The sequence below is a fragment of the Musca vetustissima genome, unplaced genomic scaffold (genome assembly GCF_032173495.1).
Source record: "Musca vetustissima isolate MV318-11 ecotype Yass unplaced genomic scaffold, APGP_CSIRO_Mvet_v1 utg19594, whole genome shotgun sequence".
Lineage (NCBI taxonomy): Eukaryota > Metazoa > Arthropoda > Insecta > Diptera > Muscidae > Musca > Musca vetustissima.
Window position 1 is genome coordinate 1 of NW_026875221.1, and position 102159 is coordinate 102159.

The 102159-nt window shown below is 33.2% G+C and overlaps 11 protein-coding genes across 11 annotated transcripts; 5 read left to right on the forward strand and 6 right to left on the reverse strand.

Moving 5' to 3' along the window:
- The first annotated feature begins 3519 nt into the window (after positions 1-3519).
- Positions 3520-27755, forward strand: LOC133337692 (glycine receptor subunit alpha-2). Its single transcript, XM_061545897.1, has 10 exons — positions 3520-3579; positions 3628-3715; positions 10529-10628; positions 16353-16507; positions 18270-18359; positions 23176-23331; positions 23426-23796; positions 24045-24173; positions 27218-27322; positions 27521-27755. The coding sequence occupies exons 1-10, from the start codon at positions 3520-3522 to the stop codon at positions 27719-27721; spliced, it is 1455 nt and encodes a 484-aa protein (XP_061401881.1). The 3' UTR covers positions 27722-27755.
- A 9196-nt stretch (positions 27756-36951) lies between these two features.
- Positions 36952-38410, reverse strand: LOC133337693 (enoyl-[acyl-carrier-protein] reductase, mitochondrial). The gene is made up of 2 exons (XM_061545898.1): positions 38188-38410; positions 36952-37811 (listed from the first exon to the last, which is right to left on the reverse strand). The coding sequence occupies exons 1-2, from the start codon at positions 38408-38410 to the stop codon at positions 36952-36954; spliced, it is 1083 nt and encodes a 360-aa protein (XP_061401882.1).
- A 1278-nt stretch (positions 38411-39688) lies between these two features.
- LOC133337694 (ras-related protein Rab-4B) lies at positions 39689-40969 on the reverse strand. The gene is made up of 3 exons (XM_061545900.1): positions 40834-40969; positions 39961-40293; positions 39689-39903 (listed from the first exon to the last, which is right to left on the reverse strand). The coding sequence occupies exons 1-3, from the start codon at positions 40967-40969 to the stop codon at positions 39689-39691; spliced, it is 684 nt and encodes a 227-aa protein (XP_061401884.1).
- Positions 40970-43037: 2068 nt separating this feature from the next.
- On the reverse strand, positions 43038-43463 carry LOC133337702 (cytochrome b-c1 complex subunit 10). The gene is made up of 2 exons (XM_061545907.1): positions 43344-43463; positions 43038-43171 (listed from the first exon to the last, which is right to left on the reverse strand). The coding sequence occupies exons 1-2, from the start codon at positions 43388-43390 to the stop codon at positions 43051-43053; spliced, it is 168 nt and encodes a 55-aa protein (XP_061401891.1). The 5' UTR covers positions 43391-43463; the 3' UTR covers positions 43038-43050.
- Positions 43464-46131: 2668 nt separating this feature from the next.
- Positions 46132-52384, forward strand: LOC133337695 (E3 ubiquitin-protein ligase SH3RF3). The gene is made up of 7 exons (XM_061545901.1): positions 46132-46251; positions 46339-46447; positions 46863-46913; positions 46995-49167; positions 51514-51702; positions 51772-52128; positions 52210-52384. The coding sequence occupies exons 1-7, from the start codon at positions 46141-46143 to the stop codon at positions 52382-52384; spliced, it is 3165 nt and encodes a 1054-aa protein (XP_061401885.1). The 5' UTR covers positions 46132-46140.
- Positions 52385-54221: 1837 nt separating this feature from the next.
- LOC133337696 (uncharacterized) lies at positions 54222-54496 on the reverse strand. Its single transcript, XM_061545902.1, has 2 exons — positions 54392-54496; positions 54222-54308 (listed from the first exon to the last, which is right to left on the reverse strand). The coding sequence occupies exons 1-2, from the start codon at positions 54494-54496 to the stop codon at positions 54222-54224; spliced, it is 192 nt and encodes a 63-aa protein (XP_061401886.1).
- Positions 54497-55228: 732 nt separating this feature from the next.
- LOC133337699 (tubulin-specific chaperone E-like) lies at positions 55229-57114 on the forward strand. The gene is made up of 5 exons (XM_061545905.1): positions 55229-55329; positions 55392-55864; positions 55962-56183; positions 56253-56737; positions 56801-57114. Exons 1-5 carry the CDS (start codon positions 55234-55236, stop codon positions 57112-57114), a joined length of 1590 nt encoding a protein of 529 aa, XP_061401889.1. The 5' UTR covers positions 55229-55233.
- A 747-nt stretch (positions 57115-57861) lies between these two features.
- On the forward strand, positions 57862-59232 carry LOC133337697 (GTPase Era, mitochondrial-like). The gene is made up of 4 exons (XM_061545903.1): positions 57862-58128; positions 58194-58739; positions 58798-58975; positions 59038-59232. The coding sequence occupies exons 1-4, from the start codon at positions 57862-57864 to the stop codon at positions 59229-59231; spliced, it is 1185 nt and encodes a 394-aa protein (XP_061401887.1). The 3' UTR covers position 59232.
- A 507-nt stretch (positions 59233-59739) lies between these two features.
- LOC133337703 (peptidyl-tRNA hydrolase 2, mitochondrial) lies at positions 59740-60171 on the reverse strand. Its single transcript, XM_061545908.1, has one exon. The coding sequence runs from the start codon at positions 60169-60171 to the stop codon at positions 59755-59757; it is 417 nt and encodes a 138-aa protein (XP_061401892.1). The 3' UTR covers positions 59740-59754.
- Positions 60172-60220: 49 nt separating this feature from the next.
- Positions 60221-60451, reverse strand: LOC133337700 (cytochrome c oxidase assembly factor 4 homolog, mitochondrial). The gene has a single exon (XM_061545906.1). It carries the CDS (start codon positions 60410-60412, stop codon positions 60224-60226), a length of 189 nt encoding a protein of 62 aa, XP_061401890.1. The 5' UTR covers positions 60413-60451; the 3' UTR covers positions 60221-60223.
- A 24736-nt stretch (positions 60452-85187) lies between these two features.
- Positions 85188-97687, forward strand: LOC133337698 (sodium-dependent serotonin transporter-like; the record flags this gene model as incomplete). Its single annotated transcript, XM_061545904.1, has 4 exons — positions 85188-85439; positions 88346-88622; positions 96871-97081; positions 97414-97687. Coding segments are annotated over exons 1-4 (1014 nt in total), but the record flags the coding sequence as incomplete, so codon positions are not given.
- Between the last annotated feature and the right edge of the window lie 4472 nt (positions 97688-102159).

The window sequence follows — 102159 nt, forward strand, 5'->3', positions numbered from 1 at the left end:
CTGGCTGTAGCCACAAATCTTCCGGAGTAAGGTGAGTAGGTTTGGCTGGGCAATTGAACAAGTGCAGTGTGGTATGAGGGCCTGTACCACATGCTGGGCAGACATCTAGCACCTGGTCATCAATCCGTGCCCAATACGAATTGAGCCGACTGCACCATCCAGAACGTAATTGAGCCAAAACTACTCTGGTTTGTCTGGGCAGCTGACGTTCTTCAGCTGCTATGGGTGGGGGGTGAGCTCCGAGGACGGCATTCACTTTGTAACCGTTCAGCGCTGCGGCTACTGCATCTGTAAGAATGCCATTCAGACCCGCTCGATAGGCAACTTGATCTAGAGGCTCCCTTTTGTATCGTTGGACCTCTCTCTCTAGATCATGCAGATCCTTCCTGACACGCCTGGGCGGGGGAGTCCTATCCACCATGTAATGGTTGGGATGATCGTCCCTGAAACACCCAAGCAGGTACTGCAACGAAAGCATATTGCTATGCTGACGTACGGGAAGGATCTTCCTCTCCTCATGAAGATGGTCCACTGGTGTCATGAGGAGGCACCCTGTCGCTGTCCTCAGGGCGGCATTCTGACAGGTCTGAATATTTCTCCATTGCGTATCACTGGAATTCGCAGACCACACTGGAACCGCATAGCTAGCCACAGACCGACCTATCGCTTTGTAAGAGGTCAACAAGGTTTCCTTATCTGCGCCCCAAGTGCTGCCGGCAAGCGACTTGAGGACCTTGTTCCTACTTTTCAGCTTATCGCAGATAGCTGTGGTTTGCGCGGACGATTTGAACATGCTGTCAAATGTGACCCCGAGTATTTTGGGGTAGTTGGTGGTCGGAATTGTATGCCTCTCGACCTGCACATTCAACGGCATTCTCATCTCCGCAGTCCATGTGGTGAAAAGTGTGGCTGACGACTTCGAGGCGGATATTTTCATATTCCTCGCTTTGAAGAATGCTGCTAAATCGATGAGATATGCGTTCAACTACACACATATGTCTTCAACAATGGGACCCGACGCCATAATCGTACAATCATCTGCATACGTAACGATTTCTATGCCGTCCGGAGGGCGTGGAATACCGGAAAGGTAGAGATTAAACAGTTCCGGAGAAATCACTCCACCTTGGGGAACTCCCTGTTTAACTCTACGGGGTTTGGACTTCTTGTTCCGGAACTCCACGTACGACTGGCGTCCACACATATAGTTGATTATCCAACGTTTCAAACTCGGCCGGAGGGAAGTGTTCTCAATGTCCTCAAACAGCGTGGCATGGCTGACAGTATCAAAGGCTTTTGATAGGTCAAGCGCTACCAACACTGTTCTATCGCATGGCCGGTCCTGGTTAAGTCCTCTACTTATATGCGTAGAAATGGCGTGCAACGCTGTTGTTGTACTATGTTGCTTACGGAATCCATGTTGATGATCCGCAACTGGATAGCTTTCTCTAATGCTGGGGAGGAGTAAAGCCTCAAGGGTCTTCGCTACTGGCGACAAAAGTGAAATCGGCCTGTACGATTCACCTTTGCTGGCATCCTTGCCCGGCTTCAGTAGCGGGACCACCCTGCCCATAGTCCAGGCTTCGGGGACGACGTGGGTGGCTATCGACAAGTTGAGGACGTTGGTCAAGTACTCGACTCCTGGCTCGTCCAGCTGCTTCAGCATACACATAGATATTCCATCTGGTCCCAACGCTTTAGATGACTTCGCGTTACGGATGACATATGCAACATCACCCATCGTAAACTGTGGTGGTACCTCCTCGGCTGGAAGAGATCTTATACGACGAAGTACTCTTCTCTTCGCCCTGTCGCTCTCGGGATGCTCGACAAACTGTCGGTTAAAATGACTTGCGCATCTCTTCGGATCAGTCACAGTTTCGTCGTTAAATGTGACTGAGGTCCTATCATCCTTTTTACCAGGGTTCGAGAGCGACTTAACCGTTGCCCACAGTTTACTTACTCCGGTACCAATGTTGCAACTCTTCAGGTGCTCCAACCATCTATTCCGCTTGTGCTCCGCGACTAATCTGCTGACCTCCAACGTGAGTTCCCTGACCCTGGGATCTGCTGGGTTAGATCGACGGAGCTCATCACGCTCGTTTGCCAGACCAACTGCTTCTGCTGGGAAATTGGGTCTCATCTCGGGTATCCGACCAGCAGGTATAAATCTAGCAGCTGCAGCAGTGATGATGCCTCGGAATTTCCTTTCTGCTACCCGTACATCAGAAGGAATGGAAAGTTCTCTGAAGCGTTGGTTGGTGAACTCTCTGAAACCTTGCCAGTTAGCTTTCCTATGGTTAAGGAAAGTGCGGCGTTCAGAGATGACGAAATCGGGCGGTCCGCTGATGGAGACGTTTATGGGGAGATGGTCTGATCCAAGATAAATGACGGGCTGCCAGCTGACGTCATTTATCAGACCCGGTGACACAATGGTTATATCTGGCGAACTGTGACACTCTCCCCTTATTCTGGTGGGGGCATCCTCATTTACCGTGCAAAACGTGGAGCTATCAATTTGCTCTGCCAGCACTGATCCCCTCTGGTCATTACCTAGGACGGAATGCCACAACTCATGGTGGGCATTGAAGTCCCCTAGCACCAGGCGGTTATTGCCCTCCAATAGAAAACTAATGTTGGGAAAATAACGCGGTTCACAGCTGTTAATCGGCGGTATATACACGTTAAGCACCTCTACCTCGGCAGTACCACATTTAACTGCTACCCCCATACATTCCATGTATGGGTCACTAGAGTCAAGCTCAAGCGAGATAGGCCTGTATTGAACAGAGTGGTGCATAAGGAATGCTAGGCCTCCACCTCCACTTCTGGTGCGATCCTTCCTCAGAACGTTGTAACCATCACAACGCTGTAGGCTACAATTTTCATTGAGCTTGGTTTCCTGCACCGCCGCGACCAAAATATTCTTCCGATTCATGAAATCCACTATCTCATCTATTTTTCCTCGGAGACCGTTGCAATTAAATTGCAGAAACGATGCACTATCAGGGGTGGGAACAGCAACGTGCGGTGTTAAGTGCTGCATACTTGGTTGCTGTTCAGGAGACTGCGGTGGAGTTCCGTACTCCGACGAAGAAGACGACGACGTAGACGAAGACTCACTGGGGATTGCGCTGTCGCAGCACGAGGCAACGTAATCCCTATCGCTGTAATCTCGTAACCGGGCCAACCCGGAACAATTCCTGAAGTGCACCCACTCCCTGCACCCATTACATCTCACCGACACTGACCTGTGGTGAATGATGTTCTGGCAAACCGAACAGAACCACGGTCCGGGGTTTTGTTCGATCCCGGCACGGACCAAAAGAATCCGGAGCAAGCATTCCGGGATATGTTGCTCCCAAAACAGAAAAACAATACAAACATATATTGCAGTAGTGGGTAATGACAGCTGATTTAGCTAATCAGCTGATTTTTAGTGTGACAAACATTTTCTAACACAAACTTTTTAATTTCATGAAGAAATTTAAGTCTTTAAACATTACCTGACAATTAACCATGTCAAGTGCATTATCTGGGTTCTTTTCACGAAAAAGAAAACGTCGTATACAGATTATGGTAATGTAAACCCACGTTAAGTGCTATCTCTATCCCTTCTTCTTTTAGACTTCTTCTAGAAAAATTGCCATAGAAAAAATAGCTTTAATAAAACCTCTATTCCACGACAAATTAATTAACAACCTTCAGATTCTACGTATGTATATGTGCGTATCGCTACTTCTATGTGTCAGTGTGTGTGTCCTTTATATTGGAATTTCTAGTATTTTTTTTTTCATTCTTTTTCATTCCTCACTGGTTTAGTTTTGAACTTGACACTTTGTTCAAGGACTTACACATTTGCAGTGATTATATATACACACATATATTATATATGTACAACAACAACTGCGGGAAAAAAATCGTCACACACATTTATATATACGCCCACCTTTAACTCCTTTACTCGCTGAAATAATCAACTAATATTCTTTTTTTTTAACAATAATGAAAAATGTAAATATGTATAATAACAAGATGTGTCATCACGTACATATGGGGATTTTATTTTTCACATAGATCGGAAAGGTGTTAGAGGGATTTTGCACGTGAGAAAATAATGAAAAGAGAAACCTAAAAAGTAGTAAATTTAATGTTGGGCGCCATTTTCTTTTTTAATGTGAAATGTAAATAAAAGAAAATCCAAAAAGAAATAAATTACATGTTGGGCGCCATTTTCTTTTAATGTGGGATTTAATTTTCCTCAACGTCAAAAGGTGGTAGAGGGGATTTTTAATGTAAATAAAGAAAAACTAAAAAGAAATTAACTTAATGTTGGGCGCCATTTTTCATTTTATGTTCTCTCTATATATGGATATTTTATTTCCACAAAGTTCGGAAGGTGTTAGAGGGATTTTTGACACGAAAAAAAGAAAAAACTAAATTAATGATGGGCGCCATAATAATTTTATTTCAGTTCGGAATGTTGTATAGGGGATTTTTATTGTAAATAAAGGAAAAGAAAAAAATATGTTGGGCGCCATTTTCCATTTTTTTCTTTTTATATGGGGACTTTTACCAAATTCGAAAGGTGGTAGAAGGATTTTTTATGTGAGAAAATAAAAAAGAGCAAACTAAAAAAAAATAAATAAATTTAATGTTGGGCGCCATATTATTTTCATTCGAAATTTTTTTCTTTAAGTTCGAAAGGTGTTAAATGAGGTTTTTATTGTAAATAAAAACAAAAAAGAAAAAATATATGTTGGGCGCCATTTTTCTATTTATTTGTTTTCATATAGAAATATATTTTCCACAAAGTTCGGAAAGGCGGTAACGAAATTTTTCACATAACAAATAAAATAAAAATAAAACCTAGAAAAAATTAAATTAATGTTGGGCGCCATATTATTTTCATTCCAAATTTTATTTTCTTTAAGTTCGAAAGGTGTTAAATGAGGTTTTTATTGTAAATAAAAACAAAAAAGAAAAAATATATGTTGGGCGCCATTTTTCTATTTATTTGTTTTCATATAGAAATATATTTTCCACAAAGTTCGGAAAGGCGGTAACGAAATTTTTCACATAACAAATAAAATAAAAATAAAACTTAGAACAAATTAAATTAATGTTGGGCGCCATATTATTTTCATTCCAAATTTTATTTTCTTTAAGTTCGAAAGGTGGTAACTGAGGTTTCAATGTAAATAAAGGAAAACAAATATGTTGGGCGCCATTTTCCATTTTTTTTTCTGTTCCTATGGTGATATACTTTCCACAATGTTCGGACGTGTGGGAAAGGGATTTTTCACATGAGAAAATAAAATAAAAGGAAACCCTAGGAAAAAAATTAAATTAATCCGAGGTTGGTTCAGTGTTTTTTTTTTACGAAAATAAAAGATGTGTCATCAAGTTCATGCGGGGAATTTGATTTCTCATAGATCGAAAGGTGGTAAGGGGTTTTTCAAAAGAAAAAAAGAGAAGTAAAAAAAAATACATTTAATGTTGGGCGCCATTTTCTTATAATTTGGAATTTTATCTATAAGTTCGGGAGGCAGCAGAGGGGGTTTCTAATAAAGAAAAGATAAAAAGAAATTAGCTTCATGTTGGGCGCCATTTTCATTTTCTCTTTATATGGAGATTTTATTTCCTCCAAGTTTGAAAAGTGGTAGAGGGATTTTTCACATGAGAAAATAAAAAAAAGAAACCCCTAAAAAAGAAATAAAATTCATATTGGGCGCCATATTATTTTCATTCGAAATTTTATTTTCTTTAGTTGGAAAGCTGGTAGATGAGGGTTTTAATGTAAATAATAAAAAAATAAAAACGGAAAAAAATTATGTTGGGCGCCATTTCCCTTTTGTCCTGTTCCTATGGGGATATACATTCCACAAAGTTCGGACGTGTGGGAAAGGCATTTTTGACATGAAAATAAAATGAAAACCTAGACAAAAAAAATAAATTAACGTTGGGCGCCATATTATTTTCATACGAAATTTTATTTTCTTCAAGTTCGGAAGGTGAAAGAGGAATTGTTAACACAAATAAAGTAAAACTAATAAGAAATAAATTTAATGTTGGGCGCCACTTTCCATTTTTTCTGTTCATATAGGGGTTTATCATTCCACAAAGTTCGGAAAGGTGGTAAAGGGATTTTTCAAATGAGAAAATAATTTAGAAAAAATAACCAAGAAAAAAATTAAATTAATGTTGGGCGCCATATTATTTTCATCGAAATTTTATTGTCTACAAGTTCAGAAGGTGGTAGAGGAATTTTTAACTCAGATAAAGTAAAATTAATGAAAAATAAATTCAATGTTGGGCGCCACTTTCTATTTATTTTCTCAAAATTGGAGAGGAGGTAGGTGTATTTTATAACTGAAAAAATTAATAAAAGCAAATTGAAATTATATAAACTGAATGTTGGGCGCCATTTTCCATTTTATTTTCTAAAAGTTGGAAACGCAGAAGATGTGTTATTTTTAATAGACACATTTAAGTAAATTAAAACAAAAAATCAATAAACTTAATGTTGGGCGCCAGTTTCCATGTTTTAATACGGAATTTTAATTTTTGCAAAGTTTGAAATGGAGGTAGAAGAGTTTTTTAATAGGAAAATATAAATAAAACTAAAAATAATTTAATGTTGGGCGCCATTTTCCATTTTTATGTTCATTTGGTTTAATTTTTTTTAAGTTTCAAAGGTGGTAGTTGAATGTGTTAACAGATAAAAAAAATAGTGTTGGGCGCCATTTTCCGTTTTTTTTTTAATTTGGGAATTTATTTTCTAAACGTGGAAAAGGCGATAGATGAGTTTTATTACCAGGTAAATGTATATGAAGTACAACTATAAAATAAAACTTTAATGTTGGGCGCCATTTTCCATTTTTTTTTTTCATATGGAATTTTATTTTCTCAAAGTTCGGAAGGTTGTACAGGGAATTTTATCGGAAATCTAAAAGGGAATAATTTAAATATTGGGTATCATTTTTCATTTGAGATTTTATTCTCTAAAAGTTCGGAAGGGTTTTAAACAGTTGTTTAAAGGATGAAAACAAATAAAGGGATGAAATAAAGTGAATTAAATGTTGGGCGCCATTTTTCATAAGTGATTTTATTATCACCAAGTTCGGATAGGAGAGTTTTAACTGAAAATGTAAATAAAATAAAACTTAATTAAAATAACTGAAATGTTGGGCGCCATATCGCTCTTTATATATATATATATATATATATATATTCGGATTTTTTCTCGAACTTCGAAAGGTTGTTGAAGGGGTTCTTAACGGATAAAAATAAATAAAGTAAAACTAAAAAGGAATAAAACTAATGTTGGGCGCCATTTTTCATATGGAATTAAATTTTCTCAAACTTTCGAAGGTAGTAGAGCGGGTTTTTAACGGATAAAAGTAGATAAGTGAAATCTAAACTGATTTTTTTCATATGGAAATTTATTTACTCAAAGTGAACTTTCTGAACTTCCGAACTAAAGGAGTTTTTTAACTGAAAAAATAAAAAAGGAATACTTCAATAAAATCAATTTAATGTTGGGCGCCATAATCCATTTTATTTTCGTGTGGCATTTCATTATATTAATGTTGGAATGGCGCTTGAAGAATAAATACAAAATTGGGCGCCATTTTCATATGAGGTCATGAGGTTTTATTTTCTAAAAGTTCGGAAGATGGTAGAGGAGCATTTTAACAGAAAGAAATAAATAAAAGAAAACTGTAATTAAATTAATTTTATGTTGGGCGCCATATTTGATTTTATTTTAATTTGGGATTTTATTTCCTCAAAGTTCCGAAGTTGGAAGAGGGGTTTTTAGCGCATAAAAGTAAATAAAGGAAATCTAAAAAAATAAACGTAATGTTGGGCGCCACATTCAATTTTGAATTATATTTTCTCAAAGTTCGGAAGGTGATAGAGGGTTTTTTTAATAGAAAAATATAAATAAAAGAAATCTGAAATGAATTAAACTTAATGTTGGGCGCCACTTACCATTATATTATCATTTCGGGATAATATGCCATCTGGCGAAGAAGAATAAAAGTTCGGAAGGTGGTACGAGAGTATTTTAACAGAAAAAAATTAATAAAAGAAAACTTTAATTAAATTAATTTTATGTTGGGCGCCATATTTGATTTTATTTTAATTTGGGATTTTATTTCCTCAAAGTTCCGAAGTAAGAAGAGTGGTTTTTAGCGCATAAAAGAAAATATAGGAAATCTAAAAAAATAAATATAATGTTGGGCGCCACATTCAATTTTGAATTCTATTTTCTCACAGTTTGGAAGGTGATAGAGATATTTTTTTTTAATAGAAAAAAGATAAATAACAGAGATCTGAAATAAAATTAATTTAATGTTGGGCGCCACTTACCATTATATTATCATTTCAGGTTAATATGCCATCTGGCGAAGAATTTTAAGTTTGAGAATTTTCATATTTGAAAATCTTCATAGAAATTCACCTAAAAATTAAAAATAATTAGAGACTAGAATTTTAGAGAATTTTAAGTCTAAGAATATGTTAGGTTTCTGTTCAATTTAATATTGGGCGCCAGAATCCATTTTATTTTCGTGTGGCATTTCATTATTTTAATGTTGGAATGACGATTGAAGAGTAAATTCAAAGTTGGGCGCCATTTTCATAGGTCGTTTTATTTTCTAAAAGTTCGGAAGATGGTAGAGGAGCATTTTAACAAACAAAAAAATAAATAAAAGAAAACTTAAATTAAATTAATTTTATGTTGGGCGCCATATTTGATTTTATTTTAATTTGAGATTTTATTTCCTCAAAGTTCCGAAGTTAGAAGAGGGGTTTTTAGCGCATAAAAGAAAATATAGGAAATCTAAAAAAATAAACGTAATGTTGGGCGCCACATTCAATTTTGAATTATATTTTCTCAAAGTTCGGAAGGTGATAGAGAGATTTTTTTTAATAGAAAAAGATAAATAAAAAAAATATGAAATGAATTAAACTTAATGTTGGGCGCCACATACAATTTTATTATCATTTCGGGATAATATGCCATCTGGCGAAGAATTTTAAGTTTGAGAATTTTCATATTTGAAAATCTTCATAGAAATTGACTTAATAATTATAAATTAGGGACTATGAATTTTATTTTCTTTAAGTTCGGAAGGTTTTAGATACATTTTGCAAAAGTAAAATATATGTAAAAAAAATGGAAATGAAAAAAACTTGATGTTGGGCGCCATATTTCATGTTATTTTCATTTTGAGATATTATCTCAGCTTATGAAGAAATATGAGGTTGAGAATATGTCAGGCTGGTAATCTACATTCTCATTGTTCGAAAATCTTCATAGAAATCGGACTGAAAATAAAATCAGAAATATTAATTTAATTAGGGACTACGGAATTAATTTTTTTTTTTCAAAATTCGGATAGTAGTAGAGAGATTTTTATAAAAAAAAAAGATAAATGAAAGAAAACTGGAATTAAAAAAAAAACTTCATATTGGGCGCCATATTATTATTAGAATGGAAAGTATAGGACCATACACCATATGAACGACATGTTCTTATATTTTCCGTTTAGTTCGATAAAACACGTGACAAGTTAAGCTAACACTTAACACAGCGCCATTTTGTAATTTTTTAAGCCCCTAGGGGTGTTTGACTCTTTAAAGGCGTCTTTCTTGTGAGCCGGGTTGATTTTTTTATTCAGAACCAATTTTATTTCCAATTTAGCATTTTTCAAGAATATGATTCCTGACCCATCTTGTCATTATAGTTATTCGTTCCTTCACTGCAAACACCTTTGGTGTGTTGAGACCGGATATAGCGGAAAAAATGTAACAACAACAACAGCAAAAAAAATCAAGAGACCACTCTGTGATCCCTGATAATGACTATTAACACGAAAGGACGTCAGGACTAGAAGCGTTTAGAGAATAATTTATTTCCCTCCTTTCCCCGGCAAGGTTGATAGTGGACTTGTCGATATGTGTGTGTGTGTGTGCAATTGTGTATACCTAACCGGTTAGGTTATTCAACAATTTACACCTACTTCATTTAAGGACTAAAAACACGACAAACTACAATAACACTAACAGCGGCAGCAACAACAAAAATGTCCTTGCCATAGCCAATGCCACCACGGTTTTTTCGGATGAAACATTCTTGCTGGTATTTCAATGTGAAGAACTTTTATTGATTTTCATGTGGCACACACAAAACTTGAGAAGCGAATAGCCAAAAAAACACCAAAAAAAAAGAAAAAACAACAACAAGAAAAAAAAACTAAACATTGGCAAATATTTATCCAGGGTCATGTTTATTCAACACACTCATTTCCGTCATGCATGAAGTTTTGGGAAAATACCATCAGTGTCATTCCGAAGAGACAGGGTTGATTTGTCTCTGTTTTTTTGGTGTTATCTACAAAATAAAAATTTTGTTTAAATATTTATTGTTGTAATTTTAAATTTTTATAAAAATTGTTATAAAAATGTTTATAAAATATTTTAATAATTTATTATAAATCTTGTTTTCTTTTTATTTCAGAAATACGACCGCCTTCGAAAAAAGGATCTCCAGTTATAGTAGATTTTAGTATATTTGTTGTAGATATAAACTCAATTAATGTAGAGGATATGGACTTTCGGTAGGTTGATAATTAATAAATATTTATTTTAAATCATATAAAATATATAAAATATTATTAAATACAATATTAAAAAAAACATTCCATGGATATATAAAAACTAAACAGAGAAGTATTCTAATTGTAACAGATATTCTTTCTGAAGCACACATGATATGATGGTCCAAATATTAATATCCCAGACGAGAATCGACTAGTTTCTTCAAATTAATTATAAATAAAATTACAAAAAAAATATATTTTTATATTTATATAAAATAGCTTCATGTGAACTCATAACGGAATGGGTATGTTCAGTGAATATAATTAAAAAGTACTGCTGAAATATGTTAATGATATTTTATCATTTTTATCTTGAGGCCAGCTAAGCGAGCAGAATTATACATGAATTAAACAAACAAAATAAAATTCTCAATTTGCTCGAAATCACTGCAATTGTACTAAAAAATTGCATAACTTATCCCTAAAAGTACCAACGTGGCAAAGCTCTAGGTCTGTCATTTGTTTAATTTAAAATTCATAAATGAATGGGTATGTTCAGGGATTGTAATTAACAAATATTGTTGAAATGGATTAATTATTGATTAAAATTGCAAGAATTTATGTGCTTTTATACAAAAAATGCATCACCTTCCCTAAAAGTACCTAAATGGCAACGCTCTTGGTTTGGCATTTGTTTATTTTGAAATTCATAACTGGATAGGTATGTTCAGTTAATGTAATTACCATGTATTGTTGAACTAGGTTAATTATTGATTTTATAAGTATCTATCGTTAAGGCTCGCATAGATTTAACTGCTAAATCGAGCAGAATTTGCCTCGAATTAAAAGAAAATTTACTAAATATCACCATTGCTCGAATTTTTGTCCTTTTGTACCAAAAAAAGCATCAATATCCCTAAAAGTACCAAAATGGCATCGCTTTTGGCGTGGCATTTGCTTACATTGAAATTCATAGCAGGATGTGTATGTTCAGTTCATGTACTTAACATTAAATTGAATTGCTAAATCGAACAATATTTTGCATTGATTTACAAAACTAAATTAAATTATTTTAAAATCTCGATTTCCTGTGCTAAATCGGGACAATTTTAAATACAACACTGTTTTTGCAACAAATAATGCATCACTTCTCCTAAAAGTACCAAAATGGCAACGCTTTTGGTGTGTCATTTGTTTACTTTAAAATTCATAACTGAATGGGTATGTTCAGTGAATGTAATTAGTAAGTATTGTTGTACTAGATTAGCTATTGATTTTTTCATTATCTATCTTAGACTGGTATAGATTTAATTGCTAATTCAAGCTGAATTTACCTCGATTTAGCAAACAAAATTAAATTCACAAGTTATCCCGATTTGCTTGAAATCCTGTGCTAAATAAAGATAATTTCATATACAACACAGTTTTTGTATTAAAAATTCATCACTTCTCCTAAAAGTACCAAAATTGCAACGCTTTTGGTGTGCATTTGTTTACTTTTAAATTAATAACTGGACATGGGTATGTTCAGTGAATTTAATTAGCAAGTATTGCTGAACTACATTAATTATTGACTATATTATTTCTATCTTAATACTCGTATAGATTTAATTTCTAAATCAAGCTGAATTTACCTCGATTTTCCAAACAAAATTAAATTCACAAGTTATCCCGATTTGCTTGAAACCTGTGCTATATCGAGACAATTTTAAATACAACACTGTTTTTGCAACAAATAATGCATCACTTCTCCTAAAAGTACCAAAATGACAACGCTATTGATGTGTCATTTGTTTGCTTTAAAATTCATAACTGGATGGGTATGTTCAGTGAATGTAATTACCAAGTATTGTTGAACTAGATTGGTTATTAGTGTTATCATTTTTTTAAGGCTCGTTTAAATTTAGTTGTTAAATCGAATAGAATTTATCTCGATTTACTGAGAACCTATGCTAAATCGAGATAATTTCAAATACAAAACGGTTTTGATCCCAGTGCATATATTCTCTTAAATGCACCAAAATGACACCTTTTTATATGTGCCATTTGTTTTTCAAATTCTCTTTGAATTGGTCCATGTGAACCCAATGATACAAAAAAAATAGGACGGGTATGTTCAGTGAATGTAATTCACAAGAACAGGCACCATAGCACAATAAATAAGTAATCATTCCAGCAAAGCTGCATATGAACCCCACAAAATACCTAAATGGTATGTTCAGTGCATTTTTTTCAGTCTCAAATGTAAAGTATATAGCTTGGAGCATAGCAAAATGAATAGGTAGTCCATTTAGATCAGCTGATGTCTTGATTAACTGTCAAAGTGTATAATTTCTACTTGAATTCGATGTGCAGTGTTGCCAACCATTTGAAATATTATAAGGAAAAATTTGACAGATAGTCGAGACAAAAACAAAGTTTATTGTTTTGATACATCAGCTTATTGTTGCATCATGGCTTGGCGTATAACCTAGTATACGATTTGAAATTGACATTTGAGATCGAGTGAATTTTGTAAATCTAAAAGAGCGTTTATACTATGCCTTTTAAAACGACACAATTTCTAAATCGAGATACCAAATTCTACCTCTTTATTCTAATACTACAATTGACAGACATCAGATTAACTGCCAAAAAACATAGCTGCCACTCGATTTCGGCGTTAATTTAAAAAAAATTGTATAACAAAAATGACTGATTCTGAATATTAAAGGTAGTTTACATTTAACCGGATTTGGTTAACCCTATGGGTTTAAAACTCCTTGTGTGAGGATTAATTTGACATATATGCAAAGGAAATGACAATTGAAACCCACTGGGTTAACGAAATCCGGTTAAATGTAAACGTACTGTAAATTTTCAATTCCTTTGAATTATGCCAAATAAATCCTCATAAAGTAGGTTAACCCGGTAAAAAGTTCTAATGTAAATGCCGTATTAAACAATTTTTAAACAGTTGTTGTTTTTATGCATTTTCACCTTATGGAGATTAATACCTGTTTGATTTATAAAACATACTGAGAGTAGATCTCAAATGTGAATTTCATTGCGTATACGACACGTTAATTCAGTGAATTATATTTGACGTATACGGTATGTCAATTCCTAAAATCGTACATCTAAACGTACCTTCAGGCTTCTTGATTTAGAAATCGAGTCGATTAGGAGACATAGTCTGAACGTGCCTTTAATTCTTGATTTATTTCTAATTTATTGTTCTCGTATCAGATTATATCCAAGCTATTATAATATAGTAAAGTTTCGCTTTAATCAAAACCAAAACATATCTTTTATTATAAATGTCTTCTAATAATATTATATCTTTAGAAGAGTCCGTTTAATGGCCGATTTTACAAAACTATTGCAGACAATGTTCTGCTGGATCCTAAATATCAATTTTATTCAAAATGAAATAATATAGTTAGTAATAAATTTATATCAAACTGATTTATTTGTAATTGTCTCATTTGAACTTGATGGGTATGTTCAGTGAATAAGGTAATTTAAAGAAATTAATTTTAATTTTTCACTGAACGCGTTTTATGATAAATCAGGATTAAACGCAGTTAAAGATTTCAAAAATATGCATAGAATTTACGCTCCTTTGAATGTTTTAAATAAATGGGTATGTTCAGTGAGTGTTACCTTCAACAATGAAGATAACACATGATTTATATTGCTCATAAATTTTATTAAAATTGCAAAGTTGTAATGTAAGATTTACACACACTGGATTGACGAAATTCAGAAATACACCCTAACTGTTTCGACGTGCCTTGTGTAAGTCATAGCGTAAATTATCATATGTAAAGTAAAAATAAAACCATTCATTGAATTGCCACCCTTCTCATAGCTTTAGTAAATGGGTATGTTCAGTGAGCGTGCTCCTCAACAATCTACTAATTATAAATCGTAATTTATTTCGAAAAAATGTATTACAATTTATATAATACAAAATTTTGTTATATAATACAAAATTCAGAAATACTGTTTGCCATGCCTTGGGATAATTCATATACCAATAAGCTGATTGTTGTTGTCAGTTACAATTGAATACATTCAATGTATTTTATTATTTTCTATTTCGAGGTGAGCTACATGATCGGAGTTGCAATGAAAAGGAAAGCCAGAAAGATATTGCATCCCCACCATTAGGTGACGCGTTTCGCGTTGGTTAAGCGGCTCATCAGGCATGTTGGGCAATGTGGCTTACAAATGTCTTTTACTTGATAAGTTGTATTTATGTCGAATATTGTTGCGAAATTGCATCTACGAATTAAATTCAACCGTGTCAAGGTGCAGACATTTGGCATCACGCCAGAACATTCCTTTTCAGAGCAGATTTTTCTTGTAGTGACGGACTTTTTTTTCCATACAAACTACAATATTTTTCTTCAATGTTTATTTAAAACTGATGTACAAATGTACAATTTGTCAACATCAAAAAAACTATAACCACAATATCTCTTTTCAAATTTGTATATTTATGTAAAAAGTATTTACACTATTCCTGACACTTCCAAAACACTAGTAACTTATGGTACTTTCTCCTTAGGGATGTATTTCTTCGAACAAAACCAGTGTTGCATTTCCTAAGAACTGTGATTCCGATGATGATATGTTTATGGCGCGTATAGACTATGACTTCTTTATCGATATGTGTCGATGTTGAAGCTATAAAAATGATATAAAGATGATAGTCAGCTGTTATTTTTTTTTACGTATACATACACATTTACTAGCGTTACTATTTCGGAGCTTTACGAAAAGTTGATGAAAACAAAGTTGTATTTAAATTATCCAGATTTACCACAAGATTTCAAGAGGATTTAATTTTGTGTGGTAAATGCATTATCGCGATAAAAGCTATAGTGTAAAAGCGGCTTACTGTTGACAGTCAGCTGATTTTTCTTTACGTACTAGTTTCATAATTTTTCAAGGTTCACTGAAACTAAAGCTTGTAATTTATTTAATGATTTAGGAAATAACTAACTGCGATTAAATGTTAACGGCATATACATTGCGATTAATTTGACATATATGCAAAGGAATTGACAATTGAAACCCACTGGGTTAACGAAATCCGGTTAAATGTAAACGTACTATTACCCCTCCATATTACTTCACTATTTTTGTTATCTTCGTTATTTATGTTCAGTTGGTTTTGTTAATTGCGATACTACTTTTAATGACCTAATAAATTAAACTATCCCACAGAAGACATTTCTTATTCCAAAAAAATACCATAAAGGATGAAATGTAGTTTTATTTCAGGTTAATTAATAAAAAATAAATACCTCCATGGAATGTTTTAGGCGCAGCTTTATGTATGTACATATTGATTTATGTACATACATACAGGTTAATGTAGCCATTAATAATTAAGAACACATTTACACCCATCCCAAACAAAACATTTAAATAATGTTTATCATGAAAACTAATTTTGAAAAGGTACTTTAGGTTAAAGTACGTTTAGATGTATGAAATCTTCAGGATTTCAAATGTCAATAGTCTAATAAAGTCCACTGGATTTGTGAATAGGTTTTATTTAAAGTATAGTCTATGATATTGACATTGGAAATCGAGTAGACTTCATAGTCTACTTTTCAAATAGTTCATACTATAGATCTAACCTAAAATCTAAAGAAAAATGCTTTCTTGACACACTGTACGAGTTATTTAATTTCTGTGTTTATCTATAAATATTTTTATTTGCTTGTATTTTTTATTATTATTTAGAGTAGATATGTTTATACATCAACGATGGCTCGAATCAAGACTTGAAATATCCGATGATATATTTGAGGAAGGAGATGATTATGTCACTCTGTTGCCGGAATTTTTTGATAATCTATGGCAACCGGATCCATATTTTCTCAATTCAAAAATTGCAGGTGAGTTGTTATTTTTTTAATATATATATATATTATAGCATAAATACATATGTGTGTTATATTTTGGATATGTTGTAGTTTACACAAATTGGTTATTTTAATGTATAAGTATTTTAATATTTGGGCTTCTTCTTAAACTATAAAGCTTTTTTAAGATTGATATTTGTTATATGTGAATATATGAACAAATACAAATTAAAAACCATCAAAATGATTTGGTTCGAACCTTGTAAAAACTATAAATGTTTCAAATTGTATGCAAGTGATCATGGTTATAAAGTCATTAAAATGAATATTGTGATCAAGACCTCATAATAACGTCATTTAGGAAAATCGGCTGTATATCAGCTGATTCTTAAGTCTGCTGTCAAAATCCATAATTGTGAATTAGCTTCCATTATGAAAATGTAAATAAAATCCAAATTGTGTCATAAAGCTTGAGAAAACAGCTGTCTCTTGCTTTCTGAGTGACCCTATTAATAGCCTTGTTTATGCGTTGTTCCTGGCACAATAAATAGGTACTCCATTTAACACAGCTGACTACCGATTAACTGTCAAAGTTTATAGTTTCTACCATGGCACAATGAATGAATGAAAAGGTAGTCCATTTAGCACAGCTGATGTCTTGATTAACTGTCAAAGTGGGTAATTTCTACTTGAATTCGATGTGCAGTGTTGCCAACCATTTGAAATATTATATTGAAAATTTTGACAGATAATCGAGACAAAAACAAAGGTTTTTGTTTTGATACATCAACTTATTATTGCATCAGCTTTCTACCATGGCACAATGAATTGGTAGTCCATTTAGAGCAGCTGATGTCTTTTAACTGTCAAAGTGGTTAATTTCTATTTGAATTCGATGTGCAGTGTTGCCAACCATTTGAAATATTATATTGAAAGTTTTGACAGATATTCGAGACAAAAACAAAGGTTTTTGTTTTGATACATCAACTTATTATTGCATCATGGTTTCTACCATGACACAATGAATATGTAGTCCATTTAGCACAGCTGATGTCTTGATTAACTGTCAAAATGGGTAATTTCTACTTGAATTCGATGTGCAGTGTTGCCAACCATTTGAAATATTATAAGGAAAATTTTGACAGATAATCGAGAAAAAAACAAAGATTTTTGTTTTGATAGATCACCTTATTATTGCATCATGGTTTTTACTTGAATACGACGTGCAATGTTTCCAACCATGAGACATATTACAAGATAAAATTTGACAGATGGTCGATAAGTGCATACGCCAAATAAAATCTATGTTAAAGTATGCGCTTTGGAGTTGGCATTTGAGATGGAGTGGATAATTTTCGACAGCATATTTTCCTTTTGCTGGATTTAATATATTCAGTAAATTAATATTGTCAATGTTATTCTCTATATTATTAAATAAATTATCAGAAAGCTGGTAAATCATTTAAAAATCTCTAATGTAAATGACGTTTAATCAAAAATAATGTCCTTATAAACATGATCCCTAATATAAATATAATTTCTGTAGTATATGGATGTATGTATGTTTGCTTGTCTGTTACTTTGTAAACAATGTATCTACAAATTGCTAACAAAATATTCTTGTTTTTTCTTAATATTTATTTCCATTTTCTTTTTATTGTCTTTATTTAACAAAAACTAAACTTTTAACTAAAAAACTAACCTCAAAAACGCATAATATTAAATTAACAACTACCACCAAAAACAATTACAACAACGTCTTCCCAACAATCTTCTAAACGTCAAATACCACTAGGATTGGGAAGCCCCTATATTGAGCAAACTTCTCTGATACGCCATAAAACTGAGAAAGAGAAGAAAAATTTCCATCTAAAGAAGACTTTAAGTATACAAACAAAAATCAAATAAATAATTTACAAGCAAAAAAAAAATAAAAATAATAAAACAGCAGCAATTAATAGTATTTCATATATATTTGTTTGTATTTGTCCCTCAATAGCCTCAATGAATCAAAAAGACAAACCAATTTTTATTTTTTTTTATCATTTAATTTGTTTTGTTTGTGTTTTGGGAGATTCTACACCGTTTTGCGTGCTTTTTATGAAATATACACGGCACCTGGGTCTTTTGGAATATAATTTGTATAGAAAGGGGAAAAAAAGAGAAAATATTTTTATTATATCATTTAGAATGTGTCGCTTAAATGATCATAGCGTAATTAATCTAAAAATCGCTAAGAAATGGTATTAAAATAACATAGTTTGAAAACGAGTCATGTGTACCCTACAAAATCTCTAAATGGTATGTTCAGTGAATTGTCTATTTTCATTATTTGATGTTATGGATGAATATATAAAGATTAATACAGCTACATTTTATTATTACAACAAAATGTATGTTCATTCATGCTGCATAATTAAATATTGTGTTTATTGCACTAGAGCGTTTCAAATTCAATTACAACCAATGTGTATGTTCAGTGTGAGAACAGGTTGCATAATAGAGAAATGCTGTGGTTACACTGCCAAAAGAACAAATGAAAGGCTAAATACAATGGATGAGTATGTTCAGTGATAAAAAACTGTATTCTCTACGCGCCTTAATATAGATTTATTGTACTTGAGCCTTTCAAATTACATTACAACAAATGTGTATGTTCAGTGTGGTAACATGCTCCATAATACAGAAATATTGTGTTTACACTGTACTTGAGCGTTTCTAATTCAATTACAACAAATGTGTATGTTCAGTGTGAGAACATGTTCAATAGTAGAGAATGTTGTGTTTACACTATCAAAAGAACAAATTAAAGGCTATGGATGTGTATGTTCAGTGATAAAAACTGTATTCTCTATGCGCCTTAAAATAGAGCGTTTCAAATAAAATTACGATCAATGTGTATGTTCAGTGTGTGAACATGCAACATAATAGAGAAATGTTGTGTTTACACTGTTCTTGAGCGTTACAAATTCTATTACAACCAATGTGTACGTTCAGTGTGGGAACATGTTCTATAATAGTGAAATGATGTGTCAAATGAAAAAATGAAAGGCTAAATACAATGAATACAATGGTAGAAAATATCAGATTTATTAATAATTCATATATAAAGAACTTCTCAAAAGTCATATACCTTAGGTATGTTCAGTGAGTATGTTAATTTAAAAATGTATATAAAGAATCATTGCTTAATAAACCACGAGATTAGAAAATGTCCCGTCCAACTAATCTGTCCCATATTTAAACAGACTATTTTGATCCGAAATTAGCCGATGATTTCTTATATTTTGTTTCTATTATATTTTTCTACAAATGATTTAAAACACATAAACAAATTACACCTTAAATTTTTGTGGTTTATACTCACAGAATTGGCGAATGTGAACCTCACACAAAACACAGACAGATGGGTAGGTTCAGTGAGTCAGCGTATAAAGCGGTGTACACACTATCATGTTAGACTGTCAACTTTTTATCGATTACTGACTGTCCAACAATCATAAATATTTTTGTGGTTGCCTGATAAATGACAAACATGTGAGGCCACACTATCAAACAAGTAAAATTTGGGCAAGAGTGCCATTCAAAAATGCTAGTGTGTACACCCCATAACATAAATTTCAATTTATATATTCAAAATTATCATGAATTTTGTTATTTTTAGACAATATATAAGACTTATATTCGAATTTTAAATTTATGGGTTTAGGAGTCAACGGAATAGATTATTTTAATTCGAACGTAAGGGTAAAATATTCCAAATGCTTCCATAAGACCTTTTTTTAAGTTCAGTTATTTTTTGTTTTACTTAAAGTTATTTTTTTAATTTATTTTGTTTTTTTTTCGTTGCTCCCAATTGGGTATCACCTTAAAAATATATCTCCCAAAGATTTCTTTTTATTTACAGATTTAGTTTAATGATTTCCACTATACACTGGCACCTGCAGCAATTTCCAATTTGAACACAATACTTTTCCCCCTCTCCAAATGTCCTCAAAACCAAATTAATTATTTAAAAAAATGTGTGTGTGCTTTAAATTTTTATTAATAATTACAGTCGAAAGAGGTTATAAAGAAATGATTAGGAATATATATTTTTTGGGCTTTCATATGATCCTGATATTTATAATACAACAGTATAGTTATGCGGAACATTATTAATCTGTTATTTGACATTTATCATAAAACACGTTCAGTGTAAATGTGCCCTGAATACATTTTATAACCTGATTTTACTGTAATTATTTATGTTTTGTTTTTATATAGAACTACTTTTTTGGATTTCGAAATTATGAAGAAACGTCTAAATCGTCAAAAACGTGTCGTATACTTAAAGAAATCTTTAAACAGATTTTGAATCAAATGAATAAGTAAACTATTGTGGTGAAGTGTTGTGTTGTTGTAATATACATTAATTTTTTGGTTTATTTGTTTATATTATTTTATCATTGGCTTTATTATGCTTTTATTTGTATTTTTTTATTTCATTTCACCAATTATAAAAAAAATAAATTTCTAAACTATGTGTACAAAGAAATTCGCTAAAACACTTCATGATTAATTGTAAAATGTAAACAAAACTTTAAAATGCAACCCTGAATTTAATTCCTTTGTTTAGAAAAATATTTTTCTAAGCTATTCCTCTTCAGAGTACTAATTGTTAAACGTAAACAAACCTTTAAATGCAACCCTGAATTCATTTCCTTTGTACTGTTAGTTGCAGTCATTAAAAACTATAGAAACCTATTTGATATAAATGTATTCTAATATATATTGCAATTTTTTTGTTAATTGCACTTGATGTTAGCATGAAATGTTTTGTTTTATTAACTTTAGTTTAGTTTTCTTTATTAATTTTATGTTAAAAATTATTCCGGCTTTTTTCAAACACATTTACTGTATGAGTAAGTAAAATAAGTTATATTATTTAAGTAACTATATAAATAGATCGGTATTTATCGATCAGGTTTTATGCTACACAATGTCACGAAGCAGAAAATGCATATAATGCCAATAATTTTTTTATTAAAATACTAAAAAATATTCAATTTATATTGCACAAAGTAAATGGGTATGTTCAGTGAAGGAGCTTATAACTAGAGGTGCATTTCGTATATTACCACGAAAAGAGAAAATGCTTATTTAATTTAAAAATATCAAATAGTGGACTTTGTAATATATTCAAACTGTTGGGTGTGTTCAGTGACCAGCAAAATGTAAATGTTAATTCAATTTATGTTACTAAAGTGAAAATGGTATGTTCAGTGCACGAGTTTATAAGTAGTGTTGCATTTCGCATATAACAATGAAAATGGTAGAATTATTTAATTAAAAAAGGCAACGAGTGTCCTTTCTAATATGTAACGAAGCAGAAAATGCAATAATTTTTTATAAAAATACTAAAAAATATTCAATTTATATTGCACAAATTAAATGGGTATGTTCAGTGAAGGAGCAAATATGCACTTCACATATTAAAACGAAAGGTGTCTGTTCATTTAGTTTAAAAAACAACAAGGAGTCTACATTCTAATATATTCCAACTGATGTGTGTGTTCAGTGATCAGTAAAATAGAAAACATGGCCTATAAATAAGGTCACCAAGGGAGACCAGCTGATTATCGATGCCTCTCAAGTTTGCTGTCAAAATGCATTATTGTGAATTGACTTCCATTATGAAAACGTAAACAAAGTCGAAATTTTTGACATTAGACTTGAGAAAAAACAGCTGTTTTCCGATTTCGATTGCTATCTTGGTGACCTTATCTATAGGCCATGATAGAAAAGTTAATAAAAATGCAAACAATTTTGAATTTATATCACTAAAATGAAATGGGTATGTTCAGTGATCAAGCTTAGTGTTGTATTTCGCATATTACTACGAAAGAGGTAGGATTGTTTTAGTATAATAAGGCAACAGGTGGACTTTCATTCAAACTGTTGGGTATGTTCAGTGACCCCTAAATAAAGGTGGATGCATTTAAGCAGCTCTTAGTTCAATGAACTGCTTCTCCTAGGAATATATGCGCGTTTAGACTATGGCTTTTAAATTGACTCGATTTGTAAATCGATTTGCTAAATCCTAGCTGTTTAGACTAGTATTTAAATGTCATAAAGTTGTCAGCTGATCTTTGTTTACATATCGGTTTTATAATATTTGTTATTTATTTCTATTGCCACGGAATTCTTCTCCGTCAAGAGATAATTTTTGTTAGACAAATTTTGAATTTTAAAGTAAACAACCGACATACATAAAGTGTACCCATATCCAAACATTTACTAGAAGTACTGCGGTTTATATTACGAAAGCAGAGTTGCATTTAAAATTATCTCGACTTCGCATAGGAATAAGAGGAACTCGTGATAATGAGTAGATTTTTTTTTTGTATTGTGAATCGAATAAATTATTTTATAGTTTAAAGCGCTTTATTCGATTCTCCTTACATGCAAAAAGGGATCTTTTTGAGGTCATAATAATATTGATATCGTGTAGCATTTAATCAATTATTTATATGTATATTAAACATAAAAATCTATTTATATATTTGTCATTGTTGTTTCAGTATTTTTTGTATTTTCGCTTAAATTAAATGTTAACATTGTTGTTTGTTTTCTGTTTTCAATTCCCCGCCTCAAAAAATTGTCCACTATAAAAAACGTTTTTTGTTCTTGTTGTTATTTTCTTGTTTTTCTTCTTCTAGAAATTGCCACATTAACACACAAATTTACTTCGGTGACTTTGTACAAAAATAAGACGGTACGTTATGCAGCACGAATGCATGCCATCATTGCCTGTCAAATGGAATTTCAATTATATCCCATGGACATACAAGTCTGTCCCATTTACATAGAAAGTTGTAAGTATTGATTTGCATTTGCAAACAGCAGAAAAAACAACAACTAAAGAAAACAACAATTAATTGTCTCTACCTTTTCTCCTCCCTTTCAAAGTTTCTTCAAATAATAAAAAAGTAAAATTACGCTGGTCCGATTCAGGGGTTACCTTAAACCCGGAACTTAAGCTATTGCAATACAATTTAGGTCAACCGCTGGAATTGGAAGAGAGCGATGGTTATATGCCCGAAAAAGTTGGTAATTTTTCACGTCTCACCGTTTATTTTCGTTTCGAGCGACAAATTGGTCATCATTTGATACAGACGTTTGCACCTTCGTCCTTGGTTGTTATGCTGTCGTGGTTTAGTTTTTGGTTGGGTCTAGATGCCATACCCGGAAGGGTAACTCTATTGGTCACCTGTATGCTAACATTGGTGACAATGTTTACAGGTCTAAGAGCTGATATACCACCAGTGGCTTATGTTAAGGTAAGTTTGGGGGGTTTTGAATTCATTGTAAAGAGAGAGAAACATAAAAAAGATTTTAAGAAAGCTTCTTTGAAGTCTTAACTACTAAATTTCCATTTATGAGGGAATATCAAAGTTGTATTTGAGTTTTGTCGCCGCTCTCTTTTATTCTTTTACAAACAAGAAACTTAAAGAGCCGCACCGAAATCCCTTTATTTATTTCTTAACTTTATAAATATTAAAGGTGTTTTGGATTGTTTTCTTTACAGGCTTTAGATTTATGGATGGCCGGTTGTATGGTCTCTGTATTTGCAGCTTTGGCAGAATTTGTTGTAGTTAAAGTTTTGGATGTCCAATATCAATATCAAGTTAACAAGGTGCCGAAAACATTACCCATGGTAAGGTTCAATTACATAGCAAAAATTAGTGAAAACAAAATTAGAAGTTGAATAAACAAATAGTTAATATTGTCGAATATATCCCTATAGTTAACGAATTAGAAGTTAAAATAAAAAATAATTTAAATTTTGTTTGACGAATCCAATACATTTATCGCCATACTGTGGGGTTTATAGTGTGAATTCAATTCACAATAATGTATTTTGACGGTTATGTTAAGAAACAGCTGATCTTTACTAAGACGTTGCGAATTCGATCATAATCGATGTATATGTTCAGTGTAGTAACTTCTAAATGCGAGTACATGCTATAATTATGAACTGTCAGTTTTTTATCGACTACAGTCTGCCCAATAACCATCAATATTTTCGTGTTTACATGATAAATGACCGACAAGCATACTGTCATTCAAAAGTGATAATGATTGTGTGTACACGTCTTTAACATGATCTAACCAATGGGTACGTTCAGTGATTATTAATAATAAATATCTGTCAGTCTAAAATAGGAAATATGTGAAACTTTCACTGAATTACAAAAGACGTATGAATGAGTTAACAATGTGAATGGGTATGTTCAGTGATAATTACATACATATCAGTAATTATTAAATCAGAATTTGGGCCTAACTGTCATTCAAAAGTGATAGAGTGTACACAGCTTTATCACGATCTTACCAATGGATATGTTCAGTGATGATAATAATAAATATCTGTCAGTCTAAGATAGAAAATATGTGAAACATTCGCTGAATTTGTTATTCAAAGGTCTTATGAATGAGTAAACAATGTAAATGAGTATGTTCAGTGAATATTACATACATATCAGTGGTTATTTAATACACACCATCAAACAATTAGTATTTGGGAAAAACCATGATTCAAAAGTGATGGTGTGTACACATCTTTAACACGATATATGCAATGGGTATGTTCAGTGGTACTTAAGTAAATATATGCCAGTTTAAAAAATGAAGTTTTGAAAATTTTTTTGAATGAATTTTACAAAAAAAAACTTGTGAATTAACAAATAAGACGAATGGGTATGTTCAGTGGATACCTGAAAATTCTAAAAAGGATAGATATGTTGACTATCCTTTTTATTAAAAGATGTGGATTTGAAAGACTTCTAAAAGGGTTAAATAGACGGCGTGTGTTAAGTGAAAATCAGATAAATATTCTGAAATGTAAAAATTCCGCAATGAAAATATAGATTTCATTGTTATTAAATATTAAATAACAGGTTTTGCATTTGCAAGAGTATACATATATATCCGTAGCTCTAAAAAAAATAACTGTTATGGGGAGCTATTGTTTTTTTTTTTCTTCTTTTAATTACAAAAATTAGATTTGTATGACAACTGAATGAGTTAACTCAGTGGATGGGTATGTTCAGTGTCATTGAAATAAATATCTGGAAATTTCAAACATATTCTCATGAAATTGTCTCTGGAAATTTAAAAGACTTCTAAAAGTGTTAACTAAACGGATGCGTGTGTTCAGTGAAGATCAAATAAATATCCAGAAACATAAAAATTCCGCACCGAAAACACAGTTTTTATTAATATTTAATAACAGGCATTGCATTTGCAAGAGTATACAATGTGATTGTGTATGTTCAGTGATTATAGAATACATATCCGTAGCTCTAAAAATAATAACTGTTATGGGGTGCTATTGTTTTTTCCTTCTTTATTACATTTGCAAATGACTTCTGAATGAGTTAACTCAGTGGATGGGTATGTTCAGTGGCATTCAAATAAATATCTGGAAATTTCACACATATTCTCATGAAATTGTCTCCGGAAAAAGATTTTGTTTTTCATATTATATATACAAGATATCTCAATGGGGGGTATGTAGATGGGTATGTTCAGTGAATTTATAATAAATATATTTAAAACAAAAACATTGACCGTTTATAATCTTTCCCACACACACATTCTCAATTGTAATTTCAGTTATTTAACTGGAATTTTGAAGAGGACTTTGTGAATGGGTATGTTCAGTGAGGACGCTAATAACAAGGAGAAATATGTAAAACTCCGTCAATTCATTTATATTTTTAAGTAAGTTCGATGATAGAATATAAGGGATATATATACGGCTGACATAGAACTTTTCTAAGAGTACATTTACACCGAACATATTTTACCCAAATCGTCATTTAATTGACATAAATACGAGGAAAACTATAGTTTTAAATAAAAAAATCGGTGCAAATGTACCCTTATAGAACGTTTAGATTTACGAAATCCTCTCGGTCTCAAATGTCAATTCCATAGCGTATATGTCACTGGATTTGTGAGCTGGATTTACGTGACGTATACGCAATAGAATTGACGTTTGAGATCGAGTGGATTTAGTAGTCTAAACGCAGCCTTATTCTTTAGGCATAAGGGGTATGTTCAGTGTGTACGCTAGGTTAGGTTCATATAATATAGTTAATATAATTGATATAGTTAAAATAGGGACCAAATTTCGTGTTAAACGTCATCAATTCGTTATCATGCATTTACATCAAACGTGATTCACGTCTCTTATGTTAGGTACGATTTAATTCAGTCTATAAAAAGATCTGTCGGATTTTTGTCTAAGTTTTTTGTTACAATATTTTGTAAATTTTTTTAATAAATTTTTACGTTTGGGCGCCATATTTCCCCATTTGATAATAAGGCGTTTCTGTGATTCAATCCTAAGTAATTTTTTTAATAAATGTTTGCGTTGGGCGCCATATTTTTCAATTTGGTGAGGAGTATTGAATTTTGCTGGACTTCTTCCAGGGTTATTATTCCATTTTATTCGATTTAGTGGATTTTGTTGTACTTCTTATAATTCTATTTTTATTACTCTCTTAAATCCTTCAATATCCTATTACCAATTGTAAATAAAGAAAAAAGTCATTTCAAAAATTCCAATTATTCAATTAATGCATATTTGAAATAGACTGCATTCATAAAAAAGAAAGAAACATGTGCTATGTAAATGAATTGATTATTTGTTGTTTGTTTGATGGTCTGTTGACCATTTTTCTTTATTTTTAGCGTCTAAGCAACATGGAAAAAGGTCAATGTGCAACCGTTGCTAGTTGGGAAGGTGGGGCTGTACGGTCACGCAAGGCTACACAAACGCCAACAACACCGGGCCAGGTAAAGACAATAAAAATAAACGACCTTGACTTAAAAAAGAAAAAAAACAAACTCCACTATCTTCAACTCAAAACAGACACATACCAAACACACACACACACATACTTGAAGACACACCCACAGAAGTTTAAACACAAACAGAGTTCAAAATGTCTACTTTAATTTTCATACTCTCTTTTTTCTCTTTCCTATTTCCAGACTTCATTGCAGGGCAATGGTGGCCCACCAAAACCGGCCAGACGTCAAAGTTTGTTGTCCGTAGCCTGGACCGATGATACAACGGGCGTTGAAAAAATCATGTGGCGTGAAATTGATAAAGTTTCACGGGCCGTCTTTCCAATACTCTTTTTTGTTTTTGTACTTTTGTACTGGCCGATATTGTTAATGAAATCGTCTTAGGATATGGGGAGTTCCAGGGAACAACTCTCTGGACTCCGTTAAAGTGAAGAATACAATTGTGGATTAAAGCAAAAAACAAACGAATAACGAATACTTAGAAGAAAAAATACCAAGAACAACAACAACAATAACGTAATTAAGTAAATGCCTAGTTTAATAAATAAAAGAAATAGTAGTTATTTTTTATATACGTATATAGAGCAAATTTTGATTTTGAATTTCTGTTTGATTTTTTATAAATGTATGAATTTGTTAAATGAGAAAAATACACGTTTTTGTATTGTTTAATTTTTTAATATGAAATAGGGACACATTTTCAAAAATCTTTGTATTTGAGGATTTTTTAATGCAGAAGTGTGAAGTGTATTATTTTTTGATGACCTTTTAATGCAATGTTAAAATGGCGCCCAACGGTTTTCGTAGCATATGTGAATTCTAAAAGTTAGATCTCAAACCTACGCTAACACTGTGACATTGGGCGCCATTTATGAGTGAATTGTTTTTACAAATAAAATATGGCAATTTTTGGAATACCTTATATATGGCGCACAACAGTTCTCATAGTATGGACTCATATTTGAATTCTAAAAGTTAGATCTCAAACCTACGCTAACACTGTGACATTGGGCGCCATTTATGAATGAATTGTTTTTACAAATGAAATATGGCAATTTTTGGAATACCTTATATGTGGCGCCCAACAGTTTTCATAGTATGGATTCATATTTGAATTCTAGAAGAAGTTACATCTCAACGCTAAGACCCTGACGAACACCTCATTGTGTAAGAATTCCAAATATTGTTGGGCGCCATTTTACTTTTTCAATGAATCGAATGTGTTAAATGAAAATGAACGCTTTTGTATCATTATTTTTATATCTCAACTCTAACATCGTACCTGTCTCCCTAATGTGAAAATATTTCCAAAAATTATTGGGCGCCATTTATTCCATTACCAATGTATGGATTGTTTTTATAAATAATTTAGGGACATTTCTTGGTTACCTTTTGTATGGCGCCCAACAGTTTTCATAGTATGGATTCATATGTGAATTCTAGAAGAAGTTACATCTCAACGCTAAGACCCTGACTAGCACCACATTGTGAAAAAAATCCAAAAATTGTTGGGCGCCATTTTACTTTTCCATTTAATTAAATTTGTAAAATAATATTAAAGGTTTTGGTATTGTTATTTTTACATCTCAACACATAGCTCCCTATTTTGACAATATTTAAAAAAAAATAATTGGGCGCCATTTATTGCATAACCAATATTTGTATTGTTTTTATAAAAAAAATAGGGCAATTTTTTATGGCGCCCAACAGTTTTCAAAGTAGGGATTTATATGTGAATTCTAAAAGAAGGTATACCAACGCTAAAACCCTGTCTATCTTCTTCATGTGAAAAAATCGAAAAAATGTTGGGCGCCATTTTATTTTTTAAAAGAATTGAATTTGTTAAATGAAAATAAACGTTTTGTAATTTTTTTTTTTGATATCCTTATTATAAAATTGCGATTATTTTTTTTAATGACGGTGATAAAAGCGGCCTTTTCGCTGGCGCCCAACGTTTTTAAAACTATAAATTTGTTTATTGGATTAAAGAAAATTCTAGAGAAAGTTAGATTTGAACCCAGTGTCCAGTTCCCGTATGTGAGAATATCCTCAAAGAGTATTGGGTGTCATTTTTTACTTCTAAACCATAGTCTTTGCATTCTCCTTACAAATGTCTCCAATCTTATTTTTTGTTATGAAATGACGCCCAAAGATTTTAGATTAGACTTCATTAATTTTCAGCAAGACTAACATCGGTGACAAAAGCGGGGATTTTTTTTTGTAAAAAAACATGATGGCGCCCAACGTTTTTCATTATATAAATTCAAATTGGATTAAGGGAAATTCTAGAGAAAGTTATATTCGAACCCAGTGCCCAGTTCCCGTATGTGAGAATAATCTCAAAGACTATTGGGCGCCATTTTTTGATTTCTAAGCCGTAGTCATGGCATTCTCCTTACAAATTTCTCTAATCTTATAGATTAGACTTTGTTTGTTTACAGCAAGGATAAAACCAGCGAAAATGGGGATTTTTTTTCGCAAAATACACACGATGGCGCCCAACGTTTTTCATTTATAAATTCATATTGGAATAAGGGTAATTCTAAATAATGTTATATTCAATCGTCCAGGGTCCAGTTCCCTTATGTGAGAATAATCTCAAATGCTATTGGGCGCCATTTTTTACTTCTAAACCGTAATCATGGCTTGAAATGGCACCCAAAGATTTTAGATTAGGCTATATTTCAGCTGTACTAAAACTCGAAACGAAATCCGACTTGATAAAATGGCGCCCAACGCTTTTCATAGTATAAATGCATATTGGCTTAAAGGAAATTCTAGAGAATGTTATATTCTAATGGTAAAACTCAGTGTCTTGTTCTCTTATGGGAATAATATCAAAGGTTTTTGGGTGCCATTTTCTGATTTCTAAACCGTAGTCATGGTATACTCCTTACAAATTTCTCTAATTTTATTTCCTGTGACTAAATGGCACCCAACGATTTTAAATTAGGCTATTGATTTTGTGCAAGACTAAAACCGGAGATGAAAGTGGATTTTTTTCGTAAAATATTTTACAAATTTGTTGGGCGCCACTTTAAAAATTTTATTTTTATTTATTTATTTTTTGTAAGCCTGAGACATGGAATTCTCCTTCAAACTTCACTAACCTTATTGGTTGTGATGAAATGGCGCCCAACGATTTTAGATTGACATAAGATGAATGTGAACTCTAGAAGAAGTTTTATATAAACCTTTAACCTATAACTAGTTCCCTAATGCGAAAAAAAAACGTTCAAGTTGGTTAGGCGCCACTTTAAATTTCATTTCCGATTTTTTTTCCTTTTGAAATTCCTTAACCCCTCACTAACTGATATCTTCAATCCGCGCTTTATGACATATATATCATGGTCTCTTACTTATATAGGCAACGTGATTAAATGGCGCCCAATGATTTTAAATTGATATGAACCGTAAAAACGTACGTAGCGAAAAAAAAAAACTTTCAAGTTTCCTTTTCAAATTCCTTCTCCCCTGATACCTCCAATCAGCAATTTATGCAATACCTTGCATGGTCACTTATTTATGAAGACGACATGTTTAAATGGCGCCCAACTGTTTTAAACTTAATCTGAAATCTGGAAGAAGTTATAAAAACGTTAAATCCATTACTAGCTTCCAAATGCGAAAAAATCAAGTTTGTTGGGCACCATTTTTAATTTTGTTTTTCGAAAATTTGAAAATTTTTGATACCTTCGAACTGCCCTTGATGGACATACATATAACGGTCACTTATTTGTGAAGACGATGGATTTAAATGGCGCCCAACGGTTTTAGACTTGCATGATATTAATGTGAACTCTAGAAGATGTTGAGCGCCACTTTTTTTTTTGCCTAAAAATTTCCTTTTTTTAAATAATATTGCCTCTGACTAACTCGTACCTTAAATCCGCGCATTATGGAATAAATATCATGGTCTCCTTTTTTGAAGGCGTCTATTATTTTTAACTCACTTCTACCCGCAGTTTTGTTATTTGAAGTCTTCAAAAAAGAATTTTACAAGAACTCATTAAATGGCGCCCAACGTTTTTCATAGTACAACATTCATATGGGAATTACCAGTTGTCAAATGTGAAAATAATCTCCAAGAGTGTTGGGCGCCACTCAAAAATCCTCATTTTCGAGGTATACATGCAATGTACATGTATGGATAACTAGGAAACTATTTTTGGTACGCCAAATTTGTCGATTTAAAATTATTTTTAAAACGGGAAGGGGGTTTTAAGTAAAAAGTGGCACAAATGATAAACGTTTTATATTATTGGTCGGGCAGAAACGTATCTAGAATAAACTTTCTGGAAAAAAAAATCCTGACAACCCAACATTCTTTTTGGAAAATGAGTTTCTTTCCTCGTTCCTTCCATGTCCTTTTTAATAAATTTCCCAATACAAATGTTGGATGAAATAATTGTTTTTCCTTAAAGCTTTTTTTTATAAACTAGATAAATTAAAACAAATTGGTGCTTCTAAAACAAAACAACATAAATAAAAAAAAAAACAAAAAATAAATATATTTTTGTAATAACAATGAAACGCACATAACCTCTTTTTCACTAGCATATATAATACTCGAGCACGCATTTAACAAATTGAAAACAACAAAAAACTATACTCTGCTAAATCTATAAATAAAACATCAAATCATATGGCATATGACATATGACAAGAAATTAATATGTCACTCACTTGTTGAAAGAAACATAAATATTTTATAAAATAATTTTTAACCATATGATATAAATAAATAATTATAAAAAAATAAATAATAATGTAGCATTAAGTATGTAAATTACAAAAAAAAAAAAATAGAACAAAAACTGTACAATCTAAATGAAAAGTAAACAAATCTTGAAATCATTAAATAAAACCCATTTTTTTGTCTACAAAAATTGGTCTAATGTAAACACATTTTAGGTTACATAAAAACTATGTTTACATACAGTTTCCACAAATGCTTTATTTTTTCGAATAAAAAAATACAAGCTGTCAACTCTAAAATGTCATATTTTAAAGGTGGCTATAAACGTAGAATTTAGATATATTCACATTAAATTTGTTTTAATAAAATACGTTGTTTAATTGACATATGATATGACAATTACAATCACATGTTTGTTTAAGAATTGCTTTAGTCCATGTTTACATTATATGTGTTTTATTAACAACATGTGACTTTAATTGTCATATCATATGTTAATAAACAACATATTTTATTAAAACACGTTTAATGTGAATATATCTAAATTCTACGTTCATAGCCACCTCTAAACGTGTTGTGAATATAAAAAAACACTATCAAAGTTTTGCCTAAAATTCCTTGTGCTACATTTACATTAAAGGTATTTTATGGAAAACATGATTATTTTTGACATATTTAAACAAATAATTAAAATGACAAACAATTGATGATTAATGATAAAATACGTTAAATGTAAATGTAACATTGATCAATTTATAAAGGTGTCAGTACACATTGCAAATTATCATAATAAACATTTAATTTATTCTGTGACCTAATACCTTAAAGTTTTGATAAAACAAAAACTGTAATATGTAAACACAATGCTAATCAGGACACACACAATTACAAGGCGTTTAGACAACTAAATCCACTCGATTTCAAAAGGGCAATTCCATAGCATATATGACAAATATAATCCACTGGATTTGTGAACAGAATGCAATGTAGAATTAGTTATGACATAATTATAAAGCCATATGAATCAGCTGGTGGATCCAAAAGTATGAAAAGCTATGTATTCTATTAGTGACATAGCAGTAGAATATATTGATTTCCATAGATTTGGTTGGATCAGCTGATTGATATGGATTTAAGGTTATGTCAAAACTAATTCTACTATAACGTGACATATACTCTATGGAATTGACGTTTGAAATCGAGTGCATTTAGTAGTATAAACGCGCTCTTAGCCTACTACACATAACAAAAACAATTAGTTAGTTCTATATATGAAATAATCTATTTGCAAAAACAATGTTTGTTATTGTTTTATATACAACTATTTTTTTTATAATTTTAAATATGTTTTTTAATACGAATCAATTTTTTTTAGTGAAATAATAACAAAAAACAGCTGCTTTTGTTGCTTGTTTTAAAACAAACTAAATACAATAATATATATAAAAAAAAAAAATTAGTGTAAATAAAAACAATTTACAAGAGAATGAAAAACTTATATACAAAAACAAAACAAATAAAAATAAAAAATGTGGATTTTAAAAATCAAAATGAAATTTGTGTTTCTTTTTTTATGAAATGGGAACTGTCAGACACATTGCAAACTAAAACATGACCGTTTAAACATAGCATTAGTATTTGGCCGGCCGAATTTGTCATGATGCAATAGTAAGTCTGCTTTTCCACAGGCAGATTTTTATTTGGCAAATTTTTTGTTTTCTCTTTTGAAATTTTCGCTTGCTTTTCCATTAGCAAATTTTCGAATCAAAATACAAAAGAAAGAAAATAAAAGTCAAAAGTGTTTGCATTTTAAAGATTTTTTTTTTAATATTTTATTTATTTTTTATATATTTTATTATATAAATTGCAAAAATTAAAAATTAAATTTCACTTGCACAAATTAAAGCAACAGGTTTGTAAACAAAAGCCGGCTGTGTGTCAGTAAAGCGAATAGGTTCAAAAGAAATGTCAACCGAATTGTTTTCAACGAACAGAGCAAAGCAGAATTTGCGTGTACGGCAAATTCTGAACAGGCAAATTTTTGTTTTTCTTCCTCGCACCCCTCTCGCCTACAAACTCAGTATTTGCCAAATAAAAATTTGCCTGTGGAAAAGCAGACTAAGGAGATGTATCAAAACAAAAACCTTTGTTTTTGTCTCGACCATCTGTCAAATTTTTCCTTATAGTATTTCACATGGTTGGCAACATTGCAAATCGAATTCAAGTAGAAATTACGCACTTTGACAGTTAATCGAGACATCAGCTGCGCTAAATGGACTACCTATTTATTGTACCATGCAAAAACCTTTGTTTTTGTCTCGAACATCCGTCAAATTTATCCTTATAATATTTCACATGGTTGGCAATATTGCACATCAAATTCAAGTTGAAATTACGCTCTTTGACAGCGAGTGATCAGCTGCTCTAAATGGACTACCTATTTATTGTGCAATGGAATTTGTTTAGAAATTTTAATCCATCGGCCAATAATAAGATGATTTCACCCGAGCTGTCAAAATGCTTTCAATTTTGACCATGATGCAATAATATGGTGATATATCAAAACATAAACTTTTGTTTTTGTCTCAACCATCTGTCAAATTTTTCCTTATAATATTTCACATGGTTGGCAACACTGCACATCGAATTCAAGTAGAAATTACGCACTTTGACAGTTAATCGAGACATCAGCTGCTCTAAATGGACTACCTATTTATTGTACCATGAATTTTGACTTAATCATGTGAAAACGTAAACAATAAATTTGACAGCTAGTGGGATTTTAATCAAAATATTTAAAATTTTAGATATGTGTTAAATATATTTTGATTATATTTTGAATTGGAATTGGAAATTACATATTTGCATTTACAATGTTAATCATGCCAATCAATAGATGGAGCTGTCGACAGATCATTGCCAGGATTGCCAAACTGCACAAAACTCACATATATTTTAGATTGTTAATAACTTTGGAACGCCTTGGGTTATTTTGAAAATTCAAATTTTTATTATTTTTTTTATTTTTTTAAAGAATATTTTTTTCAAGACCAGCACAGAAGTGATTTTTTATAAAATATTTTTAAATCACTGCTCTAGACGAGGATTTTTTAAAGACCAGAACAGTCGTGGATCTTATTTAAGAATATCTTTTCAAGACCAGTACTGGCGTAGATTTTATTAAAGAATATTTTTTTCAAAACCAGCACAGGCGTAGATTTTATTAAAGAATATTTTTTTCAAAATCAGCACAGGCGTGGATTTTTTAACGAATATTTTTTTAACACCAAAGCTCAGCCCTAGGCCTGGAGTTTTTAAAGAATTATCACAAAGCTCAGCCCTAGGCGTGGATTTTTTAAAGAATTATTACAAAGCTCAGCCCTAGGCTTGGATTTTTTAAAGAATTATTACAGAGCTCAGTCCTAGACGTGTTTTTTTTAAAGAATTATTACAAAGCTCAGCCCCAGGCGTGGATTTTTTAAAGAATTATTACAAAGCTCAGCCCTAGGCGTGGTTTTTTTAAGAATTATTACAAAGCTCAGCCCTAGGCGTGGTTTTTTTTTAAAGAATTATTACAAAGCTCAGCCCTAGGCGTGGATTTTTTTAAGGAATTATTACAAAGCTCAGCCATAGGCGTGGATTTTTTAAAGAATTATTACAAAGTTCAGCCCTAGGCGTGGATTTTTTTAAAGAATTATTACAAAGCCCAGCCCTAGGCTTGGATTTTTTAAAGAATTATTACAAAGCTCAGCCCTAGGCATGGATTTTTTTAACGAATTATTACAAAGCTCAGCCCTAGGCGTGGATTTTTTAAAGAATTATTACAAAGCTCAGCCCTAGGCGTGGTTTTTTTTAAAAAATTATTAAAACGTTCAGCCCTATGCGTGGATTTTTTAAAGAATTATTACAAAGCTCAGCCCTAGGCGTGGTTTTTTTTTAAGAATTATTACAAAGCTCAGCCCTAGGCGTGGTTTTTTTTAAAGAATTATTACAAAGCTCAGCCCTATTCTATTTTTCGAACCTGATGTTCCTCTCCTTCTGGTACCTCCCCCACTAAGGGTCACCATTTTACAAACCTTTTTTTAAAGAATTGAATAATCGATTTTGATTCATTGTTTCCACATTGTAGTATTTTACCAAACCTCCGAAGATGCGGTCTATAGGCCAACGTCTTCTGCTACCTCTCCGCAGAAGGTCAACATTCCTTTTATATAAAGAATAATAAAACCTGTGTATAAATCTGTAGACCTCCGCAAACCATAAACTGAGACCTGTTGGTCTTCTACACAAACTCAAATGTTATTCCTCCAACAAACAAGACCCACCTATTGGCCCATTGACATTATTATTAACACAAATTATCAACAGACATTCATAGCAATTGTCTTTCGTTACTATAGTTTCCGTTTGCTCTGACGTCAATTCTGTTGTATATTCAATGGACTTCATTGTTGAAATAATCTGAATGTTAAACCTGACTACCGCATTCTTGCAAGGATAACACAAAAAAAAATGTCTTCTGAATTTATTACACACACAGAGAATGCATGAGGGACTATTTTTAGTAACAGAATTGTTACGCTAATTCATTTACATACTAATTTTAAAACTTATTAACATAACCAACAACTATTTGAATTCAAGTGGAGTTTATGGCTGTAAATATAACACACAAACTATTGTTTTTAATTTGGCAATGTTGGACAGAGTTTTAAAGTGCGTCACTAGTTGGTGAATGGTATACAACATACCATATACCCTGTGAAACCGTAAAACATTTAATTTCAAACATTTGTCTAGTTTTACAAATTGTCGTTATTATTTTTTACATGTTTTTAACATTTATAATGCTGTATTTGTTATACAAAACAAACCTTCTTAGATATTATTTTAAGGACAATATACTCAAGTCCTCTTAGTTCCTCATATCCAAAATATATTTCTTTCCCGTGAAACCTTTGAAATTCAAGGCCGCAGCTGTGGCTTCTTTAAATTGTTCCAATGGCACCAGCTCATGTACAGGGCCGACAAATTTCTTTTGCAACATTAAATCACACAATTCAGCAAACATTCGCATACGTTCCTCGGACTGGGCATTCTCTTTGCTCCAACGAGTCATCCAGAAACCATGAAATGATATATCCTTAAAGATCAGAGCAGCTGTGGCGGCAATTACGGGTTCCCTTGACATACCACCATAAGTTACATGCACTCCTTTATCAGCCAATTGACGTCCAACTTCTGTGGCACTTTTACCACCAACACAATTAAGAGCTAAACGTGGCTTAGGTAAGCTACCACTTTTGAATAGGGTTGTGGTGCGTAACTCTTCTTCGGTGAGTACCTCAGTTGCACCCAAACTACGTAAGTGGTCCTTGAGGCCATTGATGTCAGGACGATCTCTAACCACACCCACGGACTTGAGGTTCCATGCTTTACATAGTTGATGTACAGCTTGTCCCACACCACTGTTTGCACCATTCTGTATAACAGTTTCGCCGGGTGACAATTTTACGAAATCCTTAAGCATGCGATATGCAGTACAAGGATTCACGGTTATAGTGGCCGCCTCAGCTAGACCAATATCATTTGATATGGGCATAAGTTGGTCTTCAGTGTAGAGAGCATGAGTTGTCCAGGTGCCGATGCCAGTAACAAATGGAACAACATGTTGGCCTTTTTGTAGCTTTTGAACGGCATCACCGACTTCAATTACCTCTGCGACACATTCATTACCGGCAGTGGCAGGGAATTTTGGTTTAACGGGATATTTTCCTAAAAAAAAAAAAAAAACAAAGAGATATTTATTGATAGGAATAAACTATATGAATACAAAATAAATAAAATATTTTGGATACTTTAATTTTCGAAATATATTCTGCTTCTTTTATAAAGAGATTGAGGCCTTTTATTGTAAATACATTTTTAAAAATAAAACTGAATTTTTTTATTTGGCCAAAATAAAATATCCCTAGCGCCATCTATGATAAATTATAAGCGTTATAAGCCGGCAGCAGCTTCTAAACCACTGATATGCACTTTAACCCGCCGACACAGTGTTACTTAATCAAAGGAAATCTCCAGATGAGTTTTAAAACAATAATAAACAAAATATATTATGATATTAATAACCAATTATGTTATATTATACCTTGTATTGTATTAATATCGGCAGGATTAATAGGAGCGGCCAATATTTTCACCAAGACCTGCTTGTTTTTGGGACTGTCTATTTTTTCCTCAACCAATTTCAAAACATCACCGGGTTCACCATATTCGGAATATTTTAGTGACTTAGCACATATGGACATATAACGGGAACTATACTTTGTGCCAACATTGAGTAAATTATTAAATTGTATTATTTTAAACATTTTCCGTATTTTTGTTCTATTATTTCTATCGTTAATTTCAGTGGTTCATTTAATGGAACCAGAAAGAACTAGTTTAACAGCTGTTTATTCATACAGTTGTTTAGTGTGTGCATTTCTTTGCAAATGGCTGGTTGGTGTATGTTCAGTGCTTACTTTATACTGTAGAGGCAGTTTGAGGAGTGTTAATTAAAATGAATGTAGTACATTTATTTATAATTTTTTATACGCCAGCCATCAAAAATCTCAGAAAATATATAAAAAAAATTGTTTCTGACTTTATTATTGTTTTAATTGCCTTATTGTTTAACATAAGCCCAACTAATATTTGTTGAGTATGTTCAGTGCGTAGGTTACAATGTTTTTGAAGGAAAGTAATTAAAAAATCCCCCGTTTAATTATCACGACAATAATTACGGATTTCTGGGAACAATTAGATGGATCCATATTAGTCTTAATAATTTGGAATACTATCTGGAGCTATTGTGCATTGTATACATTGAGTTGCTTGATCGTTGTGAAACTTAAACCTTGAAGATGTATTTAAAATACTTTGTCATATATTAATCCCACTCTTAAAATAATTAAAAAAACAACAACATATTATATTAATGCAACATTAATACATTCACCTTCCATTTTTATTAATGCTGTAAATATATATACTATTTTGCGTTTCTACGGACTACAACGATTTCTTTTCCTTTCGACATAATGCTTTCCTTTCTTTATTGGTCTTATCATATATACAAATAGAAATGCTTAAAGTTTAAGAGAAAAAAATGTGTATATATATGTATGTATATGATAAAAATAATTCGTTCATTTCTTCCTGTTTTTATCTTTTTTCTCTTTCTGGCCAATTGTTTCTTTGCGATAAAATGATATTACAAAAGAAACACAAAAATAAAAAACAAATAACATGGTATATATAAAAAATAAATTAAATTAAAATTTGTATAATAAAGTTGTAGAAGGAAAAAAGTAAAAAAAACAACCATTGTTTTGAGATTTTGAAATGTATGTTTTAAGAGGGTTGGGTTGGTAATTAAGGCAGATTAAGGGATCTTGTAAATTGGAATGAATAGCATAAAAACACATGTATTGAGATTGGACTTAAAATAGACAATGCACAGAACATTTTGTTTTCTTGTAGATTTTTCGTTTGTTAAAACTTATTTTGAATATACAAATAATTCGTTCGTTTCAATTTTTTTGTTTTTGTAACACAAATTTACCGTGTTGTACAACAGTGATGATGATGTTTTTGTTTTCGGAAATTTAAACACGACAACCACAATCTGGTTTATTAATGCTACGCTGACGAGTCTGTTGCAGATTTCGTAGAGCCGCACCACCATACTGTATACCACTGCCAATACGTTCCGGGTCCAATTCACCGGTTTCAATTTTTGCCAAAATTGTTTTTGAACATTTCAAAAAGGCCTCCTCGACATTTTCACCGGTTTTTGCACTTGTCTCAAGGAATATTAGTTCTGGAAAAGTAAATTTTTTAATGAATTGTTTTATATTATAAAATTGTGTTACTTTACCATTCTCCTGGGCAAATGTGCTGGCCTCCAAAAAGGTAACATCTCTGGCTTCTTCCAAATCTTTTTTATTGCCCACCAGCAAAATAACAATATTTGGACTGGCCAATGTTCGGGCATCATTTAACCAATTGGTTAGGGCATTGAACGAATCACGTGATGTTGTATCATATACTAGCAAAGCTCCGGCAGCTCCGCGGTAGTATGATCGTGTAACAGAACGAAAACGTTCCTGACCAGCAGTATCCCATATTTGTAATTTTACCGATTTTCCGCCGACATTGACAATTCGCGATCCAAATTCAACACCAATTGTGTGTGAACTATCGTCTTTGACTGAATAAAAAATATTTTAAATAAAAAATCATTGTAAATTTATAAGCGTTGTTATATTCTTAACCACGTACTTAGAATATCAGAATAAAATATTTCAAATCTACTATTTACTAAATTATCTCCATATTCAGTAGCAAGATCCTCATATAAATTGTATTTTATTAGAACCATGTAATCTGGATGACTTGCTCATCATTGTGTACTTCTTTCCCGGTTACCATTAAACCACAAATTTATGCATATAGATCAGTCAGTCTTCACTCCAAGATCCCACAATAAACTCCAAACCCAATTTTTTGAAATTTTAACAACTTCCACTTAATCGTAAATCTTTGAGAAAACTTTTCACTTAGTCATAACCCAAATAACAATAGAATTGACATGTTTTCATTTCAACAACTGGTTCCCCCTTCGACAACTTTTCATCACCATCACCATCAAAAAAACTACACCATCAAAACACGCAATTTCTACCAACAAAACGAACGAACACACAACCAACCTTGGCCATGTTTACCAGAAAATTTTCACAACACTTACATTTGTTTTCAATAAAATGATGTAGAAGACAACTTTTCCCACTTCCAGCACTTCCAATGATCAGAAATTTAAACAAATAATCTATAAAAAAAGAAGGAAACACCAAAATTAAAAACAAAGTCAACACAAAATGCATTGAAGTTGCAATGAATGTGAACAAAATCAATTACCGTATGTTTCGGACATGTTTTATTTTGTTTTCGATATAGGTTTATTTATTTGAACTATTCGAGTCGTCGTCTCCAATAATTATAAGAATTTTAAATACAATGTTTAAACGAATAAAACTAGTTTTATTATTATTTTTTTATGAACAAAACAAAAATTGTCTTCTTATTACTTATTATTAGAGATGGCAAACGAAATCGATGGTGGGCGATAATCGTATTATCATAATTAATATCGATTAGTTTAGCAGTCTACGAGGTTAGTTCAAAAAGGATGGTAGATTGCAAAAGGTATGGCTGTTTACTTCATTACGGTTGTTCAGTGTTGGCATTTTCTTGTAAATAGGAGAATTGTGTATGTTCAGTGTTGCGGAGGCAAAATACTACGTTTTGAGTATGTTCAGTGTTTATATTACAATGGCTTAGAAGAAAAGTATTAAAAAACATTAATTATAAGGCTTCTAAAGGAAGGTATTCTGTTCCAGGTACAACTGTTTACCCATACAGTTATTCAGCGTTTATATTTCCTTGTAACTGCGTGCGTTGTGTATGTTCAGTGTTTACATTGTATTGCGGAGACAAAATACTATATGTTGAGTATGTTCAGTGTGTATGTTGTAGTGTTCTAGAAGGAAAGTAATAAAAAAGAGTTCTAATTGAAAATTATACCAATAATTTGAAAAATACGGAAATGGGAGATAATTATAACATTTTGGAAACTGTAAATTAATTAAATGGTGATTTATCATAAAATACGTTCAGCCCAACAATCAGAACGTATTGTCATGGTATAATAATACAAGGTTGGTTATGTTTTGACAATAGAGATGAAACACAACTTTTTCTTATGGCTTGTTATATCAGAAAAAATATAAACAAATGTAACAAGTAATCTATTTTTTGTTGTTCTATATAATAAAGCAAAACATTGTTATCGTAGTAAAAAATTTTTACATTCTTGCATTTTCTGGGACAAAAATAATTGGTCTATCCCGAATCTGCAAGAATGTACAATTTCTTACTACGATAACAATTTGGCCTTTATGATATCGGAAAAAAATAGTAAAAATTAGTAGACTATTGCAGTATGAGAATATACCAAATATGTCGCTGAATGATCGCTAGTGTAATATAACTTATTTGTAACAAAACCTGCATGAATATTTATTTAATGGAAAATTTTTTTAAAAGTTTTGAGTTTGGGAACAGACCAAAGAAATATTTCCTTTTTTTCTAAAGTAGAAAATTCCCACGATGATCTGTTCCCGTATTTAATAATCTACTTTATTTCCAATATGAAAGGAAATATTTGGTCAGTTCCCATACTGCAAGAATCTACTAGGTCCAAAGGAGATGCTCCAATATTAAAATGACCGGTAGACACTGTGCTACAAAAACTATATCAAAGCAGAAGCTGAAAAAACAGGTCGCGGATAATTTTATCCATATTTCCAGAGATATGGGCATCCAAAGCCCTTTTTAGTTATAAATCTGTATATGACTGCCGAATCTTCTTAAGACCTTTTTCTATGGACAGGTGGACAAAAGGGGTACAAAATAGAATATTTTTATAAGATAAAATACAACGACTTTGGAAAACCGTTTCTCGTCAAGTAGAGACTACTTTGGACTTCAACCGCATCTAAATGATATTCATATTGTCATTGGTAATTTAGAAACAATTGAAAAATAAGTCGGTCCAAAAGAAGTTTTCCAGGCCTCTGGAAAACTGTATATTATAAAGTCATAATCGCAGAAAATCCGGACAGGACGTTTATGCTGGACTCGTAAATTTCATTCTCAGATAGAACTTGGATATGGCCTCATGAAACACGACCAATAGTAGTTTGCCAGCGGCGCATTAAAATTTATCATTTCCCAGTAGAGTAATATTGTTTCCAGTTCTGTGGCTCCACTCATTTTTATCCATTCCAAAATCCTTTTTCCTTTAAAATATAAACACTTTAAAATTTACGATGGATTAAATTTATTGCATATTAATAGCATTATCATTAAATAAAACTATATAGAACTCAAAAAAAGAACACATTTATTCGGATTTCTCGAATTTTGAACCATAGAATGGAACATATTGGAGTACCAATTTCCAGTCGGTGAAGTACAAGAGACCCAATGTGGCGGCACCACCAAAGCCGACAGCTGAGCCAACGCTGCAAAAAGAGAGAAACCAAATTATTACAACTAATTTTTAACAGTGTATATTTTTGGTGGTCTAGAAGAAGTCGGCAGCAGCAACAAAACACTTGGTTATGCAACTTATTTGGAATTTGCCAACTTTTTTACACCAATGTTTACCGAATTTTTAATGTGTTATTAACTTACAAGGATGTGGCGATTTCAGCGTGTTTCTTGCCAAATGGAACTCTCATATTGTATAGTTTTTTCTATTTATTTAGATAAATTTCTATATGGATATTTTCACTTAGAAGTTCGGCCTCCTCTTCAAATAACCCCGAATATGGAATTGACATACGCATTCACAGGTGAGATGATATCACTGATATCGCCGTTTGCTGTCACAGTTTGTCATTGATGTTGGTTTGTTTAAATGATAACGTTGGCGTATAACGGTTATTATGTGTGGAAATGGGAAATGGGTTAAGGTTGAATTGGACTATGTAGTTCACAAGGGTAAATAAGTGGTAAAATTCTTAAATAATATAAAAAATTAGGAAATTGTTATAAATGAACTCTATGGAATTGATATTGGACATTGAGTGGATATATTGAATTTAAACACAACAGGTAAAAAATCATATAGGTCATAAAACATACTACTGATGATTAAATTTCAACATCGAAGTTCCCAAGAAGCTGAAGCAAAACGGATTTCGTTCACATGGATTTATTTCAGAAATGCAAGTGCGGCCAAACAACAAATTGCATACAGTTTCGCGAGTACAAAATAATAAAAATGGGGAAGTGTCGTTATATGGGGGATATGTCGAGTCATGAACCTATATTGAGCATTTTCGGCTTAAATGTCCCAGGAACCTGCAATGAAAATACCAATGAAGCGGCAGGACCTATGGAACGAATGATTAACCAGTATATAAGGTTGGAAACAATTCGGCTGAAAAACTTGTCTGAAATGGAATAAGGGGTATATCTAAAGCCATAACTCTAATGATGTTCATTGGTAGCCATATTTGCCCCATAATTCGAACCCAGAATATAAAATTGGAGACTAGACGGCGGAAAAACCTGTAGGAAATCGCCAAAACATCGAAAATTCGGGCTATATAAGAGTTATTGGATAAAAAAACGTGACAGAAAACCTAAAAATTCTGAAATATGCAGATTACCGCTAAACGTAAAGCGATATGGAAATTTTTCCACGCAGGGAAAATCGAAATACGATTGTAAATCCCATCTTAGATCTTCAAATGTCAATATAAATATGACGATTTATGTATATAGCAAGTAAAAAAGTGTCAGTCAGATTTATACCCTCAGTCAATGGTTAGCGGCGGTTTTCAGAATTACACACAGGCCATGTTCTAGGCTTGGATATGATAATAGGTTGTGTAAAATTTGGTTCAAATCAGTCATTCCAATTGGATTTTTTAAATATCGAAAATTTTTACCATTTTTTGGGGAGGTACTAGAAGAGAGGACCAATTGGTTTCATTTTCGGACTTAATCTATGGTAGGGATAATAGGTTGTGTAACGTTTGGTGCGATTCCGAAATTCGTTATTTATAAATATTTACAATTTTGAAAGGAGGTACTAGAAAGAGTGGACCAATGGGTCCCATTTACGGACTTTATCTATACTTGGTAAAGATAATAGGCTGTACAAAGTTTGGTTCAAATTGGATGACTATCCACATGATATTATAAAATAATTTTTTGAACAATTTTGACCATTTTGTGGGAGATGTAAAGAAGCAGTGCCACCGATATTTCCCCATCTTCCAACTTGAACTAAGTTTGGAAGAAATATTAAGATGTGCAAAGTTTGTATGAAATCGGTTACATCCTTCGAGAGTTATCGTGCGCACCAGCCGGCCAGACAGACGGACCGACATTTGTAAATCGAATCCAAATTGTCTGAATCGTGATTGGTCCAAAGAAACATGGGGTCTAAAACCAATATTTCGATAAGGCACATTTTCAACGTATAAAAATGACTCAACAAGAAATTTTTTTACGCATAAAATTCAATTTTTTTCTTTATTAAATGTCCTCCCGTATTCAATTTACTCAAACTGCCTGTTGGGAAAGTCTGAATCATAGAATAACTCGCAATTTTCAGCATTTTCATATGTGTTACACATAAGGCTCAGTTAGATGAAACGGAATATTTCGAGATGCTGGAAACGGAATAATAAATTTAATATACGCTCCAATACGCTCCTTGTAATGCTGAAGGCTTTTAAAACTCCATTTCATTCCTTTTCACCTGCCACAAAAGGGTTAAATACGTTTTACCCCATTAGCACTGCAATCCACAGTTAAATGATAACCCCCCTTTCAACGTATGACATTTCATCTCTATGTGACGAAAAACGATTTCTAGATCCCTAACATTTTTCTAGTGTGGCTCAGTTCTCTCTCTACTTCAAGGCTCCAACGAACGCTCCAACTGACTTACGGTTCGTTAAAAACGGAAATAAAAAAGCAAATAATGTATATAAAATGTTTTAAAATTATTAATATAATTAATAAAATTACCCCCCAGTTGTGAACGAGTACGACGACAGCAACAACAACAGAAATTTGTTAGTGTATTAAACAAACAAATCCTACCTTTTTCCATAGTGCAGTGCATTTTGTGTGTGCGTTAGTATATGTGTTAGTTTTATTCATCATTTTTTGGTACTGTTGAATAGTAAAAGGGGGGTCGCGGCCGAACGAAGAGAATAAAAGAACGAACGAGCTAAGCAGCAACACCACCAATACCACAACAGACAAACTTGGACTTGTTTGTTCGTTAGTTGGCTCATATATATTGATGGAATGTTGTTTCGAAGAATTGTAGAAATATGTAAATTAGTTTTTTTGTTGTTGTTTCCTATTCCTATTCATACGCTAATAATTTATTAAATGCAATAATAACGAAGAAGTGAATGTAATTTGAATTGGTCACCGAAAAAAACGAAAAAAAACAAAGACCATGGATGAGAATACATTAAATGATCTATTGGAATGTTCGGTGTGTTTGGATCGTTTAAAGGATTCAAAAGTTCTACCATGTCAACATACATTTTGTCGAAAATGTCTTGAGGTAAGTGTGCTTGCTGCTGCATGCATGACCATGATGAAATTCATAATATGTAAATGTGTGCGTGTGTGTGCATGTTTCTGTTTGCAGGTTATTTATGCCAGTCGTCAGGAGCTAAGATGTCCCGAATGCCGTATACTTGTTGAAACGAAGATAGATGATTTGCCGCCGAATGTTTTGCTTATGCGAATATTGGAGGGTATGTAAATTTAAATGACAAAATAACTCCTTTAAAATAAATCGAAATTTCTTCGTATTATAAAATAAGCCGAAGAAACACCTTCACACTATTTTTTGTAAAGTATGTCTTGAGTTTCTTTAATGCACTTGTGTACTTTTTTAAACCTACCCACATGGTGTCGGCACTAGCAGACACAATTACCAACCAACCCACTTAACTGTCCATATGCTTTCGGACAACATACTTCATAATGGTTATGGTGTTGTTGTCTAGAGATTTAGAAATTTAATGAAGATTAAATCTTTACGACATTTCGTGGTAAACCTTGAAACAACTTTAATTTTTAAAACAACTAATCGGTATCAAAAAAATATAATTCTATTTACTAATTATGACATTAAATAGATAACTAATTTTATTTCTTTTTTTCTAGGCATGAAAAATGCTGCCGCTAAACAACAAAACCAGCAACAACAACATCACAGTAATAATGATTGGCCCAATGAAAAGATGGAGACATCCAAACAGCCCTTATCAGATTCAACTGTTAGCACAACAACAGCAGCAACAACAAGTAGTAATGAAGATAGACTAACATTACAACGACAAATCCAGCAACAACAACAATTACAACATCAACAGCATCAGCAACAACAACACCAGCAATTTCTACAATTACCAGCCCCAACAAATATTGCTCAAAACCTAACGGCGCCGCAGCATCATCATCCACAACAGCAGCAGCAGCTACATCAGCCCCCGCCACAATCATCCAACCAACAAAGACGTTGTATTGTTCCTCATGCCTATGCCCTATATGATTTCGATTCCAGTGAACCCAATGATTTGAAATTCAAAAAAGGTGATCTAATTCTGTTGCGACGTAAAATCGACAGCAATTGGTATGTGGGACAATTTAAAGGAGTCGAAGGAAATTTCCCCATCAACTATGTACAGGTAGTGGTGCCGCTGCCATCGGCCCAGTGCATTGCTTTGTATGATTTTAAAATGGGTCCCAACGAAGAGGAAGGTTGTTTGACATTTAAAAAAGGCACTGTCATACAGGTGCTACGTCGGGTAGATCAAAATTGGGCTGAGGGACGCATTGGTTCGTCCATTGGTATATTTCCCATTGCCTTTGTAGAATTAAACCACTTAGCCAAGCAGTTGTTGGAAAATTTCACACCACCCACAGCTGCTGTCACAACTGCTGCGGCGGGAGGACATTTACCACCCGCATTACAACAACAACAAACCGCTTTACAACAACAACAACAAGAATCACGTGACTTACCACCCATACCAGTTAGTGCAGATAGTTCCACCTCAGCCATAGACTCCACAAAACCCGGCACATCTACCAACATTCAGTTATCTTGTTCCTCCTCATCAAATTCTTCGGCAACCACAAGTCCCACATCGACCACAACAAATCCCTCAACTTCATCCTCCACCACAGCATCATCAACCAATACCATTTTCCACTCTATGCCCAATAGTCCACAATCATCAATGCCCACCACCCCACAACATTCGGGACATCATCACAATCCCTCCTCAAGTTCGGTACGTTTGCGTAACAACGATATGAAACATAAGCGACATTCTCTCAATGCCCTCCTCAACAATAATGGTAGCACTGCCTTAAGTATTATGCAAAGTAGTAATCGGCATTCTGCCGAAATTCTAAGTGTACCCAATGATTTTGAACCGGATGTGGCAATGAGTTCCACAGCCACGGGGCAAACAACTGCCGCCAGGGAACAACAACATCATGCAACAAATTTACCACCAGCCACAAACAAAGGCCAAACAATACAAAATCCCTCCAACATGGCCAGTACATCATCAACACCACGTCACAATGTTTTGAAAACCTGTCAACAAAATGTACCACCCACTTTGCCATGGGGTTATTTGGCCCTATATCCCTATAAGCCACGGAAAAATGATGAACTCGAATTAAAGAAAGGTTGTGTTTATATGGTTACTGAACGTTGTTTGGACGGATGGTTTAAAGGTAAAAATTGGAAAGATATTAGTGGTGTATTTCCCGGGAATTATGTTACGCCGTTACGTGCCAGAGATCAACAACAATTGATGCATAGTTGGAAATTAATACCACCCACAAATTATATTAATAACCACAATGTATCCTTGGCAAGTGGAAACCATCAACACACATTGCAACAACAACAGCAGCAACAACAACAAATGGCCACCTCCACATATTCCTCATCAATGCGTCATGATTTGGAAAATATTAATGCTCGTCTAACGCTGGCAAATTTAACACCCCACCAAGCAATGCCACCTGACCTACCACCTCGGCACATGGCCTTAAGTCCGGTGCCCTTAAATAATCAAAGACAGCCACAAGAACAACCACAAACGAATATTTCCTCTAGAGAATCACGTGATAAAGAGGCATTAAAAGAAAAACCCACAACTACAGGTTGTATGTCAACATCATCATCCTCCTCCAACTCTACATCCTCAGCTTCGGCAGGTTTGAAAAAGTTTTTAACACACATCAAGTCGAGATCGAAATCACCCGGAGCAGCTATTGCTGCTGTGGCAGTGGCTGCTTCAACATTGGCCACAACACAGATAAATGCTGCAGCCAATGCGGCAGCTGCTGCTAATGCTATGACAGCATCAACACCAACTCAACAACAGCAGCAGCAACAACAACAGGGATCGATGACGGGACATGGTCTTACACCCGTTCATGTGCGGTAAGTAATTCTGACGTTTTGAAATATTAAACAAATTAACTGAAGGATGTCTTTTGAAAAAGACAAAGGTCTCCTTTTGTAGAAGATCTGACAGAGAACACACAGAGAGAGAGAGAGAGGAGAAAAAGATCTTCATTTGAAGAAGAGCGAGCACAATCTTTTGTAGAATAGATGAAAGTATTCACTTTTAGGTCTGGCTATTTTATGCTGGATGTTTTCTTTTATCGAAGATCTGAAGGTCTTACTTTATAAAAAGCTAATGATCTTCATTTATAGAAGAGCTGAAGGTATTATTTTATAGAAGAGCTGAAGGTGTTCTTTTATAGAAGAGCTGAAGGTCTTCTTTTATAGAAGAGATGAGGGTCTTCTTTTATAGAAGAGCTGAAGGTCTTCTTTTATAGAAGAGCTGAAGGTCTTCTTTTATAGAAGAGCTGAAGGTCTTCTTTTATAGAAGAGCTGAAGGTCTTCTTTTATAGAAGAGCTGAAGGTCTTCTTTTATAGAAGAGCTGAAGGTCTTCTTTTATACAAGAGCTGAAGGTCTTCTTTTATAGAAGAGCTGAAGGTCTTCTTTTATACAAGAGCTGAAGGTCTTTTTTTATACAAGAGCTGAAGGTCTTCTTTTATAGAAGAGCTGAAGGTCTTCTTTTATAGAAGAGCTGAAGGTCTTCTTTTATACAAGAGCTGAAGGTCTTCTTTTATACAAGAGCTGAAGGTCTTCTTTTATAGAAGAGCTGAAGGTCTTCTTTTATACAAGAGCTGAAGGTCTTATTTTATACAAGAGCTGAAGGTCTTCTTTTATAAAAGAGATGAGGGTCTTCTTTTATAGAAGAGATAAGGGTCTTCTTTTATAGAAGAGCTGAAGGTCTTCTTTTATAGAAGAGCTGAAGGTCTTCTTTTATAGAAGAGCTGAAGGTCTTCTTTTATAGAAGAGCTGAAAGTCTTCTTTTATAGAAGAGCTGAAGGTCTTCTTTTGTAGAAGAGCTGAAGGTCTTCTTTTATAGAAGTGCTGAAGGTCTTCTTTTATAGAAGAGCTGAAGGTCTTCTTTTATAGAAGAGCTGAAGGTCTTCTTTTATAGAAGAGCTGAAGGTCTTCTTTTATAGAAGAGCTGAAGGTCTTCTTTTATAGAAGAGCTGAAGTTCTTTTTCTTTTTAAGAAGACCTGCAGGTCTTTTTCATTTTAATAAGAAGTGCAGGTCTTTTTCTTTTTAAGAAGAACTGAAGGTATTTTTCTTTTTAAGATAAGCTGAAGGTTCTCTTCTTTTATAGACGACCTAATGGTTTTTCTTTTATAGAAGAGCTGAAGGTCTTCTTTTATAGAAGAGCTGAAGGTCTTCTTTTATAGAAGAGCTGAAGGTCTTCTTTTATAGAAGAGCTGAAGGTCTTCTTTTATACAAGAGCTGAAGGTCTTCTTTTATACAAGAGCTGAAGGTCTTCTTTTATACAAGAGCTGAAGGTCTTCTTTTATAGAAGAGCTGAAGGTCTTCTTTTATACAAGAGCTGAAGGTCTTCTTTTATACAAGAGCTGAAGGTCTTCTTTTATACAAGAGCTGAAGGTCTTCTTTTATAGAAGAGCTGAAGGTCTTCTTTTATACAAGAGCTGAAGGTCTTATTTTATACAAGAGCTGAAGGTCTTCTTTTATAGAAGAGCTGAAGGTCTTTTTTTATAGAAGAGCTGAAGGTCTTCTTTTATAGAAGAGCTGAAGGTCTTCTTTTATAGAAGAGCTGAAAGTCTTCTTTTATAGAAGAGCTGAAGGTCTTCTTTTATAGAAGTGCTGAAGGTCTTCTTCCATAGAAGTGCTGAAGGTCTTCTTTTATAGAAGAGCTGAAGGTCTTCTTTTATAGAAGAGCTGAAGTTCTTTTTCTTTTTAAGAAGACCTGCAGGTCTTTTTCATTTTAATAAGAAGTGCAGGTCTTTTTCTTTTTAAGAAGAACTGAAGGTATTTTTCTTTTTAAGATAAGCTGAAGGTTCTTTTCTTTTATAGACGACCTAATGGTTTTTCTTTTATAGAGCTAAAGGTCTTTCTTATAAAAGAGCTGAAGGTATTATGTTATATGAGAGCTGAAGGTCTTATGTTATAGGATCGTTGAGGGTTCTTCTTTTATAGAGAAGATGAAGGTCATCTTTTTTAGCAGAGATGAATGTCTTCTTTTATGGAACAAATATAGAAATAATGTTTTATGGAAGATCAGAAGACCTTATTTATAGAACAGAAGGATGGAAGACTACTTTTGCAATATTTTCAAACCCACTACCATCCAAGGTTTCCCCTTAGGCTGTATTATTTTTTATTATTTATTATTTTCCTTTCAATTAGAATAAAATTTCTAATAAATTTTCTATTTTAGTTCGGGTTCCTGTCCCAGTCAACTGTTGCAACATTTTCCCAATGATCGTCGGACACTAAATGAAACAAAAGATGAATCTGGCAATGTCACAGCACATAGCCTACAACAGCAGCAACTTACACCACCTCCACCCAATGGTTATAGTTCGCAGCGTATCAAAGGTCCCAAAGAAAGGGCCTCATTGGAAAAGTATGTAGACCTTCAACCTTTTATTTCCATAATATATTTTTAATATTATTTTTTGTATCTTCCTCACAGTACACGTCCCACAATTGACTCAACCTTACGCAGTATTTATGCCAATCACATACAACAACAATCGAATCTAATGCCCAAAAAATGTGCTCAACAATATCAACAACAACAAACAATGTCGTCACCACAATCCTCGAATACAACAAATATGAATAGTACACCCTCCACCACGGCGGTTATTCATCGTAAATCTCATTCCTTAGATGCCTCGAATATTTTACAATCATCATCCGCAGCAGCGGCAGCAAATAATATTGTCACAGCAGCTACAAGTAGTTCCGATTTAACACAATGTAATATAAATGCGGCTGCCGTGCATGCAAGTGCAACAACAAATACCCCAAACAATATGACAGAAAGGTAAGTTTATGGTTTGACCATAAATGGTCGAAAAAAAATTTTTGATTTATGATTAATTTGTTTTTTTTTTTTATTGTCTAGCCGTTTTCGTTGTGTGGTACCATATCCCCCAAACAGCGAGGTCGAATTGGAGCTTCAAGTCGGTGATATAATATTTGTTTATCGTAAACAAAAAAATGGTTGGTACAAGGGTACCAATTCAAGAACTTATAAGACTGGTTTATTTCCTGCTTCATTTGTTGAACCTGATTTATAAACGATTTTTTTTCTATGTATACACAAAACTAAGACTTACAAAAATCATTTATAACACACAAATCATAATGTATATACAGTGAGATATATACTTACATTATTTCACAACAAACATAAATTTTTCCTTTTTGCTAAAAAGACAGCACACATATCATGCGCACATTACATACAAGTCTAAACTACATTTTTTTTATTTTTTGTTCTTATTTTTTTAATTGTATTCATAGAATTTTTCTCAAACTGCCATTTTTCTCTATAAATATTAGATTTTTTTGTTAAAATTTTGTTCTTAAAACGCTGGTCGCTTTTATATATTTTTCTAGGAAATAACTTTTTTAAAAACTCTTTTTTTTAAACTATAATAACAAGAAAATATTGTTATTAGCTACACTACTAAATGAATTCATAAATAATGTTAGGCAACCTTAAAAATAAAGAAATTTAAATAACAGTGAATATTGTTTATATTAGTTAAGTTTATATATTAAAAATATTTCTATATAGTTATTATTTTATAGTCCAAAATGCTTCCTTAGCTGTATACTTAATATAAATATGTTTTTTTTTCTTTTTTGGAATTAAGTGATCATTTTTTAAGTTATATTCTCCAAAGTCGTCCTCCCCCCAAATTTTTCCTTTATGCTTTAAATTGTGTTTTTCTTTATTTTTTTTTAGATTTTTGTAAATATGTTTTTTCTGTTATGTTTTGTGTTGAACATTTTTGCCATAAACTACACAAAATATATAAATATGTTTTTCTTTTTTTTTTTAATTTTTAAGATAAACAATCCCAGCTCCCCCAAAAAATATATTTTTTATATTAATTATAACACTTTAATAAGAAAAAAAAAATTGAAAACGTTTTATTACTACTAATACGAATTTTAATGCCGACCATTACTAAACAAAAAAACCAACAACAACAAAATACATTTTCTCTGCAATGTTCTAAATAAAACAAAAAAATAAACTCTGAAATCTTCTTAACAAACAATTTGAGTCAATTTAATGTTTCAATACGAAGGAGAAATTTTAAAGCAGTGTACAAGTACTAGATACTGCTTGCCGCTAAGAATGAATTCCAACTAATCTAAATAAGACTTTCAGCTTGTTTACTAAAAATATATTCAGCACTTTTCCTTAGTTCTGATATTCCACAAGTATAAATACCTTAGGCTCATGTGATCATCAGAGTGAAAATCGAGGCGATTAGGATCATGGACGACTAATACTCATTAATTTGTTACTGCTGAGGCGTGACAACTATCTAATACTCAAAAAACGTTGTTTCAACCTGTCAAAGCCGAAGATGTGGATTTCGATAAAGATGTTGACAAACTTCCTGTAGTTGGTGGTTTTTCTTTTAATGCCTCTTAATAACGAGTTTCCATTGAGGATATATCAGTTAATTTCCTCTCATTTATGAATTGTGGAGAACGGGTCTTAACCTGTCGTCAGACGTATGGGAACAAATGTTAGGGGAAATTAACCCATATTAATTTAAGGTAAATCTAATTCGGTTACGGTAATTTTATTGCTGAAAATTCAAATTTTTTTATTCTTCACGTGATTTCTATCCATTACAAATTACTGTTAAAATAAATGAAAACATTATTTTTTCAAATTAAATTAATTTTTATATAAATAAAAGTTTTATTACTTATCTACCCCCACTACTCCGATTACAACCATTATTATCTTATCTTCAAATCAAAGCGGCGGATAGAACAAATAAACTTCATTTCACATTTATACTTATGACTAAAAGCAGGAAAATCCCCCTTTTGTTATTAGAGAGTTAGGAATACACATGACGAGTACACAGTCCATGAGGCTACTTATTCCGATTTTTTAAAATTTTGATAACAATTAACAGGATCACTGGCCGTATACACCGAATAGGAAATTTTACTACCCTTGAAGTTCTGCAATTGAAAAAAATTGAGATCATGTAAATCAAATTCAAGGTGTGGGTGGGTGGTGTTTGTGGTACAACAAATGTCTTTACCTTAAAATCACCAATAATTAAGTACCAAAGGAACACAAATACCACTGGCATTAAACCGGAGGCAATAAACAGTTCAAATGTGCTATATTTATCTAAGAAATCCATTATTTTTTTATTAATTTAATTGAATTTATTTACAATTGGAGTCGAGCCGATGTGTGACAATTGGAGTTTCTTGTAGAACGAAATGAACCAACAAAGAGGAAATGTTCATTGAATGAAACTGAAAGGGAACTAGTGGCATGCTTTTTTTGTTTTGCTAATTTAGATATTTAATTTAGCATTTTAAAGTATTGCAAATGTAAAAATCTTAATTTATGGGACAAAACTAATAATGTGTGGCCTTATTAGTTAATACAAACGTTAAAAAAAGTTAATAATTTACATGAAAACGAAAAACGTCATTGCTCACTAGTTCCTTTATTAAGCCGTTAAGTGAACGACAAGATGAACTGTGTTACATCTATAATTACAGCGGATGGCATTATTGCCGCAATTGAGAATTAAAACCAGAAAAATACATTTTCCATAAAAATCAAAGATTAAATCAACAACAGGCTCGTATTCCCAGGGGCGGGAGCCAATATTTCCTCTAACCAAAATGATAATTCCTGTTTTAACAAACATTTTTGTTCATAAATCCCCAATTGAAATCTCCTTATAAGGAATACCGAATACATTTTTGGAATACCAACTACTCTGCTCTCATAAAAAAATACAACAGGAAAACAAAAACATACCGTGATTGCTCATACAGAAAAGAAACAGAGAAAAAAAATACAAATAAAGTCTATCGTCTTTGTCAAGAAAGACACACAAGCAAAAAATAATAACCATTAAAAATGGTTGGAATTATGGACGACACCTGCATACGTTATCCTCTGGGAACAAGGATAAAAATTGGTGATAATTGTGGAACTGTATGCTATGTGGGCGAGGTAAGTGTAAATCATGCCATCAGCTAGACAAAATACTAATAAAACTTGCCCCACCTACACAGGTTTTGGGCTATCAAGGTACCTGGTTGGGCATTGAATGGGATGATCCAAAACGTGGAAAACACAATGGCACCATTGATGGTAAACATTATTTCTATACACAACATCCAACAGCTGGCAGTTTCATACGCCCAGGCAAGGTGGGGCCATTCGAGTCGCTGGAGGAGGCAGCTCGTGAACGTTATTTGGGTTATTCGGAAAATGCTTTGGATCAGCAATTGTTGCGTGAGGCCCAAGAATCTTTACAGGCTTCATTTTTTGAGGTAGTCGGCATGGATAAGTTGGCACGTAAACAGAGTAAATTTGAACAGCTTACCGATGTTAGTGTGGATAATTGTGCTGTAAATTCGGCTGGTTATTTGAAGGAGTTTACCATGTTGACCACACTGAATTTGAGTCATACTTTGATATGGAACTGGGAAATTGTGGCAGATATATGTCGTCAAATTCCATCATTGAGAAATCTAAATTTGAGGTAAGATAAAATTTTGTAAAATTACGAGGGTAGGTCAAGAAGTTTGGGAAAATATTTTAAAATTCTTTTTAAATATTTTTTTTATCAATTTTTATAGTTGCAATCGCTTGGTGGTCCCCTCAGATTTGGACATATCAAATTTGGCAACGGCTTTTGACAATCTACGTTTTATAAATTTACGTGAATGTGGTTTTAACAATTGGTCCGATGTTATGCAGACAGCCTTGCTTTGGCCCTATATTGAATCATTAAGTCTACAAGGAAATCCAATCAGTGAACTATCAGTTGTGGATACAACAAAAATATTTAAAAATTTAAAGTAAGTTACCACCAATTTTTTCAATAACGAATTTTTCTCAATAATTTTCCATTCCCATTTTCCCTATAGAGAACTTGATTTACATCGCACCAAACTATGTGATTTCGATCAAGTCTGCAAATTAAGCAATATTAAAACATTGGAATTTTTAAATCTCATGGAAAATGGCATCGAGGTTATTAAGCTGCCCGATTGTGAAAGTGATGCAAAATTATTGGATATATTTCCGTCGTTGGAACATTTGAATATCTTCCACAATCCAATATGGAATGAGACAGATGCGTTTAATGAATTGGATAAGTTACCCAAATTGAAAAGGCTTAACAAGACACCACATTTGAAATCGGATTTCAATGAAATGTTTGTAAATGCCGTGGCAATGATCTCAAATTTACAAGTTTTGAATAAGGCACAAATCTCTCCGGAAGAGAGGCGTGGTGCAGAATATGATATTTGGAAGAAATATGCACCCGAATGGTTACAGGCTTCCATGAAACCGGAAACATTAAAGGAGTTCTATAAGAAACATCGTACATATGCCTTGATGTTGAAAAGTGTGTATTTAAATCATTTTTCTTTTAAAATCTAAATTAATTGCTTTTATTATTATTCTTTAGAATATGGTTCCCCAGCCGAATTTATACCCCGTTCCAATGCCAAGGTATCCAATCTAATCAAAATCCGTGTTTTACACTCAGAGACTGGAGATGTTTGGGAAAAGAAATTTCCACGCATGATCACGGTACAAACATTGCTTGGCCTAATTATAAAACGTTTTCACATGGATAGTGATACTGCGCCCCAGTTGTGTTATATCGATAACAAACATCCCGATTTGGTGGTGCCCATGGATAATTTGTCAAAAACTTTGGATTTTTATTCTCTGCAAGAAAATGATACAGTTTTGGTGAAATGGCAAAATTCTATGTAGACTGAATGAAGGCGAAATTTAAGCATTCTCAAGATATTTTTTTTTATTATACAAATTTGATATATTTTGTTGTATTAATATCGTTTTTTATATTGTCTATTAATCACAAAAGAAATTAGTTTTTAGTTGAAAATTGAATTGTATTATTTTTTTTATTTAACAAAAATTAATGGCATTTTTTATTGATTTTTTTATATAAAAAATTTATTGTACCTTTTTTTCTATTAGATTAGTTTAAAAAATTCACCTTGCCTAATATCAATTAAAAATTATATATGTTATTCAAAAGAAAAAAAAACAAATAAATGGTTCATATGTTGCAATGATGAGTTTAACAATTAAAATGCAGTGATATTGTTTTGAAGAATTAAATAGAGCGCCTGAAAGTATGCTATATATTTATACTAAAGCTTTGCTAGTAGATGTACTAGTTGCATTGCACAAATTTGTTTTTTATTGTTTGCTACAGAAAATAAAAATGTATATATTTAACCTTTAATTTAGTGTTTGTTTCCAATTTATTATAGTCTAGAATTGTTATAAAAAATTAAAAATTTAATAAAAGTCCATATAAAACGACCCAATACATTAATTCTCTGAGACTTGTTATCATTTGCTCATACATGCAAAAGCCAAAAATAGACTTACACATCCCTACTGTCATTTTGCCAATTGGTCAAAAGTCGATCTATAAAACCCTATATATTACATGCTGGGCATGTTTACATCAGTCAGTACTCCGGCAAAATGATTTTGATTTTAAAAAATATTACTAATTTAATAGAAACAAATATACAATTCAATAAATATGGCATATATCATTGCCTGCAACAACAGCAGCAGCGATCATATACCCAAGAGAGCAAATGTGAAAATGATGAGCAAAAAGATATAGCAAAACAGTATCGAGGAGGAGAGCAGAGGCTAGGTGAACAAAAATCCTTGAATATTGCTGTTATTGGCGTGCCCAACGCTGGGAAAAGTACATTTATTAATAATTTAATAAATCATAGGGTAAGTTTCTTTTATAACAACAAAAACACGTGATAAAAATATCCACTTATACAATTTAATTACAGGTATGTCCCACATCGTCGAAAGTACACACAACGAGGAAGTCCAATAAGGCCATATATACTACGGGTCAAACTCAATTGGTGTTCTATGACACCCCTGGCTTGGTGACACAAAAGGAAATCAATAGACACAAATTGGAAAAATCATTTAAAAGTTCTTACCGTCATGCCATTCAACATGCTGATATGATAGCCGTTATGCATGATGTCTCCAATACCTGGACGCGTAAACAATTACATCCAACTGTTATAGATAGCCTGAAGGCATATCCTCAATTGCCAAGTGTTTTAATATTAAATAAAATTGATGCATTAAAATCGAAACGTATTACATTGGAGTTGATACGGATACTCACGAATAATACCCTGAGTGGTAGGAAACATAATCGAATTGGTAAGAAATTGACATTGGATGAATCGAAAAAGGATGAAGAGGAGAAGCCGGCGGTGGAATTTGGTGATTTGCTGACCAATGAGGGTACATGGAGTAATTTTAGTGATGTTTTTTTGGTATCATCGATAACAGGTAGTGGGCTGAATAAAGTTCATGTGAGTCATAAGGGGAAAAACCAAAAAAAAAAAAAAGTTGTAATAATTATTTTTATAGGATTACTTCTTAAATGCGGCCAAATCCCGCAACTGGGAATTCCCCAGCGACACATTTACAGATGAACCTCCAGAGGATTTAATTGTGGCTAGTGTTAAGGCCCGTCTTTTGGACTATTTGCCACAGGAGATACCATATAATTTGGAGACATGCATTGAATACTACAATGTCCATAATGGTCAGTATACAATCAAATTTATTTTGAAAGATTATTGAATAAATATGTTTTGTGTTTTTTAGACACAATTTATGCTTCGGTGGAAGTGGTTTGTCCAACAAAACGTGTTGAACGTTTAATATGCGGTGAATCCAATGGCAGACTTAGGCAGATTACAGAACGTGTCACCTCAGATTTAGTGGAGACCTTTGGCAAACCAATATCCTTTACCATATCAACTAGACCCAGAGAGAAAACTAAAGAAGCTGCTAATTAAGTGGTTTTTGCATCATAACCAGAATTGTTAATTAATTTTATAGATTAATGTTTTCAAAATTATAAACCAAAAAACGAAGAAACGGAATTATTAAAAAATTATTTCATCAAAATGAAATTTTAAAGGACCCAGATTCCTTTTCCAGCAGAAGAGACTGTAATTTTGGGGTTTCAAAGGATATTATAGCTCTTGACAGAAAATTGCCAATATAGGTCACTGTTTTAATATAACCTCATACAGCGGGTCCGTCCCATTCTATATATTTTTAAGGTCCTTACAGCATTATACAACTCAGCAACAGTCATTTGATGAACGGCATGTTTGGCTTGAAAGAATCTAAAAACCTTTTTGTTTCCCATCTCAGACGTTAGAATTGTAATTTGTAACTGTTGAAAACAGACAAATTGCTGCGTTATTAAGAGGTTCTTTGTATCAGAATTTCCTATTTTTATTTAATAAAAAAATCGAAAACAATAAAATTACAATCTATAAACTTTTATTTACAAAATTTATATTTCTTTTTTTATAACAATTTTAAATGCCCAACAATTTTATCAATATTCTCCACGGTGTCTGGCCCAATACCCAAAACAGTTGCTGTACCCGCAGCCAGTTGTGTGCGACCAGCATCCTGGACAAGAGCTGCTGTAACATTTCCCTGCATGGCTTCCTTCTGTAGCTCTATTAACTGCTCAAAATTATCAACTTTTAAGACAATTTTTGGTTGTCCCATGGCAAGCCATGCGCGCAGTAACTCGCGATGTTTTTCATTACTGCTCGCCTGAGAATCCTGAACACATATAACGGCGGCATGGGCACATTGGGCAGCTGTTTTACCTTTGGACATTTTCAGATCGCCTCGTACAACTAGGGCCAGTTTTGTGGGTGGAGATGTTAGGTGCCGTGAGACATTATACAAGGTGCGTAAAAGTTTCGTCATTGTTGTTTTGTGGTGTTATTTATCAAGTTGTCTATAGTATTTGTTGTTGCTGTTATTTTACATTTGCATATTTTTTGCTTTGATTATCAACATAATCCTGCATACAGGCCTTAAATTCCTTTACACGATCCTGACAACGGCGCCAATCACCGGTCTCAGCAATACACTCTTGTACTTTATAGTGTAGATTAATGCAACCGGTTTTTTGTAACATCAACTCAACAGGATCTTGATCGGACATTATTTGTTTGGGGTTTTATTTAATAATTTGGTGTTTTTCTAATTTATTTTGGGCAAATTTTGGTCACATTCGTTGTTCGTAACGTAATCTTACAGCACACTCACATTGTTCTTCTTCTTCTTTTTGATTTGCATTAGGTAAAAGGGCATGATAGCATTGCCTTATGGGTTCACTCAAAGTGAAATGATAAACAGACTTTCTTTGCAATTATGGCAGCGGAAATAAACAATTTAAGTAGGAAATAATTAAAATCCACAAAATAATTAATTAATATTGATATTAAGAGCTAATTTAATTACTTCTCTTTATAAAATTCTGAAACACAAACGTCGAGCCTTGTTCTTCATCTCTATAACCCTATCAATCAGCTGTTCAATTTTGGTTAATGGTTACTTGATAAAAATGCATGGCTGCACATTTGTAAAAAGACATATTTCCGGTCTTATGGAATACAATTTTCGCCAAATTGGGTTTTGAAATATCAAAATGATCCGTTTAATCTAAAAGAATTTACAGGATATTTTAATATTAAAAATAAAAGTAATTCTTTATAAAGTCGTATGGCAACTGTCAACTTTTAGTTCAAACAAATGAGAAAAAAAAAACAATAATTTTATTAAACAAAATACTTTTTTTCTAAAGCTGAACATTGCTCTCAAGATTTTACCATGGTCGTAACAACTTATATTTATACGTTTTGGAGGCAGGGAATCTCAAAATGTTTATAAATCTAAATTATTTAGCAATTTTTGCCACTGAATACATGATTTGCGTACATTACGAAGGAGGATATTTTCATTTAAATTTTAAAAGCTGAATACTGTCATGCATGTGAATACCTTGTATAATTATGCCATGGGAAAGTATGTATATATGTATATATCAGCTGATTGACTTTATATAATTTTAATAGTAGTCTAAAAAGCAAGCATTTATTACCTTGATTTCGAAAGTATAGTCTAAACGCCCTTCTAGAATGGACACTCTGGGCTAAAGCAGCAATATTTTTAATTGTTCTTGAGGGAATTCCACAGCTCGAATTTTTCTATCAAATTCTGTATAGTGGTACGACAAGGTGCATTAAGCCCAAAAATTGTTTGGTTTTGTGATCTTAAAAGTTTCTAATGTAACAGAGACAGAAATAATAGTACGTTTACATTTAACCGGATTACGTTAACCCGCTGGGTTTCAATTGTCAATTCCTTTACATATATTTCAAATAAATCCTCATAAAGTAGGTTAACCCGGTAACAAGTTCTAATGTATATGCCGTTTAAGGTCCATTAATATGACCACCCTGTAATATCAGCTGTTTCTATAGTTTACTTTCAGAATACATCACTGAAAGGTTATTTAACGTGCGTCACCCAGCAAGTGAGAGTCAGCTGATTTTTCTCATGTCTAATGCCAAAAATTCGTTTACGTTTGCATAATGAAGTGAATTGACAATAACGGATGTTGACAGCAAACTTGAGGAACAGCTGATATGCAGCTGGTCTCCCTGGAAGTCCTTATAATAGACCTTGATATCAATGTACCTATGATGTTTCTATGAAAATCTCAGCCCTTAAATAATAACCTTCCGTCTACTAAATTCCCTCACAAGCAAAAAATTAAATTATAACAACAATAATACAGATTTACTTAAATCATCAGATGACGTATGACCATAAGTGCATCAATGTTTTGTTTTTTGCATGACTTGACATTTTTAAAGCGTACAATGTCGCAACTAATTAATTTTCTGTCCGCTTTTTTTCAAATGAGCTGCTCTGATTATAAATTTGTGTGTTGTTGTTGTTGCTGCTGTGTTCCCAAAAAGATATCAAATGTAGATCTCGCCATAATTGAGGGCAATCTCAATTAAAAAATTGTAAGTAAATTTAATTTAATAATTTGCATTACGTTGTTTGGAACTGTTATCATGACAAGATATGTTGTTGTGGTAATTGAGAAGGGGGTTTTGGCGGAATATAAACGAATGTGGGCATGTAATTTGCTTACATTGTAAATAGAATGTTAAGTTTTGCATTTGCTGATAAAATGCGAAAAAAGTAGTAACAATAATGAGAAATTCAATTTAACTTGTGTAAATAAATGTAGAAGAGCATTTTCATGTTGAAAAAAAAAATGGGAGGGAAAGTAAAAATTGATAACACGTACGTGAGGTGTAAAGATATAGGAAAATTACATCTACAAGACATGTAAATGTCAAAATAAAAAAGGCAATAAAGTACAGCACATGGCACAATGAATTGGTAGTCCATTTAGCGCAGCCGATGTCTTGATTAACTGTCAAAGTGAGTAATTTCTACTTGAATTCGATGTGCAGTGTTGTCAAACATTTGAAATATTATATGGACAAATTTGACAGATAATCGAGACAAAAACAAATGTTTTTGTTTTGATATATCACCTTATTATTGCATCATGGTACAGCACTACCAGATTCTAATAGTACCTTTACATTGTACCGGATTTCGTTAACCCAGTAGCATGGCACAATAAATAAATGGACTAAGCTTAGCTGATGACTCGATTAACTGTCAAAGTGCGTAATTTCTACATGAATCGATGTGCAATGTTGCCAACCATGTGAGAAATTTGACAGACGGTGGAGACAAAAACAAATGTTTTTGTTTCGATACATCACCTTATTAGTGCATCATGCCCAATGGGTTTCAATTGTCAATTTCATTGTATACATGTCAAATAAATCATCATAGAGTAGGTTAACCCGGTAAAAAAGCTCTAATGTAAATGCCGTTTATAATTGTCATTATGGCACAAGAAATATGTACTCCATTTAGCGCAGCTGACTATCCGATAAACTGTCAAAGTGAATAGTTTCTACATGAATTGGTCGAGCAATGTTGCCAACCACGAGAAATATTAGAAGATAAAATTTAACAGATGGTCGAATAAAAACAGATGTTTTTGTTTTCATACATCACCTTATTATTGCATCATGATTGACATATTAAAGGAACTAATCAGCTGATAAGGTTGGCAATTGCTTAGCGATATATTTTCTTATAAATTTATAAAACGATTCGAATAAGAAAATTCTATGATATTATGTATATTTCAAACAGCTGATGATTTTTGATATTTACAGATAAAGAGGAAAACAGTACTCGACATTTAAATCGAGATATTAGGTATAGCTTAAATGCACTTGGATCTCTAAAATACAATGAAACATATGGTCTTTTCCCGCACAGCAATATTCTACATATTTTTACTATTTTCTTCAATATCATAAAGGAAAAATTGTTATCGTAGTAAAAAAAATTACATTCGTGCAGATTCTGGAACAGATCAAATGTCTTCTCCTAAATTTATTTTTCTACTCCCGTTTAATATGATATGATGTAAACGTTGTTATTCATCGTATCTACTTTCCTACGATATCGCTATTTTAGTTCTCATTGACCATGAAAATGCTTGTTACGAACCTTCACCTATATATACATCCATCCATTCTAAGATATTTATTTCCATATCTTTTGTTATATTCATATTCCCATAAATGTATATTTATTATCACATCTGTATTTCTATATCGTCGTATTAACGGATATACTCGTAGTGGTGGTATCGGCTAATACGTTTGATGCAAATTTTTTCTTACCGGCACTTTCGTGGTCAATGAATGACGTAGACACCCAATGTAATCTAATACGTTATTGTTATTTATAAATACTAGATGGATATTGTTAATTGATTTTCAATAAAAAAAAACTAAATTGCAGAGTGACAACAATTAAATAAATAATGAAAATATTTTATAATATTGAACAGAGATGGGAGTAGTGCATTATTTAAAATGTAAAAAATATAAAGTGCATATGGTAATGAAAAAAGAGAAATTAGTATGAAGAATATAAGAAAAATACAACTCTGTAGTGTTGGCTTCTTATGTCATCCAACATTTAGTTTCGTTAATTTTATATTTTGGGGAAATTATGTTTGATTTGTTTCTTTCTAAAAATGCAAGAAGATCTTTACAATTCAACCATGGCACAATAATAAAAGGTAGGACAACTTGAGTTGAATAAGAAAAAAACAATTATGTAGGTTGTGGCTTCTTCTGCCACAAGGCTTATTATCAGGGTCATCTAAAGAGACCAGCTGTATATCAGCTGCTTCTCAACTTTGCCATCAAACCCATTATTGTGAATGGACTTTCATTGCGAAAACGTAAACATGTTCAAAATAGTCAATAAATAAAGACTATTTTCGACATATAACTAAAAACTCGGAAAATGAATGAAATGATATGAGTTCTTCCTAAAATCCAGTATGGAATGCTTGTTTGTCATCTATAACAAAGTAATTACTACCAGAGTAGGAGCACATTTAATAAAGAACAATTTCAAATTGTATGCGTTCCCAATTTTCTTGTTGGGTGATTTTTAAAAACGTAATTTGTCAAATTCGTATTGACACTAGTATTACGTTGGAATCAAATCAGCTGGGATTTACCTTATATAATTGTACCATGTAGAAATCAGCTGATTCTAATAAAAATTAAAAAATTCATTCGCCATAATAAACTAAATTCACTCATTATCTCGATTTTTTGTGCCATCCTGTGCGTAATTGAAATAATTTCAAATGCAACACTGTTTTTTGTATAAAAAGAAAATACATCACCAAAGGCATTTACATTACCATGGAAATCAGCTGATCGTAATAAAAAGTGAACACAAGAAATTTCAGAGTATTTACCTCGTTTCATCATACGAAATTAAATGCCCTCATAATCTCGATTCGCTCGAAATCTCCTGCGAAATTGAAATAATTTAAAAAATGCATCAGTGTTTTTGTACCAAAAAACGCATCACCAAAGGCATTTACATTAGAACATCCACTATGAGGTTTTTCGGACATATATGTAATGGAATTGACAACTTCGAACTATTGTATTTCCTGTACGATGTTAACGTACTATAACCTTCTTTATGAGGATATATTTGACACATAGGATTAATAGCATTTTAATACTAGTCTAAACAGCTAGGATTTAGTACATCGATTTAGCAATCCAATCGATCGTGTAACAATAAAGAGGTACCCCATTTAGCCAGCTGACTATCCGATTAACTGTCAAAGTGCATAGTTTTAATCATGATGCCATAATAAGGTGATGCATGAAAACAAAAACCTTTGTTTTTGTCTCGATTATCTGTCAATTGTTTCCTTATAATATTACAAATGGTTGGCAACACTGCACATCGAATTCAAGAGAAATGGTTTCAACCATGGCACAATGAATAGGTAGTCCATTTAGCGCAGCTGATGTCTTGATTAACTGTCAAAGTCGGTCATTTCTACTTGAATTCAATGTGCAGTGTTGCCAACCATTTGAAATATTATATGGAACAATTTGACAGATAATCGAGACAAAAACAAAGGTTGTTGTTGGTTTACATCATCTTATCATGGTTTCAATCATGATGCAATAATAAGGTGATGTATCAAAAACAAAAACCTTTGTTTTTTGTCTCGACCATCTGTCAATTTTTTTCTTATAGTATTGTCAACACTGCACATCGAATTCAAGTAGAAATTACCCACTTTGACAGTTAATCGAGACATCAGCTGCGCTGAATGGACTACCTATTCATTGTGCCATGGTTTCAATCATGATGCAATAATAAGGTGATGTATCGAAAACAAAAACCTTTGTTTTTGTCTCGACAATCTGTCAAATTTTTCCTTATAAGTAGAAATTACCCACTTTGACAGTTAATCGAGACATCAGCTACTCTAAATGGACTACCTATTTATTGTGCCATGGTTTCAACCAATGTCTATTAATAAAATCAAGTTTGCTGTCAAAATCCATTTTCGTGAACTGACTTCCATTATAAAAACGTAAAAAAAAGTCAAAATGTTTGACATTAGACTTGAGAAAAAACAGCTGACTTTCGCTAGTTGGGTGACCTAGTTATACCTTATTACTAGATAAAATATGACAGATGGTCGAATAAAAAACATCTCATTATTATTTCATCATGGAGTCGATTTAGAAGGCATAGTCTAAAGGCGTGCTTTTATATAGCTTTTATAGTGATAATCTGCATTATCGCTATATAATTGCTTAATTGAGTTCCTATTAAAAATTATTTAAATTCCTATTAGAATTATGAAAATATTGATTGACAAATAGGCACAGAAATTAGTGAAATGTTTATAAGTAAAGAAATCACAGCTGAATAAATATAAACAGCTAGGATTTTGAACCAAGATTACAAAATCTAGTCGATCTAATGGCCCATTAACGGTAAGTTTAGATTTTGCGAAATCCACCCGATCTCAAATGTCAATTCCATTTCATAGACGTCAAATATAATCCACTGGATTTGTGAACATGATTAACGTGACGTATACGCAATGGAATTGACATTTGAGATCGAGTAGATTTATTAGTCTAAACGTAGCATAACTGTTTAGCACACACCATGGCACAATGAATAGGTAGTCCATTTAGTGCAGCTGATGTCTTGATTAACTGTCAAAGTGGGTAATTTCTACTTGAATTCGATGTGCAGTGTTGCCAACCATTTGAAATATTATATTGAAAAATTTGACAGATAATCGAGACAAAAACAAAGGATGTTGTTGTGATACATCACCTTATAATTGCATCATGGCACAAACCTTTGATCACGATCAAGATCTATTAAAAAGGTCACCCAGCAAGCGAAGGAAAACAGATTTTCCTAAATCTAATGTCAGAAATGTTGTCTTTGTTTACGTTTTCATAATGGAAGCCAATTCACAATAATAGGTTTTTACAGCAAACTTGAAAAACAGCTGATATACAGCTGGTCTCCCCGGATGACCTAATTAAATGTAAAGAAAACCCTTGTATTGTTACTCATCTATTTCTTGATACAATTACAGCTATTTATATTCATTCCCCAAAAAAATATAATCAAGTTCACTTTATTAGAATACAAAATTCAATTCCCAATGATTGATGGTCCTGTACTAATAACTTTTCTCGAAAATAAAAAAAAAATCGAGGTATACATAGTTATTTTTAAAAATATAATAACAAATATTATTATGATGATATATTATGATAAACAAAAAAATTAAACTTTGTACTTCGTATTCGGTATTTTATTTTTAAAAGTAACTCTCACATATGTCAATAATTAAATATTATCGACATATCATCCATCCAACTCTGACATTATGATAAACAATTAATGACGGCCTGTGGCTAAGAAACTGGCGCAGGGTAAAAAGAGAAGATAACTTTCATTCATGTGAAATGAAGCAATAACAACAGCAGCAGCAACAACAAAAAATAATAATAACAATATTTTTTTCGTTTTGGTCTAGTAACAACAAGCAAAAGGTGTTGTCGGAAAGTGGACTTCGGAGCGTATGATGATGATGTTGATGGTTTGTTTGGGTTCGATATGTCACCAGCCTATTATCGTGTGAAAAGCGTGGAATACCACGAGTTAATTACTCATCAATGGTCGTTCGTTCGCTCGCTCTCAGAGCGCTGCTAACTCGCGGCAAGCGGCAAAACCGTTGCTATACAAACGTCAAATGTTACGATGGGCAGAAAAGTGGTTTGGTTTTTATTTTCAGAACTTGTCAAAACTGCGGACGCATCGGTTAGACGTTTAACGAGTGAGCGGGTTATTTTTGAAACTGTTTTTTTTGCGGTTAATTGTTCGTAAAAAAAGCAAACAAATTTGGCGCGCAAAATAAAATTATTGGTGGAAATAAGTGCAAAATATTGAAGTGAATAAAATCTCGAAAATATTTTTTATAAAATAATAATACATAAAATAATAAAAATTAAAAAAGTAAAGTGAAATAATAAAAAAAAAACGAATAAATACAAATTGTTTAAATTTAAATTAAAGTGGGGTGAATTCAAAGAAATATTTTTAAAAATTGAAATAAATGAGAATTATAAATTCAAATATTTTTCTATGTAAGTGAATTATTTTCTATAATTTAATATAAATTTGCTTGGAAAAGGACTGTTTCTAGAGTGAAGAAAAATGTCAAACATTGCAAAAATTTAATTTAATTGGCAGATACAATTTCAAATCAGCTGTGCCATAAATATTAGTTCCCAAGATAGATCCTTCGTAGAGCCCAATATGACTGATGAGCCCCTTAACCAAAAGCGAAAGATGTCGCATAGTCTTGGGTGCGTAGGTTCCTCTCCAGGTTTTCCTTTTCATTGCAAAACTTCGATCCTTAAGCTCGACTCGAAAGAGAAAAAACCGACTTAAAAAAATATTGTAAATCTTTAAGTTTCGATTAGTTGCGTATTGATCAAGATCTATAAAAAAGGTCCCCCCGCTAGCGAAATTCAGTTGTTTTTTCTCAAGTGTAAAGTTAAAAATGGTAACTATGTTTACGTTTTAATAATGGAAGTCAATTCACAATAATGGATTCTGACAGCAAACTTGAGAGGCAGCCGATATTCAGCTGGTCTTCCTGGATGACCTTATTTATAGGCCTTGGTATAGACTATACCATGATGCAATAATAAGTTGATGTATCAAAACAAAAACTTTGTTTTTGTCTCGATTATCTGTCAAAATTTTCCATACAATATTTCAAATGGTTGGCAACACTGCACATCGAATTCAAGTAGAAATTACCCACTTTGACAGTTAATCAAAACATCAGCTAAAGTAAACAAATGACACACAAAGCGTTGCAATTTTGGTACTTTTGGGAAAAGTGATGCATTTTTCGGTACAAAAACAGAGTCGTATTTGAAACTATTTCGAATAGGTACAGGATTTCCATGAAATCCAAATTATGGTTGGATTTATGTTTGTACGGTAATTCGAGGTAAATTAAACGTAGAAAATATCCAAATTGTTTGAAGATTCATAGTACCTAAAAATAATAATTCGAAGAATGTGAATGACTTCAGAACAGTTGTAGTGTTGCCGTTGATTGATGAAGTATTTGAGAAGATAATATACGAACATGTGTCACCCTTTGATTATTGCACGTTCCATGCACATTGACAGTTAATCGGATAGTCAGCTGCGCTAAATGGAGTACTCGTACCTATTTATTGTGTCATGCATTAAGTCATAAGGTCATATCAATCAGCTGATCGAACCAAACTTTTTAAGTACGGGAACAGACCTCTATAATTTCTTTATGTGCTGGGGACAATGAATAAAGGAAAATAAGAATGGAACTTTTATTCTCTTCACCATTAGTTGTGCATTCAAATACCTAAAAAACGGTCAGGACTTTATTCGAGAACAATCTATTGTAAATTGCGAGGCTTATTTGTGCTCTGAGAAAATAACCTACCAAATTACGGATACTCAGATTAGAAAACTGGGCCTAGGAACCTCAAAATATGGACGAAGTAAGTGGGAGTATTGTAAGGGGCATATAAAAACATAAATCTGTATGGAACATTTTATGAAAATAAGTATTTTTATTCACCATGAATGCCAAATTACAATAATTTAGGTGGGAAATGCGGATAAAAACTTTCAATATACCAAAAATGGGTTGGTAAATTTATATGAGGGCTATGTTAAAATGTGTTCGGCTTTTGAAAACATAGTATGCAATATAACAGCCACTTCGGCGAAAAAATTTTGGATAAAACCTTCAAAATGCCGACAATGCGCTGGACCTTTATATTTTTGGGCAATATCACTCTTTACCCTCCAAGAATTCGGAATGAAAAATGACTGTCAATTCGTTTGGCAGCAAAATACCTAAAATGGATGATTTGTCAAAATATATAATCACATTTAAAAGAGAGAAGGAAAAATCTTTCGGTATCACAACATAATGATAATACCAAATAAGAACGTCAACAGATACCGCCAACCAGAGAAAAATGACAACACTAAATAAGCAAGGACCACAACCACTAGACAAAATTCAAGGAAGCATTGTGGCTAGACAACAATAGATGGCAGTCCCATAAACTACAAAATCTTGGGATATATTTGGCCTGTTCCAGTACTGCAATAATCTACTATTTTTTACTACAATAACAAATGTTCCTTTATGATATTGATATAAATAATAAAAACTATTTAATTCTTGCAGTACGGGAACAGGCCAATTATTGACAATAGGATTATCTATAAGAAATAGTGCTCAAATCAAATTATTCTAAATATTTTTATTAAGGATTGATTGTTTTTTGATTGCTTTTGATTTTTCCTCTATATATCTGAAACCCAAATTATAGTACGTTTACATTGCCAATTACATTATATATGTCAAATAAATCTTCATAGAGGAGGTCAACCCGTCAAAAAGTTCTAATGTAAATACCGTTTTAAATGTTAATGTTTTACAAATAAATATCGCCTTGACAAAAATATTTTCTTTTGTAACTAATAGTGAAATTCGATGTAGAATAATTTTGTCTCTGACGAAATACTCCTAAGATGCAGTCTTATTGAAGATATTAACACATTTCTGCAAGGTGTTTAATTGACACATATTGCAGTCAACAATGAATTTCTTTCCAATGTTCTTAATTATACCCTTCACCACACTGTGGTACAGGGTATTATGTCTTTGTGCATATGTTTGTAACAGGCAAAAGGAATGGAGATAGACCCATGGTTCCTTTTGAGAATATGCATAGAATCACTTTCTGAGTCGATTTATGCATGTCCGTCCTTCCGTCCGTCTGTTGATGTTAAATTGTAAACAAAGTACAGGTCTCATTTATAATCCGATTTGGCTGAAATTTGGCACAGCTCATTTATTTGGCCCAAGGACGAACCCTATTGAAATTGGGAAAAATCGGTTCAGATTTAGATATAGCTCCCATATATATTTTTGTCCGATTTATGGACTTTAGTCCCTGAAAATCATTCGATTTGCACGAATTTCGGTACAGCGTACTGAATTAAGTCTAAAATGATGTGTGCCAAGTTTCGAGAAAATCGGATCAGATTTAGATATAGCTCCCATATATAGTTTCGTCCGATTTAAGGTAAATGTGGCACCAAAGACCCACTATATCTTTCGATTTGCATGAAATTTGGCACAGAGTTCTGAATTAGGTCCAGAATGATGTGCCCCAAGTTTCGAGAAAATCGGTTCAGATTTAGATATAGCTCCCATATATAGTTTCGACCGATTTAAGGAAAATGGAGCACCAAAGTTTCTGAAAATCTTTCGATTTGCACAAATTTTGGCATAGCGTACTAGATTAAGTCTAGAATGATGTGTGCCAAGTTTCGAGAAAGTCGGTTCAGATTTAGATATAGCTCCCATATATAGTTTTGTCCGATTTAAGGTAAATGGGGCACCAAAGTCCCTCTATATGTTTCGATTTGCATGAAATTTGGCACAGAGTTCTGAATTAGGTCCAGAATGATGTGCCCCAAGTTTCGAGAAAATCGGTTCAGATTTAGATATAGCTCCCATATATAGTTTCGTCCGATTTAAGGTAAATGGGGCACCAAAGTCCCTCTATACCTTTCGATTTGCATGAAATTTGGCACAGCGTATTGAATTAAGTCTAGAATGATGTAGATATAGTTCCCATATATAATTTCGTCCGATTTAATGTAAATGGTTTACCAAAGTCTCTATATATCTTTCGATTTGCACGAAATTTGGCATTGCGTAATGAATTAATGAATGTATGTTAAGTTTCTTGAAAATCGGTCCAGATTTAGATATAGCTCCCATATATATTTTCGTCCGATTTAATGTAAACGGTGTCGTCCGTTTTTACAAATATATATATATACATATATATATACGCTTATAATTGATTTTCATAATTTTGTCCCTGGTCCTTTAAAAATTCGACGTCTTTTAGGTTTCATCTGTTTGATATACCGAAAGTGGTGAAGGGTATCATATAGTCGGCCCCGTCCGACTTTACTGCTTTCCTTACTGGTTTATTCCAAATTATTGTCTTCATATTCCCTATATATACAGATTTCCCTTCTTCAGTGACGTATACTAAAATTTGATGGAGAATATTTTTGTCTTTGGTACCACTGTTCGCAAACGACATCTAGTGGTAAAAATTAGTATAAACACGGAACAAAGATAGATTTTAACCCTAAAATGTGTTTATATATTTTTACGATTTTTGACATTTTGGCTAATTTTCGACTTATGGTCTATTCTGAGATTTATAGTAAAACTTTATGACGAACATTTTTGTAGAATTTTCCAACTTGATATAACCCCATCTTGTATGAGTACCATCAACCTAAAATGCAAGGTGTTCGAGAAATCCTAGTCCGAATATTTTCAAATTTTTTGAAATGCAGGAATATTGCCTGAATATGTTTATAATACAGCGATTTACCAAATATTGCCTTTTTGGGAATCAACAAGTTGTAATTTTTTACATTTAGATCGCTAAAAATAATTTACGCAATTTTGAAATCAAATATAGAACAAATATATGTAATATATTAAAGGAAATAAATAAATAAATATGTCTTCACATTACATACATACATCATCACCTATATATTTATATATGTGTAATGCCACATTTAAACCAAAGTGGCAAAATCATGCAAAAAGTAATACCAGCACAAAAAGAAAAAAAAATTGGCAAAAACAACAAGTGGAGTAACCAAGAAAAAAAATAAAATAAAGTCAGCAACAGTTTGTTGCTGCAACAGCTCCTCCCACCTTAACCGCGACCAACAGCATACTCAACCCCATCCCCAACCCCAACCAGTAGCATCAATACTATTCTCAATGTATGAATATTTATTTGGACAAATACCACTCCCCTCATGAAGAAAAAAACACCACCAACAACAACTAAGAATACAAGCTCGTTAAAATACTACTCTCATCCAGTAGTAGTCGTAGTGAATTTTTACTACTCCACCTCCCCACACGCACTCGGCTAAATGACTTTCCCCCGACCATGTTTCGAAGTGATTTTTTTGACATTCTCATTATCATATAGGCACGCATTTGCAACAGTTATCACTTGTAAAAGAGTACGGGTGTGAGGAGAGAAGGAGGAAGTACAATTGTATTGAAGGATATCAACAAGCAAACCAACATGTTGCTGCTTGCTTGCTGTTTGTTTGCCTGCCTGCCTGTCTGCCTGCTTGATGGCTATGCTGCCTTTTAGCCGTTTTGCCTTGTTAGAATGATGTGCGCGCATCTTTTCTTTTTTGGCATTTCACCACGGTTCCGTATCCTGTTTGACTCCTTCGTGTGTTCGTGGTTTTGGTGATTTTTTTATTACGACTTATGGTTCGTGGATTGTATAAAAGGCCTTCACGTTCATGTCAGCTCGTCAGTCCGCTGTGTGCGTTACGGGATTTTGTAACGATTTTAGTTTTCGAATTTTATTTCATACAAGTTTCTAAATAAATAATAAAGAACAATAATTAAATAATTTAGTGAAAAAAATAAAATATATAAAAAAAAAACTATATTGTGTACATATAAAATAAAAAAAATATCTAAAAGAACAAAAAAAATCTCTGTTAAATAATTGAATAAAATATTTAGTTCATTTTAAACTGTTAAATAATTTGGAATATAAATTTGTTAGATTAGTTACAATTTTTTATAAAATAAATCATCCCGAAATATCAAGTAAGTTAACAAAAGTAAATAAATTATTTTATTGATTGCTAAAACACATTTCGATCAGATTTGGTGCATACTTTTAGGCAAAAAAGACTACAATTGGTATTAAAATAAAAAAGAATAAAATGTTTTATGTTTAATAACTTAAAATAAAATATTTCAGATTTGTTAAATTTTTTTTTATAAAGAACCTTCATTAATCAAATTGTAGAAAAATAAAAAAAAAAAATAAAATATTGAAATAACAAATATGTAGAATTAATATAATTATAGCATAATTACATGTTATTATTTTTCAAATAATTTTTTTGTATAAAAAATACTGAAAAATATTTTCAATGAACAAAAATAAATAAATTTATAAAAACTAGAGTCCATAATTTAAATTATTAAAATAACATTTATCTTCCGTGAAAACTTGTATGTGTGATGCATACTTTCAGGCAAAGTAGTGAAATTTAAAAGCCACTTTCTTATTGCACACAGCTGGGGTTCCGGTATTAATCTGTGGAAAATTATATAGGGATAGAAACTTTAAGTGACAATTTTTATAAAAAACAGTTTTCATTCTTAAGATTGGAGTACAATAATGAATTTGTCTGCGTACATTTCCAATAACAATTACTTAGTAAGCTCTTTTGTAAAAAATTACATTTTTTTTCAAAAATACATGAGTTGACCATTTGTCTGTTCCCGTACTGCAGGAATGCACTAATTTTTATTATTCTTGACTATATAATAAAGAAAAAAAAATGGTATCGTTGTAAAAAATGTACATTCTTGCAGGATGTGGAACAAACATAACTATAGTTCCCATGGCATCTGTTGATGTCCGGCGCCTTAGCGTTCAAAGCCACCTCCTTATCTTCCTAAGGTTGCACAATATACAGTTACATACCATTGAAGAAAAAGATTGTAGTCTGTATGAAAAAAAAGTCCGTCACTACAAGAAAAATCTGCTCTGAAAAGGAATGCTCTGGTGTGATGCCAAATGTCCGAACCTTGACACGGTTGAATTTAATTCGTAGATGCAATTTCGCAACAATAGTCGACATAAATACAACTTATCAAGTAAATACATTTGTAAGCCACATTATCCAATATGCCTGATGAGCCGCTTAATCAACGGCGAAACGGGTCGCATAGTAGTGGGAATGTAGTATCTCTCTGGCTTTCCTTTTCATTGCAACTCCGATCATGTAGCTCATCTCGAAAGAGAAATTAGTAAATAACTATAGTTCGTTTACATTGTACCGGATTTCGTTAACCCAGTGGGTTTTAAATGTCAATCCCATTGTATATACGTGAAATAAATCTTCAGGGAGTACATTAACCCGGTAAAAAGTTCTAATGTAAATGCCGTATTATATCCATTGTTGTTTTGGTTATACAAAACTTTACTGAGTAATAATTTCCAATAAGATTTTGAAATACTTATCAAAATATCTCTCCCAATTCACATTCATTTACTAAAGTGTTGTAAAAAAGTGTTTGGTCTGTTCTCGTACTACAGGAATCTAATACTTTTTATATAATTTGAACCAGTGAGCGGAGCAATATAGTCGGACGGGGCCGACGATATGATACCCTACACAACTACCACGAAAATTAAACTTTCTGCGGTTCTATATTCTGAACCTGGGCAATATTTCGAGATATTTGCACTCTTTTTACCGATTATAGATCAACAACTTCACTTTTTAACCATGGCATATTTTTTTCCAATGTGTTTTTCTTGAAGTACATTTTACGTCGTAAAATAAAACAAATCACTTTAAGTTTTGGTTGATTTGACCCTCGGAATATTGACCGATCATCATCTAAACAGCCGCTCTAAGTATTTGGTCAGATCCCCGTCACCATGCAAAATATGTGATGTTCTGCATATAATAATTGCCTCTAGAGCGATTAGAAAATGTGATTAAATTAAAGTTTTCGGTTCATTGCACCCCCTGAATGAAATCTCAACTTCACCGAAAACTATAGGCGTCGTCCTTGACCATAATCGAAAATTCATGCACAATTTCAAAGCTATCAGCGTGATATTTCCGTCCTCTAATGGAGTAATAGTAATACTATGCACATAGTCACCTTTACCTAATTACGTATAACTCCCACACCAGAGTACATACAGCCATATAATTGGTATCAATTTGAAGGTCAACAACTCCTCTTGGATATACTATCAACTTCTCGGGTATATGCCCTTCAGGAACAAGTATATACGCCCCAGAATAAAAATTTTGTACTTTTTCACAAAAAAGTCAGGGTCAATTTGACCCGTTAAATATTGACCGATCTTTATCAAAAATGGCATGCTTATTATTTGGCACGACCCTCATCTCCATGTCACGATGTTCGGACCATAACTGGGGCCTCTGGAGCGACCAGAAAAACCGATAAAAATTAAGTATTTGGTCCATTTCATCCCTTAAATATTAATATTAAATACTACCAAAAACAATAGGGGTCTTCATTGGGCCGAACCTATCCTCTATACAAAAGTTGATGAACATTGGTCCATAACTGTGGCCTGTATCGTGTTTACAAATTTTAATGGACAGACGGACGGACATCAATTTTGTGTCAGATTTTGAACTCATATTCAATAATTGGAACAACTGAGTCCGTAAAATAAATAATTGAAATAACCAAACGTATTTGAATGTTTGGTGCATACTTTTAGGCAAAGAATAATTGGAATCATCAATTTATTTGGAAGATGAAGAAAAATGTTTTTTTCTTTTTTACAAGACAAGGATGAGATTTCACGAAGGAAAAATTTTCGAAGTTATTTAAAAACAAAGTAATTTATTAAACGACATTTACATTACAACTTTTTTTCGGAATTGAAGAGGATGAGGATTTATTTGGTATTGTATATGTAATGGGATCGACAATTTAGATCTACTGGATTTAATAAATTCGGTATAATGTAAACGTACTATTAAACATAAAATCTAATATTAATGTAAATATTAGTTCCATTTTTATGTTTGATGCATACTTTTAGGCAAATTAATGAAATAAACATAGAAATTGAAATTAAAACAGATGAAGAATAGTGTTTCTATTCCAAGCAAGAAATGAATTAATATCTTGATTAGAATTTTATTTAAAAACAAAACAAATAATTTGTATTTTCATTGGAAAAAAATTAACACCAAAAACAAACTGTTTTCCCAAAAAATACCAGAAATCTTTACATTTTTTATAAGATCCGGATGGAATTTCATAAATTAGAAATTCATTTTTTCAATAAAAATGTTGAGTCCGTATTTTAATAGAATGCAAGTTTATATCAAAAGTATTTCTTGTAAAATAATAAATCGAACAAATTAAATTGCAAGTTTTTAGTTGCCATGAATTTAAAATAGTTTTTCAATAAAATCTTCTATATGTAATAGTTATGGTTTATAATAATTTTCAGTTCAAAATATAAGTAGGCAGAGATGTGAAACGTTTTCTTACGGGAACCAATTTCGGCTATTTTCAAACGGCAAATGAATGATTTCCGGCCATTAGAACGTCCGAATCCAAGAATTCCAAAGGTATTCGAAAGAGTACATCTCTGAATCTGGTATGAATTAGTATTATTAATATCGCACAAAATTTTAATTTTTCAAAATTAATGGTAATGTATGGTCTGTTCCCGTACTGCAAGTATCAATAATTGAACACTAATTTTTTAAAATTTTCGAAATATTTTTTGATTATTCCTTTCACTATTAAATTTAACTCTATAGTAATTCTGACCATTATGAATACGGTTTCTTCATCTAAATTATTGTTTATAGCTAAATTTTACATTTTTATTTTTAATAAAGAAAATTATTAATCTATCTGAATCTCAATTTTCTCTATTCATTATTTCTTGGAAAAACGTATTAATGTGTTTCCAAAAAAACCTACATGATTTTATTAAATTCAAAATAATTGCGTTTAAACGAAATGTGGCACGAGTCATCCAAATATAACGAAAAATGATGTACATTTACTACTTCTTGGCAACAAACTAAAATCATAATTTCTTTCGATACACATTTTCCAATAAAAAATATTCGATGTTTATCTAAGTTTTTTTTTGTTGGAAATATGAGTAAATGATATTCAGCGTGGGGAAGAACCACATACAAATTGCTATATCATTAAGGAGTCGTAAAAAAACGTTGTTTGAATGTTGTATCGGTGATTTTTTTGTAGAAATAAATTATAGGTTGTTATTAGTGACAAAATTTATCTATGTTCTATTTGATAATAATAATCGATGATCATTGTTTCTATGCGAACAAATCTCTTCAGAAAATTATTAATGAAAGAAATTTGTTATGCAAACGTTCCATACTACAAATTATTGGACATTTCTTTTTGTCTCGACCATCTGTCAAATGTTTCCATAAAATATTTCTCATAGTTGGCAACATTGCACATCGAATTCAAGTAGAATAACACACTTTGACAGTTAATCAAGACATCAGCTGCTCTAAATGGACTACCTATTCATTGTCCCTTGATCTCAGTAATATAAATGTCAAAGGCGCTTTAGACTATAGGCGCGTTTAGACTATGCCTTCCAAATGAACTGTTTAGACTAGTGTCAAAATGATATAAAGTTGCTGTTATTTGTTTACGTATGCACACAAAAACATTTCAATTGTTTCCTAATTTTTGTGACGATTTTTGCAATCAATATTTTAAGATATATTGCTCTCTATTAGATAGAAAATGAAAACAACATTTTATGATTTAAATTATACCAATATTTCTTATGAATTTAATAGTACGTTTACATTGTACCGTACATTGTTTCGGTAACCCAGTTGGTTCAAATTGTCAATTCCATTGTATATAGGTCAAAAAAATCTGCCGTTTAAAAAAAAATTATTTTTTTTATCAGCTGGCATGTTTTTGGTAGGCAAATATTTCGAATTGTAATGTATTTTGTAGCATACTTTAAGGAGAGGTAATTTTTTGTGCAAAATCAGGGTTGCATTTGAAATTATCACGATTTAGCATAGGATTTCAAGCAAATCGAGATAATTGGGTGGATTTTTTCGAGCTGAATTTGCCTCGATTTACAATACAAAATTAAATCCACTCAATATCTTGATTTGCTTTAAATCATATGCTAAATCGAGATAATTTCAAATACAACCCTGCTTTTGTCAAAAAAAATAATCGTTACTCCTTAAAGTATGCTTTAAAATAAAATCCTGTTCGCAAATCCAGTGGATTATATTTGACGCAAATGCTATAGAATTGACATTTGACATCGAGTGGAATTCGTAAATCTAAACGTGCCTTTATGATTTGATATTACGATTTACAAATCGAGTCGATTTAGAAGACATAGTCTAAACGCGTCTTAAGGTGACGTATATGCTGTGGAAATGACATTTGAAATCGCCCTCTAAATTAATTATGAATATTACTATAATTTTTCGTTTTGATACTAGTCTAAATCGAGTCGATTTAGAACGTGTCGTCTAAACGCGCCTTAACTAAAACAAAATATGCTTTTATTCTATTTTAATCTGATTGAGAGCAATTCCTATTAGAATTATGAAAATATTGTTTGAATAATTGTCATATAAATTATGAAACCTGTGAAGCAAACATCTAACAGCTGATTACCAACATTAAATAATTGTTTACTAGTCTAAAACGGCATTTATATTAGAACGTTTTACCGTGTTTATCTACTTTATGAGGATTTATTTGACAATGGAATTTACAATTAAAACCCAGTGGGCTACCTAAATCCGGTGCAATGTAAACGTGCTATAAAAAGCTAGGATGTTGTACCTCGATTAAGAAGGCATAGTCTAAACGTTCCTTTATATTTGAAACTGATTTGTTTATATATTTTTTTAATATTCCTATTGTTTCTATATGTAAAAGCCTTTTTAAAGTGTTCACAATACAGCTGTTTTTCGAATCAGCTGATTCATATTGAATGGTAGCTCTCTGTAAATTTTTCCAATAAGAATTGCTTTTGCTCTTGAATTTTAAACGTACTTTTATTGTCTTCGTAGCATCCCTTGTAGTCGACTTAGTCTCCTCAAATGTTGGCGAAACAAGTGTTTAAAAATATCTTTGCATATTATTTTTGAAATTGTTTTCTAATTATTTGTGAGAAACAAACAAACAAAACATTGTTTATCATTAGCGCTCCACAAATGTGACGTTAAGATTTTTTGATTATTTGTTTATTGTAGTGTGTGTGTGTCTGTTTCAATTAATACGCCACAACAAAAGCAAAAATAATAACAACAATTAAAAATACATTTCAAAATTAAATCTTAACACCTTTAAGGTGACAACAAAGAGACGGTTTAAAGCCAAACTGGTATCAAAATTTGATATAAATCTGGTGTGACTTTACTTGACTTGTGATTAATGTTGTTGAAAAAAATTGGCGCCAAAAGGAATTTTAATTCTTGTTGTTGTCAAAATATTTAATGATAAATAAAAAAACAAGAGTTAATAAAAAAACGCAAATATATTTAATAAAAACAACAACAAGGTAACAAAAATGTAAACAAACATGACAAATAAAGCGAACATGACTCTCTATTAGGTTATGTTTTTCGAAGGCCGTTTTTATCTCTCAACCAAATAAAAACATGTTTCCTTTTTTATATATTGGCTACTATGTCTGTTGTTGTTATTGTGATTTTTTATGCCGTTAAAATGTAAACAAACATATATGTTTTAATTTTATTTCGTTTTTATCCTGCCAAGCCAACATTATTTTTATTTCGCAATTTACAACTTCCCATTCCAGCGTCGTTGTTTTTTTTTTGCGCGCGCAATTTTAATTACATCCCAACATTATTGGCTAAGGATAAAAAGGATAAACGGTATTTGTATATATGTTTGCATAAGCAAACATACACATGCACACCTACGCACGTGCATTGGAGGTGTACCGAAACTGAAAACCTTGTATGCGAATTCAATATCAGAATTTATTGCAAAAATTTGTTTCCCCAATGCATGGCGGAACAATTATTTAGCCGGTTGCAAATTCAAGGTAAGGGTCAGTTGTGGGCCGCCCAGGAAATATTGGGCGAACAATTTTATGTATTGCAATTAATTACGAAAATGTTTAAACATTTTGGTAAATAGTTTAATTTTGTGTGATATTGAAAATGGTCAGAGATAAACACATACTTACACGTGAAGTAAAATGAAGCTGAACCTTATTCAGCTGGGCTGAATTGAAGATTTTCTATAGAAAACCTAATTCAGCTGGCTGAATTGAAGATTTTCTATAGAAAACCCAATTCAGCTGGGCTGAATTGAAGATTTTCTATAGAAAACCTAATTAAGCTGGGCTGAATTGAAGATTTTCTATAGAAAACCTAATTCAGCTGGGCTGAATTGAAGAATTTCTATAGAAAACCTAATTCAGCTAGGCTGAATTGAAGATTTTCTATAGAAAACCTTCTTCAGCTAGGCTGAATTGAAGATTTTCTATAGAAAACCTTATTCAGCTAGGCTGAATTGAAGATTTTCTATAGAAAACCTTATTCAGCTAGGCTGTATTGAAGATTTTCTATAGAAAACCTCATTCAGCCAGGCTGCATTGAAGTTTACTTATAGGAAATCTAATTCTGCCAGGCTGAATTGAAGTTTAACTATAAGAAAACTAATTCAGCCAGGCTGAATTGAAGTTTACCAATAGGAAAACTAATTCAGCCTGAATTGAAGATTTTCTATTGAAAACCTTATTCAGCCAGGCTGAATTGAAGATTTTCTATAGAAAACCTTATTCAGCCAGGCTGAATTGAAGATTTTATATAGAAAACCTTATTCAGCCAGGCTGAATTGACGATTTTCTATAGAAAACCTTATTTAGCCAGGCTGAATTGAAGATTTTCTATAGAAAACCTTATTCAGCAAGGTTGAATTGAAGATTTTCTATAGAAACCCTTATTCAGCAAGGCTGAATTAAAGATTTTCTATAGAAAACCTTATTCAGCTAGGTTGAATTGAAGATTTTCTATAGAAAACCTTATTCAGCTAGGCTGAATTGAAGATTTTCTATAGAAAACCTTATTCAGCTAGGCTGTATTGAAGATTTTCTATAGAAAACCTCATTCAGCCAGGCTGGATTGAAGTTTACTTATAGGAAATCTAATTCTGCCAGGCTGAATTGAAGTTTAACTATAAGAAAACTAATTCAGCCAGGCTGAATTGAAGTTTACCAATAGGAAAACTAATTCAGCCTGAATTGAAGATTTTCTATTGAAAACCTTATTCAGCCAGGCTGAATTGAAGATTTTCTATAGAAAACCTTATTCAGCCAGGCTGAATTGAAGATTTTATATAGAAAACCTTATTCAGCCAGGCTGAATTGACGATTTTCTATAGAAAACCTTATTTAGCCAGGCTGAATTGAAGATTTTCTATAGAAAACCTTATTCAGCAAGGTTGAATTGAAGATTTTCTATAGAAACCCTTATTCAGCAAGGCTGAATTAAAGATTTTCTATAGAAAACCTTATTCAGCTAGGCTGAATTGAAGATTTTCTATAGAAAACCTTATTCAGCTAGGCTGTATTGAAGATTTTCTATAGAAAACCTCATTCAGCCAGGCTGGATTGAAGTTTACTTATAGGAAATCTAATTCTGCCAGGCTGAATTGAAGTTTAACTATAAGAAAACTAATTCAGCCAGGCTGAATTGAAGTTTACCAATAGGAAAACTAATTCAGCCAGGCTGAATTGAAGTTTACCAACAGGAAAACTAATTCAGCCAGGCTGAATTGAAGTTTACCTATAGGAAAACTAATTCAGCCAGGCTGAATTGAAGTTTACCTATAGGAAAACTAATTCAGCCAGGCTGAATTGAAGTTTACCTATAGGAAAACTAATTCAGCCAGGCTGAATTGAAGTTTACCTATAGGAAAACTAATTCAGCCAGGCTGAATTGAAGTTTACCTATAGGAAAACTAATTCAGCCAGGCTGAATTGAAGTTTACCTATAGGAAAACTAATTCAGCCAAGCTGAATTGAAGTTTACCTATAGGAAAACTAATTCAGCCAGGCTGAATTGAAGTTTACCTATAGGAAAACTAATTCAGCCAAGCTGAATTGAAGATTTTCTTTAGAAAACCTAATTCAGCTAGGCTGAATTGAAGATATTCTTTAGAAACCCTAATTCAGCTAGGCTGAATTGAAGATTTTCTTTAGAAAACCTAATTCAGCTAGGCTGAATTGATGATTTTCTTTAGAAAACCTAATTGAAGATTTTCTCTAGAAAACCTAATTCAGCTAGGCTGAATTGAAGATTTTCTATAGAAAACCTAATTCATCTTGGCTGAATTGAAGATTTTCTATAGAAAACCTTATTCAGCTAGGCTGAATTGAAAATTTTTTATAGAAAACCTAATTCAGCTAGGCTGAATTGAAGATTTTCTATAGAAAACCTAATTCAGCTAGGCTGAATTGAAGATTTTCTATAGAAAACCTAATTCAGCTAGGCTGAATTGAAGATTTTCTATAGAAAACCTAATTCAGCTAGGCTGAATTGAAGATTTTCTATAGAAAACCTAATTCAGCTAGGCTGAATTAAAGATTTTCTATAGAAAACCTAATTCAGCTAGGCTGAATTGAAGATTCTCTATAGAAAACCTAATTCAGCTGGGCTGAATTGAAGATTTTTAATAGAAAACCTAATTCAGCTGGGCTGAATTGCAAGTTTTTTATAGAAAACTTAATTCAGCTGGGCTGAATTGAAGATTTTCTATTGAAAACCTTATTCAGCCAGGCTGAATTGAAGATTTTCTATTGAAAACCTTATTCAGCCAGGCTGAATTGAAGATTTTATATAGAAAACCTTATTCAGCCAGGCTGAATTGACGATTTTCTATAGAAAACCTTATTTAGCCAGGCTGAATTGAAGATTTTCTATAGAAAACCTTATTCAGCAAGGTTGAATTGAAGATTATCTATAGAAACCCTTATTCAGCAAGGCTGAATTGAAGATTTTCTATAGAAAACCTTATTCAGCTAGGCTGAATTGAAGATTTTCTATAGAAAACCTTATTCAGCTAGGCTGAATTGAAGATTTTTTATAGAAAAACCTTATTCAGCTAGGCTGAATTGATGTTTACCTATAGGAAAACTTATTCAGCCAGGCTGAATTGAATTTACCTATAGGAAAACCTTATTCAGCTGGGCTGAATTGAAGATTTTCTATAGAAAACCTTATTCAGCTGGCCTGAATTGAAGATTTTCTATAGAAAACCTTATTCAGCCAGGCTGAATTGAAGTTTACCTATAGGAAAACTAATTCAGCCGGGCTGATTGAAGTTTACCTATGGGAAAAGTGATTCAGCCAATCTGAATTGCAGTTTTGTAACCGAAAAACTTATTCAGCATGGCTGAATTGCAATTTTGTAACCGAAACCCTTATTCAGCTAAGTTGAATTGTAGATTTGTAACCAAAACACTTATTCAGCTACACTGAAGTGCATATTAGTAAACGAAAACTTTATTCACCTTAGCTGAATTGCAGATTAGTAACCAAAACCCCTATTCAGCTAAGCTGAATTGCCATTTTGTGACAGTTAACACCATTCTGCTTAATCGTATTGCCAATAACTTGTCATTATTCCCCACTTTTATTACAATGTTGCATCTTCTAATCCCATCAAATCAACTAATTTAGATGAATTTATTATCTGTGCTTATATATTTTTTTGCAGGCTACAATAGATACGGTTGCCGCTGACATCTGACACCCAGAATGGATAACAAAAATTACACATTTTTTAATGTGCAATAAATAAATAATTTCAACATTTCAAAACCTCAACAACATGTGGCAGCGGTTGTGGCTTTAATGATGACGTTAGTGGCTGGCTGATAATGATCTTTAAGTGACAAAATTTGTAATTCGATTACTCGCAGACAGAACTGACAGAAAGTGAGAGGTAGGGATCGAAGTAGAGGCAGGTTTGACAAAAAAAATCCAAACAAATATAAAAGCCCATACCAATCAATCAGAAACTGGTAACACAACTTAAGGAACGCACACAGCCATACACACTCTCTCACGCGACTACTGCCCTAGTAAAATAGTATTCAGTCACCCTGCAAGCCCCCTCTTCATTATTGACATTACAATAGACTTCTTTATGTTCCACTTTGGTCATTGAAGTCGCTCTCTTAACCATGGAACGTTCAAAGAAAACCAACGGCAGCAACAGTTGTGAATTTGCAAATAATTTAACAGCCACTAATGCATCCTCGGCGGCAGCAACAGTAACAAACAATACCGTGGGCACAACAACAACAACGACAAGTCCCTGGAGCAACAACAAAGAATCGCCACCCAATGAGGATGACTCGAACGAAGATGATACGGATAATGCAACACCGGCGAAAGTCACAGATCCCTTGGCACCTAAATTAACAAATAATGAGGTAAGTGTGCGATAAAAAAAATAAATAAGGAATAAGATGAAGGTGAAGGTGAGAAGGACGAGAAAATTGTTGCTTCTATTGATTGCTAAAGGGTTATATAATTGGTATATATCAAGAAAACCCATATTCAGCTATAGAAACCCTTATTCAGCCAAGCTGAATTGAAGATTTTCTATAGAAAAACTTATTCAGCCAAGCTGAATTGAAGATTTTCTATAGAAAACCTTATTCAGCCAAGCTGAATTGAAGATTTTCTATATAAAACCTTATTCAGCCAAGCTGAATTGAAGATTTTCTATAGAAAACCTTATTCAGCCAAGCTGAATTGAAGATTTTCTATAGAAAACCTTATTCAGCCAAGCTGAATTGAAGATTTCCTATAGAAAACCTTATTCAGCCAAGCTGAATTGAAGATTTCCTATAGAAAACCTTATTCAGCCAAGCTGAATTGAAGATTTTCTATAGAAAACCTTATTCAGCTAGGCTGAATTGAAGATTTTCCTTATTCAGCTAGGCTGAATTGAAGATTTTCTATAGAAAACCTTATTAAGCTGGGCTGAATTGAAGATTTTCTATAGAAAACCTTATTAAGCTGGGCTGAATTGAAGATTTTCTATGAGAAAACCTTATTAAGCTGGGCTGAATTGAAGATTTTCTATGAGAAAACCTTATTCAGCTGGGCTGAGTATAAGATCTTCTATGAGAAAACCTTATTCAGCTGGGCTGAGTTGAAGATTTTCTATAGAAAACCTTATTCAGCCAAGCTGAATTGAAGATTTCCTATAGAAAACCTTATACAGCCAAGCTGAATTGAAGATTTCCTATAGAAAACCTTATTCAGCCAAGCTGAATTGAAGATTTCCTATAGAAAACCTTATTCAGCTGGGCTCAATTGAAGATTTTCTATAGAAAACGTAATTCAGCTGGGCTCAATTGAAGATTTTCTATAGAAAACGTAATTCAGCTGGGCTGAATTGAAGATTTTCTATAGAAAACCTAATTCAGCTGGGCTGAATTGAAGATTTTCTATAGAAAACCTAATTCAGCTGGGCTGAATTGAAGATTTTCTATAGAAAACCTTATTCAGCCAGGCTGAATTGAAGATTTTCTATAGAAAACCTTATTCAGCCAGGCTGAATTGAAGATTTTCTATAGAAAACCTTATTCAGCCAGGCTGAATTGAAGATTTTCTATAGAAAACCTTATTCAGCCAGGCTGAATTGAAGATTTTCTATAGAAAACCTTATTCAGCCAGGCTGAATTGAAGATTTTCTATAGAAAACCTTATTCAGCCAAGCTGAATTGAAGATTTTCTATAGAAAACCTTATTAAGCTGGGCTGAATTGAAGATTTTCTATAGAAAACCTTATTAAGCTGGGCTGAATTGAAGATTTTCTATGAGAAAACCTTATTAAGCTGGGCTGAATTGAAGATTTTCTATGAGAAAACCTTATTCAGCTGGGCTGAGTATAAGATCTTCTATGAGAAAACCTTATTCAGCTGGGCTGAGTTGAAGATTTTCTATAGAAAACCTTATTCAGCCAAGCTGAATTGAAGATTTCCTATAGAAAACCTTATTCAGCCAAGCTGAATTGAAGATTTCCTATAGAAAACCTTATTCAGCCAAGCTGAATTGAAGATTTTCTATAGAAAACCTTATTAAGCTGGGCTGAATTGAAGATTTTCTATAGAAAACCTTATTAAGCTGGGCTGAATTGAAGATTTTCTATGAGAAAACCTTATTAAGCTGGGCTGAATTGAAGATTTTCTATGAGAAAACCTTATTCAGCTGGGCTGAGTATAAGATCTTCTATGAGAAAACCTTATTCAGCTGGGCTGAGTTGAAGATTTTCTATAGAAAACCTTATTCAGCCAAGCTGAATTGAAGATTTCCTATAGAAAACCTTATACAGCCAAGCTGAATTGAAGATTTCCTATAGAAAACCTTATTCAGCCAAGCTGAATTGAAGATTTCCTATAGAAAACCTTATTCAGCTGGGCTCAATTGAAGATTTTCTATAGAAAACGTAATTCAGCTGGGCTGAATTGAAGATTTTCTATAGAAAACCTAATTCAGCTGGGCTGAATTGAAGATTTTCTATAGAAAACCTAATTCAGCTGGGCTGAATTGAAGATTTTCTATAGAAAACCTTATTCAGCCAGGCTGAATTGAAGATTTTCTATAGAAAACCTTATTCAGCCAGGCTGAATTGAAGATTTTCTAGAAAACCTTATTCAGCCAGGCTGAATTGAAGATTTTCAATAGAAAACCTTATTCAGCCAGGCTGAATTGAAGATTTTCTATAGAAAACCTTATTCAGCCAGGCTGAATTGAAGATTTTCTATAGAAAACCTTATTCAGCCAGGCTGAATTGAAGATTTTCTATAGAAAACCTTATTCAGCCAGGCTGAATTGAAGATTTTCTATAGAAAACCTTATTCAGCCAGGCTGAATTGAAGATTTTCTATAGAAAACCTAATTCAGCTGGGCTGAATTGAAGATTTTCTATAGAAAACCTAATTCAGCTGGGCTGAATTGAAGATTTTCTATAGAAAACCTAATTCAGCTGGGCTGAATTGAAGATTTTCTATAGAAAACCTAATTCAGCTGGGCGGAATTGAAGATTTTCTATAGAAAACCTAATTCAGTTGGGCGGAATTGAAGATTTTCTATAGAAAACCTAATTCAGCTGGGCTGAATTGAAGACTTTCTATAGAAAACCTAATTCAGCTGGGCTGAATTGAAGATTTTCTATAGAAAACCTTATTCAGCTGGGCTGAATTGAAGATTTTCTGCCGAAAAACTTAGAAAAACGTATTTATATTCAATAAAAATCATTCAATATCCGTTTCCTGTTTTTAATAATTATTTTTTTCTTCTTCCTCTTCGTTTTGTGTGCTTTCAGCGTGTCCTCGTTGTCTCTGTAACAGAACGACGCCGTGAAACATGGGGCCAAAAAGCCGAATTTCTTTTGGCCGTCATTGGCTTTGCCGTTGACTTGGGCAATGTTTGGCGTTTCCCCTACATCTGCTACCAGAATGGTGGCGGAGCCTTCCTAATACCCTATTGCATTATGTTGGTATTCGGTGGACTGCCCCTGTTCTATATGGAACTGGCATTGGGACAATTTCATCGTTGCGGCTGTTTGAGTATATGGCGGCGAATATGTCCGGCATTGAAAGGTAAGTCGAAGTTCTATTCTTACTGTGCAGGAAAAAACATGTTCCACCTGATTTCTAACTTATGATGCTAATAAGAGCCATGGAGCAACCAACAGCTGTTGGCAGAATCATCATTTTCGTATTTGTTCAGACTGGCCTCTTCATGGGTTTTTGTAATCCATACCACCCCCACCACCGAACCACCTCATTCCCCCTCACAATCTTTGCTGTCTGCCGCCAGCTTTGCGGCAATTGTTTACTGCCAGACAATTTGACTGACGACCGAATCCGACTGCCTTACCTTTCAATGTTTGATTGTCGGCTCATTTGTCCTCCACTTTTGTCTCTTTGTGTTCGCCTTTTTCTTTGAAGACAAAAAAGGAAACCTATTGACTTAGCAGTTTTTCTGTAGCTTTTCCACTTCGTGTTAAAGACACTCGTATGTGTGTGTGTATGTGTAAAGTTTAAACTGTTTTTATTTGTTTTTCCCGGCCTTTCGCCTTTGCCCTCCTTCCCCCTCGTTCGTGTCTTTTGTTTGATTCTATTATTTGGTTTCTTAGAGGAAACTTAAAAAAGAGTTTTTGGTTCCTAGCCTAAGTCTTCGGTACACACTCTCAGAGTTACTAAATTCAACTTCAAAGCGGTAAAAACTATGACGTTTCATGTATGTGCATGATGACATATTCGAAAGGGTAAAAGTTTTCTGAATATGCAAGGACTTGGAAGTAAAATAGGAAAACTTAAACGATTAGCTTTTCTAAGGGCTTTAAAGGCATCAATAAGGTATAAGGAACCATAAAAATTGTAGATAATCCATAGGAAATCATATTCAGCTTAGCTGAATTGAAGATTGCCTATAGGAAATCCTATTCAGCAAGGCTGAATTGAAGATTACCTACTAGAAATAATATTCAGCCAGGCTGAATTGAAGATTACCTAAAGGGAATCATATTTAGGCAGACTGAACATGCTAAATTGACGTTCACCTATAAGAAAAGTTTTTTAGCTAAGCTGAATTGAAGATTACCTACAAGAAATCATATTCAGCCAGGCTGAATTGAAGATTACCTATTGGAAATCCTATTCAGCAAGGCTGAATTGAAGATTACCTACTAGAAATAATATTCAGTCAGGCTGAATTGAAGATTACCTAAAGGGAATCATATTTAGGCAGACTGAACTGAAGATTACCTATAAGAAATCATATTAAGCTAAGCTGAATTGAAGATTACGTATAGAAAAGTGTATTCTGCTAGGCTGAATTGAAGTTTACCTATAGTAAACCCTATTCAGCTATGCTGAATTGAAGGTTACCTATAGTAAACCCTATTCAGCTATGCTGAATTGAAGTTTACCTATAGTAAGCCATATTCAGCTAGGCTGAATTGAGGTTTACCTATAGGAAAACTTATTCAGCCAGGCTAAATTTAAGTTTACCTATAGGAAAACTTATTCAGCCAGGCTAAATTGAAGTTAACCTATAGGAAAACTTATTCAGCCAGGCTGAATTGAAGTTAACCTATAGGAAAACGTATTCAGCCAGGCTGAATGGAAGACTACCAATGGAAAATCATATTCAGGCGGGTTGAATTGAAGTTTACCTTTAGGAAATTTTATTCAGCCGAGCTGAATTGAAGATTACCTATAGGAAATCTTATTCAGCTGGGTTGAATTGAAGATTACCAACAGGAAATCTTATTCAGCGGTGCTTAATTGAAGATTTTCTATAGAAAACCTTATTCAGCGGGGCTGAATTGAAGATTTTCTTTAGAAAACCTTATTCAGCCAAGCTGAATTAAAGATTTTCTATAGAAAACCTTATTCAGCCAGGCTGAATTGAAGATTTTCTATAGAAAACCTTATTCAGCTGGGCTGAATTGAAGATTTTCTATAGAAAACCTTATTCAGCTGGGCTGAATTGAAGATTTTCTATAGAAAACCTTATTCAGCTAAGCTGAATTGAAGATTTCCTATAGAAAACCTTATTCAGCCAGGCTGAATTGAAGATTTCCTATAGAAAACCTTATTCAGCCAGGCTGAATTGAAGATTTCCTATAGAAAACCTTATTCAGCCAGGCTGAATTGAAGATTTCCTATAGAAAACCTTATTCAGCCAGGCTGAATTGAAGATTACCTATTGGAAATCATATTCAGCCAAGCTGAATTGAAGATTTCCTATATAAAATCATATTCAGCTTGGCTGAATTAAAGATTACCTATATGAAATCATATTCAGCTAGGCTAAATTGATGATTACCTATAGGAAATCCTATTCAGCTGGGCTGAATTGAAGATTATTGCACTTTTGCACAACTTTTCATGCCTTTGTCCGTTTATGGATATTTAACTGTCAATAAAAATCGATAAATCATAAAAAATAACGTTTACACATGTAGCACATGTTTTATTTACTCATTTAAGTCAATACCACCATCATAACCTTTAACTGAACTCAGGCAAACTATTATTCGCTGTTAAGCAAACACTGTTTGTGGAGAAATGAAAGAAATGCAAATAAATCCAGATTCCGTTTTTTTTATAAAAAAATGTACACATACTTCAATATAGCCAATAAACTGGCAGAATATAAATAAATGAAATAAATATTGAAATGCAAGTTAATATTTTAATTGAATATATTAAAGATAACTTTTTGGCATTCATTTTTTGATTAGTGTATGTCTGAACATGTGGTATATTTAAATAAATTACAAAAATTTGTATTTCTGATTTTCTTTTCTTGGTCCCTGGCCCTTTTGAAAATCATAAACGCCATTCATACAAAGTAAGATTTAATTATTTAATTTTCGATGTCTTATTTTCAAATTTTTACTGGAGGCAGATGCTGAGGGATGAGACAGTATTGGGAATTTTTATTATAACTCATGTTGTTAAATATTCAGCTAATTTAATTAGAATGTAAACAGATTTATTATAAAGAAAACAAATTCCTCTTGTAATTTCATAATGAGAAACAAACGTCTGAACAAGCCATTACAACAATAGGTCTGTCTTTTGAAAATTTAGTTATATTCGATGATTGTTTTTTGTCCCAATTTCTTCATCCACCACTGTTTGCCAGTAAATAGCAGACATTAAGCAAAGCCTTGATATGCGGCGTATCCTCCTCACAACGAAGTTGAGTGTTTGGTAAGGATACGCCATACATATCGTTTCGCACAATTACAAAATAACAAGCAACAAGTTTGTCTTTCATTTGTTTTTTTTTTTGCTTTGCCACATGCCGCCCTCATTCTATGTTCTCTGTCTCTCATTCGTTTTGTTTTCGAAAATCTGATTACTTGCAAAGTTATCAAAAGCATGTCAAACCAACTGAAGTTGGGCGCCACTCACACGCACGAATATAAAAGAGCAACAGTTTATGAATTTGACATTTAATTGATAATCTAAAATCTATTTGGGCATATCAGAGGCGGTATGATTAACGAAAAAAGAAGCTGGTAGCCACATGGTTGACAAATCAGAAATATCATGGCTACATACATTCATATACATCTAATTTCGAAATGAACGAGAGATTAATTTGAAGCATTTGCTTTTATTAAATTAAATACTTTTTTGGTAACTCTGAGTTGAGCTTTCCTGAGGCGGTAATAGACGAAAACTGAAGTTTAGGGGCAGCAGGAAATAGAAAGCCCTGTAGAGGATCTAAAATTTAAGCAAGAAGATTGACCACACATCGATCTGTAGATGGGCTCCCTTTCTTGAATCTACTAATCTGCTTTTCATGGAGCTGTTCATGATGTTCCCATGAATATGATCTCCTATCTATTGAAAAACTCTTCCTCTTTTATTGAGGAGAGTTCCAATTCGTCTATCTATAGAAAAAAGTCGAACCAATAGTCTCGACGACAGGAGGCTGTAGTTGTGGAAAATTGAAGTTCGGTAACAGGTGGAAATAGAAGGACCTGTAGTAGATCTAAAATTTAAGCAAGAGCTGGTAGAGAAGATCGCCCACTCTTGGAGCTGTAGATAGGCTCCCTTTCTTGAATCTACTGATCTGCTTTTCATAGAGCTGTTCATGATGTTCCCATGAAGATGATCTCCTATCTATTGAAGAACTCTTCCTCTTTTATTGAGGAAAGCTCCACTTCGTCTATCTATCGAAAAAAATCGAACCAATAGTCTCGACGACAGGAGGCTGTAATTGTGGAAAACAGAAGTTCGAGGACAGGAGAAAATAGAAGTACCTGTAGGAGATCTAAAATTTAAGCAAAAGCTGCTAGAGAAGATAGCCCACTCTTCGAGCTGTAGATGGGCTCCCTTTCTTGAATCTACTGCTCTGCTATTCATAGAGCAGTTCATGATGTTCCCATGAAGATGATCTGCTATCTATTGAAGAACTCTTCCTCTTTTATTGAGCAGAACTCCACCTCGCCTATCTATAGAAAAATCGAACCAATGGTCTCGACAAATTTGTTTCTTTGGAAAAAAATAGACCCATAGGCTTTGAAAAATATAGTCACGATTTTCTTTCTATAATATAAAAAATGGGCCCAAGGCTCTTAACGGTCTTCTGTTTCTGCAGCAAAACTTGAGAGAGAAAGAGAGCATAGAAAGGGTCTTAATCTCAAAGGGACTAAGTTAGGTCGAAAAGAGGGGTGGGTAATACCAACACATGTCCAACATGGGAATGGCATACAGCCAACTGAGGCCTGTTGTGCGCTCTAGAAAGGCAGTGAAATATAGAATTAGGGAAAGTTTAGATTAAAACATTTTGGGTTTGATCCCCGTATGAATCTAGGAATTCCGTGTTTTTTTGAGAACTCCTTCAGTCTATTCCATTTTGACAAATATAGTCACGATTTTTTTTCTATAATATAAAAAATGGACCCAAGACTCTTCACGGTCTTATGTTTCTGCAGCAAAACTTGAGAGATAAAGAGAGCATTGAAAGGGTCTTAATCTCAAAGGGACTAAGTTAGGTCGAAAAGAGGGGTGGGTAATACCAAAACATGTCCAACATGGGAATGGCATACAGCCAATTGAGGCCTGTTGTGCGCTCTAGAAATGCAGTGAAATATAGAATTAGGGAACGTTTAGGTTAAAACATTTTGGGTTTGATCCCCGTATGAATCTAGGAATTCCGTGTTTTTTGAGAACTCCTTCAGTCTTTTCCATTCACATCCCCTCAGATCGGTTAGTCCGTGAAAAGTGTAATTTTCCAAATGCTGGGCAAATGTTCCAGCCTGGTTCAAATCCTTCATCGGTTAGGCTCCTTAAGAATCCATTTATGGTAGTCACATACATGAACGGTGACAAAATCCCTCCCTGTGGTGTTCCCTGACCTACTTTGTATCTGATTGTTATGCTATAGCTAATCCATATATTCCTTGGCATATAGATAACCCAGTCTATGATTGTCCGGTCATCTTGGAAAGTATCTAAGAATTGGATAAGCGTATTAGTGCTGAATGCATACCGCTAAGGTATACATTTTCTTGGCGAAGGTGCCCTCAATATAGTGTACTACCTCATGTAAAGCGGTTTCCACTGATCTCCTCTTTACATAGGCATGTTTTTTATATTTCAGCTTATCATTGGGTATACTGCTCTTTATCATGGTGTCGATTGAACGTTCCATGGTTTTGAGTAGGAATTCATGGTTTCGAGTGGGATTTAATCGCCTTACGCCGATAGGGTGTTATCTGGATAGGCTCAATAAATTGTCATCCAGTAAAGGAGCCTCTTGGGAGTCGGATATTTTTTCATCGGCTTCCTTATTTTTGCTGCTGGGTATTTTTCTCTGTCAACGTTTTATGGCTTCCTCCTCTTCAATTCTTGCCTTTTCTGCCAATAATTGGTGTATTATACAGGTTTTTGGTCGGGAATCTTTGTTATTTATATGGTTTACTTCAGAGATCTTGATTTTAACAGTCTAAAGTTCCTGGATTAGCCGGATGTGTATATTAGCTTTGGTAAATTTTTCCATCAGATACATTGTTGCCGTCTCACGCCGACAGAGTTTTATCTGCATAGCCCCTATATATTGTCATCCAGCAAAAGAGCCTCTTGGGAGCCGGCATCTTCTCATCGGCTTCCTCATTTTTGCTGCTGGGTATTTCTCACTGGGAACCTTTTATGGCTTCCTCCTCTTCAATTCTTGCCTTTCCAATCTTGAAGTAGACAGCGGTGCAGTTAAACGAGATGTGGTTTCCTTATGTTTCACACGGAGTGAAAGTTCTGTTCTATTCGTTGCTCTTTTAGACAATATTTCATTAAGAACTAAGTACGGGAATATGACTTAACCTATCTTAGACTAATGTGTTAAAAAAAGAGTGAGAGCTGTTATCTTATGTTAACTCTGTACAAAAATAAATACCTCTTTAACTAAATTTTCTCTCTCTCTCTCTGTCTCTTACACTAGAGACCAGGGTTGCCATTGTACAGCTAAAGTCGAAATTTGCAACCTTTTTGATTCCCATGTGACTCTGCAACTTTTTACGCTTTGTGGGACTTCCTGTTTTGCTAAGTTGTAAATCGTTTTTGTGTTCTATTGTTATCGGAACAAATTTATTGACAAATTTACATTTCTGTGCGACTATCAGATCTACTCCTCCCTGTGGAAACTTCCAACTTCTTCACCATTAGTGTCGTGTTCTGCAGACCAAAGACTTCGAGCTTGCGGCTGCCACAACCTCTGCAATAGTCTGCATTTGTCAACTGTGGAATGTCTCTTTTCTTCTCTAGTTGGAGTTTCTCCCCTATAAAAGTTACCCGGATGGACTACTACCTTCGATAAGTGGCAGAGCTCGTCACTATAGCATGCCATGGTAACATTTGCCTTATTTACCGGTCGTTACGGAAGCTTTCGATGCAGGAACTCGTCTTTTTGATATTAGAGACAGCTTCATTGCCTCCAATCGCTGAGTTCTTGTGACAGTCTCCCTTGACTTCAGATTAGCTCTGCCTTCTCTTTATATCAACCAGCCACATTTTTTTTTGGGTTTGGCGATATCCTTGCTCAGGGTCTCCACGACTGATTTTTTTAAAGGATTTTCCACGAATTTGTTTCTATTCACAGCTATACACATTGTCAGTCTTCCCATGCAGCAGGTGATCCATGATCATATTATTGACCGCATTCATTATTTTCTTTTGTCGATCGCCTCATAGCAGAGATCGTCTCTATAGCGCCTCCTGGCAACCTTTACATAAGATTTGGGGTTTGGCGTTCGTCTGCTCTTCCTGAAACCTAATCCTCTTTGCCGCTTCCGAGGAAGTGGAGGAATGGTCAGGCTTCTGAGCATCAGTTTGCTGTTACAACTTGTCTCTACGGTTCATCCTCACCAACTTTTGCCTTTGTGTCGTATATAACTGCTTCTTTTTTGTTACGAGCTTGGCAATATTTTTGCTCAGAGGTCTCCACGATTTTTTCTATTGAAAAAATAGACCCAGGAGTTTCCATTATTTTTTCTATTCACAGCTATCCAGATTGATGGCTCCCTTGCAGCAGGTACTCCATGATCATATTATTGACCGTATTCATCACCTTCTTATCGATCTCCTTTTTTAGTTCCGGGGACGCACTGTTCTCGACGATAACTTCATAACAGAGGTCGTCTCTATAGCGCCTTCTGACAACATTCGAGCTTGTTTCTACGGTTCATCCTGATCTGTTTTTGCCTTTGTGTCCATATAACTGCTTCTTTCTTGTTGTCAGCTTGGCGATATTCTTGTTCCGGGTCTTCACGATTTTTTTTTCTATTAAAAAACAGAAGTTTCTATCCAGATTGATGGTCTTTCCATGTTAAGGGTTTCCACGATTTTTTTCTTAAAATTATAGACCCAGAAATCTCCATGAATTTAAAAACAATTTTTTGTCTATAGTAAAAATAGACCCAGGGCTCTCCACGATTTGTTTCCTATAGAAAAATACGACCCCAAGGGTCCTGCCGATTTTTTTGCTATAGAACAAAAATAGTCTAAGGAGTTTCCGCGAAAAAAAATACGAAGTGGCCTCCACGATTTTTTCTATGGGCCTAAGGGTGTAGACAATTTTTTTTTACAAAATAATAGCGACACAAGGTTTTTTAAATATTTTTTTAATCCGATTTTTCCTATCCTTCCTTAAATCCTTTAACATTTTAAAGTTTCTGTTTTTTTTATAAATCCTCACACATACTGTATCTTTTTTTCTTATCACCTACAACTTAATCGAAAAACTTTTAGTTACTCTGTGATTTTATACTAACTTCTCTGCCACCCTCTATTCACCACCTCATTTTGTTTGTGATCTCCTCAACAGGTGTTGGCTATGCAATCTGTCTAATTGACATTTATATGGGCATGTACTATAACACAATTATTGGATGGGCCGTTTATTATCTGTTCGCCTCGTTTACATCGAAATTGCCTTGGACATCGTGCGATAATCCATGGAATACGGCCGCATGTATGCCCGTGACGAATGCGAACTTTAATGCCAATCAAACAACGCCGGCCAAAGAGTTTTTTGAGTGAGTATTTGAAAGTAGCCTTCCCTTCAACCCATTTAACTCCCCCAACCACCTCATGTGGGTCATATGTGTGTGTTCGTTTAAAGCAACAAATAAACATTCTGCCCTGGGAATGAGATGTCTGATTGTCTGCCTCTCTAAATGACAGACATCCAGTCAGCCATCTATTCATCCGGTGAAGGATGTTTTTAACCACTCAACAATAAATGTGTTTATCTAAATGGTTAGCAAGGCTACTATAATACACCATTTGTTGTTGTTTTTGTTGCCAATATAAATGTTTATTTATTTTGATTTATTTGTTCTTATTGTTGTATTCGTTTTCATTGCAGACGCAAAGTCTTGGAACAGTACAAATCGGATGGCCTCGATTTAATGGGTCCCGTTAAGCCAACATTGGCTTTATGCGTTTTTGGTGTTTTCGTTTTGGTCTATTTCTCCCTGTGGAAGGGTGTCCGTTCCGCTGGCAAAGTGGTATGGGTAACCGCATTGGCTCCATATGTGGTACTCATTATTTTGCTGATTCGAGGTGTATCGTTGCCGGGCGCTGATGAGGGTATCAAATATTATTTAACACCAGAATGGCATAAGCTGAAAAATTCAAGGGTAAGTAGAAGGGAGGGGAAGAGGGGACGGAGAAAAAAAATTATGTATAGAAAATAAAATTCGTGAATAGACCGTTGTCGTCAAGACCCTTGGTTCGCTATTTGCTACTACAGAAAATAATTATCGAAAAATGTATCGGGACCCTTGGTTAAATTTTTTATAGAAAGAAAAAATTCATCGAGACCCTTGGGTCAATTTTTTATATAAAAAAAAATTATCAAGAACCTTGGGTCCATTTTTTACAGAAAAAAATCATCGGTATTCGTAGGTCTATTAAAAAAAATTATCGTTACACTTGGGTCAATTTTTTTGTATAGATCCCTTCTTAGCAGATATCATCTATAGCGCCTCCTGTCAACCTTTACATATGATGTGGGTTTTGGCGTTCGTCTGCTGTTCTGGAGACCTAAACTTCTTTGATGCTGCTACGAAATCGAGGCAAGGTTAGACTTCTGAGCATCTGTTAGCTATTCGCGCTTGTTTCCACGGTTCATCCTGACCAGCTTTCGCCTTTGTGTCCCATTTAACTGTTTTTTTCTTGTTGTGAGCTTGGCGATAATCTTGCCCGGATCTCCACATTTTTTTTTTTTTTTTTTTTGCTATAGAAAAATCGACCCATATATCTCCAATTTTTTCTATAGAAAATACATAATCGAGACCCTTGGGTAAATTTTTTATAGAAAAAAAAAATGATGGAAACCCTTGGGTCAATTTTTTAAGACAAAAATTCATCGAGACCTTTGGATATATTTTTTTATAAAAAATAAAAATTCATCGAGAATCTTGGGTCAATATAAAACAAATTTAAAGACTCTTGGGTTTATTTTTTATAGAAAAAAATTATCGGGAACCTTGGTTGAATTTTTTATAAAAAAAAAAAAATCATCGAGACACTTGCCTCAATTTTTTAATAGAAAAATTTCATCGAAACCCTTGGATCATTTTTTTTAAAGAAAAATACATCAAGACCCTTGGGTCAATTTTTTTATAGAAAAAAATTCATCGAGAGCCTTGGGTTAATTTTTTTATATAGATCACTTCATATCGCTTTTTTTATATAGATCATCTCTATAGCACCTCCTGTCAACCTTTACATATGATGTGGGGTTTGGCGTTCGTCTGCTGTTCTGTAGATCTAAACCTCTTTGATGCTGCTAGGAAATCGAGGGAAGGTTAGACTTCTGAGCTTCTGTTAGCTATTGGCGCTTGTTTCCGCGGTTCAAACTGACCAGCTTTCGCCTTTGTGTCCCATTTAACTGCTTCTTTCTTGTTGTGAACTTGGCGATAATCTTGCCCCGGGTCTCCACATTTTTTTGCTATAGAAAAATAGACACATATATCTCCAAATTTTTTCTATAGAAAAAATATAATCGTGACCCTTGGGTAAATTTTTTATAGAAAAAAAATCATCGAACCCTTGGGTCAATTTTTATAGGCTCTTGGGTCCATTTTTAATAGAAAAAATTATCGGGAACCTTGGTTGATTTTTTTATAGAAAAAAAAATTCATCGACACCCTTGGGTAAATTTTTTAATAGAAAAAAATCATCGAGACCCTTGGGTCCATTTTTTTACAGATAAATTCATCGAAACCCTTGGGTCAATTTTTTAATAGAAAAAAATCATCGAGAACCCTTTGGTCAATTTTTTAAAGAAAAATGCATCGAAATCCTTGGTTTAAAAGAAAAAAATTCTTCGAGATCTTGGGTCAATTTTTTAATAGAAAAAAATCATTGAGACCCTTGGGTCAATTAGAAAAAAATTTGTTGGTATTCGTGGGTCTATTTTCATGTTTTTTATACGGCGGGCTACTATCTTCGATCACTGGCAGAGCTCGTCACTAGAGCATGTCATGGCAACCTTTGCATTATTTCCCGATTTCGGAAGATTCCTACGCAGTTCACGTCTTCTTGATATTAGAGCCAGCTTCACCGCCTTCAGTCGATGGATTCTCGTGGCAGTCTTCTTTGACTTCGGGTTGGCTCTTACTTACTTAGCTGGCTTATGACAGAACGGTTGTTCCATAAGCCGAGTTTAAAAAAAAAATATTTCCAGGCGCGTCGGTCTTGTGCGCATCTCATCCAATTTGAAAGACCATTTTCCAAAATGTTGTCTTCTACTTGATCTTTCCATCGGATTCGTGGCATTCCCCTTCTGCGTGAACCATTACTTGGCTCGCTTTTATATGCCTTCTGGGCTGTGGAATCTTCATCCATTCTCACAAGATGGCCTAACCATCGTAGTCGCTGCAGCTCGATCCATCTGACTATGTCGATGTCTGAGAATAGATTGTATAGCTCAGGGTTCTTTCGACGGCGATATTCTCCATCGACACAGATCGGCCCGAAGAACTTTTGTCTCAAATACTCCAAGAGTTGCCTCATCTGCTTGCGTAAGTACCCATGCTTCAGATCCATACAACAACACGAGCAATATCAGCGTCAGTGTGAGTTTGGACTGGCGAGAGGTGGCCTTGCTTTTGAGTTGTTTACTCAGACCGTAGTAACATCTGTTGGCCAACACTATTCTCCTCCGGATTTCAAAGCTGATGTTATTAGAGTTGGTTTATAGGGGTACCGAGGTATATAAAATCGTTCACTACCTCAAAGCTGTAGTTTTCAAGTTCCACAGCTGGTCCGAGTCTACTGGACGTCTTGCGCGTTGATACCATAAGCTTGGCCTTTTCGTCATTTACTGTCAGTCCTACTTTGGCAGACTCCTTCTCAATTCGTTCAAAGGTGGCTGTTACCGGTCGTAATGTTCGTCCCATTATGTCGATGTCGTCAGCGTAGGCGAGTAACATATGCTTGGTTTGGTGTACAGAGTGCTATTTCTGTTCACATTTGCATCTCGTATGACCTTTTTCCAGCAGGATGTTGAACAGGTCACACGACAAACTGTCACCTTGTCTGAATCCTCGTTCGGTATTGAAGGGCTCCGAGAGTTTCTTTCCTACTTTAACTGCTGACATTGTACCAGTTAAAGCTATCCTGCATAGCTGTATTAATTTTGCTGGAATGCCAAACACAGACATGGCTTTAAATACCTCTAAACGGATAGGGCTGTCGAATGCGGCTTTATAGTCGACGAATAGGTGGAATGTATCGATGTGTTTTTCGTGGTTTTTTATTCATGATCTGGCGCTGAGTGAAAATCCGGTCAATGGTTGAGTTGCCAGTCCTGAAGCCGCATTGGCATGGTCCAATAATATCATTGACTATTGGCTTCAGTCGTTCACACAGCACGCTGGATAGCACACGGGTTGGCTCTACCTTATCTTTATATCATCCCACGTGAAACTTTTTCTCATTTTTTGCAGGTTTGACGTTCGTCTGCTCGTCTGTAGAACTAATCCTCCTTTTTGCTTCCGAGAAAGTGAAGAAAAGGTCCGGGTTATCCTTCTGAGCATCAATTTGCTGTTCGCAATTGTTTCTCCGGTTCATCCTGACCACTCTTCGCCTTTGTATCCAATATAACTGCTTCTTTCTTGGTGTGAACTTGGCGATACCCTTGCTCAGAATCTCCACGATGTTTTTTCTATTGAAAAACACAGATATTCAGATTCATGTCCCTCACTTACAGTAGGTGTTCCAAGATCGCAGCAGAGGTCGTCTCTAAAGCGACTCCTGAGACAACCGTTACATATGACGTAGTATTTGGCGTTCGTCTGCTCTTCCGCATACCTAAAACTCTTTGATGCTTCGAATAAGGAAGGGAAGGTCAGGCTTCTGAGCATCAGTTTCCCATTTGAGCTTGTTTCTACGGTTCATCCTAACCAGCTTTCGCATTTGTGTGCCATATAACAGTTTCTTTCTTGTTGTGAGCTTGGCGATATTCTTGCTCCGGGTCTCCACATTTCTTTGCTACAGAAAAAATATAATCGAGACCCTTGGGTAAATTTTTTGTAGGTAAAAATTATCGGGAAACTTTGTTGATTTTTGTATAGAAAAAATTATCAGGAACCTTGGTTGAATTTTTTGCAGAAAAAAATTCATCGAGATTCTTGGGTCAATTTTTTTAATAGAAAAAAATCATCGTGACCCTTTGGTCAATTTTTTTTTGAAGAAAAATTCATCAAAACCCTTGGGTCAATATTTTATTAGAAAAAAATCATCGAGACCCTTGGATAAATTTTTTAATATAAAAAAAATCTTCAAGACCCTTGGTTCAATTTTATTTAAAGAACAAATCATCGAAACCCGTGGGTCAATTTTTTAATAGAAAAAATTCTTCGAGGCCTTGCGTCAATTTTTTTAATAGAAACAAATCATCGAGACCCTTATTTTTTTTATAGAAAAAATCATCACCTTTAAAAAAAATAATTTAGGCCCTTGTGCATTTTTTTACTGAAGAACATTATTAAGACCCATGAGTCAAAATTTTTATAGAAACAAAAATCATTCAGACACTTTGGTTCACTTTTCCAAAAGAAAAAATCGTGAGACCTTAGGCCACCACTTTTTATATCCACTT

Bases quoted from the DNA above. Each gene is read 5' to 3' on its own strand.
- LOC133337692 (XM_061545897.1), top strand. From the start codon at position 3,520: ATGTCAAGTGCATTATCTGGGTTCTTTTCACGAAAAAGAAAACGTCGT. The intron at 18,360-23,175 runs GTATACAAACAA...TTCTTCTTCTAG, and splicing joins CCATCTAAAGAAGACTTTAA to AAATTGCCACATTAACACAC. The intron at 27,323-27,520 runs GTAAAGACAATA...TCCTATTTCCAG, and splicing joins CGCCAACAACACCGGGCCAG to ACTTCATTGCAGGGCAATGG.
- LOC133337693 (XM_061545898.1), bottom strand. From the start codon at position 38,410: ATGTTTAAAATAATACAATTTAATAATTTACTCAATGTTGGCACAAAG. The intron at 37,812-38,187 runs GTATAATATAAC...TTTTTTTTTTAG, and splicing joins CGATATTAATACAATACAAG to GAAAATATCCCGTTAAACCA.
- LOC133337694 (XM_061545900.1), bottom strand. From the start codon at position 40,969: ATGCATTTTGTGTTGACTTTGTTTTTAATTTTGGTGTTTCCTTCTTTT. The intron at 40,294-40,833 runs GTAAGTGTTGTG...TTTTTTATTCAG, and splicing joins TCATTTTATTGAAAACAAAT to TCAAAGACGATAGTTCACAC. The intron at 39,904-39,960 runs GTAAAGTAACAC...TTACTTTTCCAG, and splicing joins CACATTTGCCCAGGAGAATG to AACTAATATTCCTTGAGACA.
- LOC133337702 (XM_061545907.1), bottom strand. From the start codon at position 43,390: ATGAGAGTTCCATTTGGCAAGAAACACGCTGAAATCGCCACATCCTT. The intron at 43,172-43,343 runs GTAAGTTAATAA...CTCTTTTTGCAG, and splicing joins GCTGAAATCGCCACATCCTT to CGTTGGCTCAGCTGTCGGCT.
- LOC133337695 (XM_061545901.1), top strand. From the start codon at position 46,141: ATGGATGAGAATACATTAAATGATCTATTGGAATGTTCGGTGTGTTTG. The intron at 46,448-46,862 runs GTATGTAAATTT...CTTTTTTTCTAG, and splicing joins GCTTATGCGAATATTGGAGG to GCATGAAAAATGCTGCCGCT. The intron at 46,914-46,994 runs GTAATAATGATT...CAACAACAGCAG, and splicing joins CCAGCAACAACAACATCACA to CAACAACAAGTAGTAATGAA.
- LOC133337696 (XM_061545902.1), bottom strand. From the start codon at position 54,496: ATGGATTTCTTAGATAAATATAGCACATTTGAACTGTTTATTGCCTCC. The intron at 54,309-54,391 runs GTAAAGACATTT...TTTCAATTGCAG, and splicing joins TAATTATTGGTGATTTTAAG to AACTTCAAGGGTAGTAAAAT.
- LOC133337699 (XM_061545905.1), top strand. From the start codon at position 55,234: ATGGTTGGAATTATGGACGACACCTGCATACGTTATCCTCTGGGAACA. The intron at 55,865-55,961 runs GTAAGATAAAAT...CAATTTTTATAG, and splicing joins TTGAGAAATCTAAATTTGAG to TTGCAATCGCTTGGTGGTCC. The intron at 56,184-56,252 runs GTAAGTTACCAC...TTTTCCCTATAG, and splicing joins AAAATATTTAAAAATTTAAA to AGAACTTGATTTACATCGCA.
- LOC133337697 (XM_061545903.1), top strand. From the start codon at position 57,862: ATGATTTTGATTTTAAAAAATATTACTAATTTAATAGAAACAAATATA. The intron at 58,740-58,797 runs GTGAGTCATAAG...TTATTTTTATAG, and splicing joins GTGGGCTGAATAAAGTTCAT to GATTACTTCTTAAATGCGGC. The intron at 58,976-59,037 runs GTCAGTATACAA...TGTGTTTTTTAG, and splicing joins ATACTACAATGTCCATAATG to ACACAATTTATGCTTCGGTG.
- LOC133337703 (XM_061545908.1), bottom strand. From the start codon at position 60,171: ATGACGAAACTTTTACGCACCTTGTATAATGTCTCACGGCACCTAACA.
- LOC133337700 (XM_061545906.1), bottom strand. From the start codon at position 60,412: ATGTCCGATCAAGATCCTGTTGAGTTGATGTTACAAAAAACCGGTTGC.